The sequence below is a fragment of the Geotrypetes seraphini genome, chromosome 16 (genome assembly GCF_902459505.1).
Source record: "Geotrypetes seraphini chromosome 16, aGeoSer1.1, whole genome shotgun sequence".
Lineage (NCBI taxonomy): Eukaryota > Metazoa > Chordata > Amphibia > Gymnophiona > Dermophiidae > Geotrypetes > Geotrypetes seraphini.
The window spans coordinates 5,386,254-5,496,478 of NC_047099.1; the positions used below are offsets into that span (position 1 = coordinate 5,386,254).

The following is a 110,225-nucleotide window of genomic DNA, read 5'->3' on the forward strand; positions in this document are numbered from 1 at the left end:
GCATAGGGAGAGATATGGCCAGTAGGAAAAAGGAGGTATTAGAAACAGAGAAACATGCTGGCAGATAAAGGCCAAATGGCCCATCTAGTCTGCCCATCCGCAGTAACCATTATCTCTTTCTCTCTACGAGAGATCCCATGTGCCTATCCCAGGTCCTCTTGAATTCAATAGAAACATGATGGCAGATAAAGGCCAAATGGCCCATCTAGTCTGCCCATCCGCAGTAACCATTATCTCTTTCTCTCTATGAGAGATCCCATGTGCCTATCCCAGGCCCTCTTGAATTCAATAGAAACATGATGGCAGATAAAGGCCAAATGGCCCATCTAGTCTGCCCATCCGCAGTAACCATTATCTCTTTCTCTCTGCGAGAGATCCCACATGCCTATCCCAGGCCCTCTTGAATTCAGACACAGTCTCTGTATTGATGTCGCTGTATAAGACTCTGGTGAGACCTCATTTAGAAAATTGTGTACAGCTCTGGAGATATAAACAGGACGGAGTCGGTCCAGAGAAAGGCAACTAAAATGGCCAGTGGTCTTCGTCATAAGATATGGGGACAGACATAAAAGATCTCAATATATATATTTTAGAGGAAAAGTGGGATATATGATAAAAATGTTTAAATACCTATATTAGCTTAACCGCAAAAACCGTAAGGACTCAGTGGCCAATAAAGTCCAACCTAAATATCAAAAAAGAAAAAGAATTGGCTCACAATAAGAATTCTCCCAGAAGGAAAAGATTGAAAGGAAAAAGTAAGATTGAAAATTAAATTAAATTTAATAATATTAAGCAGGCCTCTAATACATAAGCCCTTTGTACAATGGACATCAGTATGAGCCGTTCAGGTGGCACGCAGAGTGTATTTAGGGCTCAGGCAGTAACTTACTGATGACTAGCATCAACCAGACAGAGGTCTAGATAAGGACTGCCTCATACATCATGTTGTCCTTTTTTTTTTTTAAATACCTATATGACATAAATGCATGAGGCAAATCTCTTTCATTTGAATGGAAGCTCCAGAATGAGAGGGCATAGGATAAAGTTAAAAGGTGCCCATGGCTCAGGAGTAATCTAAGGAAATACTTTTTTACAGAAAGGGTGGTAGATGCATAGAATAGTCTCCCAGTAGAGATGGTGGAGAGAAAGGATGTCTGACTTCAAGAAAACGTGGGACAGGCATGTGGCATCTCTTACGGAGAGGAGATAGTGGATGCTATGGATGGACAGACTGGATGACAAAAACCTATAGATCTATGCAGGTAACAAAATCAGAGAAACTGTAGAATCCCAGTGAAATACATAAATCATAGAACCAAAAATGAGAAAATCATAACATCAACTGTCATCCCACCTCAAGGAACCCTTGAAATTATTAAGTCTTCAATAACTTTCTAAAGTGCAAAGAAGAAAAAGAAGTGAACAGTAGCCCGCCTTGAACCACAAGGTAATGGCAGAATAGAAATCCCTAATGTAAAGCACAAAGCTCTGGTAAGAAATTAGGGCTAGATTCACAATCGTGTACCGATCGGTTTGCGACCCCTTTACTATCAAATTTCCATCTGGCCTGATTCACTTACCTCTCCTGCGATCCGCTTCGAATCCGTGCATGCAAATGAGGCAAAACGCATGCAAATTGGACAGCGACCCGATTCACTACACCAAATTTCCTATCTGACTGGGCTAGCCGATCACCTGAAGAAGCGACTGCTGGGGACCAGTCGAAAACGTCTTTCCGACTGGAAGCCCTGCAATCTCTCCTGCCTGCTCGCCCCGAATGCTGCCCTGCTCAGCCCTGCTTCTTATCTCCTGCTGCTCGTCTTTCCGATGCTCTTCTCCTGCCTGCCCCGAACTGCCATGATTTCCTGCCTGCCTGGACTCTCCCACCCTTCCCCGCAGTGCAAGCCCATGATTTTAATCCGCAAGCTCTAAGTGGGTTAAAACCACAGGCTCCATTTATCTTTTTATTATTAGTGAGGGCGTAGTTGCTCCTCAGCTTCCAGAACCCCAAAGAGTAGCAACATTCCATGATACTGATTCAGGGCAAGCAGTGGCTTCCCCCATGTCTTTCTCAATAAGACTATAGACTTTTCCTCCAGGAACTTGTCCAAACTTTTCTCAAAACCAGCTACGCTCTTCTAGAGAATGACACGGTGACAAAATTTATCACCGTCCCCGTCCCCGCGGATAACCGCGGGAAATAATCCCATGTCATTTTCTAGTGTCTATTTCAACCTCAGTCCTTCTACACCGACATTCTTCAAAGCAAAGCTTGCGGGTGGTTGTGCCCAATTATACTCTGATTCTTCCCTCTCTCCTTAAAGAATGACATGAAGATGGTTTCCCGCGAAGATGGTTTCCCGCGGGGATGGAATCGGTGAATGAATTTTTGTCACAGTGTCATTCTCTACGCTATTCGCTCTTACCACAACCTCCAGAAACACGGTCCCGAGCTTAAACTAGACGGAGTAATGCATGTTTGTAAACCTGCCCAGTGCACACTTCTACTCCTCTGGAGTACAGGTACATTGACGTGTGTAAATTTGTGCACTAGGGCTGTTTTGGGCGACTTTCAAAAGGCACGTATGCCTTTATAAAACAGGTGTTTTTTGGACTTTCAAGTAGGCACCATCTTCTATAATTGCCCCTCAGTGGCCGATGCTTGGGACATGGGGTTATAATTGTGTCGGTCTGACTCCTGTACAGGCGAGTCCCCTCGATTTCTGCAACTACAAAATGCGGTGATTTTTTTTTTCCTGCTCAATGTTATCCCCCCTCTTGCTGGAAGTAAGTACCCCATAAAACCAAAAGAATAGACACACGCCAAGACTAAGAGACAGACAGACAAAATAAGAAAGAGAGAATACCAAGAGACACACATAGAAAAGATAGACAGATAGAAAGGAAAACACACAGAGAGAACAGGAAATGGACAGACAGATAGAAAAAAAAGGGAAGACAAAGACGCTGAGAGACTCAGACAGACGTAGAGGAGAGAGACACACATTGAGAGGCTGAGAGGGAGAGCAAGAGACACAGAGAACAGGAAATGGACAGACAGATAGAAAAAAAGAGAAGACAAAGACACTGAGAGACTCAGACAGACGTAAAGGAGAGAGACACACATTGAGAGACTGAGAGGGAGACCAAGAGACACAGAGAACAGGAAATGGAGAGATAGAAAAAAAGGGAAGACAAAGACACTGAGAGACTCAGACAGACGTAGAGGAGAGAGACGCACATTGAGAGGCCGAGAGGGAGACCAAGAGACACAGAGAACAGAAGACAGAGGCACATATGCACATAAAGACCAAAAGACACACACTATATAAAGGGTGAGACAGCAAGAGAAACGCAGAGGGACAATCCCAGATTTTCAAGCAGTGCTATATAAATGATTAGTAACAGAATGGAAAAGCTTGAATATAACTTTTATTTTGTAAAATGTAACTTTTTTTGTTACAATGATATGAATACCTTTTAAATAATTGAACTTTGGAATTACTCTGGTTTTTTGCATTAAAACAAAACAAGAAGAAACACAACCCTCTCGGACTGAAACCACAACAGGGTTTCGGAGGTCAGACATGTAGACTTCCCCATACACCATTACAAAACCAGTTTCTACAGTCCGGACTCCTGCCTTGTTTCATGGGGTCCCCTACCGCCGGGGGGGGGGGGGGAGGCACAGTACAAGGCAGCAAGTCACGGCCCCCCTAACACGTCCAGGTTAGAGGCAGCGGATCACTGTGGCAGGTCACTGATGCATAGCTGTATAATCCCTGGAAAGGTGGGGGTTGGGGTGTCCCCCGCCTGAGAGTTCACAGGAAAGAAAGGTTTCCTCATTCTTCCCTTTATTATGGCTTCACCACGGCCAGAGCCGCAACCTTAAGAAATAAACCCACATATTCAAAGTGTCTATTAACAAACAAAAGAAAATCAAATAAATTAAGTTATAAACCATTCTAGAACAGGAACAGGGTGATGGCGGTTCAAGTCGACAGGTGCCGGAGGAGCGCAGTAAAATCCAGAGCGCAGTGAGAGAGCTCAGTCACTCTCTCCGTCACCCCCTGTGTGGCAGCCGGGGAGGGGTAGTGCAGTGCTGCAGTTTTGGCAGCTAAGACTACGCCTTTTAATGCTTCGCAGAGGGCGTTACCGGCGGCAGTAACCCGGGCGCGTGTGCCTGGAGCGGCAGCCAGGCGCGAGAGCGTGTCCCCAACAAAAACCAGCTTGTGGGCAGCCACGATGACACTCTTCCCCTGAGGGACGAAAGTACGCGGTGGCTGGTTGGCACGGATGGCAGCAAGGAAGGCTTCAATGGTGGCCAGTAGCGCTTCGTAGTGGCTTTGGCACTGCCCGGCGTAGAAATGGAGCAGCTGGGTGTCCTCTGCATCTGGGGATATGCTGCTGGCACCAGTCCCATTCCCAGAGATCTGTGGAAGTGGAGAAAGAGGAGAAAGAGGAGTTAGAGAATGATGAGTGGCAATGCTGAGAATGGTGGAGAGAAAGACAGACAAAGGGTTACATCACACTTTTCCATAGTCGTTATTTCAAGAAATGCAAAATAGCCTATTTTTAAATAAATACCCCCCCCCTTCCTGGCTGGCCCAAGGGTATCAGGTGCTCTAGGCAAACGATAAGTTCACCCTCATCAGGAGTGGATCAAAGTCCCATCACTTCCTCCATTCCCCCTCTGTAGTTCAGCCTCTCCTCCCCCCCCCATTGCTGGCATCACCCCTTCATCTTTACCCCCCCCCCCAGTTGGCCTGGAGTTTGGGCACCCTCTGGAAAAATACAAGGGAAATTAATGGAGTTAGGCAGGAAACAGGTCTTCTCACTCAGAGAGCTGCCAAAGGTATCCCAAATAAGAACATAAGAATAGCCTTACTGGGTCAGACAAATGGTCCAGTAGCCCATTCTCACGGTGGACAATCCAGGTCCCTAGTACCTGGACAAAACCCAAGGAGTTTACAGATATTACATAGTAAAGCCTTAAAATATATATATATCGACCCCATATGTCAAATGATTTGAAGCAAAAGGAAAAGGGGGAAAAATATTTAATGAAACAAATAAATTTTGGTAAAGTTTCAAAACTAATTTAAGCTGTAATAGCAACAAATAAACTATGTCTGAATCACTAAATTCATAATGTGTATTGTATGTTAATATAGCTTGAAAATAATATCACTGATTTCCTTAATGAGTGTTAAAGTGAAATCATGGTGGACATATCATCATTTATCCAGACGTCAATCTTTGGAACCTCTTATGATGTTTACCATTCCAAGTTCCTGTCTGGTATATCGTTATAATCATCTATGTCCACCACCTCCTACCTTACTATTAAATTACTAATCAAACTTTACTATCAATAAACCTTATTAAAATATGTACTGTATCAAATTTAGTTTAACGATTCATTTTTATGTTATAATCTTTTAATTCATTTAGGACAATCAACTTCAAACTGAAACTAAACACAGAAAAAACAAAAGTCTTCCTCGCAAGCCCAACGGATAAAATTACCAAAACAACGTTACACATAAAAGATCACGACTACCCGATTACTAAAACAATAAAAATATTGGGAGTCAAATTAGACACACATTTGACAATGGTTGAACACGAATTTAGTGGTAAAAAAGTGTTTCCTGACGTTATGGAAATTAAAGACCATCAAAAAATACTTCGACCCATCATCATTTAGATTACTAGTGCAATCGCTAGTGCTTTCTACTCTGGACTACTGCAATATCATTTATATGGGTATACCCAAAAAAACAGCGAGGAAACTTAGAATTGTCCAGAACACAGCGGTCCGCTTGATATTCGGATTGAAAAAAACCGACCACGTCAGCCCTTACTACAGACTGCTGCACTGGCTGCCAGTCGAGGCACGAATAATATTCAAGTCCTGATGGGCCGCTGCGGGAGCGGACCGCTGGGCGAGATGGACCTCTGGTCTGACCCAGTGGAGGCAACTTCTTATGTTCTTATGTTAAGTTCTCTTGCATATGCTTCAAGCTAGCTCCTTCATATTATACAGTCCCATAAGACAAACCAGAAACTGCAAACTATTTGCATATCCAAACATTACTGGCTGTAAATACAAAACCTTTCTGGACAGAACTTTTATGTACCAAGCAAACAAACAAAAACACTGGCTAGACAACTACATTAATGGAGCTAGACTGACCTACGTCAATTGAATTTAAATTGAATCAGGTTGGGCAGACTGCATGGACCATTCGGGTCTTTATCTGCCGTCATCTACTATGTTACTATGTTACGTTGCTTTTAGAAAAGTCATAAAAACGGCCTTATTCGACAGACATATCACCTAAATATTGACTACTCCAAACTCCACCTCCATTTCTTTTTCCTCGCTGCATTTTTAAGATTCTGTATACTGTAAATTCGCTGTCTATCTACATGTTGTAACTCGCTGATTGTCCAGCTCTCTTTGTTGCGAACTGCCTAGAAGTCGCACGATTGTGGCAGTATAGAAGAATAAAGTTATTATTATTATTAAACTAATCTTCCATTAAGACTTAATAAATAAGAGAAACCATGAAATTCATCTTCCTAAAAAATCTTATAAATATAGTTGATCTTAGTTACGGCTTAAATTAGTTTTGAAACTTTACCAAAATTTATTTGTTTCATTAAATATTTTTCTCCCTTTTTCCTTTGCTACAAAACCCAAGAGTAGCTTATGTGATGCTACTGATCCAGGGCAAGCAGTGGCTTCCACCATGTCTTTCTCAATAACAGACTATGAACTTTTCCTCCAGGAACTTGTCCAAACCTTTCTTAAAACCAGCTACACTTTCCGCTCTTACCTCAACCTCTGGCAACGCGTTCCAGAGCTTAACTATTCTCTGAGTGAAAAAATATTTCCTCGTATTAGTTTTAAAAGTATTTCCCTGTAACTTCATCAAGTGTCCCCTGGTCTTTGTAATTTCTGACGGAGTGAAAAATCAATCCACTAGGAGCTAAGAAGAGGGACTTCAAGGCTGACAGAAATCCGCAGGGTATGATAACTTTCATATCTTCCTCACGGTCAGGGGAAAAGTACTAGTACCCGATGGGCAACATCCGCTGGGCACCAACCCAAAAGCAGCAAGTGAGATCCCAAATGAAATGGAATTTTAAAGAAAGAGTGGAAACACTTATTTACAGCTTCTGCCCCACAATTGGTAAAAATGTTGTCAAATGGGATGAGTGATCCTGGGGCCCTGTAAAGATGTCCTGTACCTGGGAATAACCAAGACCAGGTGCAGGGCATTGCAGGTGGTTCAAAATGCTGTGGCCAGATTGATAACTGGAACATCAAGATATGAGCATATTATGCCATATCTTTGACAACTGCATTGGTTGCCAGTTGTGTTTCCAATTCAATTCAAAGCAAATATGTTATGCCCTCAATTTCTCTATGGTACGATGGCTGAAATTTTTAAGAATATGATGTCTCGTTATCAACCACAAAGATCCCTGCGCTTCAAAAGTGCTGAAAACAAAGGCTAACCTTAAATATTTGGAAACAAAAGCCATGACTTTCACATGTGCAGGAGTCAAGCCATGGAATGGCCTCGTTGGTCAGATTTGAAAATGTGGAGAGAGGAATTCATTTAGAAAAATGTTGCAAACTCAACTATTTGTAGATAAAATTTCTTTGAGCAATTAATTTTATGTAAGACTGAATTGGTCTGTTTTTATTTTTTATCTTGTATAGACTCTTAATATTTTATGTATGTAACTCCTTGTAAACCGTTTTGGAAAAAAATGGTATAAAAATTTTGCAAAAAAATAAAATAAATGTGTTCTGTAGAACAACACATCTATGGGTGACTCTTGCGCAGTTCAGTAGCGGGACACGGTGTCAGGTCAAAAGCGCGCCGGGACAAAGGCGTGCCCAGACAATTGAGCGCAGCGTGGAGGCATGCGCTGCTCTAAATTACTGTTTTTAGGGCTCCGATGGGGGTGTGTGGGGGTGTGTGGGGGGGGGGGGCAACCCCCCACTTTACTTAATAGACATCGTGCCGCGTTGTGGGGGGTTTGGGGGGTTGTAACCCCCCACATTTTACTGAAAACTTCACTTTTTCCCTGTTTTTAGGGAAAAAGTTAAGTTTACAGTAAAATGTGGAGGGTTACAACCCCCCAAACCCCCCATAACGCCGGCGCGATGTCTATTAAGTAAAGTGGGGGGGTTCCCCCCCACGCCCCTCGGTCGGAGCCCTAAAAACAGTAATTTAGAGTGGCGCGCACCTCCGCGCTGCGCTCAATTGTCCGGCTGCGCCTTTGTCTTTCACGTCGTTGTCTATGAACCGCGGGACACACTGAGTAACTCCACTGCCCAATGCCTGGGACCACATTCAGTGTTCCCCCGCTCCTACCTCCCCTGTGAGAAAGTGCACAATTCCAGTACCTGGTTCTCCTCAGACCCCTTGGGCTCCCACACAGCACCATTCTCTGGCGCTCTGGCTGTCACTGCTGACTGATTGTCATTTGGAGGAAGTTCCTGGGGAGCAGGGTTAGGGCCCGCCTGGGGACACAGCCTTTCCGACCCCTAAAACACAAACAGAGGGGAAAAAGAGTCACAAGTGTTCCAGCTTCGGAGCTAATGAGCGAAAAGTGTGTGTATGTAAGTGTATATTTATATGCTCATACTAAGAAGATCCAACCCTTAAAACATAAAAATATCTCCAAACTCATAAAAATAAATGAACAAAAAAAAGTGCTCAGTTAAAGATACTGACAGTGGCGTGACCACACACATCATGGCACTCCCTGCCTACCGCCCTGACATAAATACAAGACTTTACTTATCTTGTTTGATATTGTAGATTGAGTCCCGGCGGGGAGATAAAGGCAATTTCCACTGACAGTATCTGTGCCTTCTCCAAGTTCACAATTCCCAAGCGAAAAATTTGAAAAAGGTCCACAAAGTCACCAAAATGAGTCCATATAGCTCCCAAGGTCCACAATCAGGAAAACGACCAAATTTCTATAGTTGTGGGATCGAATTTGCTTATTGTGGACCTTGGGAGCTATATGGACTACAACTGATAGAAAATACTGTCATTAAAATGATCACTATTGCCTACGATATTAATGTCAAAGACAAACTTCCCAAAAGCAAAAGTGAACCAGAAAACAAGAAAATGAAAAAAGAAAATGAGAAAAGCATTTCTCTAATTCATCAAATAATTAAAATGATCACTAACATGAAGAAATTTGATCACGTCACCCCTTTTACTAAAAAGTGCACACTGGTTGCCAATCCCACACCGAATCGTATATAAAATAGCTATCCTCGCCTTCAAAACCCAAAATACTAAGGGCTCCTTCCTTCTGTTTTTTACCCTCTATGTCTTCTTTTCTTTTAAATTGTAGCCCCCCATACTCTCCTGTTATTTTCACGTTTGTCAAGTATCTGTTAAATGTTTCCCCTCCCTTTTTTTATTATTGTAAAACGCCTAGAATTTATGATTCCGTTTTATCAAAATTTTAATAAACTTGAAACTTGATCAAAGATCCATAACGTCTTGTATTTATTTCAGGGCGGTAGGCAGGGAGTACTATGATGTGTGTGATTACGCCACTGTCAGTATCTTTAACCGAGCACTTTTTTCCCCCGTTTATTTTTATGAGTTTTGAGCTATTTTTATGTTTAAGGGTTGGATCTTCTCAGTATAAGCATTTCACTTTTGAAGATCTACAGATATATTTGATTTTTCTCTTGAGTGTATATTTATATGCAGAAACACTTACACACACACACAAGGGGAGGGGGTGTGGGGGGGAGAGATTCACTAGAACAAGGTGAATTGAAGTACTGCATGATAAAAGTAAAAATTCACCTTCACAAAGAGCAAGTGAGAGCTTCTCACCTTCAGATGGACGTACTCATATTCCTCAGCAGACTTGATCCCCTCATACTCGTTTTGGGGTCTTTCTTCTTTGTTGGAGGGGCCAAAGACAGTGGGTGGAGGGGGTGGCAGAGGACGGTCCTGAATGCTCCCTTTCCTTATGAAGACAGGCGGGGAGGATGTCGTAGCAGCAGTCTCACCAGCACCACGGTCGCCACTGAGTTGCGTAGGGAGCGCAGGCAGTGGCCGACGAGAGAGGCTCTCGCTAGAGGGCAGTCGGGGCCTGTGAACCTGCGCAGGAGGTCTGGAGATAGAGAGACGCCGAAAGCCGGCAGCGCAGAGCTCCTCGGGCTCCTCATCCTGAGCTAGAGCTGGTACATCGTAGATGGAGCTCTCGCCACCAGCCTCTGTCTCCTCCACGGCACAGTCGAGAACATCCTCCGGGGCCTCGTAGAGGTTGTGAATGGCTGGGGCCCTTTTCAGGTTGGAGGGGGTGGCGTAGACATCAGGGTCGTCCTCAGAAGGCGGATCCTGAAAGGCCAACGGTATGTCGTACATGTCTTCTGGGATTTCCTCGGCTGGTGATGGGGATGGGGCAGTCTGAGGGATCACTCGGGCCACCTTCTTAGCAAAGCATGCTGGGATATCATAAGTGTCTCCAGACAATGAGGGTTCTGCCAGTAAGGATGATGGGGTGTCATAGACCTGGTGGAAGGTAGGGGAGAGGAAAGACATGAGAATTACTGGAAATGGGGGGGGGAAGAGAAGGGACTCTATTCAACTCTGTTCTTTTTTCTAGCTGCTCAGATCCTCTTGGTATTCCCCATTTCTTGTCACATTAGGTTGGATGTCATTTCTCATACCATCTTTCTTGTTACTGGTCCCACTCACTGGAACAATCTCCCATTACATTCAAGTTTAGATTTTTCTTTTCCAGAAATTTTAAATGGTCTCAAAACATACTTTTTTTTTTTTTTAATAAAGAATTTGATTCTTAGGCTCTCAGTTTTGGGTCACTTGTCAAGACAGGACATAAGCCTAGCCATACAGGGACAGACTGAAGGTCCATCAAGCATAATATCCTGTTTCCAACCGTGCCCAATCCAAATTACAAGTACCTGGCAAGATCCCAAAGAGTAAAACAGATTTTATACTGCTTATCCTAGGAATAAACAGTGAATTTTCCCAAGCCCATCTTAATAATGGCTTATGGCCTTTTCTTTTAGGAAATTATCCAAACCTTTTTTAAACTCTGCTAAGCTAACTGCTTTTACAGCTTTCTCCATTTCAAATGCAAAGGACAAATCAGGGATTTACAATAGCAAAGCCCTTTTATAGGTCTTCTGTATATCAAATGTATCACATCCTAAATTTTTTCCTTAATGTCAATGTCTTTGGGCTCCTTTTACTAAACAGCGGAAGAGCTTCTTACCATGGGCCTGCGAGGTAAATTCTCCGACGCTTATTCAATTCCTATAAGCGTCAAAACATTTACCTCACCGGCCCGCGGTAAGGTGGTCGTCCACGGTTTAGTAAAACCCAGCGTTTGTCTAGGCTGTCTTGTCTACCCTCGGGTTCAGCATCCCCTCCCCTTCCTACCCATGCCGGTTCCAGCATCTCCCGTTCTCCTCCCTTTCCATTCTACCCCTGGCGTTCATCCTAGTCCCGCTAGCAGTAGCCACAAGCTTTAAAACATTTCTGAAAGAGTTAAACGTTTTTTGAGCGCCAGAGTGAAAGCTTTTATGCCAGAGACTGAGCTAGGGAGCGTGGAGAATTTCTCTGTATGACTCCCGTTAAAAATCTGAGGTTTTTCCTTCCCTCTGGTTTGGCTCGTTTACTTTCCACGAATGGCAATGATATAGGAATGAATGTGGGTTAAAATATTGTAAATTTATCAATTCTGAAGGTGCTGCTCCTTGTTAGGCGCAGTGTGATTTAGAAGCCACAGGTATACGGTCCCCCCACCGTCCCTTCCCCATGCCGCCGCTTTCATTCATACCTGTGCCCTCTCCCTGACAGAAGTGTTATCGTAGAAACTCCAGTGATGCGATTCCTGTTAAGCAGAGGGCGTGGCCCACCAGTGCACCTGAACGCGGGCCTGTACATGAGGGCCCGGCATTACCACCGAGACTGTTTTGGAGCCCCGAGAACAGGTACGAATGAAAGTGGAGGCATAGGGAAGGAAAGGGAAGGTTTGTGCTGCTGCAGGGTGACTCTTGGGGGATAGGGAGGGGAAGGAGCGATGCTGGAACTGGCATGAGTGGGTAGGGAAGGCTGGTACCCTTATCGGTCCCCCAAAACTTCTGACCTTACAAATGACAAAAACTTTTGGGGCCTACACTCAAGCTTATATGGCAAGTCATATTTCTCTTTTTAATATTTTTTTTCTTACATTGTACCTGCAATTAAAGCATGCACAGATTCTTCAAAACCACATTGTTACATGAACAACAAGCCAGAGGAACCACCATCTTGACGTCCGGCCCATCACCTAACCCTGCGTCTCACCTCCTGGCTTATGTGGGCCTCAGGCTGTCCGCCACTGCCTCGGGGCACTCTGTAAGTGTCATCCTGAGGGGCAGAGTCCACAGCTACTGCGGGCGTGGAGGGACAGATCCTGGCCGTTGGTGGGACAGTGTGCGCCTGGCAAAGAGACACAAAGCAGAGGTTTGAAAGCTTGCTGGCCAACACAGGAAACTAGCATCGGATAATTCCAATTCCTCCATTCAGCTACGGCATCCCCATCCTCGCTGGATCCTGGAGACTCCCCCTCCTCCCCAGAAAGACTTGCATAATAAACTGGGATCTGGATTAGCACAAGTGTAGAGTAGGATGAGAATGGATTTTGGGGCGCAGCATAAGGAGTGGAAATGTCCTATAAAGTTTTTACATAAAAGTCCTTTTATTCATGCACAAACTCAACGACTCGACATGTACATGATTCGGCCAAGTCGGCCTGCTTCAGGAGTCTTGAAAATGAATTAATTTACCCTCAAATGCAAGGACTTCCTAGTCAGGGATATAATATTGGACCTTCATGGTAAATTCATGGCCAAAACATGTACACGTCGCGTCGTTGAGTTTTGTGGATTTGGTTCTCCTGTTCTTTATTCTAATGGATTTTGGGGTACACAAGGGAACTGGAATGCATCACTAGGGTTTTGGACTGGGAAGGGAGCACGACTAGGAATAGGGGTTAAGGGTATGGAGGGAAGGAAGGGGTATGGCTGGCAACTACCACTTACCATATGAAAGGCATATGCAGTGTTGTACATTTTGACATTTATAGAAGGTCCCTCCTCGGAAGAGCTTACGATCTAACTTGGACAAACAAGACATGACAGAGAGTGGGGGATGCAGAACCCAAGGTGAGAGGAGTTAGGAATCAAAAGCAGTCTCGAAGAGGTGGGTTTTTAACTGGGCCTTGAACACTGCCAGAGACGGAGCCCGCCATAAGGATTCGGGCAACTTGTTCCAAGCATTTGGCACGGCAAGGCAAAAAGGATAGAGTTGGCAGCCGACGAGAAGGACACAGAAATGAGGGACTTACCAGCTCAGCGGAGCTCACGGGGAGTGGGGGGAATCATAGGGGTTAATATTTGGGTAGATGGGACTCAGAAAAGTTTTTGAATTGGGGTAGGTGAAATATGACATTCTACCCTTCCTTGCATGGCCTCACCTTGTGTCTTCCGATCTGTGTTCGACTCTCCCCCGCCACTTCCATCTCTGCGTCTGGAAACAGATACTCGTTCTCCTTGGCGCCAGAGGTGCTCTGCCTGTGGGCTGGTGGCATCTGGTACAGCTCCATAGTCTTGCCAGCTGCTTGCACACCTGGTTCCCAGCAATGCCCTGGCATGTCCAGCCGTGGAGGCACCTGGTACACAGTCTGTGTGTCCATCAACGGCCGGGGGGGAGGGGAACGGTGCCCGCTCCCCGGATCCCTTCGCGCACAGTGGAAGCCGCCTGCTCCAGTCCCCTCTAGCAGTTTGACCCGGTTCCCAGGGACAATGCCTCGCCGGCCATGGAGCGAGCAAAGCCACCAGCCCCTCAGCCCAGCCGTGTCACGTTCCACCACCATCATAATGTCACCTTTCCGGAAAGAGAGTTCTTCAGCTGTTTCTGCAGCATTGTCATAAATAGCCTTTGCCAGCTGCGTCTGCATGAACATGAGAGAGAGAGAGAGAAAGATGATCTCAGCATATGCGACCCCCAGTTATGTGTCTGCCAACACCCCCTAAACATGAGTGGATCCAACTGTTTCTGAAATGCCTTCTACACAGATTCCTTCTTCGAAACCTATGCACAGACCTCTATAACCAGAGCCATATACAGAGACCCCCTCCCCCAACCAACTTTATTCAGCAATTCATACCACAGCTTTACATATACAAACACTCCATAAAGAAACCTGGATACTCAGATCCTCGCATGAATTCCACTTGCTGCCCCTGCATAAAGAGCCTCCCCGCCATAACCCTTCCATGGAAGCAACCCATATGGACAGATACCCTCCCCCCCCCAGAACAGCTTTATACACAGACCTCATATACTGCTCTGTGTACCCAAACCCTACGTAATCCTGCCAATGCAGACCTTAAAATGCACAGGTTCCAACATCCTTCGCCCCTTGAAATGCCTTTACAAGCCCACCGGAGCCAGCTCTGCATGCACTGCCCACCCCCCACTAACTCGCAGCGTTACCATCTTCGCCTTTGTCCTGATCGTGTCACTGTCCCTTTAAGCCAGGAGGAATATGTGGCTCAGTGACGTCACCCTCTCCTATTCTTCCCTCCAAGAGACCGTTTAAAGGGACAGCAGCCTGTTTCCCCCCCCCCTCCCCCACCCCAGAGATCAAGGGTCGGGGTGGGGGGTTAGAGTAAGAAACAAAAAGTAGAACTTATACTGCCTGGAGGAACTTCTCCACCCCAATACTTACTGCCATGCCTTTGGTCCCAGTATGCCCAGTTCTCCTAAGTGGGAGGATCCTGGATAGTGGCAGCTGGATGTGGCTCCTCGGATTCTTCCCCTGTCTTCTCAGGGTGACTGGGAAATGTTCTCCTATGGGGTCTCCCAGCTCAGCTCCAGATCCCCCCCACAAAAAGGAGCCTCGTGCTGGTTTATCACAAGGGAGACCCCCCCCCCCCAAAAAAAAAAAGTCAGCAGAAGAGCAGACCCTGAAAAATGCTGTCAGTTGCTTGCAGCTAAAATTAGAAACTCAGGAAGAACTAGAAAGGTTTGGAAATGCAGAAAGATATTAAATAAAGGAAAGCATCAGACGCAAAAGCTTCAGTTTCGGTTTCTGCAAACATAAACAAGCAAAGAAGAGCAAAGCCGAAGAAGGCCGAAACATCAAGAGCTGGTCACCAAAGAACCCCAACAGTTGTCCCCTTTCCTGGTTACAAACGACCTCCAGAGAATCAGGTCGAGCCACAACTCTTCAGACACTCTGTGCCCAAAATAAAGGTTCAATTATGGATCCAGCTCCAACCAGTTAAGAGAACAAATAAATCTCAGCAAAGAGTCACATGGAAGAGAAGAAACCCAAACCCGACGTCCCTCTCCCTGGAGGAAGAGACTCCTGCAGAGCGGAGCTGCCTGGTTGGGGACCCCCTGACTCCCCCCCTCCGGGGGCTCTGCCCTGTGGGAGGAGGGCAAGGAGATGCAGAGAAGGGAGGTGCGGGTGGGATAGTGACAATAAAGAGTTTCAGATGAAAATGTGCTGTTCCACAACAATCAGGCAGTTTTTGGCCCACAGGCTCAGCCTTTCCCCTCCCTCCTCTGGGTCCTAAAGGCCTGTCACTGCATGTCCTGACTGTACAGTGCAACCTCTGCTTATGCCACACACCCTTCAGTACGAATTACACCTTAAGAGTAAAACCCTATAACTTTATCTTAAGGAGAAAAAGCCCTTTCTCCTCGTGTCCCCCATACACAAGTTACACTGTATAACTTTATAATCCCCTTCCTCCACTGTCTCGGTATATGAGTTACATCATATAACTTTATATCAAGCTGGTTTTAAGAAAGGTTGGGACAGGTTCCTGGAGGGAAAGTCCATAGTCTGTTATTGACAAAGACATGGGGGAAGCCACTGCTTGCCCTGAATCGGTAGCATGGAATATTGCTACTCGTTGGGATATTGGAATCTTGCTATTCCTTGGGATTCTGCATGGAATATTGCTACTCTTTGGGATTCCAGAATCTTGCTATTCCATGGGATTCTGCATGGAATGCTGCTACTCTTTGGGATTCTGAAATTTTGCTATTCCTTGGGATTCTGCATAGAATGTTGCTACTTTTTGGAATTTCAGAATTTTGCTATTCCTTGGGATTGTGCATGGAATGTTGCTACTCTTTGGGATTCTGGAATTTTGCTATTCCTTGGGATTCTGCATGGAATATTGCTACTCGTTGGGATATTGGAATTTTGCTATTCCTTGGGATTCTGCATAGAATATTGCTACTCTTTGGGATTCTAGAATTTTGCTATTCCTTGGGATTCTGCATGGAATATTGCTACTCTTTGGGATTCTAGAATCTTACTACTCTTTGGGATTCCAGAATCTTGCTATTCCATGGGATTCTGCATGGAATGCTGCTACTCTTTGGGATTCTGAAATTTTGCTATTCCTTGGGATTCTGCATGGAATGTTGCTACTCTTTGGGATTTCGGAATCTTGCTTTTCCTTGGGATTCTGCATGAATGTTGCTACTTTTTGGGATTTCAGAATCTTGCTATTCCTTGGGATTCTGCATGGAATGTTGCAACTCTTTGAAATTCTAGAATCTTGCTGCTCTTTGGGATCGTAGAATCTTGCTACTCTTTGGGATTTCGGAATCTTGCTATTCCTTGGGATTCTGCATGGAATCTTGCTACTCTTTGGGATTCTGGAATCTTTCTATTCCTTGGGATTCTGCATGGAATGTTGCTACTCTTTGGGATTTTGGAATCTTGCTATTCCTTGGGATTCTGCATGGAATGTTGCTACTCTTTGGGATTTCGGAAACTTGCTTTTCCTTGGGATTCTGCATGGAATGTTGCTACTCTTTGGGATTCTGGAATTTTGCTATTCCTTGGGATTGTGCATGGAATGTTGCTACTCTTTGGGATTCTGGAATTTTGCTATTCCTTGGGATTCTGCATGGAATGTTGCTACTGTTTTGGATTCTGGAATTTTGCTATTCTTTGGGATTCTGCATGGAATGTTGCTACTCTTTGGGATTCCGGAATCTTGCTATTTCAAGGGATTCCGCATGGAATGTTGCTACTCCTTGGGTTTTGACCAGGTACTAGGGACCTGGATTGGCCACCGTGAAAACAGGCTTGATGGACCATTGTTCTGATCCAATAAGGCCGCAAACGCTGCTGCAAGACAGAGGAGGGAGCCGGCAAGACGGTAAATACCTGGGGCAGCAGAGGAAAACGCTACATCACCCTCGACCGGGGCCACACAAAATACTTCACGGGGCCGCAGGTTGGACAGCCCTGCAGTAAGGCTATTCTTATGTTCTTTCTTTTTATGAAGCTGCATTAGCGTTTTTTATCGCTGGCCGTGGCGGTACAATCTCTGATGCACATAGACCCCCCCCTTTACAAAAACGCATTCTGATGTTTCATAGACTTCCTATGAGCGTTGGGAGCAGCGCAGAGCATTCAGCGCGATATCCTGAGCTATAAAACGCTTCCGCGGTTTTGTAAAAGTGTGTGTGTGGGGGGGGGGGGGTGAGGAGAACTCCTATTAACATTGGAACTTGTACCGCCTCGGCTGGTGATAAAAAATGCTAATGCGGCTTCATAAAAGGAGTTTTCTATATCGTTCTCCCAGGGGAGCTCAGAATAGTTTACATGAATTTAATGAGTTATACTGATTAACGTTATACTAAGAATAAAACAACCTCTCCTTTCACTGTCCCTCATTCATGAGTTATGGTGTATAACTGTATATTAACAATATAACGCCCTCCCCCACCACTGCTTCCCATGCACGGGTTACACCACATAATCTTATATTAAAGGTCCTTCATACCTGAGTTATCCTCTATAATAAAATCCTAAGCACACATGCGCACTTACAATGGCGTGATCCCTGACAGCATGATTTGTGACTCCGTGGCCGTGTTTGATTTGCGGCTTGCGGCGCTTGCGGCAATTTGAGCGGTGGCGAGAGCAATGGCAGGAGGGTGTCCTTTGAGATGCTGCGAGGTGTCCGGCTGCTACTGCTGCACAGGGAAGTGGAGGGGGGAGGGAAAAGGGGCTGCTATGGGGGGAGGGATGTGCTGGGGCAGGCAGCAATCTTGGTTTGCTTGGGGGGCCAGAGAGAGATAGGCAGGGGGCCAGGGAGAGAGACAGACAGACAAGGGGCCAGGGAGAGACACTGACAGAAAGAATGACAAACAGACAGGGGGCCAGAGAGACAGACAGAAAGACAGACAGACAAGGGGCCAGGGAGAGACACTGACAAAAAGAATGACAGACAGGGGGCCAGAGAGACAGACAGACAGACAGTGGCCAAGGAGCGAGAAAGAATGAAAGACAGATAGATAGGGGGCCAGGGAGAGACACAGACAGAAAGAATTACAGACAGACAGGGGGCCTGAGAGACAGACAGAAAGACAGACAGACAGACAGCGGCCAAGGAGAGAGAAAGAAAGACAGACAGGGGGCCAGGGAGAGACACAGACAGAAAGAATTACAGACAGACAGGGGGCCTGAGAGACAGAAAGCAGCCAAGGAGAGAGAGACAGAAAGAAAGAAAGACAGACAGACAGACAGCGGCTAAGGAGACAGAGAGACAGAAAGACAGACAGACACATCTATTCTAGCATCTGTTAATGTAACGGGCTTAAAGACTAGTACTGTATAATTTTATATTAAGGATATTTATTTATTGGGATTTATGAACTGCCTTTTCCCCCCTTTTACAAAACTGTGAAACGTTTTTTAGTGCAGGCCGGCGCGCTGAATGCTCTGCACTGCTTCCGACACACATAGGAACTCTATGAGTGTCAGGAGCAGCGCAGAATATTCAGCACGCTGGCCTGTGCCTCAAACCAATTTTGCAGTTATGAAGAGATTCACCCAAGGCAGTGTACAGCAGGTATAATTCAACATAAAATCTGCAATTTTGTTGATAGCATGACAGTAGGAAAAAGACCATAGATACAATGAATGAGGTAAAGTCAAAATCCTTGAAACAGTTTCAAAAATATACTTATAACAGCCCCGAAATTCAAATAAGAGAGATATAAAATTATGAAACACCTAATAAGCACACATTAGAATATTCACATAACACAGATATGACACTAATGCTTTTCTACAATGCAGCTTATCATGTTGCTGAGGGGCCACGGGCAAATATTAGATGGGGACAGAGTCCATGAAGATAAACAGAGGAGTGGCTAGACTCAAGGCCGTTTTAATGATCCCTTCTTCACATAATTCTTTTATATTTTAAGAATGATGATTATTTGATCAATCCTGTTCTAATTACATTATTTTGTGTTTTCTTTCATTGTCTTATCTTTATTTAAAATTGTATTTCTTCCCTTCTTTCCCTTTGTTTAACTATGCTTGAATTTATTGTTTTTTAGTTATTACTTAAATATATTGTCTGCATTGTAATATAATATATTGTTACTGTATTTTAGATTTATATTGTAAATTTTAAATGTACATCGCTTAGAATATTTGATTAAGCGATTTATCAAGTCCCATAATAAACTTGAAACTTGAAACTTGAGCTGATTGTGTTACCGTGTGTGGGCCTTTGCGCTCAGGTCCACTCAGCGGCAGCTGGTGGGGTCAAAAGATAAAAGTGAAAGGACTCTATGGGGTCCTTTAATTAAGGCGCTAACCAATTTAACTAACTGATTTAGTCCACGCTAAAGTTTCTCGCACACTAAATGCTAAGACGCTCATAGAATATATAGTGCCTTAGCATTTAGCACACCTTAATAAAAAGACCCCTATATTAGGCTTGGATTTACATATGTGATGGTTTTTTTTTACCTTGAGGCTGATGTTTCCTCCCTCCCTCCCTCTTCCTGCCACACAGAAACTACCTGATCTACTCTTCACCTTCTCTAGAAATGACCAATGATCTTCCATTGTAACCCACCGTTTATAATCCACCTTGAACCGCAAGGTAATGGCGGAATAGAAATCTCTAAGCTACAAATTCCCCATACCTCTCCACTGCATACCTTTAAAGGGCCAATCCTCGCCCGCAGCCAGCAGCGTAACTAACATGCTCTGCTTGCACCAGCCCCACAGCTTTCCTTCTGACACAACTTCCTGTTTCTGCAGAGGCGGAGCGCACTAGAAGGGAGGCTGAGGGGCCGGCATGAGCAGCGCTTATCCGTCACGCTGCCGGCTGCCAGTGAAGATCGGCTCTTTGAAAGGCAGGCGGCGGCAGCAGGAGCATCAGGGGATAGACCGGGACGCCTTGCCTCGCTTGGGTGGGAGAAGACCATCTGCCCACCCAACTGGGGGCACAGGCCCACCCAGAATTGGGGATCTGGCTATGCCCCTGGGGCCAGATTCTGCAAATGGTGCCTAAAAAAAAATCACCTGTCAATCACGTTATGGCACCGTTTGGAGAATCATAGCTACAGTTAAACATAGGTACCAGTAATGCAGGTCAGGGTTTGAAGGCTTACATTCCCAGAGCCTGTGTTTGACATGAATCGTGTCTACAGAAGGGTCTAGTAACGCCAAAGGTCATTTCTGGCATAAACTGTGCCTCCATTTAAAAAAAAAATTACATTTAAATTGTTTTTAAACAATGTGTTCAATTGCTACGCCAATTAACACCTAGCAAAACAATGCCTAACTTATTTAGAGAATTTGGGCCCCAGTGGGTAGCAAGATGGTCCTGGTGCAGAATGAGTGTATAGTCAATCACCCTATGTATTAAAAGCTTGGATAAAGAGCCAGGCCTTCACCTGCTTCCTGAGTTAGAAGTAGCCCTTCTGGGAGTAAATTCCAAAGCATGGGAGCTACTCCTGAAAAGGCTCGGTGGCGGATCTCACATCGTACAATTTCTTTTGATGGGGGATATGCCCTCCCTTTGAGGATATGTCCGGGGGTCCAGACGGCTTTTCAAAACACGGCACTTTCTCCGGGTTTTGACAAGCTTCCGAAGCCAGGACGGCATCCGCGTGACATCACACGTGGAGGCCGCATTACCGTAAGGATGTGCTGAGACTGGAGTCGGTCCAGAGAATGGCCACCAGGATGGTCTCGGGACTCAAGGATCTCCTGTACGAGGAACGGCTGGATAAATTAAAGCTATACTCACTCGAGGAACGCAGAGAGAGGGGTGACATGATCGAGACGTTCAAGGATCTCACGGGCCGCATTGAGGCGGAGGAAGATATCTTCTTTTTCAAGGGTCCAGCGGCAACAAGGGGGCATCCGTGGAAAATCAGGGGCGGGAAACTGCACGGGGACACCAGGAAATTCTTTTTCACTGAAAGGGTGATTGATCGCTGGAATAGTCTTCCACTTCAGGTGCCTGATTTTAAGGCCAAATGGGATAGACACGTGGGATCTATTCACAGAGAAAGGTAGGGGAGGGTCTTTGGGGTGGGCAGACTAGATGGGCCGTGGCCCTTATCTGCCGTCTATTTCTATGTTTCTATGACATCATTGCATCGCCTGCGCAGATGCTGTTAAGGTGGTGGGGCTGGGGGCAGAACGGAGCAGGCCTAGGGGCGTGGCCATGGGAACGGACTTTCCTTCGGGAAAATCTGGTGACTCTAATACTACTCCTAGTATTAATTATTTCTATAGCACTACCAAATGTACGCAGCGGTGTACAGAGTCACGAAGGAGGAAGTCCCTGCTCAAAGGAGCTTACAATTGAAACAGACAAGACAGGCAAACAGGATGCCACGGATAGTTATCGCCCTGTCGCCCTTCTTCCATTTCTAGGCGTTTTTGGCTTGACGAGAATGGGGTATAAAAATAGACGACTTAGTGGTCAAACGGCTGGATGCAGAAGTAGATGATTCTCAAACACATATCTATTTTGGACATATTTTTCGAGAATGGACTTTGGACGACTAGCGCTTTAGATCCAAAATGGACTTAGATGGTTTTTTTGTATTTTGCCGCTCAATGCTGATAATATCAAATGGAATAGATAAAATAAAGGCCTGGGCTGCATCCGACAAAGTCAAACTAAAGGCAGACAACACTGTACACACAGTTCCCTCCTCTGTAACTCTGACCTCAGGATCCACACTGGATATCAACAATAAAAAAAATCAATCAATAAATCATCTTATTCACATTCAAGATACCCTGACCAACTTGCAGATGAAATTAAAAAAAAAAAGGCCTCAACATTTTTCGAAACTTTAACCGGTCAGAACAGGTCCCTCAGGATGCCGGGATGATAATTCCATAATTTCACTCCTGCCACAGATATCATTGCTGTTCTACATTGAACATATCGGATAACATTTTCCTGCATAGAGATCAGTCTCCTAGTCCCTTCTGACCTCAACGCCCTCCCTGGCTGATACACCTCCCACAAATTCCGATAGTTCACTGGCACCTAGCCATACAAACTCTGATGAATTACTGATAACATCTTAAAATGTAGCTTATACATAAGAACTGCCATCTCCAGATCAGACCCTGGGTCCATCAAGTCCGGTGATCCGCTCACGCTGAGGCCCAGCCAGGTGTAACCTGGCAAAAAACTTAGTCATTCGTATCCCTTTAAGCGCCTTCCGAGGAGATGTGCATCTAACTTGCCCTGAAATCCTAGAACGGTGGGTTCCGCAGCAACCTTCACCGGGAGAGCGTTCCAGGTGTCCACCACTTGCTGTGTGAAGCAGAACTTCCTGGCATTTGTCCTGGGCTTGTCCCCCCCTCAACTTCAGTCCATGACCTCTTGTCCTAGTCACATTGGACATCGTAAATAACTTTTTATCCTGCTCTATCTTGTCGATTCCTTTTATTATTTTAAAAGTGTCAATCAGATCCCCTCGCAGTCTCCTCTTCTCAAGGGAGAACAGTCCCAGTTTTCTAAGTCGTTCTTTCTAGTTCAAGTTCTCCATACCTTTTACCAGCTTCGTTGCTCGCCTCTGCACCCTCTCCAGCAGTTTTATATCCTTCTTTAGGTAGGGAGACCAGTGTTCTGTAATTCCTTATATTGTAATTAGGCATTATGCGACTCAGAAATACCCTTCTTATAATCTTGTCATTACAAGAGGTTCCTCGAGAGAACGTTTACATTTCAGGCCGCCAAATTGAATATATGGCTCGGCAAAATGATGTTAGAAGCTTCTTCTTATTTAGATTTTAGAAAATTGCTGATATCTTAACGTTCTTTGCTCTTTTTAACATATCTTTCCAATTTTATTCACATGTTTATTTTACCTTGATGTATTTATTAGAATTGTATGTATTGCTTTCCTGTTGTTAGCCGCTTAGAAGCTTCACGGTATGGTGACATAAATAAATTATTATTATGATGATGATGATGATGTAAGGGCTGCATTCACAGACTGGATGGACCATTTGGTCTTTATCTGCTGTCATGCAGGTGGCCGTCCTTCCACAAGCGAGGCGTTTTAGTGGCCCCTTCGATGAGGCCTTCACTCGCTTGTTGTAACAGCCCCCTCTCCTCACTGTCTCTCGTACATGAATGAAAGTGTACGATTTCATAATAAGGATAAAATGCCCTCTTCCCTCACTATCCTTCATGGGTTACACCGTATAACTTTATATTAAGGCTAAAGTGTCCTTGCCCTCACTGTCCCTCATTCACAAGTTACACTGTATAAAGTACTCTGTCATCCTGTCTGTGTTTTGTTTTTTTATTCTGACCAGTGAGGTGTGTTTTCACTGGAAGGATTTCTCTGCTCGATGTGGTAGAGAGGAGTTTCCCTTGAGGATTTCCTCTGGTGTTCCCTCACCACAACACCTACACAATTAACAGATCACCGTGTCCATAGCTACGGACTAATCACTCGGAATGGGTGTGTGTTTAATATCTCATTTCCAATCACCTACTTGTTCTCTCTTTCCCTCCTCACTCTTTCACATCTGTGACCCCTCCCCCCCCCGATGTTTCCCCTTCACCCCGTCCCCTACTGCCACTCTGTTACACCTGGGGACCCCAAAATGATCTCATTTTTGTTTGGCTAGGTGTGCATGAAAAACGTGTGTGTGTGTGTGCACAAGTTTCAGCCTCGTTTCCATGTGCTTGTGCAGTTCCTAGAAGCTTGCATGTGCTTTTTGACCCATGCACACACGCTTAGAGGGAACCCTAATCCCCAAATTCCCTTCACCCCCTTTCTACATTGCTTACCTTTCGCTCAGCCAACCTTCTAATTATGGCTTTAAACAAATGAGCTGGGAGAGATTGTTGCAGGGATACCAGTTTGTGTATATTTGTTTACTCTGTGTTTCACTGGGTGTTTACTTACCCCCCTCCCTTCCCCAGTAGTCTCCCTAAATTCCTAAACAAATTGATCTCTGATTAATAATGGGCTTCCCTCATTTGAATTGCGTGGTTGTGCCCAGTCACCGGACACCTATCGGGTATATGTACAAAAGCACAGGGCCAGGGGGATACTTGAGTATCTCTGGGAGCTGTCAAGAGCTGAGAGGACCACAGGTGGCACAGAAAGCAGGCCAGCATGAAAAGTGTGAGTGTGGAAAGGCAGAGAGCAATGGAGGGGCACGCTCTGGAACCCGTTGCCAGAGGTGGCGGTGAAAGCGGATAGCGTAGCTGGTTTTAAGAAAGGTTTGGACAAATTCCTGGAGGAAAAGTCCACAGTCTGCTTGCCCTGGATTGGTAGCATGGAATGTTGCTACTCTTTGGGTTTTGGCAAGGTACTAGGGACCTGGACTGGCCACCGTGAGAACGGGCTACTGGGCTTGATGGACCATTGGTCTGACCCAATAAGGCTAATCTTATGTTCTTAGGAGGGGGTGGGGGGAAGAGTTAGAGCTATCAATGCTACCGCAAACTGCAGCTCTCTCTGTATGCCCATTACTGCAGTGTACAGATGGACTGTTAAGCTCAGGATGTGTTCTGGCAGATGGACGCACCTATGCTAGGAGGTATCTATATGGCATGGAGAGAAGGTCCATATAAACTACAGGCCACTGAGAATTAAGCTGGAGACAGGGGCTGCTGAGAGGAGCAGGATGGAGAGGCTGAAGAACACAGGGAAAACTGGGCTCAGTATTACACTGTGGGGTGCTGGGAAGAGGCTGAGTCTTCCATAGGAGGGTGGTGCTAAGAGGGCTTGGTGCGTTGGGGGGGGGGGGGAAGGGTGTGGGAGAGGGTTCAGGTCTCTTCTTATTTATTTATGCAATTAATTTAATTATTTTCTATCCCATTCTCCCCAACGAACTCAGAACGGGTTATAGGTTTACATACATAGAATATATTGTTTTTAATGAGATACTAATGACAGGGGAGTCAATTCAGAGCGGTTTGCATGAGCTTCTGTCGAGGTGTTACAATACAGAGTTACAGTTGTTCATCTTCAATTGATCTAAATAGAGGATCTAGCTCCAATATGCAATTTTTTTTCTTCATTGCTACTCACATTACTGCTCTTTCTAACTCTCTTCAGGTCTCCTCACTCCTCTTGGTCTCCTGGGCTGCGTACTTGATGACTCGGTCTGGAGTGACCGCAAGCTGTCAGCAGCACAATACGGGTCTTCTTTACCAGAGGTCCCTGTCCCCCTGGACTTATTAGTAAGTAACAGATCCAGAGTGAGAAAATGTCTAGGCAAGTTGTGTTTATCCAGGGTTACCATATGGCTCCAGAAAAAGGAGGACGGATTGAGACATCCGGGCTTTACTTCCATTGCTTTCAACGTCTCTATCCGTCCTCCTTACAGCCAGTCCCCAAGTTACAGATGCCCAACTTATGTATGACTCATACTTAAGAACGCGGTTGCGGCTTCACTTGATTTCACTGAGCAGTCTTTCCAGAGGCATAGACTGCTACACTTCTCCTGAAACAGATTCAGGAATGATGCAGGGCCACATTAAGAGCAGGGTGTGGTTGCCTATGCTGTACCTTAGAGGGAAAACTGGTAGGGACAGTTGGCCCTTTTGTCAGCTGGGAGCAGAGGGAAGCAGCAAGAATCTTAAAATCTACATGTTACATATAAATCCGACTTAAGAGCAGTTTTTAAAACGTAACTCGTTCTTAACCTGGGACTTCCATTGCTTTAAATGGAAGAAAACACGGATATATCAATCCGTTCTCTTTTTTCTGGAACTATATGGTAACCTTATGTTTATGTTTTCTGGAGTAACTCTCCTCCCCACCAACCCATCTCAGCTCTTAGTAAATAACTTCTTTGAATTTAATATAGGCATTTTAAATTCTGCTTAATGAAACAACCAGGTAGCTCAAACAACAGAAGTAATACTTTACTAGTTGATTACAATAATGTAATTAATTGCAGTAACAACCTCATCTGTTCAATAAATATGTCTTAAGAGCTGATCTGTACTCCCTATACTAACTACTACTATTTATCATTTCTATAGCGCTGAAAGGTTTACACAGCGCTAAATCTAAAGGCAGAGTATTCCAAATTATAGGACCTTGTCCTTTGATGTTTTGAGTTCTCGATTTTTGGAGATGAAGATCTTTCACTGTTGGCATCTGTAAACAAATGTTGGGCTGCAGAGCAAAACAATCATTTGGGATTATAAAGTGATATAAAATGAATTATTTTGAAAATAATCAATAATAGTTGGCACTCCACTTGTGATCTTAGTGGGAGACAATGCAACTGAATCAATAGTTTTACAACCATGTCATGTGAAACTTATCTACCTGTCAGGAAGACCTAAGACATTTGAGGAGAGACTGGAAGCCCTGAATATGTCTACCCTAGAGGAAAGGAGGGACGGGGAGATATAATTCAGATGTTCAAATACTTGAAGGGTATTAACGTAGAACAAAATATTTTCCAGAGAAAGGAAAATGGTAAAACTAGAGGACATAATTTGAGGTTGAGGGGTGGGAGACTCAAGAATAGTGTTAGGAAATTCTTCTTTACGGAGAGGGTGGTGGATGCCTGGAATGCGCTCCCGAGAAAGGTGGTGGAGAGGAAAACGGTGACGGAGTTCAAAAAAGCATAGGATGAACACAGAGGATCTAGAATCAGTAAATATTGAAGAACTAAGGCCAGTACTGGGCAGACTTGCACGGTCTGTGTCTGTATATGGCCATTTGGGGGAGGATGGGCTGGGGAGGGCCTCAATGGCTAGGAGGGTGTAGATGGGCTGGAGTGAGCTTTGACGGAGACTTCAGTAGTTGGTACCTAAGAACAGTACCGGGCAGAGCTTTGGATTCTTGCCCAGAAATAGCTAAGAAGAAAAAATATTTAAAATGGATAAGGTTGGGCAGACTGGATGAACCATTCAGGTCTTTATCTGCCGTCATCTACTATGTAACAGAACTAACAGCAAGCAGGTTCCTGGAGTAACCTGGTGGTCAGTGTGTTGTGAGCTATACAGATGGGGACAGGCCCATATCTCACTCTAACTACTATACCTATGGTGGAATCTGGGAGCCTTCCAAAGCCCACTCTAATCCCACTGAACCTACTTATAGGTGAAACCTGCAGCTTTTCTAAACTTAAAATAGGATTAAAAGCATTCATTTTTAGAGAGTCCTTTAATGTAGATATGGACGGAATGACAAAGGTGGTGAAATCAGTTAGCTTAGCAGGGTTTAAAAAAGGTTTGGCTAATTTCCCAAAAGAGAAGTCTATAGGCCATTATTATTTATTTACCCCCTCCTTTACAAAACTGCACTAGCGTTTTTAGCGCCGCCTATGGCGGTAACAGCTCAGATGGTCATAGGAATTCTATGAGTGTCGGAGCTGTTACCATTCTCAGAACGGCTTACAGGTTAACATACATAATATATAATTACAATTTAGGTACAGGTTACAATTTGCCATAGTTACATTACAAGTTTTTACCCTAACTTGACACGTATCAAGGATCTGGTAGTAATATATATTTCTTTGAGATGGCTTGGGGAAATCCACTGCTTAATTTTAGGATAAGCAACATAAAATCTGTTTTACTACTTGGGATCTAGCGAGATTCATGGGACCTGGGTTGGCCACTGTTGGAAACAGGATACTGGGCTTGATGGACCTTCCATCTGTCCCAGTATGCAATTCTTATGTTCTTAAGTGAGCCAAGTATAACATAGTGAGCCAAGTGAGGACAATCAAACCATTGTGACATCACTGCTGAGGTTGGCTCTTGGGCATTGGTGGAATGAAGCCTTATGACATCACAATCTCAGCTCTGGATTCTGGAATGTTGCTACTCCAAGTACTGCCAAGTATTTGGGACCTGGGTTGGCCTCTGTTGGAAACAGGAGACTGGGCTTGTTGGACCTTGGGTCTGTCCCAGTATGGCAACTCTTCTGTTGGTTATGAATGGTTGAGGTCTTCTCTTTCTGGATTGGAGCTCTTTTCCTTCTTGGTTTTATTACCGTTTGTAGAAAAAAGTGAACCGCTGGATAATAAAACATGGTGTCGCGGTATACCAAATGTTTTACAAACAAACTATATTACAGCAATCACTTGCATTGTCATCTGCAAATCTGAAGTTCCCTTAACACAGGGGTAGGCAATTCCGGTCCTCGAGAGCCGCAGCCAGGTCAGCTTTTCAGGCTATCCACAATGAAGGAGGCAGGGCATGCAAATCCATCTCATACATATTCATTGTGGAGATCCTGAAAACTCGACCGGAATTGCCTACCCCTGCCTTAACAGATCTAATTTGAGGAATTGATGGCAAGTTATAACAAAAGTTTCTTAACTAGTAATCTAACATGACAATCCATAGAATCCAGAGTCACCCCGAGTATCCTAGATTCTAAACAGATTCATACAAAAGATCCCGTACAAGCAGAAGTTGGTAACCGTGAATAGACTTGTTCTCCTGAAATTTATGCAAATGTTTTTTTTAATTTAGCTGTGTGTGGAGGCCAGTACTTTGGAATCAGTGCGGGAGACCAGGCGATCAAGAGGGTTGTACAGGTGGGGGGGGGGCCCTGGTTGGTAGTTCTGCTTTATTCCACTGCTCCCCACCATCCAGAAATTAGATTGTAAGCTCACTGTCTATTACATGTTAAATATACAATGCTACGGATGCCTTTCAGTGCTATAGAAATGATAAATAGTAGTAGTAAAGCTCCCCCTCATGATTCGCGGTTTCTCTTACTTGCAAATTCGGTTATTCACAATTTTTAATTTTCTTTTTTTGCAGGCTTCCCCAACCTCCACGGACCTTACCTTGTGGTGGAGCAGGAGCGATCTTCCTACACTCCTGCTCCGTGCAAAGCCATCATCAAAATGGCTGCCATGATTTCCCGAGACTACAACAGGAACTCATGGCAGCCATTTTGATGACAGTTCTGCACGTGGCAGGAGCGTAGGAAGATCGCTCCTGCCCTGCATCACCGCTAGACCACCAGGTAAGGTCGGGGAGGCAGGAGGGTGCAGGCACAAAAAATTATTCGCGGGCCAGCTCTGCCTCTAACCCCCGCGAATATTGAGGGTCTACTGTAGTAGTATTTGGTTTCTTCTCCCTATCCATAACATTTTCACCTTCTCCACATTCATTTTTCATTCGCTTTTCCTCATCCTGTCTCCTATAGGCTCAAAGATATCTCCACAAAATACTGCATCTCATGTAATCCGAATAGTAGCGAGTAGCTAAAGACTGGAAAACCCCTTCCAAAGAACTCAGATGTGGATTAATAATTTGACATCATATGACCCCTTTACTATGAACCTTTACTATGAGCCTTGTAAGAATTAGTGGGAATGACATCAAGATGATTCTACGTGTTGATATTATTTTTACACTGTGTGTGTTTGATTTAAAGTGGTTTATCAATTTTTTGAAATAAATCCTAAATAAAATGAAAAAGGATGGAGGACAATGGAGAGTCTTGAAGTACCCCCTGAGTTCAGACAGCTGCCCCTTCAAACCCACCCTTAAAAAGCTGTCACCGAATATTCAAAGCGGGCAAGAGTGGCTACTTGGTCTTCAGCTAACGAACCTCTCCCTTTCTCTTTGCTGCCCTTCTCAGCATACACAGGGATAGCGAAAGAATCCCGAAGGAAATCTCCATGGCGAAGTGCAGCTGTAGTGGGTGTCTGATGCCGCCAAAGGCCTCGGGGGCACACTTGGCCTGGAAAGAGAACCACAGTCTGCTATCAGTGGAAGTGAATTATACCATACGAGTAACCTACAGGCGTCCCTTCCTCAATGACTCCCACCACTACTATACGGAAGAGAAGAACCTCTCGGTACCTGTGGCATGTGCCTGCATCATTCCCACCTCCCACGAGAAGAAGTAGTGATGAGCAAAGGTGTCGGATGACTTTGATGGACTGACTCTTGTCACCTCTTACTGTTTCAATTTACTGGAACATGCAAAAGATACTGTTATATATTAAACATCATTTTGGATGAGAAATATATTTCTTAAAATATTATCTTGTGGCTCACCAGCCCCTACATTCACCATTCTCTACAATTCTTCCTGCATAGCCCCCCTAGTCCCTCCATCCTTATGATTCCCCTCCTTATTCCCAGCTCCCCTCACAGCCAGCACTCCCTCCAGCTCCCCCCACAGCCAGCACTCCCTCCACCATTCCCTCCAGCTCCCCCCACAGCCAGCATTTTCTCCACCATTCCCTCCAGCTCCTCCCACAGCCAGCATTTTCTCCACCATTCCCTCCAGCTCCCCCCACAGCCAGCACTCCCTCCACTATTCCCTATAGCTCCCCCCACAGCTAGCAGTCCCTCCAGCTTCCAATACAGCTGGTGCTGTTTTTCCATGCTCTGCCAATCCCTCTGTTGGCAGAGGTAGGAATTGCAATCACGTTTTGCCAGTATAATATTAGTTTTCAGACTTCTGCTACATTTTGATCACTTTTTATCTTGCCCACTGGTGACTCCAAGGTCTCTGTGAATGAATTCAGCGGCCAGATACGTCTAGCCTTGAGAACAGAACAGTTTGCCTCTTGTGTTTGGAGCTCAGGATTCACCCTGCTCTCCCTCCACCCCGTACCAAGCACCTCCCTTCCTCACGGGTTAGGGAACAATCTGCCATTGTGCCCCCTGCTCGACTCTCTGCTGCCCTGCCTCCCTTCTTTCTTTAACTTCCTCTCTCTCACTCTCTGTCCCCTGCACCAGTTGGCTACTCCTTTCACAGTGAAGTTCCCTCTAGGGTCTCTGTCAGTAATACAAATGCGTAAATTCTCAGTGCAAGAATATCTAGTTTTACTCATTCCAGTGTCTCAGCTGTGGGTTCCCTCAATAACATAAATATGAACAGTTTTAGCTAGAGGTCACTCAGTGACTTCAGGGTGCTGTAGTTGTGTTCATATATCTACAGCTATATTTCTGCGTCTTTCAGTACACGCTCACCGCGTGCAGGCTATGGCCAGTGCTTTAGATTCATTGGTACAGATGGGCAAGACAGACTTCTGCCCAGGGTACCAAATCAGAGGCTTGCTGAAAACAGAGGGTTGACCTGCCTGCTGCTTGGACCCCACTGTGACCTTCCCCCTGCAATATTCAGCATTTAAGTGGCTATGGGGTTCCTACATAAAGATAAGACTTTGGTGCAGTGGTTAAAGCTACAGCCTCAGCACCCTGAGGTTGTGGGTTCAAACCCCATGCTGCTCCTTGTGACCCTGGGCAGGTCACTTAATCCCCCCCCTCATTGTCCCAGGTACATTAGATAAGAGTGTGAGCCTACCAGGACAGACAGGAAAAAATGATTGAGTACCTGAATAAATTAATGTAAATTGGTCTGAGCTCCCCTGGGAGAACAGTGTAAAAAATAATTTTAAGCCGTCCTCGGCCAGCTGAATAATTGGCCAAGTGCCAACTCTGCCTCTGGAGCACCCCCAAAATAGCTGGTTTCCAGGTTTTATTTCTATACCACTTATATCCTAAGTGGTTTACATTCAGGTCCTTTATCATGTTTCCCTCTCTGTCCCGGTGGGCTCAAACTCTATCTAGTGTACCTGGGGAAATGAGGGGATTAAGTGACTTGCCCAGGGTCACAAGGAGCAGCGAGGGATTTGAACCCGCATCCTCAGGGTGTTGAGGCTGTAGCTCTAACCTATGCACCACACACTCCCCTAGGTTCATGCTAATTGCTTATTTTCAACAGAACTATCCAATAGAGAATGACACGGGGACAAATGACATTTTAAGAGATTCGGTCGGTTACTCGGGGGACACTCGATGAAGTTACAGAATAATACTTTTAAAACCAATAGGAGGGAATATTTTTTTCACTCAGAGAATAGCTAAGCTTTGGAATGTATTGCCAGAGGATGTGTTAAGAGCGGTTAATGTAGCTAGTTTTAAAAAAAGGTTTGGACACATTCCTGGAGGAAAAGTTCATAGGCTGCTGTTGAGACAGACATGGGGGAAGCCACTGCTTGCTCTGGATTGGTGGCTTGGAATGCTGCTACTATTTGGGTTTTTGCCAAGTACTTGTGTCTTGGATTGGCCTCCATGAAGATGGGATACTGGGCTAGATGGACCACTGTTCTGATCCAGTATGGCTATTTTTATGTTCTTATAAGTTACAATGGACAGCTTGACACGGACATACAATAGGGTTGCTAGTATAGGTAGATCAGTACAACTCTTAACATAGTTAGGTCAAATACATGCAAGGGTGAGAGGTGAGGGTGCCCGGGAAGGTGGCGCCTCTTCCCACCCTCATCTCTGCCCCCCCTCGCCCCTTCCTCGATCCCCCCTGCCACCCGTGCCCCCTTCTCTTCCCCCATACCTCTAGTTATTGACCAGGAACTTCAACGTGCTCCTTGCGACCCTGTCAGCTCTCCCTCTGACGCCACTTCCAATGCGGGGCACACGGACGTGACATCAGCGGGAGAGATGATGCGGTCGCGAGAAGCCCGTTGAAGTTGTTGCAGTGGTGAACAACTGGAGGAAAGGGGGAAGGGGGCGTGCCCATGGTGAGGGGAAGAGTGGGAAAAGATGGGGCTGGAGTGGAGGAGGGGTGCTGGCGCCCTCATCAATATAGCGCCTGGGGTGGTCCCCTCCCCCCTGTTACTACGCCACTGAATACAAGTAGATACGCCAAGATATGAACCCCATATCTCCGACAACTGCATTGGCTACCAGTAGTACTTAGAATCCAATACAAAGCATTCATGCTATGTCATCAATTTTTATATACCAATATCCAAAAAATTCCACGTAAAATACAAAACAACTTTGTGGGAAAACAAATTTTTCAATTAGTATCTCTACCAGAACAGGAGCCTCAGACTTATTGAGCTGTTTTACCACTACGGATCTTTTTTTGAACCAATGTTTAAAAACTCATGTTCACCTCATTGGCCCGAGTTCCACCCTACCACCTACTTATTGTGACTTATAAAACTACTTTATTTTATTTAATGCTTTATTATTCAATTCAATCTAATCTTTTTCTTAAAAAAAAATTATTTTTATAAAAAACCCAGAAAAAATGCCGGAACTGTCTCAGGTGGTGCAATTAACACACAGCTACTCCCACAAGTCGCCTTGCGCAGAATCGGAGTCACTTTCCAAACAATGTGTGGTCCTTTTATCAAGCTGCGGTAGGGGTTTAATGCGTGATGAAATGTCCGACGCGCTAACCCACTAGCGCAGCTTGATAAAAGGACCCCAAAGTTGTTTTGTATTTTGCGTGGAATTTTTGGGATATTGGTATTATAATACTTAGAACCACAAATTTTCATTTGATTTTAGATCAACTTTTATATGGCACGATTCCCGAATTTTTAAGAGTTTGATGTCTGGTTGCCAACCATCAAGATCATTGTGCACTGTTGAAAACAAAGGCCAATCCCAAGTATGTGGAAACCAATGCCCTGACCTTTTCATGTACAGGACTAAAACTGTGGAATGGCCATGCTGGTCAAATTCGGGAATGTGGGAATAGGAGTTCATTCAGGAAACTGCTGAAAACGCAAATTATTTGTTGATGCATTTCTTTGAGCATTTGACCTATTGCAAGGATTGAATCTTTCTGCTTTTGTTTTTATCTGTTCTGACCTGTTTCAGTATTTTATGTATGTAATTTTATTGTAAACTGTTTTGGAATAAAACGGTATAGACATTTTTTAAATAAATAGATCATTGTTGGATCCTCAATATGTGTATTTGTGTACATTATTCATGGACCAAAGGGTACATGTATTTGTGTGTCTCCTGGTGCGCATACACTGGGATGATGGTGACAGACACAAATAGCCCTTTGTGCATCTTTCAACCTCTTTAGGGAGTGTTCTCTGTCTCTCTCCCTCTGACTAGAGGGTTTTTGTTCCTCTTTCCTGTGGAAAACCATTTAGTGGGTGGTGGGGAGAAATCCCTGTCTTCAAATCCCTGTTGTCTCCTCTTCCCCCTCTAAAGGGATGTTCTGGAGAGAGAAGGAACCGGACTTGCAGGACTCCGGGGAAGCCCCGAGCTTGGTTCTGGATAAAAGTTTCTTGAGGTCCAGGAAAGGCATCTTATTGGCGGCAGAGCTGGTAAAAGACTTACAATGCTCTAATTCCATCAGACTGTCTCTTAACTTTGGTGTCTTTTTGCCTGTATCCCCTCTCAGCTTCTTGATGTCATACTTCCAGATGTGGTGTGAATGCAGATGTGCTCCCTTGCTCAGTATGCTACAGTGCTATGATGTTGGGGTGTGTGAGGGAGTCTGTCTTGCAGAATGCAGTGTACCTGTGTCCTGATCTGTTTGTCTTGGTAATGCAGCTGTATGTGTTTATCTAGGGGCGGGGTCTGTTAGGGGCAGGGATTGGTCTCATTGTGTGTGTATGTGGGAAGTCTCTCTGAGTAGTGCAGGGTCTCATTGCTGGGTGTCTCTCTGGTGTCAGATGTGGGTCTCATTTCTGGAATGGGGTTTGGGTGTGCCTAAGGTGAATGTATGGGGTCTCATTGCTGGGGGGATGGGGGACTGTGCGTGTGTCTGCTCACCAGGGTCTTGTATTCACTAGCATTGTCGTTTCTCTGTTGCCCTTCTCTATGTCCTGTTCTAGAATCTCATATCCTCACCCTCGCTGCCCAGAACCCTTAAAAATCAGTGTTTCTGCTCCTCTTTGTTGCCCCCTTGCTTTCTTGGTCCTGACTTTCCCAGGACTGTCTTAACTGTTAGGCAATTTAAGTGGCTACCTCTAGGGGTTGGCAAAAAACTGTTCCACATGTGGCCCACCAGGTCCTATTTTGAGGCCCTCGGTATGTTTATTATAATCACAAAAGTAGAATAAAACAGTTTCTTGATCAGATGTCTCTTTAGCTATAAATGACAATATTATTATTAACACAGCCAAAAGGAAAGATTTATAAACTATAAAGAGTTTTACCTCATGCAAAATTGTCATTTCTTTAATAAGACATTAACTATTTTTTTCTGAAACCCTCCAAGTACCGACAAATCCAAAATGTGGCCCTGCAAAGGCTTTGAGACCATTGCTCTAGCGGGAGTCCTCTGCCTACAGTCTTGCCAGGGGAGGGGGGGGGGGGGGCTGTTTAACTATTACATTTTTGATTGTGAGGAAAAAGGAGATATTGATGCCTCTGTAGAAGACTCTGGTGAGACCTCATTTAGAATATTGTGTACAATTCTGGAGGCCGCACCTTCAAAAAGATATCAAAAGGATGGAGTCGGTCCGGAGGAAGGCTACTAAAATGGTGTGTGGTCTTCGTGATAAGGCGTATGGGGATAGACTTAAAGATCTCAATCTGTATATTTTGGAGGAAAGGCAAGAGAGAGGAGATATGAGACAGATGTTTAAATACCTACCTGATATAAATGTACATGAGTCAAGTCTCTTTCATTTGAAAGGAAACTCTGCAATGCAAGGGCATAGGATGAAGTTAAGAGGTGATAGGCTCCGGAGTAATCTGAGGAAATACTTTTTTACAGAAAGGGTGGTAGATATGTGGAATAGGTTCCTGGTACAGGTGGTGGAGACAAAGACTGTGTTTGAATTCAAGAAAGTGTGGGATCTCTTAGGGAGAGGAGCAGATAGTGGATGCTGCGGATGGTCCATTTGGCCTTTATATGAAAACAAAATATTGAAGTAGTATCCCCTACTGGCAGCAATGCAATTGGAGGACTCTCCCTCAGCTTAGAAGGAACAGTGAATATGGGTAGTTTTCACTTAGCTTCATTTGCCTAAGTAAGTAGGTTTGAGAAACTGCCTCCTTATGGAATAATGTCCAACTGTGTGTTTTGACACATTGGCCTGAGAGAAGGGGTGTAGAGAATGACATGGGGACAAATTTTCCCCCAACCCCGCGAGTTCTTTTCCTGTCCCTGCCCCTTTCCTGCAAGCTCCGTCCTCATTTGCACAAGCCAGAAACACTTTATAATCATAAGTGTTTGAGGCTTGTGCAGTTAAGGCAGAGCTTACAGGACAAAACTCACAGGGACGGGATGGGGAAATTGAGTTCCTGTGGGGACGGGGACACATTTGTCCCTGTGCCATTCTCTAAGGTGGTGAGAAAGTAAATACTTTTATCTGGAATTAGCTCACACCATTTTCAGTAGGTAGCTCAAGATGAACTAATTCAGGCATTTCCCTGTATGCTCCTTCCTCCGTCCCCCCCTTACTGCTTCTTTGTCTCCAGGGCCTCTGGTTCTCCTTCCTCACTGTCCTCCTACCCTCAATTCCCCTCTTCATTGATTGTTTCTTTCTTCCTCTCCTCAGGCACTTTGCACGATTGTGTTTATCTGTTTGTTGGTCTCACTGACCTCACACGTGTCAGCCGCACTGCTGGAGTTCTTCATCACCCTGGCGTTCCTCTTCATCTACAGCACGCACTGCTACCAGCGCTTCCCGGGAGTGAACTGGCTTTGTATGGTGAGTGGCCAAGCCCTCAGGCCCACCACATCCTGTTCCCAGTAGCTCCTAAACTGTGATAGAGAGGCTGGTGGAGTTCCTTCATGCACTCTGGCAAAACCAGGGGTAGCTCAGCTTGACAATGTGGGGCCTATCACTGGTATACTGTATAGACCCAATGCATCTCATGTTGGGTCATAAGATGTCTGCATCACTGGAAATCAGACCTGCTTCAAACTGTCCCTGATGGTTGGTAGCCCCCTGGTAATCCTATTTTGTAACAGAAAAGTCAGATTGAATGAACCTTGAGAGAGAAGTGGAGAGCAACATTGGAAGGAAAAAGCAACAGCCATGACTTACCATGAGAAGAATAAGGACAGCAGGAAGGGGTATTTAAGCTTTGTTTCATGGTGGGTTTAAGGGCAGGTTAGACCAATCGCTGCGCAGGATGGTTAGAAAGAGTGGCGCTTGTCTATTGGCAAAAGCAGGGTGGAATAAAGGAGGACTGTTCTAGATGACCTTCTGTGACCCCTCTGGTTCCATCTTCCCATGATTCTAGACCATTTTTCCATGATTCTAGATGACTTCTAGAGTCTGCTAGAGCCTATGACTCTCCAAGAGTTCCTAAAGACTCCTTCAGCTTTGTCTTTGACTATATGTGACTAGAGGTTTCTTTAAACTCTTTCAATGATTCCAGATGATCCTGATTTCAATGATTCCTGAGATCCATGTAGACAGAGAAACAGAGAAAATGACAGCAGACAAAGGATTTATGGCCTATCCAGTCCGCCCATCTATTATCTTCCTAGAGGTTTCTTTAAACTCTTTCAATGATTCTAGACGACCTTCTGAGACCCCTCTGGCTCCATCTTCCCATGATTCTAGATGACTTCTAGAGGTCTGCTAGAGCCTATGACTCTCCAAGAGTTCCTAAAGACTCCTTCAGCTTTGTCTTTGACTATATGTGACTAGAGGTTTCTTTAAACTCTTTCAATGATTCCAGATGATCCTGATTTCAATGATTCCTGAGATCCATGTAGACAGAGAAACAGAGAAAATGACAGCAGACAAAGGATTTATGGCCTATCCAGTCCGCCCATCTATTATCTTCCTAGAGGTTTCTTTAAACTCTTTCAATGATTCTAGATGACCTTCTGGCTCCATCTTCCCATGATTCTAGATGACTTCTAGAGGTCTGCTAGAGCCTATGACTCTCCAAGAGTTCCTAAAGACTCCTTCAGCTTTGTCTTTGACTATATGTGACTAGAGGTTTCTTTAAACTCTTTCAATGATTCTATATGACCTCCTGAGATCCATGTAACCTGAGAAACAGAGAAAATGACAGCAGACAAAGGCCATATGGCCTATCCAGTCCGCCCATCTATTATCTTTTCCTATCGATAAGACAGCAGTCCCGCCTGTTTTTCTTTGATCTTCTGACATTCTTTTCAGATTGATCGATTGTTTTCTTTAAAATGTACCACCCCATCGATTGTTTGTCCCTTACTTGTTCTCTTTTCTTAGAATATTGTAGTTCTTATCTTTTTCTTTCTGTTTACTGTCTGTCTATGGTTTAAGTCTTTGGTTATACTAACATGCCCAATGATGTCATGTACTGTTTTTAACTTCATTTTACTATTGCCGTATGTTGTATAAATTTTTATTATTGTACACTGCCTAGAAGGCGGTATGAGAAATTTTTTGAGATCTAGTCCTGCCCTGTTTTTCCTTGATCTCCTGAGCAGAGGAGTAGTAAGTTGGAGGGGGGGGAGGGTAGTCAGCCCTGGGTGCCGTCATGGTGGGGCCGCTGGCACCCGTCCTCCTCTCCATTCCCCGCTCCTTCCTGACCCCCCTGCCGCGCACCTCTTCCCTCGTACCTCTTTGATTTTCTTGGCGCGAGCAGTATCACAAACTTGCTGCCCGAATCACTGTCGTCTCTCTCTGATGTCACTTCCGGGTCCCGCGCCTAGGGGGAGAGCTGAAATGACGCGGGCAGCAAGTTCATAATGCTGCTCACGCTGGTAAAATTAAAGAGGTACGGGGGAAGGGAAGAGGCGTGCATACTCGGCATGGGGGGTTGAGAAGGAGCGGTGGGGGTGGAGGGGTGCCATGCACCCTCATTACGCCAGTTCTCCTGAGGTTCCTTCTAGCTCAAATGTTCTATGGTTCTAAATGACCTCTGGATATCCAGTCCTGCCTTGCCTTTCTGTCCTCCTGAAATTCTTTTTAGCTAGGGACTGTCCGGGTGCCCGGAGGGATTTCTAAAACCTGGAAGGCCCTGAGCTCGAGGCCGCATCTGGCAGGCCTTCAAGCAGGAGTGGATGTGACACGATGATGTCACACACATGCATGTGATGTCATTATGTCGCATCCGCACAAGCTCGGAGGCCCTGCAGACACAGCCCCGAGCTTGGGGAAGAAGAGACGAGGTTTGTGTGGTGGCGGAATGGGGCAAGGCCAGATATCCTCTTTTTTTAATGATGAAATCTGGTAACCCTATTTCTAGCTCTAACTCTATGATTCTAGTTGACCTCCAGGGGGCCCATCTGTTTATTTCATTCTGGACGACTTCTTGTCTTTGTGCGATTCTAATTTGTGATTCTGCTGCCCTAATTCATTTTCTTTTCCTCATTTCCTCAGGACTTCCTCCGCTGTGTCAGTGCTGTGATTATTTTCCTAGCTGTGTCGATTACTGCAGTCGGAGACAGAAGTGGAGGAGGGGGAGGAGCTATTTCTGCTGCTGTAAGTGACTATTTTTCATCTCTCCCGTTCCCTCAAATGGAACCCAGCTTCAAAGCGTGCTGAGGCTTTGCCGTGGCATTCCTGCGCACTGTGAGTGCCTCGGAGCGTGGTGTGGCTGTGCCGTGACCATTGGATAGGGTTACCGTATAGCTCCAGAAAAAGGAGGATGGATTGAGACATCCGGGTTTTACTTCCATTACTTCCTTTTTCTGGAGCCTTATGGTAACCCTACCACTGGAGCCTCACAATGCTGTTTGGCTGTGTCATGAAACTCCTGAGCACTGTTAGAGCCTAGAGTGTGATGTGCCTGCGCGATGATGTCACTGCTTCAGAGCATGGTGTGACTGCGCAGTCGTTGCACCAAGTTCCTGTGTTGTCTCATAAATTTTTGTCTTTTTTCTTCTCTCTCCAGCTCTTTGGCTTTTTGCTCACCGCAGTCTTCTCTTACGATATTTATGAGATCTACCATTATGGGATCCAGCTCGCAGAGATGCAGAACCTCGCCAGCCCGAATGAACCGCCCGCCTCTCGAAGTGATGGCTGTGCTCTTAATTAAGCGTGAGGGTCCTTTGGACTCCTTTCCAACCGTGCAGGGCAAATAATTAACAATGTTATTTTAAATATTCTGAGTAGTGCTGCAGTTGCCCCTGTGCCAAGGATTACCTCAGCTTCACAGACAGCCCTTCCCTCACCCTCAGGCTCTAACTAGTGTGGGGAGAAGCCTGCTGTCAGCACCCCTCCTCAAATTACCATTACCCACATCTGCAATCCATAGAGGAAATGGTCACCTTTTGCACTGTCACTTAAACTTAGGGGCCCTTTTACTAAGGCGTGCTAACTGATTTAGCATATGCTAATCGATTGTGCGTGCTACATGCTAAGGCGCTCATAGAATATAACGGTTAGCGCTCATAGAATAAATCGGTTAGCGCACCTTAGTAATTTAGGAAGCGTAGAGCATATGAGACCCAGCAAACTCAGAGATGCTAAGTTACCCTGTACCAAACTGGAGAGTCCTGGTGCATTATGAGACCTGCGGAACTGAGCTCAATGGACAGGATCAGGCACTACAAATCCCAGACTGCCTTGGGAAGTAAGTTCAAAACCAGGACTGGCCAAAACGTTTGTAGCTCAGAACTGGGCAATTTGGCAGCTCTGCAAACTTGTGTTATTGATGGAACTGAAGACTTTTGTTCTTTGTAATAACTATGATGAAAATAAAACAAAATAATCCCAAGTTGTGTATCTGTGCGTGAGATTTCCTGTCCACTGACACTGCTGTAGCTATGTTCCACCACCTCGCCCCAAGTTGATCCAGGCCTGGTTTTGTCCCTTTGCATTCAGGGAGGTCTAGTTCTGATGTCTTAGGCAAACTAAGATGATCAGAATTACAAATCTCTGCATGCTGTCAGGCAGAACCAGAACTGGACCAGCTTGTTCAGTGGACTGGAAGAGAGTTCATGACCAAGACCTTCTGGAAACTGGGAATTTCTGATAACTATGGGGTGAGGGTGGGGTGACTGAGGAGCCCCTGTCTACATTGCTGAAGAGGAGGGTGGTGATGGAGGACTAATGTCTCTGTTTCCATTTCTAGGAGGTGTATCTTCCTATCTCCATTGCTGGAGTGGGAGGGGATAGAGGACTTATCTTGTCTGTATAAGCTGGAGGGGGGGTGTTGATAGAAGTCTACCTATCTCCATTAGGGGGGGGTGGAGGACTCATCTCCCTCTCTCCATTGCTAAGGGTGATAACAGATTCTTCTCCTTGTCGTTATTGTTGGGGGGTGGGGGTGGTAATAGAGGATTCATTTCCCTATCTCTATTGGGGGGGGATAGAGGACTCATCTCCTTGTCTCCACTGCTGGGGGGCTGATTGAGGATTCGTCTCAGTTGACAGAGGACTTGTCTCCCTATCTCCATTGCTGGGGGTGAGGGTGGATAGAATTGTCTCCCCGTCTGTGCTGCCCTGGGGTGGGGTGCAGGACTCACTTTCTCTCTTTGCTGTTACCCGGAGTGATAGAAGGCTTATCTCACTTTCACGGCTGCTCTGGGGTGGAATAACCAAGAGCTGATCCAGCTTTCTTGCTAACAAGCTCTCTGCAGGCAGAGTGCAGGGGAGAAGACCAGAGGAGGGGGGAGGGGAGGGGCTGCTTTCTCAGCGCCTGCGCTCTGCCTGTCTACCATCCACAGCCGAAGCACAGGCCTCCCTGCTCCTGTCTGTGTGCAGCCCTCTCACCATGCATCAGCTCCAGGTGAGTGCTCTCTCGTCAGGTCTGTCTCCCCCCCTGTGTCTTTCTGCAACCCTCTCACCATGTACCAGATCCGGATGAGCACTCTCTCGTACTGTGTGTCTCCCCCTCTGTCTTTCTCCAACCCTCTCACCATGCACCAGATCCAGATGAATGCTCTCTCATACTGTCTGTCTCTCCCTCTGTCCGTCTTCAACCCTGCCACCATGTACAGAATCTAAGTGAGCACTCTCTCTTACAGTTTGTCTCTTTTCACCCTCTCTGTCTGTCTGCAGCTCTGCCTCCGTGCACACGGTAGGTACTCTCTCTCTCTCTCTGACACTGTCTCTATCATTCCTTCTGTAATCAGGCACAAAAGCCATAAGATTCTCTCTCTCGCTGTGTCTCCCTGTCTGCGACCCCATCATAAGCCAGATTAGCACTCTTTTCCTCCCCAAACTTCCTCTCTCGCTATGGAGCCATCACACAGAATCTGTCTCGTTTGACTCTCATCTAGAATCTCTTCTGGGTGCTCCAGTATAAAGAACTTCTCATGCTTTTCTTTCTCTCTCTTGCAGGTGCTGCACTGCTGCTGATGGTGAGGATTTGGTAACTGTCTACCCCGTTCCCTTTGCCATGGAGGAGGCGGCCGAGTCCGCGCCACTTTCACAGCACGCAGAGGTGGCCGCAGTGGTATTCCCCTGCAAGCGCTGTGGTGTCGAGTTCCCTCGGCTCTGGGACCTGCGCTATCACATGCGCTCACACCCAGAGGGCCGGGCCTACGCCTGCAAGCTGTGTGGTAAGGCCTTCTTCCGCTCCTCAGCGTTACTTCGCCACGAGATGACGCACAGCGGTGAGAAACCCTTCAAGTGCCCCGAGTGCGGCAAGAGCTTCGCTCAGTCAGTACAGCTGGAAAACCATTCTCGTTCACACACAGGGGAGCGGCCCTTTGCCTGCCCACAGTGTGCAAAGGCCTTCATGTCTTCATCCCACCTGGCCCAGCACCGGCGTATCCACTGGGCTGAGCGGAAACACACCTGCCCACTCTGTGGCAAGAGCTTCCTGCGGCCCTGGGATGTGGTACAGCACCAACGTTTCCACACTGGTGAGCGCAACTTCTGCTGTGAAGAATGCGGCAAGAACTTCTTCCGTTCCTCCGATCTTCTTCGCCACCAGCGCATCCACACTGGTGAGCGTCCCTTCCGCTGCGAACAATGTGGCAAGAACTTCTCCCGCTCATCTGTCCTGGCCAAGCATGCCCGCACCCACACCGGTGAGCGGCCCTACAGGTGTGAGGCTTGCGGCAAGGCCTATATTACTTCCTCGCAGTTGACTGAGCACCGGCGCGTCCACACTGGTGAGAAGCCCTACCTGTGTTCTGAATGTGGCAAGGCCTTCACCTACTCCTTCCTGCTTCGTCGCCACCTGAAGATACACAGTGGCGAGAGACCCTATGCCTGCCCTGACTGTGGCAAGGCCTTCAAAACCTCTGGCCACCTCCACAAGCACCGACTTGTCCATTCCAAAAAGGGGCAGGTCAAAGCCAAGTCAAAGGCCAAAGCTGGGCCTCGTCTTCCTTCCACCCCCCGTGGCAGGCGGTATCGCAAGCCCCCAATGGCAGAGGAGGGAGAGGTGAGGGGGTTGCTGGAGGGAACCGGGCATGGGGAAGAGGAGGAAGAAGATGAGGAGGAGGATGGCTGTTAATAGGTGAGGGGTCATTTTTGGAAGAAAGAGACTCATCATACAGAGAACGTGATAAAAATGGAGCTTGAATCAAATCAGAATTCATGTGTGAACCACCATCTCTGCACCTGATTTACAAACTTTGTATATAGAAAAATGCTACTGTGGCTGATTCAGAAGCTGTATAAGGCCCCTCTGCTTTTGTCTCCGGAATATGTGGACCCGCATATCTTCTCTCTCTATGTTCTTGCTTTGGCTGCATTAACCCTGGGTATAAACTCTTAATATACACACTATAATCACTACATTGACTGTCAGCCCATGTATGGCTCTGCCACGGTGACCATTAAGCTCCAACTGATCAAATGACTGTCCCATGGGCTCGATTAAAAGGTTGCTATGAATCCGTACATGGATTGCTGCCTCTACTTTTGATACACTGAGATTGTGTATGGACTGCTGTCCCTGCCTCCATGACACACAATTTATATGGACTACTGCTCTTTGTTCTCCGTATGGACTGAAGTGAACTTGCACACGCTCTGTTGTCCTAAGTTGGCTGTACCAGTAATCTGTATTGATCCTTCTTCCTTTCACTGGATCTCAACGTGAACTGTATATATCACTGTCCTCGATTCTTCCTTTATGACCACGCTTCAAGCACTGGGACTCATCCAGCAGGGTCACTGAGACCTCCTGTCGGGATCAGAGCCCCATGGATGCCAGCTGGACAATGGGGCTCCTGTAGAAGCCTCACCATGATAGTGGCTGATGTGTAATAAAGCCCAGAGCTTTCTTCTCTCTCCTGAGTCCTGTCCTTTCCTTATGGAGGCGCTATGGGAGTAACTATGTGCCTGTGTGATAAATTTCTGGTGCCACTCTCCTGTATAGGGTGCTGTGGTGAGGCAGAGGGCATCTCTGTGGGCCCATTATCCCCTTCAGCGGTATTACAATAGCTGTACCAGCTCTCTTGTGATTGGTAAGACAGTGAGGGAAGAAGAGTGTATATATATATTTGTCTCTGTTTGTAGGCACATGTAGGTTAGAATATGTGCACATGTATGTACATGCACATGTGTGAGCATATGAGTAGTGGCATGGAGAATTCCTTTCTCCTGCTGGTCAGAAAACAAAAGACAAGAGGAACTGCCATGACACCAATATATTTTAACTCAATCTTCCTACAGATTCCAATTTACTAAATATACATAAGACATTGCCCAGTAAAGCCCATGTGAGGAATCTCCTACAGATAAGTCCTGAGATGTGGGTTACTATTCATCTGGGAGTTTCTGTAGAGAGAAGAGAGAGAGGAAAGGATGAAGAAAAACTCATGAAAAGACAGAAACTTAAGATACAGAAACAGATAGGATAATGGGAGAGAGGGTTCTGGGAAAGTGCACACTCTTGGTGTGAGACAGAGAGGATCCTGGGATAGTTCATACTCATGGTATGGGACAGAGAGGATTCTGGGATAGTGCACACTCTTAGCATGGGGCAGAGAGGATTCTGGGATGGCACATGCTCTCTATGAGTTGTGTCCTCACCTTCCCTCCAATATCACGGCTCTTGGCACGCAGTTTGTTGACCTGGGACTCTGCGATGTCAGCCCTCTCCTCTGCTTCATCCAACTCATGCTGAACCTTCCGATACTTTCCGAGGTTGGTGTTAGCCTGTTCCTCCTAAGGAAGAAAAGAGAAAGATGAACAGGAATCAGTCCCATGGGATCATCAGAGAGACACAGAAATAGAAACAGAGAGAGAGAGAAAGACAGAGTGCAGACTAGAGGAACTCACAGCCTCCTCCGCCTGTCTCTTGTACGCCTTCACTTTGAGCTGTAGCTTGTCCACCAGATCTTGTAGTCGAGCCAGGTTCTTCCTATCCTCTTCCGTCTGTGTGGAGAGAGGAAAATGGGAAGGGTGGGTGTAGATAGAGAGGTAATAACCCAGTAAGTACCTCAGGGTTACATGGCAATTCTGTGCTGACCCAAAGGCACACTGTCTGTCCAAAACAGCAGCTGGACTTTGGATAGGATTCCTAAACTTGAGTGCACAGTTAGGGGCTTTAAATTTCTGGTGTAGTGCTGCATGGGAAACCAAAGAGCGAAGATGGCCAAAAAGAACGAAGGCTGGGGCCTCAGAGCCAATAAAAAATCTTTATTAAAAGTTGACCTGACACAGCTTTGTTTCAGCCGTGATTGTTAATTGTTTAGCAGATTCAATTACATCAACAGTTGGGTGCTAACAACTAATTATTGATGTTAATTGGCACTCAATATTTGCACGCACATCCGGCTGTGTGATACTCTGTAAGGGGGCATGGCAATGGGAGAAGCATGGGCATGTCAGGGACATTCCAACAATTTGCATGCGTATTTATAGAATACTGGGTCAGTATGCCTAACTTGGGCCCCCATCATTTAAACCAGGTTTCAGCGGGCATAAATCTGGCACCCATAAGGAGAACAACATAAGAATAGCCATGCTGGGTCAGACTGATGGCTCATCTAACCCAGTCTCCTTTTCCCAAGAATGGCCAACCAAGATCTCAAGTACCTGGCAGAAACCCAAAGAGTAGCAGCATTCCAGAGCTGAGATTGTGATGTCATAATGCCTTATTCCACCAATGCCTAAGAGCCAACCTCAGCAGTGATGTCACAATGGCTTGATTGTCCTATACATAGCTCAGATAAAAACATAAGAGTTTCCATACTTGGACAGATTGAAGGTCTATCAAGCCCAGTCTCCTGTTTCCAACAGTGGCCAACCCAGGTCCCAAGTACCCGGCAGAAACCCAAAGAGTAGCAAAGTAATGTAATGTAATGAGAGATCCACGCTTAAACACTATTCTATAAAGGATGTGGACCCTTTTCAAGAATAGCTTTTAGCGACATCTTTTTCTTTCTGGAGCCTAAGTTTGAGCCCCATTTAGAGAATCTAGCCCTGTCTAAACTTATCAACTTGAGTAGCTCATGTTCTAGACTGTGTTCAAGGATGTTCTAGATTGCTTCCTTTAGAAAAAAATAATTCTCTGGAATTTTCTACATTCTATCACTTGAAACTAAGAAATATCTGGGAATGACTGAGAATTTAACTACAAAATTCATGAATAAAGGATTTTTCTAGACTAATGGTCTCAAAGGCAGAAGAAATGACAAGAAATATTCTAAATTTGACCTTTTTGACCCGGATTGGCCTAGCACTGAGGAATACGTAACAATGCTCTTGATTTATAACATTAATGTAATTATAGAGAATATTCTGGAAAGACTATTACATGTCCTACAGGAGCACTACCTGGTAAGTGAGCTCTTTAATGCGCCTCTCGAATTTCCGTTGGCCTTTCACAGACTCGGTGTTACGCTTCTGTTCTGCTTCCAGTTCATTCTCCAGCTCACGCACACGGCCCTCCAGCTTCTGTAGCTGCTTCTTGCCGCCCTTCAGGGCGATCTGCTCGGCCTCATCCAGCCGCTGCTGCAGGTCCTTGATGGTCTGCTCCATGTTCTTCTTCATCCGCTCCAAGTGTGTGCTGGTGTCCTGCTCCTTCTTCAGCTCCTCTGCCATCATGGCTGCCTGATGGTTCAAGAAAACATTAGAATAGAAGGAAGAGGAAGAGATAAGAGAGATGGAAAGCAAGGGAATTAAACTGCAGTATTAGATAGACATAGTGAAACTCCCAAATGCTAATGGGTTCGGTAGATATAGTTCTATGAAATTGCCACATCTTACTCAGTACCAAATGAAGAGGGAAGCAAAGCACAAAACGTCAAATCAAAACAAACGGCACAAAGGCCCTCCAGGCGATGGTGATCGACGTATATTTTATTGAGAAAGACCCGACACGGGCCGTGTTTCAGCGTGTCCTGATTTTACAAATATATTTTTAACAGACATGCCAAAACACGGCCCGTGTCGGGTCTTTCTCAATGAAATATACATTGATCCACATCTTACTCAGTGCCAGCTCAGAGCACATTCTGCTAGAATACAGTCAGGGCACTTATCTTCCAAGCCATCAGGCATCCTAGAAGGAATGGCATAAATTGTTGGACAGATACTAGCCTAGAGGGTAGAGTAGCATGCTGAGCAGCGGGAAAGACAGACTTCAGCTCCTGTTTTTCCCATTAAGAACATAAGAATTGTCATATTGGGTCAGACTAAAGATCCATCTAGCTCAGGGGTGCCCAACTCCGGCTCTCAAGGGGCGTAACCCAGTTGGGTTTTCAGGATTTCCCCAGTGAATTTGCATGAGATCTATTTGCCTGCACTGCTTCCATTGTATGAATATTGACCTCATGCATATTCATTGGGGAAATCCTGAAAACCTGACCTGGCGAGGGCCGAAGTTGGGCACCCCTGATTTAGCTGGCACTCTTGGTGATTTTGGGCAAGCCACTTAGCCCTGTCAGCAAAGGGTACAACAGTTGTGGAGGGAGGCAGAGCCTGAATGGAGAGGCCTAGGCCCCCAAGCCCCCCCCCCTGTGGATACGCCACTGATGTGCATTAAATACAAATTGGTAACATTATTATGCCTTATCTCCACAGTTCAAGGACGGATTTAAAACAAAACAAGAACAGAACATCTAAAATTATATTAACAAATATACTTGAGTCAATGTTATAAAACAGCTAAGATATTTATTTTGCAACAAAACATTTTTAAAAAGTATTTCCTGAATCGAAAATAATGACCCCATGATCTCGAAAAGAAAGGGTGTTGGTTCCATAGCTCAGCTATATGGCACTGAATTGAAGAGGAAAGTGGTCTGAGAGGTTTAAGGTTTTTAAGCATCGGGCACCGCAATAAGTAGAGATTACAAACATTACATTTTCTAGACAGTCCTTGCAATGGAATCGCTAGATCTACCAGTACATGTGGACTTCTCTGTACAAGATCTTACAAAGAGTCACACAGATTTTAAATTGTAAAAAAGAAATGTTTAAGACTGTAATATTTATTCCCCCCTTTTACAAATCATAGCGCGGTTTTTAGCTCCGGCCATGGCAGTAACAGCTCCGACGCTCACAGGAATTCCTATGAGCGTCGGAGCTGTTACCGCCGTGTCTGACGCTAAAAATCGTGCTACAGTTTTGTAAAAAAGGGGGGGTTAGGCCAAAATTTAGTCTGAAAGCTGCAATCGACGAATCAAAGAATTTGAACAAGTTGTCAAAATTTAGATTACAATCACCAAGTTTGGATAATATTAATGATTGTACCAACATCTCAAATGGCTCTGATGCAAACAAATTTTCTAATGGTTCTCAATTGCTTGTACGTGCCTGTGCATAGTTAGTAAAGGATCAATTTCAACTCCCAGAATTCTGGAATGAAGGTCCAGGGTAAAGTGATTTCCATTAGAGGATGTAGAGTTTCTATATTTGGTGGTGTGGGACCCAAGCCATTGGTTTTATTTGTATTTCATTTCAAATGATGGACCGAAGCCCAGTTTTCCATTAGACTAATTCTCTGTAAGGTTGCATTTCTTTTTTTTAAGCTCAAATCTTTTTTATTTTGAAAACTTTTTAAAATATTCAGACAGAAGAATATGTAATTCAAAATATTTCCATAATACGGCCATAAACAAAAGCTAGTAGGGATACCTATCTAATTTACACACAAAAACAACCCTCCCACCCTTTGCCCCCTCCCTGCAGAGAGTGTAGTATCATCCATACACCTATTTACCACATTCATATCCACTCATACACATCCATTACATTTAACCTTTATTTCTCACATACCTATTAACTGGCAACCATATTTTGTCAAATTTTGTTTTTTCCCCCTTTTTTTCCATAATAGCTGCTTCATATTTCCCGATTATACATACTGAATTCCACCAGAAAGGAAATGACAATGAATTTGAATCCTTCCACGCTTTAAAAATTGACTGAATGGCTACCGCTGTCAAAATGGCTATTAATCTAATATAATTCTTGCTTATGTCAACCAAGGGCTCCTTTTATGAAGGCGCTTTAGGGCCTTAACGCGTGGAATAGCGCATGCTAAAATGCCACGTGCACTAGCCGCTACCGCCTCCTCTTGAGCAGGCGGTAGCGCACGCTAATTCAGTGCATGCGCAAAAAATGCTAGCGCACCTTCATAAAAGGAGCCCCAAATCTTCCAAGATGACAATGAAGCCGTCGGCACAATGCGCAGCGGCCGCTAAGAAAGCGAATAGAATGCTAGGAATAATCAAGAAGGGTATTTCAAGCAGAACGAAAAAAGTTATCCTGCCGTTGTATCGGGCGATGGTGCGTCCGCAACTGGAGTACTGCGTCCAATATTGGTCGCCGTACCTAAAGAAGGATATGGCGATACTCGAGAGGGTTCAGAAGAGAGCGACATGTTTGATAAAAGGTATGGAAAATCTTTCATACGCTGAAAGATTAGAGAGACTGGGGCTTTTTTTGCTGGAGAAGCGGAGACTTAGAGGGGACATGATAGAGACTTACAAGATCACGAAGGGCATAGAGAAAGTGGAGAGGGACAGATTCTTCAAACTTTCGACAACTACAAGAACGAGAGGGCATTTAGAAAAATTGAGAGGGGACAGATTCAGAACCAATGCTAGGAAGTTCTTCTTCACCCAGAGAGTGTTGGACACCTGGAATGAGCTTCCAGAAGGCGTGATAGAACAGAGTACAGTATTGGGGTTCAAGAAGGGATTAGATAATTTCCTGAAGGAAAAGGGGATAGAAGGGTATAGATAGAGGGTTACTATAGAGGTCCTGGACCTGATGGGCCGTTGTGTGAATGGACTGCTGGGCATGATGGACCTCTGGTCTGACCCAGCAGAGGCACGGCTTATGTTCTTATATTATGTTCTTATAACACCTGCATATGTTAACGGCATACTTGTAGATACTAATATTAGAAAAGCGTAGGCTCCAACGTTCCTTTCTTACTCTTGCAGGACCAGCATAGAGGAGAATTCTCAGCACTTATTGTACGGTTGTATTTCATGTTTGAAACACAGGTATACTAACCATGATGTCATCTGCATACAGTGGCGTAGTAACGGGGAGGAGGGGGGGCGGGGGCGGTCTGCCCCAGGCGCCATCTTCCTATGGGTACGGCACCCCTCCTCCTCTCTGCCCCCCACCCTGCTCTTCTCCTTACTGCGTGCGCATGCCCCTTGCCTTCCCCGTACCTTTTTTACTTCCCCGGCGCGAGGTTGGAGCTTTGACGTCACTTCCGGAACCCGCACCTTGGAAGTAACATCAAAGGATGAGCCGACACCGACGTGGGCATGCTGCTTATGCTGGAGAAGTTGAAAGGGTACTTGGCAGGGAGGGGGCTGTTATTACCTATTATCAAATTAAGACATGGGGAAAGCCTCTGCTTACCCTGGATCGGTAGCATGGAATGTTGCTACTCTTTGGGTTTAGCCACTGTAAGAACGGGCTAAATTATTTACATTGTCCAACGCGACACGGACAAGAGGACATGGTTTGAAGCTAAGGGGGGACAAGTCCAGGACAAATGTCAGGAAGTACTGTTTTACGCAGCGAGTGGTAGACGCCTGGAATGCTCTCCCAAAGGAGGTTATTAAGGAATCCACTGTGCTAGGATTCAAAGGCAAATTAGATGCACATCTCCTTATGAGAGGCATAGAGGGATATGGGTGACTAAAACTACATCAGGTGTATACCTGACTGGGCCTCCGCGTGTGCGGATCGCCGGACTCGATGGACCATGGGTCTGATCCGGAGATGGCAGTTCTTATGTTCTTATGTTCTTATGGACTTGATGGACCTTTGGTATGACACAGTAAGGCTATTCTTATGTTCTCAAGTTACACATATAATTGACCGTATTCTATAACTCTCTATATTGTGCACCTACCTTATTCCCAGGTGGTCCTGTGGGAGCAATAGGGGCAAGAAGTGAACCCTACTCAACGGGTCATAGCAGCCATTTTGAAGATGCTATCACTAGGGGAAGGAGCGAGTGGGGTTTGCTTCTGCCCACATTACCCCCACTGGACCACTAGGGAGCTAAGATAGGCCTGGGATGGAGCATAGCCAGACCGGGTTGGGAGGTGATGGGGGGAGAGAGAGGTTAATATCATAGGCTGGGAAAGCAAGCTGTTTTGCAGGGTAGAAGGGTGCTTGGAGGGCTTTAGACATTTCTTTCTAGGGCTTGCATAAATCCATCAGCTAGCAGCGGGACAATCAGCCCCGTATATTCAAAAGTAAGGCCCACACATGGCCTGGTACTGAATATCCAGGACTAATGTAGCTGGCCACAGCTGAATATTATCCCCACTGTATACAAATTGACTTGAGCTCAGATTTGGAAAAGCCAGTTATCAAATCCAAAACGGTTGCTTCACCGTTCATTGCATTTTTTGAAAGACCAAATTCAGGGTAAAATCAAATGAGACCCAAGAACTAGTATAACATCTTAGGTAATCTGTTAGCCACCTTAACATAAGAACATTAGAATTGCTGTACTGGGACAGACCGAAGATCCATCAAACCCAGTACCCTTTTTTCCAACAGTGGCCAACCCAGATCGCAATTACCTGGCAGAAACCCAAAGAGTAGCTGAGACTGTAATTTCATAAAGCCTCATTCCACCAATGCCTAAGAGCCAATCTCATTAGTGATGTCACAATGGCTTGATTGTCCTATACTTGCAAAAGAGGCAAAAACTCATAACAATTTTTTTAGGTACATCGGAAGCAGAAAACCTTTGAGGGAAGCCAAGGGACCGCTAGATGATCGAGGATCAAAAGGGGCGCTCAGGGAGGATAAGGTCAGAGCGGAGAGATTGAATTAATTTTTTGCTTTGGTCTTTACGGAAGAAGATGTAAGAGATCTGCCTGAACCAGAAATAAGAACATAAGATTTGCCACTGCTGGGTCAGACCAGTGGTCCATCATGCTGAGCAGTCCGCTCACGTGGTGGCCCTTAGGTCAAAGACCAGTGCCCTACTAGAGTCTAGCCTTAACCGCATATATTCTGGTCCAGCAGGAACTTATCTAACATTTGCTATCCCCTATAACAGCCTCTGGAAATGGTTATCAAGGGTGAGGATGTGGAGGAACTGAAAGAAATCTTGGTGAATCTGGAAGATGTACTAAGCCAAGCCAACAAGTTAAAAAGTGATAAATCACCTGGAATGGATGATATACCTCCCAGGGTACTAAAATAACTCAAACATGAAATTGATGACCTGCTGTTAGTGATTTGTAACCTGTCACTAAAATCGTCGGTAGTACCTGAAGATTGGAGGGTGGCCAATGTTATGCTGATTTTAAAAAAGGATTGAAATTACAGACTGGTAAGCCTGACTTCAGTTCTGGGCAAAATGCTGGAAACGATTATAAAAAAATAAAATTGTGGAATATGTATACAAACATGATTTAATGAGACAAAGTCAGCATGGATTCAGCTGAGGGAGATCTTGCCTCACCAATTTTACTTAACTTCTTTGAAGGTGTGAATAAACGTGACTAAAGGTGAGCCGGTTGAAGTAGTGTATCTAGATTTTCAGAAAGTTTTTGACAAAGTTCCTGAGAAGCTCCTGAGAAAATTAAAGAGTCATGGGATAGGTGGCAGTTGTGGATTAGGAATTGGTTATTGGATAGCAAACAGAGGGTAGGGTTAAATGGTCATTTTTTTCAATGGAGGAGAGTACACAGTGGAGTTCCACGGGGATCTGTACTGGAACTGATGCTATTTAACTTATTTATAAATGATCTGGAAATTGGAATGACGAGTGAGGTGATTAAATTTGCAGATGACACTAAATTGTTTAAAGTTGTTAAAACGCATGCAGATTGTGAAAAATTTCAGGCAGATCTTAGGAAATTGGAAGACTTGAGCGTCCAAGTAGCAGACAACATTTTTTTTTTCAGTTTTGATGAAATTTTATTTAGAAAATGCACAATATAGAAAACACAACATTCATTAGCACAGCCCAATCAGAAAAAAAAACAAGTGATAAGAAAGTCTACTGCGTGATTCTTAGCAGATGAAATTTAATGTGGACAAATGCAAAGTGATGCACATTGGGAAGAATAACTGGAATCACAGTTACTGGATGCTAGGGTCCACCTTGGGGGTTAGCGCCCAAGAAAAGGACAATATGATGAAACCTTCCGTCTAGTGTGTGGCGGCGGCCAGGAAAGCAAAAAGGATGCTGGGAATAAAAAGGGATGGTTAACAAGACTAAGAATGTTATAATGCTCCTGTATCACTCCATGGTGCAATCTCACCTTGAGTACTGTGTTCAATTCTGGTCTCCTTAGCTCAAGAAAGATATAATGGGCACTAGAAAAGGTCCAAAGAAGAGCGACCAAGATGATAAAGGGGCTGGAACTCCTCTCATATGAGGAAAGGCTAAAATAGTTAGGGCTCTTCATCATGGAAAAGAGACAACTGAGGGGAGATAGGATTGAAGTCTACAAAATCTTGAGTGGAGTAGAACGGGTACAAGTATCTAGCTAGATCCCAAGTAGTAAAACCATTACGACATTGCCAAATAGTCAGGCAACATCAGCAATGCATAGACAAGTAGCTCAGGTCATGTCAACAGATTCAAAAATTCCTGTGAAAACAGAGATTCAACAAAATGGAAATTAAGTGCCCCTTATTACTCCCTATGCATTACTATCTGTGACTGGTACACCCCATGTGACTACTACTGACCACTCAGCCAATTGAGTGGTTTTATCAAAGCACTGTTAGCTTCCCTATAGGACTAGGTCTTGGGCACTTACATCAGTGATGGCTTTCTTGGCTTTCTCCTCCGCATTGCGGCACTCCTGTACAGACTCTTCCACCTCTGACTGCAGCTGAGAAAGATCTGTCTCCATTTTCTTCTTCTGATTGATCAGGCTGGTGTTCTGGACAGAAAACAGACAGAGAAAACAACATTGCTTTTTCCTACAGAAACTGTTAGGGTGGATGGTTACAGAACTATAGGGTATGTGTAAATGCACAAAAAATATCTCGGTGCAAACTGGTATGAAAGGGAGGGAAGGAGAGGTATTTTGATATGGTGTAAACTATTAACAAGGGAAAGGAAGGAGATATGATATGAGATATTAATTGATGGGACTGGATCTGGGATGGGCCAGGAAGGAACCAGTGATTAAAGTAAAAGGGAGAGTTTCTTCACCTGGGTATGAAACAGCTGCACCCTCTCGCTGGTCTCGATTAGTTCTTGTTCTGCCAGCTTGCGGGCTCGCTCTGTCTGCTCTACCACAGACCTGAGCTCTTCCAGTTCAGCTTGCAAGAGGTTGTTTCGTCTTTCTGCAATAGCGATGTTCTCTTTCAGGTCCTCATTACTCCTGATAACATCATCCAGCTGCAACTGGCAGTCCTGCAGAGATCAAAGTAAGGTGCGGGAGGGGGGCAGAATGTTGACATGGGAGGAGCCTTCAGTGGTGTATTTGGGAAAAGCCACAACAGCACATCATTAAAGAACCAGAGACCACTCAACCAAACCATTAAGAAACTCCTACCCCAACACCAGATCTCCTAGCTCTACAGATGTCTTAAATCTGGGCACACCATACTTTTAACCATTTCACTTACTTTCAAGTTAGCCTGTGCTAACTTAAGGTGTTTCTGAGCTTCAGCCGCCATCCTGTTGGCCTGGCTGAGCTGGATCTCCATCTCATTCAGATCTCCTTCCATCTTCTTCTTAATCCTCAGTGCCTCATTCCTGCTCCTGGTTTCTGCCTCCAGAGAGGTCTGCAGGGAATCTACCATTCGCTGGTGGTTCCTCTTGGCCTGCTCCATCTCCTCATCCTTCTCTGCCAGCTTCCGCTCAAAGTCTGCCTTGCTTTGATTAAATTCTAGTTGGGCTCGGAGGATTTTTCCTTCCTCATGCTCCAGGGAAGCCTGGGGAGATTTAAGGATTTTCTTGTTAAGAATGGGGAACCCTCATCACAACTAAAAATATTTTAAGTACACCAAAGTGTTCAAGAAGCTACTTTTGACTTAAATAGCCACAGGAAGCAGTGAGAATCCACTGATTACTCAATTTGACAGAAAAAGCTGCATCTCTAAGCACATTTCTTAACATGTTTGTTTTTTGGTATGTTGCCTACACTCCAGGAACTCTGCCAAATTCTCTTGGCTTTGAGCTTTGTGACTCAAAAGACTCAAGACTAGTCCCAGATCCACATGGACATTTTAATGAACATAGGAAAGCAAGACAGTTCTCAGCTCAACCTGTTAACGGATCAGGATTGTGCTCACCTCAGCCTCTTCCAGAGCTGCCTGCAGCTCCATCTTCTCCTGTTCCAACTGCTTTCGGACCTTCTCCAGCTCATGGATGCTTTTTCCATTCTCTCCTAGCTGTGAAGTAAGGTCTGAGATCTCCTCTATTGACAAAAGATAAGAAGTATGGAAAGAAGAGATTTGGGAGCCCATCTTCACTTTCCCAGCTGCATGTTGAACTCAAGAGAAATGCCCCTACTTAACCACAAACTCCACCCCCCCCCCAACTACTGAATATGAGCTTGAGTTAGCATCACTTCTCCCACCTTCTACTCACATTCTTACCTTGAAGGTTCTTGTTCTCTCTCTTGAAGGTCTCCAGATGTTCCAGGGACTCCTCATAAGCATTTTTCAGCTTGAAGAGCTCAGTACTAAGACCTCGGGCTTCTTTCTGAGAGGCTTCCAACTCTGCTTGAGACTCATCAAACTTTTGCTTCCATTCAGCCAGAATCTAGGAGGTTGTGAAGCAAGTTTAAAGAACTCCTTGAGCCAGTATTAGTATGATAGCTAATCAAACAAGAGGAAACTTCAGTATATAGAAGAATTACGTTATTACCTCTTCAAAGTTCAATTTGTTAATATTTTTGCTCTTCTTTTTCATAAGAACTTAAGAATGGCCATACTGGGACAGACCAAAGGTCGATCAATTTCCTGTATCCTTTTTTCCAACAGTAGCCAACCCAGGGTCCAAGTACCTGGCAGAAACCCAAAGAGTAGCAACATTCCAGAGCTGAGGTTGTGATGTCATAAAGCCTCATTCCACCAATGCCTAAGAGCCAACCTCATCAGTGGTGTCACAATGGCTTGATTGTCCTAGACTTGGCTCACATAAGAGTTGCTGTATTGGGACAGACTGAAGGTCCATCAAGCCCAGTATCCTGTTTCTAACAGTGGCCAACCCAGGTCCCATGAACCTAGTTAGATCCCAAGTATTACAACAGATTTTATGCTGCTTATTCTGGGAATAAGCAGTGGATTTTCCCAAGCCATCTCAATAATGGCCTATGGACTTCCTTTCATGTGTTTCCTTTTTTTCTCTACATTTATTTTTTTATGATTCAGAAATTTCCTTGTGCTGTTTTGTACATGCAACTGAACTAATCTAATCTAATCTTTGGTTTATATACCAGGCCATCTCCCAGTGGAGCTCGACTCGGTTCACATATAATTAAGACTAGAGTACATAGCAGAAAACATAGGAAAAGGAAGAACTAATTAAAAACTAAAGTACATAAGAAAAGCATAAGAAAAATAACTATAATATTATCATTTCATTGAGGCTGTGGTTAAACCATTTAAAAATTGTGAGAACATCAAAGTTTTCAGGAATTTACGAAATAATTGCAGCTGGCCTAAAAGCCTAATGGAGTCAGGAAGTTCATTCCAGATCTCTACAAACTTGAAAACAAAAGATCGACTGAGCTTCCCAGCAGATTTAAGTCCCTTAAAGGAAGGGATGGCTAACTTATATCTTTGTGTGTTTCTCAAATGACAAAGTCTAAGGTATTCCAAGATAAGGGGACGAAAGGATCAAATATTCTATAGAGAAGCTTGAAGACTATGCATGCACATTTAAACTGGATCCTAAAGCGAATTGGGAGACAGTGAAGCTTTATCAACAAAGGGGAAACATGATCATACTTTCTTTTCCCAAAAATGAGCTGAGCTGCAGTATTCTGTATTAACTGAAGTTGTTTTAGACTGCCCTGCATAATACCCAGTTAAACTGAGTTACAGTCTGGTGCCATGATCTTTCTTTTGCACCTTTCCAGAGATTCAGTTTGCCCTGTCTGATATCTCACTCAGCAACATACTAGTCTGAGCTTTGTAGATCCTGGGCCAGAGGTCAAGCACCAGGACTTCTTCTGAACTCTGCAATAATAGGCTCTGAATCTGGCCACCAAGTGGCACCCTTAAGTATTGACCACAACTCCAGAGAATGGGCCAAGATTGCTCCCTTGGCAAGATCTTCAGTCCATTTCAGGAACTGAACCAGGGTCCTTCCTCATTGTAGTGTACTGCCAGTTAGCCACTTGGCTATTTTTTCTTTCTCTAAGCTTACATAGAAACATGATGGCAAATAAAGGCCAAATGGCCCATCTAGTCTGCCCATCCGCAGTAACCAGCTTGAGGTAGATTGGTCCCTTCTACCTTGTCAAAGTTCCTCTGCTTTTTGTCCAGAGCTGCAGCGGCCGCATTAGACCTCTCCAGATCCACCATCAGGTCTTCAATCTCATTCTGCAGTCGGTGCTTGGTCTTCTCTAGGGAAGAACACTTGGCGTTCACTGACTCTACAGCCTCCTCTGCATCCTGCAACCTCTGGGTCAGCTTCTTCCTGTCAGATAACCATAGGAGAGGAGCCATTAATAATAGTGGCCAATTAACCATGAGAGAACCATTACCAAAGGGTCTGCAGGAGGGGGGTTGGGGGGGGGTGCGGAGGAGGGGTAGTGGTTTACCCAAACCAAAGACACATGATCAAATCGTTACCATGGGGCCTACAGGAAAAAGATACCAATGCCAAGGAACCAAGAAAGAATTATTACAAAGGGTTCTGGACAGAGGAAGCTTTTGATATCAAGAAATCCTGAGGAAATCAATATTGAAGGATTTCAAGGAGGAGTTGGTTAAAGCTAAAAAAGATTCACCAGAGGATCTTTACAGAGTGAGAAGTCCACCTACCTGGACTAAGTCATGTGACAGTCTTCTAACCAACAAGCTTTCTGCTCGTCTTATACATAAGTAAGAAACATAATTCAAGCACAAAGCTTATCTGTTAAAAGAAGTTCCATCGTGGGAGAAGAAACAGATGAAAGCACCAAATACTCAGCTAGCGAAATCTACAAAGCAAATACATTTTTCACCCTTCTTCCTTCTTGGAGGATACAAATGGTGTTGGAGCCTATCCACCCTCTCTCTTGGAGGCAGTAAGAGTATACTTACTTGGCCTCCTCCAACTCCTCGGTTCTTTGGATGGCATCTGTCTCATACTTGGTCCGCCACTGTGCCACCTCGGAGTTAGCCTTGGAGAGAATACGCTGGAGTTCCGCTTTGGCCTCCTGCTCCTCTTCAAACTGCTCCCGCAGCAGGTCACAATCGTGCCGGGCAGACTGAAGAGCGTGTGCCAGGGCGTTCTTGGCCTGGGGAAGAATCAAAGGCAAAAAAGTTGGTATGGAGAACTGAAAAAGCATATCAGAGTTTTGAGTTTCAAGTTTATTAGGGTTTGATATACCGCTTACCAATCGGTTTACAAAAACAATGTTTAAATAATTTTTTTTTTTAATTAAAATTGGGTAAAATAGACAACACAAATGACAATACGTGATACAAAAGGAAAACAGTTTTGAGATACATTGTTTCTGAAAATAAGAAAGGGAAGGGATGAGAAGGAACAAATTGGAACGGGAATAAGCTAATTTAATGGCCTGATTCATACTCCAAATGTGTCTTTAAAAAGAAAGGTTTTTAGGCTTGCTTTCAATTTAGCCAGGTTAGTTTCTTGCCTCATATTTGAAGGGTGAGAGTTCCACAACGTGGGTGCAATCACAGAGAAGATTATTTTACAGCTCGTGTCATAAAAGATCTGGCGGATGGATGGCGTAACCAGCAGATATTGTTGGGACGATCAAAAAACTCTGGATGTTGTGTATGTAATTAACAGTCTATCTATAAAAGCAGGTGAGTGAACTAATTTGACTTTAAAGGTAAGGAGAAGAATTTTGAATGTGATTCTGGAGTAACATGAATGTTTCTATAGGCTCAGAGACATTGACCTGCACTGTCATATGCATTTTCATTAACAGAACTACAGGAGAATCCAGGGGCGTAGTAAGGGCAGTGAGCGAGGGTGCCTTGTTGGTGGGGGCGCTGGCACCCCTACTCCTCTCCGGCCCCCCGCCTCTTCCCATTCCTCCCCTCCACGCACGTGCTTCTCTTCCCTTCCCCCATACCTCTAGTTGAAGTTGGTCACCAATGTGCGCTTCGTGACTCCATCGGCTCTCCTGCTGATCTCACTTCCAGGTGTCGCGCATAGGATGTGACATCAGAGGGAGAGCTGATGGGGTCGCGAGGAGCACATTGACCGCCGCGAGCAACAACTTCTACTAGAGGTACGGGGGAAGGGAAGGGGGCGTGTGCGGCAGATGGGATCGGGGAAGGTCACGGGAGGGGTGCCACCAGCCCGGGCACCTCTCACCCTCACTACGCCTTCTTATTTTGCCATCATTACTCTTACATCTTTTTGTTGACAGTACAGGGCCATGGTGAGACCTCATCTGGAGTACTGTGTGCAATTCTGGAGGCCACATTACAGTAAAGATGTGCGCAGAATTGAATCGGTTCAACGGACGGCCACCAGGATGATCTCGGGGCTCAAGGGTCTCTCGTACGAAGAGAGACTGAAAAAATTGCAGCTCTACACTCTTGAGGAACGTAGGGAGAGGGGAGACATGATCGAAACATTTAATTACCTCACAGGACGTGTTGAAGTGGAAGATGATATTTTCTTTCTCAAGGGACCCTCGGCCACAAGAGGGCACCCGCTCAAACTCAAGGGCGGAAAATTTCATGGCGACACCAGAAAGTATTTCTTCACAGAGAGAGTGGTTGATCATTGGAACAAGCTTCCAGTGCAGGTGATCGAGGCAGACAGCATGCCAGACTTTAAGAATAAATGGGATACCCATGTGGGATCCCTACGAGGGTCAAGATAAGGAAATTGGGTCATTAGGGCATAGACAGGGGGTGGGTAAGCAGAGTGGGCAGACTTGATGGGCTGTAGCCCTTTTCTGCCGTCATCTTCTATGTTTCTATGTTTCTATGACCCATGAATTGAAGCCCGGTGCTGGCAGGTGTGTCTGGACAAGAATTTAGATGGTTTGGGCAAGAAGAAAAAAATTTACATGTAGTGTTTGGGAAGGAGATCAGGCCCCTATTAAGGAATGCTGAGAAATATTTACACAGTGATACAGTGATGGCGTTTTCTGGAATATTTAATTCAGAAGCCAAAATAAATGTTTTGTGGAACACTTTTGTGATTATTTTCCATAGAGAGTCTGAGTAATCTATGTGTTTCTTTTTAGTGAAAATGACCTGATCCACAGGGCATCTAGGCCCCGATTCTATAAAGGACATTGTTTGCACGTCTACATCTCACCTAAAACCTGATTCTCTAAAGGACACCTAACTTAGGCATCTAAACTGCACCTAACTTTAGATGCATTTTGCAGAATCAGGGCCCTAGTGTCTCTTTCGTTAAGGCTGTTGTGTATCTGAGGTGTGTCTTGTGTGGGAGAGTGGATTCTCTGGTTTGAGATTTACAAGAGCAGAATTTAGGATAGTATCAGTGATGTAAATTCTACCCAAGCATCCTCTGTAGTGTAAGTGGAGACCAGGGAAGTTGGGGGTTCACGAATAACTTCCTCTTAGTATCTTCTCATTGGACTAGCACTTGACTGACTTATTTTTGGATTTTTAACTCATCAAGTCACTATGACTCGAACCCAAGTCGATGGCACATTGCACACAGTATCTTCGAAGGTGTATCTTTCCTGCTCTGAGGGTCTTTCTAATATTTTGCCAGGGAGCCCTTAATTTGAACATCTTCCATTGGATGGTAGGCAAGAGGGTTATTTAGTAAAATTTATAAAAAAAGGTCCAGTGTGATAGCGATGTTCCACTTCTATTATCTCTGAACCTATATAGATATATTATTTATCTGGAAGATAGTATTTTAGCATGTTATTTCAAATAAATAATAATTTAAAAAAAAGATATTTCAACATAAATAAAGTTTATGATAAAAAAAAGAGATAGTTACCTTAACTTCCTCTTCCAGTTGCCTTTTGAGGTCTTCCAGTTGTTGGGTGTAGGTTTGCTTGCCACGGGTCAGCTGGGAGACCAGGGCTTCTTTTTCATCCAGACGCCTGGACAACTCACCATTATCTGTCTGCAGTTTTGCCTTCTGAATGGTGAAATCATTAAGGATCCGTTGTGTCTCTTCCAGCTTTGACCTATGTTCATTCATCTGGTCTTCAAGTGTGCGACACATTTTATCCAGGTTCACCTACAGCAGGGGAGAGTTATCAAAAGGCTTTATGCAGGAAAACCAGAACTAGAGGAAGCGGGAGTATTCTTTTCTTGTGGACAAGGACATATACCTTGGCTTTGACCGTTTGCTCCATGTTGGAGGCCACATCATCCAGCTCCAGTTTCAACTCACTCTTCTCCTTCTCCAGCTTCTGTTTCACCCTCTGTAGGTTGTCAATCTGTTCGCTCAGCTCAGCCACAGAATCTGCATGCTTCTTTCGTAATGTGGCAGCAGTGGCTTCGTGGTGCAGTGTGGACTCTTCTAGGTCCCTTCTTAGCTTCTGGAACTCTGCCTCCCGCTTCTTGTTCATTTCTATCTGGAGAGAGGTGGCACCCCCTGCCTCCTCCAACCGCTCACTGATCTCCTCCAGCTCCCGTGCGAGGTCAGAGCGCTGCTTCTCCACTTTGGCTCGCGCAGCTCTTTCAGCTTCCAGCTCCTCCTCAAGCTCCTCGATGCGAGCCTAGGTCAAGGAAATAAGATAGGGGATCTGAGTAAATCTCCAGAATCCATGAAAGGCTTAACTGGAATGGGGTACTGGGGAAAATGTTTCATAAGAAAGAGGATTTTGCAGAGAGAATACCAAGTTCTAAACCTGAAGACAAAGGCAATGGAGAGACACCAAGCCCTATTTGAGAACATAATAGAGAAATAAGCATTCTAGATCGCAATGGACATTAAGCTGCAAGTAATATTCAAAAGACCATGTGTTCTAGATCAGGGTGATGTATAACAGTAATGTAATCTACTGAGCTGGGAAGATTGTTCCAGAACATGATGTCTTTTATCACTTCACATTTAGATTATTGCAATACGTTATATAAAGGAATCACCCAAAAGGAAACTGCAGATTATCCAAAATACTGCAGTCAAACTTCTCTCAAAAAGGAAAAAAAAATACGATCACATGACTCCTCTCTTGTACAAGGTTCATTGGTTGCCAAGTCTAATCTTAAAACTTTGTTATTTAGTGATGCATATGACTAGATACATTAAGTCAGTCTAAGTCTAAACGGTTCAGTAGCTTGATTGTAGATCATCGCTCTATCAAAGAACTTTCCTTTATCCTCACCCTTTTATGCTCATGTATTTTTCCTTTCCCTTCTTTTCTATCAATAATGTAGTTCTTTTCCAGCTCCCTATTTTATTTTCCTTTATGTATCATATTTATCGTCTAATTATATGTACAATTTAGCTCTTTTATGTAAGTTATTCTAACGGTCTAACCCCTTTTTTTAAATTGTACACTGCTCAGTCATGTAATGAGCTGTATATCAAAATTTAAATAAACTTGGAAAACTCAGTAATGTCCTATATTGCCGTGGTAATATTCTCAGTCATTGAGGTCTTATGTTTAAGAGTGTATTGTCATGGGAATAAATGTCATATATTACACTGGGCATTTGCATAATGAGAGACATTATTTTCCAGATCAGTTATTTGAGGCGTTAACCTTAGAAGATTCTCTGTCAAGATCTCATGCTCCAGAGCATGTTACCACACTATGATCATGCAATGTGCTACACAGACATGCCTAGCACGCGACTCACACACGTCTGGGCCCAGACAGAAGGTTCTCTGTAAGAATATAAAAATAGCCTTACTGGGTCAGACCAATGGTCCATCAAGCCCAGTAGCCCATTCTCATGGTGGCCAATCCAGGTCACTAGTACCTGGCCAAAATCCAAGGAGTAGCAATATTTCATGCTACCGATCTAGATAAGACTGGTATCTGTTTTTTGAGCAGTGCATTATACCTGGTTCTCCTTTAGTTTCTTCTGGAGCTGCATGCCTATCAGCTGCTCATCCTCGATCTTGCTGTTCAGCTGGTTTAAATCAAAGTCTTTCCTGCAAGGACAGTCACAGATATTAGCTGGGTTTCTTTTTCCTCACCGTGATCTGCCCCTCCCCGGATCTAGCATCAATTTTTACATTATTAAGCAACAGAAAAAAATGGTAAGACTTGGTACTTTTGTTTAAGGAAAGATATTTATTTTTGCATACTGTAAGTTGATAGTTGGTAAGGGGCACCACTCACTTCTTCAGTTTCTCTTCTAACTGGATTTTGTCATTTTCTAAGTCCATGACATTCTCTTGGGTCAGTTTCAAGTCTCCTTCCAGCTTCCTCTTTGCTCGTTCCAGGTCTATCCTAACTTTCTTCTCTTGCTCCAGAGATCCTTCCAGCTAGAAGAGAGCAAAAGACAGACCCAGGGAGCATTAGTAATCCTGCTCTACTGCTCTACCCTAGCTTTGCAGATCCACTCTGCTAAGAGCTAATCAGGCATCATTAGGGTTGCTTTTTAAGTGGGCCAACAAATCTGGGAACTGACACTGAAAATTAGCAGAACTCAGATAGCTCCAGGCTCTGCTCCAACTTCATTCCCAGACCACTCCAGAACTAACCAGAGAGTGCTGTAGTGGTCAGAGCAGCTATTCAGTGGCACTCTTTGGTCAAGCCTCTCTTCTCTGCTAAAATTGTTTTGAAAATCGATCCCCTGAACATTTGGGAAGCATGATTCTATTACTACAGCGACATCATCATTCACATCCATTCCTTTGAACTACTCAATAATAGTATAATCCATCTCTGTCGTTCATCACTTACATCATCAACTTGTTGCTCCAGCTTGAGTTTGGCTTTGGTCAATGTGTTGACCTTGTCTTCCTCAGCCTGAAGGTCGTCCAGGGCCTGCTGGTGGGCCTCCTGCAGAGATTTCTTCTCCTTGGTCAGTTTGGCAATGATCTCATCCAGACCAGCCATCTCTTCAGTGAGGTTTTTGACCTATTAAATGGGAGAAAGGCAACATAGTCATGAAGCCAATAATAATTATTTTATGGCCTTAGCCATGGAGAAATTAATGTGAGCTCCTCACCTTGTTCTCTGTGGCATGTTTCTCTTTTTCCACCTTGGCCAGGGTTAGCTCAAGGTCATCAATGTCCTTCTTGAGCTCAGCACACTCATCCTCCAGCTTCCTCTTCTTGGCAGTCAGCTCAGCATTCATTTCCTCCTCATCCTCCAGCCGTTCTGTCTGTTCCTTCAGTTTGGCCTCCAATTGTATCTTGTTCTTAATAAGCTGATCACAGCGTTCTTCTGCATCATTCATGTTGTCTTGCTCCTGCAAAGATAGAGATTCCCAATATTTGTTGTATTTGCAAAAAGATTTTCTCATCTTTTCTACTGATTCCCCCTGGATTACCACAAAGCAAGGCTTATTTTTGGGTGCAATGCCATAGACCCCAGTCGATCTCTGATTTTTGCCTCATTTTCTCACAACCTGGGATCTTTTGTGATTGTTCCAAGCATTTCTGTCTCCACCATCACTGGAAAACCATCTACCATGCCTTCTCTGAGAAATACTTTCTAATTTTGCTCTTGAGTTTCTTCCTTGGGACACCATAAGTTAAGGCTTCCCATATTGTTGCAACCCTAATGGGGTCCCATATTGGGCAGGCAAGAAAAGAAATCTCATCACCCTGCACCTCCTGAAAAGCCTGGGCTATAGTTAGACTTGTGTGGGTGCCTTGGAACATGGGGAATTTGGCAGGGTTGGCTGAGATGCTGCAGAAGGGCAAGAAGCTGCAGTGTGGATGAAAAATTAGGCCTCTAGGGGTCGCGACCATATAATGTTTGATAAGTACTGTTCTAGAGCGTTCTTTCTTCTGAAAAAGGGAAAGGAATTTGATATGCTGTCTTTCTGTGGTTATAATCAAAGCAATTTACCTGCTATATACAGATACTTATTTTGGTAGAGGACTTATACCTTCTTTTATTATCACTAGCTCTGGAACTATGGGGGTAATTCCATAAGGAGCTGCCTGGTTGCAGGTAAATCTCTCTCTCGGGTACTTGTGATCTGACCTGGCCACTGTTTGAAGCAGGATGTCTTTAGTCTGACCCAGTATGGCAGTTCTTAGGTTCTTGATCCGGCCTAGTGGGAGAGTGTGTACTGTCATAGCCCATAATTTTCTGATGGGCATGTACATAGGTGGAACTCAAGGAAATGCACATAAGTCATGGAATTCTATCAGTAGAACATAAGAGTTGCCATACTGGGACAGAACAAAGGTCCATCAAGCCCAGTATCCTGTTTCCAACAGTGGCCAATAATAAACTCTTTCACATAATATGCAACTGCACAGGCTGAAACAAAAAAGGCTTTCAGCAGCTCTTCAACTCACCATCATCCAGGCGTCTATTTCTCTTTATAGAATAGGCTTCAAATAGGTGCCATGACCTGCGCTATAATGGGTGTCCTGTCATGCCCTCTATGTGATAAGAAATCTATCATATATTGTATATAAACATGTATTGACAAGAGATACGTTGTTTGAATTTCTATATTTTTATGGATTGTAAACCACCTTAGGATAATTTGGGAAAGGCATAGCTCAAATTCAGTAGAAGTAATAAAAGTAAATTAACATATGTAATGGTCTTGTTCTTACTTATATAATATGGATAGATACATATATTTGCAGGTCACTCACAGCCTGGACTTGAAGCTGCAGGTCATTCTTCTCCTGGAGGAGGGAAACCATCTTCTCCTCCAGTTCCTTCCGACGGGCCTCAGACTTCTCCAGGGCCTCTTTCAGCTTCTGGAACTCATCCTTCATGTTCTGCATCTCCTTCTCTGTCTCCGCAGTCTTCAGCAGTGGCTTGATCTTGAAGTAGAGCTTCATCCAGGGCCAGTTCTTCACCCCCATGAAAGCACGGATGTTCCATTGGATGACCAGCAGGGCATCACTGTGTCAAGAGGAGAAGCCAAAAGGAGACAAGAAGCATTAGAAGGAGAGGGAGAAGAACGCTCCTTTGCATTCTTACAACCTAACTTTGAAATTACTCATCAACGTCAAACTTACGTGGAGTAATAGAACATTATGGGGCTCATAATCGAAACTTAAATATGTCTAAAAATCCACCCAAGTCAGCACTTGGTTGTCCTAAAAGACAGGTCGTCCAAGTACTGATAATTGAAATTGCTTTTTGGACGTATCCAAGGACATTTTAGGCCTCTGAATTCTGCTGTGCACCCAGAGCTAAAAGGGGCATTTTTAGAGGCGTGGTTAGGGTGAAATGTGGGCCGACTTAGACTCTCCAATTTCAATACCTTCTGGAAACCATGGCCACATATTCTCCATAGATAAGTTAGACTTCTGCCCTCAAAGTCTTTGAGATAAGGATGTCCTTTGTTAAGAAAAGAGGACATCCCATTCAAGTGTATTCAGGCAATCTACATGCACGTTGACCCCAACCACACTTATCCAGTAGTGGAAGAACCACATTAATCAATCCAGAAAGTTCTGGATGCTAATAAGGTCTAGAGGGGACTCAAAATCCCAGATGCACTAGGACTGGATTTCATGGTCATCATTTTAGAAGTGTTGAAGGCTTATAAAACTCTGCTTCCCCCATAGTTGTATTGATGCATCCTTCTTACCGACGTTCCACAATCTTCTTGAATTCTAACCGCATCAACATTCCACGGGACTGTGCTTGGATCCGTGTGATGATCCGGGACAAGCTCTCATCCCTCATCTCCTCCAGCAGCCCCAGGAGACCAGCCTTGAAGAAAACCTACAGAGTGGAGACAATTCAAGGAGAAACATCTGTTCAGTAACACAAGAGAGTGGCAATGGATGGAGATAAAGACGGAGCAACACAGTGAACAATAACATCGAGCTAGGGTCCTTGATAATGGAGGTTGTTCAGGGTTTGTTCTCAGGCACCATGATGAGGGTCTTGAGGATGGAGTGTGTTTTGAGTAGCAGAGAATAGTGTTTCCAACAGCATGTATACTAGTTATGAATGATAGCACTTCAAGCAGTACCTCATAACATTATGATGGACAATGGAGCGTATCATAACTGTACACAGACATTGCCTCCAGCGGATGCATGCTAGAGTGCTGGGAGATGACATGTCTCATCTAACATTATAATGGGATGATGGGAGATGGGATACATATGTATTCAAGTGTTTCTATGCCCACCTTGGTGTGTCCAAATTTATACTGGCTGTGATCAATATCCAGAGATCCCAGGAGCTTTTCTGCCCCTTTCTTGCTATCGATAAATTGTCCCTCAGGGATAGCTGAGGGATTCAGAATTCGGTATCTGGAGGAAGAAAAGAATATCAATCATTGATATCTTCATCAACAACCATCGAAATGACCTTCAACACTAGCCAGGTGCCCTACAATCCTATCAGGAACCTGTAAAGCAGCCATTACAGGTAATCCATAATTGACCTTTGACGGAAATCTCCATAGAGGATTCGGTTGGGAAATCCCTTCCTGCAGATTCGGATTCCCTCCAGGACACCATTGCAGCGCAGTTGATGCATCACCAGGGGGTTATCCATGACACCTGTCGGAGACATGGAGGGAGACAGTGAAAGCAAACATAGAAACATAGAATCATGATGTCAGATAAAGGCCAAATGGCCCATCTAGTCTGCTCATCTGCAGTAACCATTATCTCTTTCTTTCTCTCCGAGAGATCCCACATGCCTATCCCAGGCCCTTTTGAATTCAGACACAGTCTCTGTCTCCACCACCTCTTCTGGGAGACTGTTCCATGCATCTACCACCCTTTCTGTAAAAAAGTATTTCCTTAGATTACTCTGGAGCCTATCACCTCTTATCTTCATCCTATGCCCTCTCATTGCAGAGTTTCCTTTCAAATGAAAGAGACTTGACTCATGCACATTTACATTACGTAGGTATTTAAATGTCTCTCATCAAGTGGCATCATTCAGACACTCACCTGGCGCTTTCCGTTCATTTGGGATGAGGCAGCGAACAAAATGAGGGTGAGTTGTCTTCAGATTGGCCATCAGCTTATTAAGATTCTCCTATAGTGAGAAAGTAGAGAAAACATTGTTAATTCTTGTATGGCAAAGCCAAGGTTGCCCAGTTAGAAGAAGACACTGGAATACATTTTCCAAGCTGCACCACTCTGCATGTCAGTGAGATGCCATTGATATGAGATTCTAAATAAGGACAATGAAATTGCATTTTGAATCAATGAGTTAATGACCATTTCCTAAACATAGAAACACGACAGTAGATAAAGGCCAAATGGCCCATCCAGTCTGCCCATCTGCAGTAACCATTATCTCTTCCTTTCTCTAAGAGATCCCCCAGGCTTTTTTGAAATCAGACACAGTCTCTGTCTCTACCACCTCTTACAAGATACTGTTTCACACATCTACCACCCTTTCTATAGAAAAGTATTTCCTTAGATTACTCCTGAGCCTATCACCTCTTAACTTCATCCTATGCCCTCTCATTGCAGAGTTTCCTTTCAAATGAAAGAGACTCGACTCATGCACATTTATGCACATAGATATTTAAACGTCTCCATCATATCTCCCCTCTCCCACCTTTCCTCCAAAGTATACAGATTGAGATCTTTAAGTCTGTCCCCATACGCCTTATGATGAAGACAATGCACCATTTTAATAGCCTTCCACTGGACCGACTCCATCCTTTTTATATCTTTTTGGTATGTATCTCACTTAGAAAATGGATAAGCGACAATAACAAATTTTAATAAAAACTTGGAGGTGCGGCTTCCAGAATTGTACACAATATTCTAAATGAGGTGGATTTTGGCTACAGAATGAGAGCCTCTTAGTGAAACTGTGCTATGGAATGAACTAGTGAGAGACTCCTGGCTATAGGATGAGTTATTGACAGCCTCCTGGTGGAATTGGGCTGTGGGATGAAGAATACATACCCGGTGGAGAGCCGACACTGTCTGGAATGAGGATCCCTTTTTTTTGGCCCCTTTGCCTCCTTTGCCAGTGTCTTCATATACATATGAGAAAATAAGAAGTACATGAGAAACTGAGAAATCAGAGGGTCTGGCATCAGGATCAGATACAATGGCATTTAATTCCCTCCTTACCTGAGTCTGACCCAGCATAGTTGGAAAATAAAGTGGCTAGGAGCTTGAGGGAGCTTTTTTGGTAGAGGCCTACCACGGTCTCATTGAGGGGATCCTTGTTCTTCTGCAGCCACCCCATGATGTTGTAATCCACGGTCCCCGCATAGTGCATCAGTGCAAAGTGGGCCTCGGGCTTGCCCTTGATGTTGCGAGGCTTCTGGAAGTTGTTGGACTTGCCCAGGTGGTTGTCGTACAGTTTGGCCTTGAAGGTCATGTCCGTGGCTTTGGGGAACATGCACTCTTCCTCCAGGATGGACATGATTCCCAGTGGCTGGGAAGATGAGAGGAAAAAAAGAGAGAGAACATCAGAGAAAGCTTTTCGGGAACTGGGGGAAGGTTAAAGCCTTTTGTAAAGTCTGTAGCGTTTTCAGAAGTGCTACCTACATATGGAAAAGGAGGGGAAAGAGTAGGAAATACTGAGAACAGCCTTACAACCGCTCTCTTTAAAGATGCTTATGAGATCTATTCCTAGAACTAACTGTGCATGAGACTCTGACAATTGGCCACACTTTAAAGACTCCTGTTATTCCTTTCGTTCTTCCCAGTCCCCTTTCTTTTTACTTTCATGCAATCTATCCTACCCACTTCCCTTACAGAGTAAGTTTTGTCTGTAATGTTCATGTAGTCTGTTTTCCCCATTTTTAAATTTTTAAAATCTTTATATAATTGTAAACCGCTTTGCATTCAAATGCGGTATATGAAGACTAAATAAATAATAATAATAGCTTTATATCCCGTCATACCTTTCAGTGCAAGACGGTTTACAAAAAGAGAGGCTTCAGGAATGCAGCGAAGTTACATCATGAGCAGGAAGTAGGAGTAAACAAAGAGGCGTGTAACACAATTATATCTATCAGAAGGCAGGAGCATGCAAGTAGACAGAGAGGAAATCATTTAGTAGATGACGGCAGATAAAGACCCGAATGGTCCATCCAGTCTGTTCAACCTGATTCAATTTAAATCTTCTGAGCTATTTCTGGGCAAGAATCCAAACTTCTACCCGGTACTGTGCTTGGGTTCCAATTACTGAAGTCCCTGCCAAAGCCCACTCCAGCCCACATACACCATCCCAGCCACTGAAGCCCTCCCCAGCCCATCCTCAACCTTGCAAGTCTGCCCAGTACTGGCCTTAGTTCTTCAATATTTACTATTATTTTCTGATTCTAGATCCTCTGTGTTCATCCCACGCATCTTTGAACTCCGTCACCGTTTTCCTCTCCACCACCTCTCTCGGGAGCACATTCCAAGCATCCACCACCCTCTCCGTAAAGTAGAATTTCCTAACATTGCCCCTGAATCTACCACCCCTCAACCTCAAATTATGTCCTCTGGTTTTACCATTTTCCTTTCTCTGGAAAATATTTTATTCTACGTTAATATCCAAATCATATCTCCCCAGGTACTCAAGCATTTTCCCTATCTGTCCCGGCAGGCTCACAATCTATCTAAAGTACCTGGGGCAATGGAGGATTAAGTGACTTGCCCAGGGTCACAAGATGCAGTGTGGGTTTAAACCCACAACCTCAGGGTGGGGAGGCTGTAGCTTTAACCACTGCACCACACTCTCCCAACACATTTGTCAAATAAATGGGGTTTTCAGTGATCTTCTGAATGATCCTGAAACTTCAATAGCTGGCTCAGAGCCTGGTGTCATCCAGAAGGCTTTAGGTACATAGGAGGATGGGGCAAATCATGGAAGATGGACTGCATCTTACTAGGACAGGTAAAAGAATCCTTGCTGAGAAATTCAGGCAATATGCTTCTAGACATTTAAACTAGAAGGTGGGGGTGGCAAACTTATGCAGGACACTTATGGTGGCCACCCCCAGCAAAGGTCAAGATGTGATAGTGGTAAAGATAGCAATGTACACAACAATATTAGTGATACCCTTCTTAGCAAGGCAACAGGCAGTGAGACTAAACAAACTAGACAAAACAATTAAAATTGCCACAGAAAAGTAGCTGGAAAGCAATAATCACAAATGCTTGTAGTCTAGGCAACAAAAATTATGATCTGCAAGCCAGGGGTGTCAAACTCAGGCCCGTGGGTCAAATCTGACCTGTGAGAAAATACCCTTTCTGTTCCTTCCCTTCCTCCATCCCATTGTTCACCATCTCTTTCCCGGCTTCCCGGTCTCACCTTCAAAGTAGACTGCAGAGGATTGCCGGTCGGCTGTAGCGATCCTAGCAGGATGCCATCGGCCTCCGCAGCACGTTCTCTCTGCCGTGATCCTGTATGTCAAAGGAGGGGCAGGACCGCGGCAGAGGGAACATGCTGCGCAGGCCGACAGCAGCCTGCTAGGATTGCTACAGCCGACTGTTGATCCTCTGCAGGCTGCTTTGAAGGTGAGACCAGGAAGCTGGAGAACACTAGAAAGAAGGCATAAAACATGCAGGCCTTCGGGGTGGGGTGGGGGCCTTGACCCTGGCATAGAAGTACACAGAGGGAGGGAAGGGGGAGTCCAAAGAGACATGCATATGCCAGACGGGGGGGGGGGGAGGAGAAGAAATAATGGGTCTAAAAGCAGAGGAGAGGGAGAGAGATGGTGGACAATGGGATACATGGAGGGAAGGAACAAAGGGAGAGAAGTCGGACACATGGGATGGTATGGAGGGGGGACAGAGATACTGGATAGGAGGGTATTTGTGAAGAGGAAAGGAGAGATGGTGGACCCTGGGGTGGTGGGTAAGGAGGGAGAGATGCTGGATGAAAGGGTAGTTGAGAAAATGAGAGATGGTGGGGTCCATCGCTGCAGCTGGGGGATGGAGATGAAAAAAAGGAAAGATGCCAGACCTCCGGGAAGGGAAGGGAAATGGAAGGGGAGGACAGAGATGGAAGATGGATGGTGAGCACGGAGAAAGAAGAAAATGACAAACAGAAACCAGAGCCTGGGACCAACATGATTTGAATAATGACCGGACAACAAAAGGTAGAAAAAAATAATTTTATTTTCTGTTTTGTGATTACAATATGTCAGATTTGAAATGTGTACCCTGTCAGAGCTGGTGTTAGACAGCAAGCGTGAACTAGGACCTAAAAGAGAGGAAAAGTCTTTTTTATTTATTTTGTTTACATCACAGAGCCAGCGTGGGGTTGAGAGATTGTAACCATATACTTCTACTAAGACTGAGGGCCTGTTAAACAAAGCCGCGCAGCAACAGCCCTGAAGCCCATAGAGATTTAAAGGGCTTCGGGGTTGTTGCCACGCAGCAGCTGCTAACGTGGCTTTGTAAGTATCTTAATAAAAAATTTGGCCCATGAACAAATTCGGCCTGTGTTTTAGATTTCGGCCCCTTATGTAATTGAGTTTGACACTCCTGTGTTAGAAGCAGCCTTGGATATCGTAGCGATCGCGGAGACTTGGTTCAGTAATTCCCATGAATGGGATGCAAATGTACTGGGCTATAAACTTTTTAGGAAGAACAGTGATAGTCAAAAGGGAGGCGGAGAAGCTCTCTATGTGAAGACTGATATCCAAACGACCGAAATGCAGGGAGCCTGGGGAAAAGAAAAGAAGGGACTTATATCTATGTGGGTGTTGTCTACAGACCTCCAACTCAAGAGTGACAAATTGATGAAGATCTTGTTGCAGATATACAAAAGCTGGGGATTTCAACCTGACAGATGCTGATTGGAAATCAGGAAAAAGTAGAGAGATAGTGGATGCCCTTCAAGGAGCTCTGCTCAGACAAATGTTCAAGTTCAAGTTTATTGGGATTTGTTATCTACGCAATATCATATATTTCAATGCGTATAACAATTGTTTTTAAAATAACAATTAACAAATTGGGGAGGACAAAACAAGATAATATAGACAAATTTTGGCATTCTATTATAAGGCAAAGGGGGTGAACTATAATTTTTAAGAAAAGAAAAAGAAACATTTAAGGAAAAACACATATGGTGGGGTCGTGTAAAACATATATGGTAGGATCTCAAATCCAGAATATAAGTAAAATAAAGAATATTTTGGTGACCTACACATAATACTCATTAAAAACTAGGATTTAGTACTTGTAGGTAATGTTTTCTATGCATTGAAAGCGTCCTTGTACAAAAAGCTTTTAAGGGAGCGCTTGAATTTTTCTAAAGAAGGTTCATTACGTAAAAATAGTGGTAAATTATTCCAGAGCTGGGGTGCTATGACTGAAAAGATAGTGGATCTCCTGGTCCCTATTATTTTTAAAGACGGAATAGTTAATAGATGTTGTTGTGTTGATCTGAGTGTCCTAGATGAAGAATATGGTATCAAAAAACGGTCCAAAAATAAGGGCGAATTTTGAATGTTAACAATATGATTTTAAAAGGTATTCTGTGTGTGATTGGTAGCCAATGAGCAGTTTGTAAAAGTGGTGTGATACTGGATCTAGTGCTCACAAATGGGGAAAGTGTCTCTAATGTCCAAGTGGGGGCCCACCTGGGAAGTAGCGATCATCATACAATTTGGTTTGATATATCAGCCAAAGTGGAGGATGGCCACAAAACCCTCAAAGTCCTGGATTTCAAACATGTAGACTTTAGTAGCATGGGGGAGTAGCTGAAGAAAGGCCTGATCAGATGTGAAAACATAAGAGAAGTGAAAAAACAGTGGTTCAAGTTGAAAGGTGCAATAAAAAGAGCTATTGATCTTTATGTGAGGAAAATAAATAAAAATAAGAGAAAAAGGAAACTGATGTGGTTTACCATACTAGTGGTGGAAAAAATAAAGGCAAAAGAGTTGGCGTTTGTGAAATATAATAAAAACTCTAGAAGAGGAGTACAGAAAGTGGAAAGGGTAGATGTGAATCGCTTGTTCACTCTTTCCAAAAATACTAGGACTAGGGGGGACATGCGATGAAGCTACAAGTAGTAGATTTAACACAAACTAGATAAAATATTTCTCCTCTCAACGTGTAATTGAACTCTGGAATTCATTGCCAGAGAATGTGATGAAATCAGATTGCTTAGCAGGGTTTTAAAAAAATGTTTGGATAATTTCCTAAAAGAGAAGTCCATAGGCCATTGTTGAGATGTCCTGGGGAAATCCACTGTTTACTCCTAGGATAAGCAGCATAAAATCTGTTTTACTACTTGGGATCTAGCTAGGTCCTTGGGACCTGGGTTGGCCACTGTTGGAAACAGGATTCTGGTCTTGATACACCTTCGGTTTGTCCCAGTATGGCAATTCTTATGTTCTTAAAGGAATATAACATAGTAACATAGTAGATGACAGCAGATAAAGACCCGAATGGTCCATCCAGTCTGCCCAACCTGATTCAATTTAAAAAAATTTTTTTTTTTTTTTTTTTCTTCTTAGCTATTTCTGGGCGAGAATCCAAAGCTTTACCCGGTACTGTGCTTGGGTTCCAACTGCCGAAATCTCTGTTAAGACTTACTCCAGCCCATCTACACCCTCCCAGCCATTGAAGCCCTCCCCTGCCCATCCTCCTCCAAACGGCCATACACAGACACAGACCGTACAAGTCTGCCCAGTAACTGGCCTAGTTCAATCTTTAATATTATTTTCTGATTCTAAATCTTCTGTGTTCATCCCACGCTTCTTTGAACTCAGTCACAGTTTTACTCTCCACCACCTCTCCCGGGAGCTCATTCCAGGCATCCACCACCCTCTCCGTAAAGTAGAATTTCCTAACATTGCCCCTGAATCTACCACCCCTCAACCTCAAATTATGTCCTCTGGTTTTACCATTTTCCTTTCTCTGGAAAAGATTTTGTTCTACGTTAATACCCTTTAAGTATTTGAACGTCTGAATCATATCTCCCCTGTCTCTCCTTTCCTCTAGGGTATACATATTCAGGGCTTCCAGTCTCTCCTCATATGTCTTCTGGTGCAAGCCTCCTATCATTTTCGTCGCCCTCCTCTGGACCGCCTCAAGTCTTCTTACGTCTTTCGCCAGATACGGTCTCCAAAACTGAACACAATACTCCAAGTGGGGCCTCACCAATGACCTGTACAGGGGCATCAACACCTTCTTTCTTCTACTGACTACGCCTCTCTTTATACAGCCCAGAATCCTTCTGGCAGCAGCCACTGCCTTGTCACACTGTTTTTTCGCCTTTAGATCTTCGGACACTATCACCCCGAGGTCCCTCTCCCCGTCCGTGCATATCAGCTTCTCTCCTCCCAGCATATACGGTTCCTTCCTATTATTAATCCCCAAATGCATTACTCTGCATTTCTTTGCATTGAATTTTAGTTGCCAGGCATTAGACCATTCCTCTAACTTTTGCAGATCCTTTTTCATATTTTCCACTCCCTCTTCGGTGTCTACTCTGTTACAAATCTTGGTATCATCTGCAAAAAGGCACACTTTTCCTTCTAACCCTTCAGCAATGTCACTTACATACATATTGAACAGGATTGGCCCCAGCACCGAACCCTGAGGGACTCCACTAGTCACCTTTCCTTCCTTCGAGCGACTTCCATTAACCACCACCCTCTGGCGTCTGTCCGACAGCCAGTTTCTGACCCAGTTCACCACTTTGGGTCCTAACTTTAGCCCTTCAAGTTTGTTCAACAGCCTCCTATGAGGAACTGTATCAAAGGCTTTGCTGAAATCCAAATAAATTACATCTAGCATATGTCCTCGATCCAGCTCTCTGGTCACCCAATCAAAAAATTCAATCAGGTTCGTTTGGCACGATTTACCTTTTGTAAAGCCATGTTGCCTCGGATCCTGTAACCCATTAGATTCAAGGAAATACACTATCCTTGAATCTAATGGGTTACAGGATCCGAGGCAACATGGCTTTACAAAAGGTAAATCGTGCCAAACGAACCTGATTGAATTTTTTGATTGGGTGACCAGAGAGCTGGATCGAGGACATATGCTAGATGTAATTTATTTGGATTTCAGCAAAGCCTTTGATACAGTTCCTCATAGGAGGCTGTTGAATATCGGTTGAAACTGAAAGAAGCCAAGAGAGAGATACGTCTGGCAAAAGCGCAAACAGAAGAGCAAATGGCTTGAAATATAAAAAAGGGAGACAAAATTTTTTCAGGTATATTAAAGAAAGGAGGAAGACAAAAAATGGAATAACGAGACTGAAAGAAGGTATGAACTACTGTGTGGAGAGTGATGATGAAAAAGCAAACAAATACTAAACAAATACTTCTGTTCAGTGTTCACAGAAGAAAAACCTGGAGAAAGACTGCAATTGGTTAGCAAAGTTACACCTGAGAATGGAGTGGATACCGTGCCGTTCATGGAAGAAAGTGTTTATGAACAACTTGAAAAACTGAAGGCGGACAAAGCTATGGGACTGGATCGGAACATGAGGACATTACTGGCCAGACTTTACGGTAGATATCCTATAAACAACGGGATGGTTGGGTAGGCTGGCGTGAGTTTAGATGACTAATTCAGCAGTTGGAACCTAGGACAATACCAGGTGGACTTTAGTCTACGGGCCATAAATATCAAAGAAGAGACAAGTTCATTTAATCATATATTTTTAATGAGAATAACTAATGGGCAGACTGGATGGACCGTTCAGGACTTTAGCTGCCATCATTTACCATGTTACTAAGTTAGATATTATTTTATATTATCAAACTTCTAAGTCAAAATTATTATCCACCCGCCACATATACACTGGTCTAGAAATACTACCATACCCTGCCCAGAGACCCATCTCCCCATACAAACACACACCGCCAACTATGAAGATCACAAAACTGCCCCAAAGAGAACCCTCTTCAGCAGTTCTACACATCAACACACACACACACATATATGATTCCAGCAATGGGATCCAACACTGCCATGGGTAAGAGACCCTCTTAAGACACACCTTCTCTATGAGGTCAATACAGGCCTGCAGGTCCATGCCGAAATCAATGAATTCCCACTCAATGCCTTCTTTCTTGTACTCCTCCTGCTCCAGCACGAACATGTGATGATTGAAGAACTGTTGCAGTTTCTCATTGGTGAAATTGATGCAGAGCTGTTCGAAGCTGTTGAACTGTTATTTGTATGTAGGGGAGGGGGGAACAGAGGAAGTGGGCACAGGAGAGAAAAGGGGTCAACTCAGAGGCACTCCCACCTTTGCTCTACCATCCTCTATGATAGAGATTATCAAACCTGCCCAGACCCCCCTAGACCCGGCCCCCAGGCCCGCTCAGTTCCACACATCCCCCCCTGTTACGCCCCCCGCCCTATTATGCCCCAGTCCTGCTCCCCCCATCCCACTCTAGCCCATTGCCTGCTCTCATCAGGCAGGAGGGCATCTGCACATGCTTGATTGCGATTATATCACGTGCAAGTGACATCATTGCGTGGCATCCTGCCCAACGCAATTTCAAGGAAGTTTTTCAAATCCCAGACAAAGTGCCGGGTTTTGAAAAGCCGTCCAGACCCCCGGACATATCCTTGAAAAGGAGGACTTGTCCGGGGAAATCCGGACATCTTGTAACCCTAGCCCAGGGGGAACCAGCCAGTCAGTTTTTCAGGAAATCCACAATAATATGCTCAAGATATTTTATGTTTTATCTGTACCCTTCTCCTCCATATCCAGTTCCAGACTTTGCTCCTTTCATCTTGCTGCCTGAGTCCGTTTGCCACACCCCCTTATTCAAAAGTAGGCTGAAAACCCACCTTTATGAAATAGCCTTCAACTCGTAACCCTACTCCCCTCTGCCCTCTGCTCACCACCCTAGCCAGCAGTTGAACCATCCCCTACCCTGACTTGATTGTTTCGATTGTAAGCTCATTTGAGCAGGGACTAACAGTGCTGCGTACATCTAGTAGCGCTCTAGAAATAATTAATAATAGTAGTAGTAAGACAGATTTGTATTTACACTACTCTCTTGGTATGCAAATCAATCTCATGCATATTCATTGTGAACATCACTGCCCTATTGACAGCACTCCTCCATCATCCCCTATGGCTCCCTCTCTCCACAGACAGCGCTCCTCCTCCACCATTCCCTACTTCTCCCTTAGAGCCAGTATTCCTCTAACCTTTCCTTCCCTACGGCGAGAATACCTCGACTCTTTTAAGAGGACTGTCTGGGCTCCCAGATGGACTTTCCAAAACCTGGCATTTGTCCGGGTTTTGGAATGCCCGATGAGCTCTGGCCACATCTGGAGGGCATCTGAGCATGCGCAGATGACGTCATGCACATCTGTGCACGCTCCAGGCCCTCCAGACATGGCTGGAGCTTCTCGGGAGAGACGAGAGGAGGTTTGTGGGAGCAGGGCTGGAAGCTGAACTGGGTGTCGCCGGGGTAGAATGGGGCGGGGTCGGAGGCAGAACAGGGCGGAGCTGGGTAGAACGGAGCAGGGGCCATATGTCTGCATTTTTGCGGCCTGAAAAATGGTAACCCTATCTAGAACTCTTCTGGTATTCCCTAGAGCCCTTCCTCTCCCTTTCCCCAAAGCAAGAATTCCTCCACCAGAGTTGAGAGAAGATTGTGTCTTACATCAAAGATTTCGAAGCCTGCTATGTCCAGGACACCAATGAAGTACTGGCGTGGCTGCTTGGTGTCCAGTGAGGAGTTAATCCTTACTACCATCCATAGGAACATTTTCTCATACACAGATTTGGAGAGAGCGCCCAGGGAGAAGTACACCTGAGGGATTGAAGCAGAAAAGAAATGTGAAAAAATGAAATTTTATAAAATTAAAGAGAGAAAGAAGATGAGTTTGAAAGATAGAAAAGAGGCAGAAATTGTAGAACGAGTCTGAGTGGTACCCACTAGCGAGTCTGAGTGGTACTCCGTGCCAGGCTTACCTGCTGGACATTCTGTCCCTTGGTGACCCACTCATTGCCCACCTTGACCCTGGGGTGGCACAGGCCCTTCAGAAGGTCAGCCGAGTTCAAACCCATCAGGTAAGCTGACTTGTCAGCATCTGAAAGCAGGAAGCACACGGTGCTGAATCCCTGCGGCTGGAGGTTCCGCAGTTCGGCAAGATTGGGCATTGTTGTGTTATATAAGGCAGGAGCACAGACCTTCAGTCCCGTCGGGCTCAGCTTGTTCTTCTCTTTGCTTCTGCTTGAACTTCATGTTCCCGTAATGCATAATGGCGCCGGTCAATTTATAAACCCCGGCCTTCTCCTCAGGGGTAAAACCCAGAACATCGAAGGCACTCTGAAAAGAGGGAATACACAGAGAGCACCGAGAGCTTAATACACAATTCTCAAAAATCAGGATGATGGGCCATTTGAGAATACTAACGCTCCTAAGTCCCACGCCTATAAATGGTCAGGAACCACTTCACAGGTCATAGACCTGATGGGCCGCCGTGGGAGCGGACCGCTGGGCGCGATGGACCTCTGGTCTGACCCAGTGGAGGCAACTTTTTATGTTCAGGCATGAGTGCTTACGTTGTTAGGTGCATAACTGATAATATTTTGAAACCCATGTGCGTACGCACTGGGCCCCCCTCGCCCCTCCCAGGTCCACACACTCATTGCAGTTGTGCGCTATGGATTTTGTGCGCACAATTTGCAGAATCCTTAAGGGCATTTATGCAGGCAGCTGTAAATTAGCGTTTATTAATACAAATTATAGTTAATTATTTGTTTCCACCAAATTCTTTTTATAATTTATATTCCGCATATCCTACAATTCTATGCGGATTACAAATTATTCAGGTACACAAGCATTTTCCCCTATCTGTCCTGGTGGGGATTAAGTGGCTTGCCCAGGGTCACAAAGAGCAGTGTGGGATTTGAATCCACAACCTCAGGGCGCCAAGGTTGTAGCTCTAACCACTGCACCACACCCGATTCTATAATTTGCATGCACAACTTTAGAGAATGACACGGTGACAAAATTCATCACCGTTCCCGTCCCCGCGGATAACTGCGGGAAATAAACCCATGTCATTTTCTAGTGTCTATTTCAACCTCAGTCCTTCTACACAGCATTCTTCAAAGCAAAGCTTGCGGGTCAGTGGTTGTGGCCATTCATACTCTCATTCTTCCCTCTTTCCTTAAAGAATGACATGAAGATGGTTTCCCGCGGTTATCCGTGGGGACGGGAACGGTCATGAATTTTGTCACCGTGTCATTCTCTACTTTGTATGTTAACTGTGTGTACACCGATTTGCAGAATTAAGGGGGATAGTGTAAGCACAGACATGGTTCCCAGTGTTATTTTTCCATGACACAGGAAATCTTTGTCACTGGCCAGAGGAGGTCTGTGATAGATGGATGCTGAAATTATGATATTCACAAAAGACGCAGAATGGGAATCTTCGTGCTTTCTTACATCAGTAGCTACCAGCTCCTCAGCGTCATCGATGGAGGCAACAGTCACCTCTCCCTGAGAGATGTAGGCGTAATCGTAAGGGTTAGTGGTGACCAGCATCATTTCTGCAGGGCAGGGTGAAAGGGGAGGGGAGGAACATGAGAGGGAGAGAAAGGTTAGCACTGTATTTCAATAGACTTACAAACACTGAGACAACACCAAAAAAAGGAAGAAAAAAACTTTCTCAAGTAAATAAATTGAATCCAAAAAGTGAGAGAAAGTCCAAATTTGCAGTTTTAGAACTCATGAATTTGGTTATGTGCAATTTTTTGCCTCCTAATTTTTAAAGGCTGCCTCTGATCCATCCCTGCGTCCTGGACCTCCCCAGACCTTACCTTACATCAAAATAGGCCCTAATAGGTCACAATTTCCAAAGGGTGAGAAAACTTTTTAACCAAGGAATCTAACTGGTTCTTCATAGTTAAACCCTGATCCAATATTACACCCAGAATCTTTATAGTTGTTTGAACAGGGTAGCAGGAAATTCTTTTTCACCGAAAGGGTGGTTGACCGCTGGAATAGTCTTCCACGTCAGGTGATTGAGGCCAGCAGCGTGCCTGATTTTAAGGCCAAATGGGATAGACATGTGGGATCTATTCACAGAGAAAGGTAGGGGAGGGTCATTGGGGTGGGCAGACTAGATGGGCCGTGGCCCTTATCTGCCGTCTATTTCTATGTTTCTATGTTTCTGTGTTAATATCAAAGGTGTATCAGTATCAAATGGGCATGGAGAGGCCATGAAGAACTTAGGGCTCCTTTTACCAAGGTGCGTTAGCGATTTTAGTGCACCCTTAGAGCGCGCTACATGGCCACGCGTGCTACATGCTAATGCCTCCATAGAGCTTGCGTTAGTATTTTCCGTGTAGTGCGGGCATTGTAGCACGTGCTAAAAATGCTAGCGCATCTTAGTAAAAGGCGCCCTTAGTCTTTTCTGAATTTAGTTTTCATTTAAATTCAGTCATTCACTGTTCTGTTAGTCCTAATGCTTTCGTTGCCATGGGAATTATTTCTGAAAGTGATTTAGCAAATGGGACGACGATTGTAAACAATTGTATCCCCAAGTGTGATAATTGGGCACCCAAAGAGGACATATAAACATTAAAGAGCAGTGGGGACAGAGGCGAACCCTGAGGGATGCATCAAAGGAATGTTTACCCAGTAATTCCGGCTTCTTGTTAGACAAGATCTGGTAGAAGATGTGATAATTCCTTTCAGATTTCAGCTGAAAAATGACCCGCGACTTCTCCAGGAGATCTAAGAAAAGAGAAGGGAAATCATTAATGGTAGGTATCTAAGATGGTCGCTCAGTGCCTGTGCCGAGGATCTGGTTTTTAATTTTCCACTCCTCGGGGTGCCAGTTCTCACCCCCTGCAAAGAGAGAGAAGTGCCAGCCATCCTGCACGGTTGGCATATGCATTTTTCTACATGCCTCCAGATTCTCTATGCAACACTCAAAATTGTGTGCACAAATTTGAACGTGCGTTCAATTTACCTGCGCAATCTAATTGAGTAATGACCCAATTAGTACCACTTATTGGGGCTCACAATCAACTAATGTGTTAATTGGCAACACTTTGGATTGGCGTGCACATCTTACTAAGCGTTATGCTATAGAGATAAGCGTACAAAGACTGTAGCATGCAACAGTGGTGTACCTGGTGGGGCGGGAACCCAGGGAGGAGCACCCCCTTCCACTGGATGCAGCACCCCCCTCCTTCAGGCAGTAGGAAAGTGCATGCATCAGTCAAGGAGTTGCAGGCTGCTTGAGTGCGGCCGTTGGCTCTGCTGGCCCTCCACCCCAGAACACGAACTTGACTTCAGAAGGGGCAGGGGCCAGTGGAGCCTAAGACCCGCGACTACTTCAGCACCCCCGAGCTCCCTGCACACAGGAAACAGGATATTGGGCTTGATTGACCTTCGGTCTGTCCCAGTATGGCAACTCTTAGTATAGGACAATCAAGCCAATGTGACATCTCTGATGCGGTTGGCTCTTAGGCATTGGTGGAATGAGGCATTATGACATCACCATCTCAGCTCTGGAATGTTGCTACTCTTTGGGTTTCTGCAGGAACTTGGGACCTGGATTGGCCACTGTTGGAAACACTATACTGGACTTGATGGACTTTTGGTTTGTCCCAGTATGTCAATTCTTATGTTCTTACACCCAAAGCTGGGTGCCAATCCCATCGTTATGCACGATACTATAAACGACACCAAATTGCAGTGCCATGCATGGATTTTTTTGATGTGCATGCAAGGTCTAGATGACTGTTAATTACATGTGTAATTTAATATAATTAGCTGCTAATTGGCATTGATGACTAATCATTGGCTCTAGTTATGCTGCTATGACTTATCATTTCTGAAGCGCTACTAGATTTTATGCAGCGTTGTACACATTATCCCCTAATTCTATGAAAAGCCCTGAAAACGATGTGTTGAATCAGAATCAACAAGCTCCCCCTGCCCCCCAAAAAGAGTCCGTGTAAGGAAGAGCTCATTTTCATGACTTTGAGGGGTTCAAAGGATCTAGCCCGAAGAAAAACTGTATCAAGGCACTCACAGGTCTCTATATCAGCAGATGCCAACTTTCCAGAGGCTGCGAAATGGATTCGGATAAATTTACCCTGCGAAGAAAGAAAAGCAGAGACAGAGAAAGAAAGGAGGCGGGATGAGCTAGGCAAAGAGTAACTTCAAGGGCTTGGTTGCTTTTCATAAATGGGCAAGTGTTAGGGGAACTCACAAATCGAGAGGAGTTGTCATTTCGGAGAGTCTTTGCATTTCCAAAAGCTTCCAGAGCAGGGTTGGCCTGAATGATTTGATCTTCAAGTGTCCCCTGAGGAAAAAGGGTAATTTGGGATTATCATCGCTTCCCCTTCTACTTCCTCCCTTCTCTCTTGTTCTTTGACTCTATCCTCTCTTTGATTTTCTTCCCTCCTGAGCTCTCTCCTTAAACCTTTCCTGTTTCTCTCCCTCCTCCTCCTCGCCCCTTTCTTCACACCCTCTTTTCCCGTCACTCCTTTCTAACCTTGTTGGCATTGGCAGCCTCTTTCTTGCGGTCCCCGATGGCAGCAATACTGGCAAAATACTGGATGACACGTTTCGTGTTAACAGTCTTCCCAGCTCCGGATTCTCCACTAGGAATGAAGAAAAGAAGGAGGAGTGGGAAAAGAGAGGTGAAAAAGAGGAAAGGGGCAATTGTTTAACTCATTTCCTAGACCATCTTTCTCCTCGCCCATCAAAACTAGAGTGCAACAGCATAAAAATAAAATATGCAATCACAAATCAAGCACAAATCAATACAAATAGTCCAAACCCAAATCAAAAGAAAAAGCAAACATCACAAGAAGTCAGGACAAGTAGCAAACCCCAAATCCAGTCCAACTGGAGAATGATACAGCTTCAGATGTCTGGATTTCCCTGAACATGTCCTCCTTTCGAGGACATGTCCGGGGGTCCGGACGATTTTTTAAAACCAGGCACTTTTGTCTGGGTTTTGAAAAGCTTCCCCCGAAATTGTGTCGGGTGAGAGCAGAGCAAGCAGCAGGGGCGGGATTAGAGGCAGAATTGGGGCGTAAGGGGTTGGGGATAGGCGGGCCTGGGGGCGTGTCTAGGGGTTTGCATTTTATGAACGTAAAATCTGGCAACCCTATTCATACTGTCCCTTTAGTGGCTCCTGAAAGTACAGCATAGACTGGGTTCCTTTTCGCCTCATCACTAAATAAAAATGGAGTCTAGAAACCGCTTCACTGATTTGCGGGGGACTCTGTATTCTCACCTGGAGTGATATCAGGGACCGCATAGACTCAGCCCCCCCCATCACTGGGCGTTATGCAGTACAGATGTTGATACCACCTCCAGCTGTCCTTTCTTCGGCCTGTGCTGCTACTGACTAGGTGGGCCTGACTTCAAAGTGTGTGTGCGGGGGGAGGGGAGCTAGGTCTGCCCATGCCCACCCATGGATATTTCTCTGCACTGAGTACAGAAGTGGGCTGCACACATTGGATACATTAATACCATTACTGAATTTGATACTCACGTGATGAGAATAGATTGGTTTTCACGATCTATTAAAGAAAACAACAAATTATTATAGACTGAATTAATAGACTTGATTATTGAAAGGATCTGCTAGTCCATTTGAGCATGCAATGGTGGATTGTATGTGAGAGGAAGAGGAAACATGCCGTGGCGGCAGATGTGAGAGATAGGATAGGATGGCAGGGATAGCTGGCAAGGATGCTTTGCAGGTAATGTCCCCAGAGGTCTGTGGAAGTCCTCCACCCGTATTCCTGCCTCGGGAGCTGATGCAGCAATCATGTGGTTCGAATTGCGAGGTGTAGGCAAGTTCTTTGAGATTTCAAGGGAACCTGCCTGTCGTCATTATTAAAACCATGACGTTACCCTTGGAATGAACTAAGGTGAAGGTTAGAGGAATTGTTGTAGGAGGAAGCGGAATTAAGACAAGGTCCCTTACCTCGTAGCATGTACTGGGGAAGCAGGTATGAGAGGTGTCCCTTAAATGTTAGTATGTAATGGCCAGGTGTACTGGGGGGAAAGGGAATGTCCCGTACCTGTTAGCATGTACTGGTATGCGTTGTCAGAGATGGAGAAGATGTGGGGAGGGGCCTCAGTCCTCTTCTTGCCTCTGTAAGCAGAGACCACCTCTGCATTGTACACAGGCAGCCACTTGTAGGGGTTCACGGTCACACAGAAAAGCCCCGAGTAAGTCTGTGGAAGGGATGGAGAGATACGGACAGAGTTCAGCTTTGATGATGAAGCACTGGTTGGGGACAGGATAGCATTAGCACAACAGAGCCTGCTCCTCTGTCCAGAGCTGTGTGCTGATGCTGGCACTGGGGTGTCAGTGGGCAGGGAAGTGGCAGTGGCATACAGATCACAGCTCAGACAGGGAGCACTCCTGGGGCGTAGTATAACACTTACATAGATCATCCAGGCTGCATAACGCTCTTTGAGGTTAAACAGCACAGCCGGCTCATGCAGAAAGGTCAACATGGCCATATCCTCGATCTTGTCAAACTTTGGGGGGTTCTGCTGATGGATGTCAATTTCTTTCACAGTCACCGTCTGCAAAAGCATAAGGCAGAGAAAAGGAATTTTAAAAAAACAAGCAAAGGACGCAGAAACACCCAGACTTGACATCACTCATGCAGGTGATATCATAGACAAGGGCTCTGACATCTTATGCTGTTCTGTGACATCATAGGCGAGTGCTACGTGATTACATGCGGTTCCATGACATCAGTGCAGGGTGCCGGGAGGAGGATCAGATTTAAAAAAGTCAGGGAGTGGTCAAATGATTGGCATGTTAAGCATTTTCAAAGAAAGGATTGGCATTCAACAGCATTCAAGCAGGGCTGGTGTATGATAATCCCTGTCAACTATGCTGTTGCTCTTTTGCCGCCCTCCAAATTCTGATGCCCTAGGTGGTTTCTTGGTTTACTTAGCAGTAGCGCTAATGCTGGGCACCCCAGTACCACCGTCTCACCTTCCCGTTCGCGGTGTCCACGGTGGCCTTGTCGCCCTCCCGGTTGGTGATCTTCCCCTTCACGTATTCCTCCTTATCATCTGGGACGAAACACTCCGTTTTAATATCAAAGAACCGGGTCTGTGCCTCCAGCCTCTCCATATCCGACTTCCGCAGAAAGGAGGCAGCTGCGCCAAACTCTGCCATGGCTGCGTCTCCCATGATGGAAACTGGAGAAACAAACAGAGCAATGAGACGGATGCGACAGTGCCTGCTACTGGTGCCAGAGAGAGAGACATTCACATTTTCTGCATGATGTCCTGGGGACTCCTCTGCCCCTGTGCTGTGACTGCCTCCCCCCCCCCTGCCTGATGAGGGCGCTTCCTACTGGATAGAAAAGCATTCCCAGTCTCTGCATCCCCTGGTTTTGGGACTCCTCTTCCCCCACCTCATCTTCGAAGAGAGACTCCTGCTGGTACTAGAGAGACATTTCCACTGTCCTGGGGATTCTTCTCCCCCAGAACTCTCAGTAACACTTCTCACCTGGCCAGAGCACTTCCTACTGATACCTAATCCTGCCAGTATTTCCTCCCTTGCCCACAGCCATCTTAAACTGAATTATTAATTCAGTCTGTCTTTTACCTTATTCTCAGTCTGCACAAGATAGAGGATCTTCGGGACTTCTGTAGAACAGTGAGGGAGGAGAGAATGAGAGAAGAGCAGAAAGAGACTTAGAGACTGTTACTGTAAATGATATCGTGAAATAGATAAATACAAGTGACAGCCGAGCTACCAGTTTCATGCAGGCTACAAGCTATGTAACAGGTAAATGCCAGGAATGTTATGACCAGTCTGGTCTCTAGAATAAGCTCTATTATTGTCTACTGTAACCTATTTGTTGTCATGACTAGTCTGTTTTCAAACGACTGTGAATGTCTACTTGTAACCCGTTCTGAGCTTCTGGGAGAACGGGATAGAAATCGAAATAAATAAATAAAAGATTCACAGCTAGACCGTATGTGCAAGCTGCCAACTTTTAAGAATTTATTTTATTTAAAAATTCTTATAACCTGTATCAGAGCTGAAGGAGGGTTTCCAAAGTCTGTCAGACCCCTGCTCCAAGTTCCATCTTTATTATAAATCTGATGTACTGCCCATCGGTAAGAACCATCTAACCAATCTATTCGTTAATGCCTTCCTATTGGAAATCCCTCCTTGTGGTTGTTACTGCGTCTCTGGAATTTTATGATACAATTTTCAGGAGTATTCTGAAATGAATTTGACTATCAATGTTTTCCTGTTTTAATATTATTGAAATTTGACCTGCTGATGTCTGTTCATGCTTTCCTGGTATTTTGAGATCCACTGTGGGGAGGATGAAGTTTAAGAATTTGTTAAAAATGTTTCTGACTATTTTGTCTGCCTGTGTTACACCTGTTAGTTTTTTTTATTGATTTTGGGAGCTCAAAATAATGTGTATGCAATTTGTAAACCATATAACCAAGAGGAAATGGGATATTCATGTGGGATCTCTAGGAGAGTAAGAATCAGGGAGTGGGTCACTGGTATGGGCAGACTCAATGGGCTATGGCCCTTTTCTGCCGTCAATTTCTATGTTTCTATGTTTCTATAGCCAATATGCGGTATATAAATTTTTAAATAAATAAATAAAATAAATATCATATGAACTAGACCCCCCCCCTAAAAACAGGGAATGAAATTGCAATATTAGCAAGAAAGAGTCTTAACTAAAGTGAGGACATAACGGCCTCCGTTGTTATAACCAGAACCAAGAGCGAAGGAAGCAGAGCTGTTACTTATCATAGCATTGAGAAAAAAAAAAATCACGTTTTAAGTTTAATTTAGGAGTAACATTATAGAAGCAGTTTTCAATCAAAAATGACAAAAAAGAAAAAGAACTGCAATAATTCAAAAGAGAAAAGAGTTAGAGCAGAAACGAAAGAGTAACACAAGAATTAAACCCAACAGTCTGTAGCGCCCAACACCCACTACGGCAGCACTTGGTGGCTAAGACCCAGAAGCCTCATGGAACAAATATGTTTTAAGTATGTCTTTAATCATGCTTTAAATGTAAAAAAAAAAGAGGATAATTCAGTTTGAAGGTTGAGAGGAAGATTATTTCACAAGAATGGGGACAAGGACAGAAAATAGAAGATGCTGGTTTGGTGGAAAGACGGAACTGCTGATGGGGTTTATTGGGAAGACCTGAGTGAGCGTGAGGGTATGAAGGGTATGAGCTGAGGTGCATCGAAAGAACATACTTGGTGAATTAGTGTCAAGATTTTGTAGGGGATTTGCACCAAGGGAGGTGGTGACAGAGTTCAAAAAGCGTTGGATGAACACAAAGGATCTGAAAAAATTAAGGCCAGCACGGTCTGTGTCTGTATATGGCCGTTTGGTGGAGGATGGGCTGGGGAGGGCTTTGATGGAGACTTCAGTAGAAAGAATCTAAGCACAGTACCGGGCAGAGCTTTGGGTTCTTGCCCAGAAATAGCTAAGAAGAAAAATTGAAATTAAATCAGTAATTTAAAGAGTGGGTAAGGTTGGGCAGACTGGACGGACCATTCGGGTCTTTATCTGCCATCATCTACTATGTTACTATATCAGCAACTAATGTTCTTGTCCTATGCGGGATGTATCATTCTTTCATTTCTGCTTTTGGTAGATTATTGCAGCCCGTTGCGATGTTTGGCAATGACCTATTAATGAATTAGGATGTGCGTGCGAGAGGATCTGTCCGTGGGTTTGTGGGAGTGTGGGTTTGTTTGCACAAAGCTATCCAAGATGCATTTGTGGGAGGGGGCGAGAAGGAAGGCTGTGATGAAGAAGAGTTAGGTTTATCGTTTACTTGATAACCCGCTAATGCAATGGGTCAGAGTGGCTTACAATTTACACATAAATGCAGAGAATAGAACGCCAAAATCAAAAAAGTAAAGAACCAAACACGTAAACAATCATACAAAGAAAGTGAAATTAAAATGATCTAAAATGTGTCTGCTGTTCTGTTCAGTCAACCCCGGGGGAAGAATTAAAAGCCATCTTTAAAAAAATATGTTTTCAAAAGGGGATTTAAATTGTAAAAATGATTGTTCTGCTTGAATAAAAGGTGGCAGATTATTCCAAAGAAAAGGGGAAACAAAAAAAACCGAAGCTGATTTTCAAGTAGTTACATAGAGAGCGAGTTTAGGAGATGGGAGAACAAGTCTTATTAGAGTCAAGTGACCTCAAAGCACGAGAAGGGGTGTATGGTATCGTAACAGATGCTAAGCAAGCAGGCTGACCAGGAATGGGAATCTGAAGGGAAGGGAGTACGAGACTTCACCCTGGTCCACTTACCTCTGCCTCTGGGCCAGTAGTATCCGGGTTTCAGGCTCTGGCCCTTTTATACCCCTCTAAGCCAGAGCTCAGCTGGAGCATCCAGAGTCTGTTAGCGCCATCCCTCCTCGCCTCCACCCCTAATACATTTGCACACCTACCCCCTCCTCTGGTTTTCATCTCTGTCTCATTTGTCTCCTGACTTTTCTCGCTATCCCTTTGGCCTTGGAGTGTGTGTGTGTGGAGGGGGGGGCTGATTAAAGTTATTCTAAGCTATCACTTTACCAAGGGAAAGACAAGAGCAAGGTGATGGGAAATGAAAGACAAGGGGGAAAGAAGTCTTACCATGAAAGGGAAAAGAGCTTCTTCGCAACTCTCCCCCTCCCCCACCATACTCTCACTCAGTTGGGTGCTTCTCTTTTTAGGATTAACTTGTCCACATTCCTGTGGCTGGGCACAAAAGTCTTTATCTGAAGGAAGAGGTTGTAGTGAACAAGAGAGAGATACAGACAGGACAGAAAACACAAGTGGCCTTGAAGTTGCTGGAGGAGGCACATCTCTCTCCCCCCCCCCCCAAAGCTTTGAGTTCCATGACCTTCCTCTCTCCTCTATCTCTATCTCTCTTTTATCACCATCCGATCTGCTCAGTTCAGTTGTGTATTTTTTCTTCTCTATCCCTCCTTCCTATCAACAACAGTGTCAGGCGCGTTTCTAGGATCTGTGTTCCGAAACTGGCAAAAGACAGATCAGGGTCAATTATGAGTGTTTTATTCCATCGTGTTGGACAGAGTGGACAGACCATGCCGGCCTTCTTCTGCTGTCATCTACTATGTTATTGTAAGGAAGAGATATCAAACAGGGGGAAAAGGGAGAGGGGGTGTTAGAGTGGATGAAGGGGGGGGGGGGGCAGTATTAGATGAAGGGGCAAGGTTGGAAGGACTAGAGAGGGAGGGTAAATTGATAATAAAAATACCTGAAATAGAAAGTGCTGCCTTCTAAAGCTAGTCAAAAATGTTAGTCTAATAAAGACAGCATTACCTTATTATCTTCTTTGGTTTATTTTATTTTGATTTGTTACCTTTATTAAAGGGAGAATACTGAAAGGAGGGCGCTGGCAAGCCTCCTTCTCTCTACCCCAGTCTCTTCCCATTCCTCCCCACCATGTGCGCACCCCCTTCCCTTGCCCTGTACCTCTAGTTGAAGTTATTGTTCACAGAGGTCAACAGCGTGCTCTTTGTGGGGAGGGAGAGGAGCAGCGGTTTAGAGAAGGTGAGGGTGTACATTGTGCCTTGTTTCAAGTTGACTTAAACAAAGTTTATTAAAAAAAAAAAAAAAAGGATCTGAGGAGCGAAAGGAATTGTGTTATATTGTTAAGATATTGAATGACAATGGACAGATGGCAGGACTCAGGAAGGATTTCCTCCAAATAGCAACTGTGAGGGGCTATCAAGGCCTTTGCCCAAGGGAATTAACTAAAATTCTTTATATAATGGGTGGGATTATGCATGTATGCATTTATTTATTTTAAACTCTTCTAGCCTGCTATGTCCAAAGTTCCAAAGATGCCAAGTTACCGAGGCTGGAGATTCTTGGGTCAGTCCTAGTTTTGAACTTACATCCCAGAGCATTGTGGGATTTGTAGTGCCTGATCCTGGTAATTGCATCAGATGGGGGTTGGTCAGAAATCCAGGACTGGCCCAAAATCTCTAACCTGGAATTGGTAATGTGACATCTCTGAAGTTCAATGTTGGTTGCAACAAACAAGAAGGAAAAGACCTGCTCTCAGTTCTGGGAACCTGCGGGCTTTCAATCTTTGCACTACTTGATTAATATTGGTTAGATACAGCAGGAATCTCTAGAGATTTAATAAATAGCTGGGGATGGCTATCAGTTCATGGGAACTTATTGGCAGAAAGTCAAAAGTTCATCAGGCATATAGCACTCAAGAGTGCATGCAAGGTTAACCATAAACATCATTTACATGTTGTGACCCCTCTCTTGTAGAGTAGGCTTTTTTATTTTGGGTTGCAACAAACATACATAAAAAAAAATACAAATATCAGTATCACTAAAATATATATATATATAAAGCTAAAAACTGGTAAAAATACAGCATAAAACTCAAATTAAATAAAAAATAAATGTAAAACCAAAATAAACATTCATAAATGAAATAGATATAAAAGAACAAAATAAGTGGATATATAAGAACATAAGAAATGCCTTCACCGGATCAGACCGAGGTCCATCAAGTCCGGCGATCCGCTCACGCGGCGGCCCATTTAGGTTCTCTATTATGAAAACCTGAAATTACCGTATCCCTCAATATGATTTGCAAGAAGGTGTATATCCAACTTGTGCTTGAAACCCCGAAGAGTAGTCTCCACCACAACACCCTCAGGAAGAGAATTCCAAGTGCCCACCACTCGTTGTGAGAAACAGAACTTTCTGGCATTCGTCCTGAACCTGCTGCCACCCAGTTTCAGGCTATGACCTCTTGTCCGTGTCACATCTGAAAATCTTAGTAATGCTGCTTCTTGGTCTATTTCATCAAATCCTTTTAATATTTTAAAAGTCTCTATCAAATCGCCTCTCAGTCTTCTCCTCTCGAGTGTGAACAGTCCCAGTTTCCTGAGGCGTTCTTCATAGCTCAAATTTTTCATTCCTTTGACTAGTTTCGTGGCTCACCTTTGCACCTTCTCCAACTGAGTTATGTCCTTCTTAAGATAAGGAGACCAGTGCTGGACGCAGTACTCCAAGTATGGTCTGACCATTGCTCTATAAAGCGGCATTATGACTTCTTCCGATCTACTCGTGATCCCGTTCCTAATTATGCCCAACATCCTGTTTGCTCTCTTCGCCGCAGCCACACTTTGTGCCGATGGCTTCAAGGTTCTGTCAATCAGTATCCCCAAATCCCTTTCGTGTTCGCATTTTGCTAATGTTACCCCAAACATTCTGTACTCGTGTTCTTTATTCTTTTTTCCTAGATGCATCACCTTGCATTTATTAATGCCACTTTGTCGCCCATGTTTCCAGCTGTCTCAGATCCTTCTGAAGCTCCTTGCAGTCCCTTTGAGAGCCAACTGCCCGACATAATTTTGTATCATCGGCGAACTTTATTATATTACTTGTTGTTTCCTCCTCAAGATCGTTTATAAAAATATTGAACAAAATAGGCCCAAGAACCGAGCCCTGGGGCACTCCACTAGTCACTTTCACCCAGTCCGAGAATTTCCCTTTTATGCTAACCCTCTGCATTCTGTTCTCTAGCCATTTACCGATCCATCTATGCACTTCTCCTCCTATTCCGTGGCTTAGTAATTTCTTCATAAGCCTTGCATGTGGGACCTTGTCAAACGCTTTCTGGAAGTCCAAGTAAACTATGTCTACTGGATCTCCAGTATCCATATGTTTGTTCACTTTCTCAAAGAATTGTAGTAAATTTGTCAAACAAGACTTCCCTTTCCTGAAGCCGTGTTGACTAGCCCTTATTAGGTTTTGATCCTCCAAGTGTTGCACAATGCTGTCTTTAATAAGTGTTTCAATTATCTTCCCAGGAACCAATGTGAGGCTCACAGGTCGGTAGTTTCCTGGATCACCTCTTGATCCTTTTTTGAAATTCCGGATGACATTTGCTGTCCTCCAGTCTTCTGGTATTTGCCCTGTTCTAATTGACATGTTAGCTACGGTTTGTAATAGTTCACCAATTTCCACCTTAAGTTCCTTTAATACTCTCGGGTGAATTCCGTCTGGTCCGGGGGATTTGTCGTTTTTTAGTTTGTCAATCTGAACGTATATCATGTCCAACATCAAATTTACTGTTTCGAGGTTGTCCTCTATGCCTCCGGTTAATATCCTCCCTGTGTCTGGCACTGATGAAATGTCCTCATTTGTGAAGACCAAGGCAAAGAATGAATTTAACCTATCGGCAATCTGTTTGTCCTCTTTAATTGACCCCTTCTTTTCTTGGTCGTCTAGAGGCCCCACTGTCTCTCTTGCTGGTTTCTTTCCTTTTATATATCTAAAAAAGGGCTTGAAGTTTTTGGGTTCTTGTGCTATCTTTTCTTCATAGACTTTTTTGGCGTTTCTTACCACTCTGGTCGATTTTGTGACAGTTCCAGGCCTCCGTTGTTTTTTCCCTTTTCCATTTTTTAAATGAGTTTCTCTTCTCTCTCACTGCTTCTTTCACCTCTCTGGATAACCAAGCTGGTTCACCTTTGTTCTTTTTTCGCTTTCCTTTGGATATCCTCGGAATGTGTAGATTCTGTGCTTCTGTGATGGTGTTTTTCAGTAGAGACCATGCTTGATCGATTGTTTGGTATTCTGCTTTGCCCTTCTTGAGCCGTTTTCTAACCATGGTTCTCATGCTGTTGTAGTTCCCCTTTTTGAAGTTAAAGGCCGTGGATTTAGTCTTGATTGGTTTCCCCTTTCCGATGCCAATGGTAAAATTGATCATATTGTGGTCACTTGTCCCTAGCGGAGCCATAACCTCTACATCCGCTGTCCTTCCAGTAATGCCATTTACAACCAAGTCCAGGATTGCAGTTCCTCTTGTCGGTTCTACTACCATTTGTTCTAGGAAGCAATCTCCGATCATTTCCAAGAATTTTATCTCTCTTCCGCAGTTAGATGTTCCCAATTTCCAGTTTACTCCCGGCTAGTTGAAGTCTCCCATAATTGACACGTTTCCTGATTTACAATTACGAATAATTTCCTCCATCATCATAGAATTGTGAAATACATGTTGCGAAGTGTGAAATACATGTTGCATCATTGAATTAGAAAAGCATAGCTATTTTGCATCAAATAATACTGAAAAAGGAATGCTTTAAGCTGTTCTCTAAATTCAAATATGCTAGTCATTAAGTACAGCTCATCTGATAAGGTTTCAGGGGCTTCCACCAAAAAGATACGATGACAGGTCTTACACAAATGAACCTGCCAGGTTCTTGGAACAACTAAAAGACATTTAACTTCTAGAGGGATTGAAATAGGTTTTGTGAGACTTGGGTCTTATTCCAGTATTTCACAGACTCCATCCATAGTCTGTTATTAAGACATGGGGGAGGCCTCTGCTTGCCCTGGATCGGTGGCATGGAATCTTGATACTCTTTGGGGTTCTGGAATGTTGCTACTCCTTGGGTTTTGGCTAGGTACTAGTGACCTGGATTGGCCACCGTGAGAACAGGCCAGTAGGGCTTGATGGACCATTGGTCTGACCCAGTAAGGCTATTCTTATGTTCTTATGTACCTGGAGGGAGGCATCCCTAAACTTACTTTAGAAGTATCCCACCCTGTTCTGGTCAACTATACAACCATTGCACCTAATGGGGTGGAAATATGAACAGAGGTGGAAGGATCACATACGTCTATTTCCAAAAGGATATGCAAAGGCTTCTGGGATGGTCAGAACCTCATCAAATTAGCACTCCGCGTAATTGAAGGTTCATGTTAGGTTATTTCTGATGCGTTTCATTTGTTGATTGCGTTGTTTTAGTGTCTTAGTCGTTTTAGCCGTTATATTAATTGTATTTTATAGGGGTTTTTTCTATATGAATGTATTACAACTTTTTTATATGCTTTGTTTTGTCTGAATGTTCTGTAAGCCACCAAGAACTAGTTTGGGTATTGGTGGTATATTAAATGGTATGAAGTGAAATGCATGCAAGTTCCAACTTTGATGAAATGCTTCAGTAGCTTCGACTACCATTTCTTACTGGGCGTCTTTTCCCACAAACCACTGGGGGACCATATCCCCAGCAGAAGAAAGCCTATATTCCTGCTGGATTTCCCTACCACCCTTAGCCTTAAGGATACATCAACAGCCGCATTCTACACCTCCTCTATCTGCTGGCACCCAAGAATGTCCTTAAATAACTCATGAAACAGTTACCCTTTATATTTTTCTTCCCAGGAAGGGCACTGGTGCCCTGTTTTGTGTCTCTCCTTTCCAAACCTGAGGTTTGTCATGAGTCACAACCCAGGAACAGTAGGAATATCACTGTCCCAGAGAGCTTATACTCTCAGTTTGTACCTCAGACAATGGAGGGTGAAGTAACTTGCCCAAGACAATAATGGAAGTCAGCAGCAGAAATGAGGCTTTGGCCCTGGCTTCCCTCAAATTCTTAGCCCATTTCTTAGTTGAACCATTATAGACAATTCTCCACTAGAGACAGGACAGTGAACACTTCCAGAAAGAATCTGTGCAACTCATCCTTTCATGTCTTATCTGACAGGAGAATGTGGCAGCTCCCTTCCCTCAACAGCCTCCCTTCCCAGGGGACACCAGGTCTCTTATCCATGACAAAATTGGACATTCTGTCCTGATTCCAGCTCAGTCTGAGTCTGAATATAGCCAAAGGAAGACAAGGCTGTCATCGGCAGGTCCTGAAATGAACACAGTCTCAGTCCCTCTTCCATCCCAGGCAGAAAAGAGTAGACAAAGCTCTATATGCAGAAAAGCCCCTCCTGCTGTTTCTAATCTAATCTAATATGCAATTTATTAATCGCACTATATCAAAAAGGTTCAAGGCAATTTACATCAATAATTGAAATATCATCATGACACGAATATTAATAATTTTTATTCTTATATACCGCCAGATCAAGGTGGTTCTAGGCGGTTCACAACAAATGGAGCTAGTACATACAATACAGATAAAATGCATCAAATTATGAATATAAAGGAACTCATTAAAGGATTGAAACGCGATGCATTAGGCTACAAACCTATCAAATAGTTGTGTCTTTAACAATTTTCTATAATCAAGGTAAGAAGAAACCTCTAACATAATTTTTCCAAACCATACATTCAGTATAGCGGCCTAAAACCAGAGGGTTCTCTCAAGGAACTTCTTATAACGACAGGATTTTGTAGAGGGATATGTAAACGAAACCTTAAGTAATTGATATCACTCCTAATGTAAACAGGTAGATTGTTCCAAATTGTAATGGCAACGTAAGCCAATGTTGTTTATACCATACTCCTAATGTACCACAGAATCTGGTGGAAGAATAATGCAAACGAGAAAAAAACAAAATCCGATGATCTGAAGAGTCAGTCTGTATTATATGATGAACCATACCAGACTAAGATAACCCTCCTTCAGACAGCTCTAGCACTAGGGCTATAAGCCCTACTTGTATTCAGTTCGATTTGGCCCTGAATATATTATTCGTATTCAGATGAAAAGTGATTTAAATTCAAATACGAATGATCCAGGCAGCGGCCCCGCCTTCTTTCCCACCTCCCTGCCCCGCCCTCCCCCTTCCCTTTCCCTGGACTTTTTTCACTTTTTTGGCATGAAGTTGCTGCCCGCATCAGCATCGATGCTTTCTCTGATTCTAAGGCTGTCAACTGGTGCCAATCTGTTGCTCTTCCTGGGGATTCTATCAGCTGGTTCAACACAGCTTTCCCTTTCAGGGCTCTTGTCCAGCAGCAGAGGGGGGGGGGAAGTCATTGGTGCAATGCAGCACAGCCCCAACATGGTCACCAGTGGTGGATTGATGCCGGCATCGGAGGATCTCCTGTGACCTTCCCTCTCTCCCCCTCTTCTTGGCAGACTTGCATTCCTGCAGCTGCAGTTGGACACATCGAAGGGACTTCACTTCAGGGCGGTGCCCTGCCTTGCCCGTCCGGTGACTGGTGTCATGGTGGTCTTCATTGGTGTGGCTCCTGGTCCTGCTTCTTTGGTGGCAGCCGGTTGACCTGGTTCTGCAGACTGAACTTGCTATCAAGCCACCTCAGAGACTTTTTTTCTATCTCTTAAAGTTGTTTTATTTTATTTTAAATGTTTTATCTTCTTTCATTCTTTCTATTTTCTATTTTATTTTTATTATAGAAGATGGTGTGACATGATCAAAATTTTTTCCTTCGTGTATTAATTTAACAGCAGTGTTTTGGATAATTTGTAGTCTGCCAAAGCACTTGAATCCTTCCCTACTACATCCATGGCTACTCCAGTATCCAGGCCCCTTCCCCCCCCCCTCTACTCTGCCAATGCACTTTAATCTAGGGCTTGCTCAACTATTAGGCAAGACTAGGTGGTCACCTTGGCAGCTGTTTCCGAGGGGTGGCAAGGAACAGATCCTGACAACCTTACAAAATCTGAAGATAATTTTCAGTAACAGCACCCCAAATATGGAATGCTCTCCCTGCCCATATCAGAGAAGAAAAAAATGGAAGACCATTTCAAAAAATAAATTAAAATGTTTTTTTTTAATTCAAAGAAACTTTTATTCTTACTTAATCATTAGTCATCCTTGATAATGACTTTTTTAGACTTCTATTCCCGAATTGTATTGTTTTTCCCTTATATGTTTCTCCTGTCTTATAACCAATTGTATTTCTTCTCCTTTACCTCTCGGATCATGTTAGTTGTGTCTTGAGTTAATATATTTATGAATTATTTTATTTTAATTCCCTTTTTTTAATTAAAATAATTCCTTGTACATCTCTTAGGATTTGGATAGGTGATTGATCAAATGTTAATAAAAACTTGAAACAATTACATTACATTACATTACATTACGGATTTCTATTCCGCCTGTGCCTTGCGGTTCTAGGCGGATTACAATATAGAAAATATCTGGGACATTCCAGTAGAATTACATTTCAGGATAGGAGTAAGTTACAGGAACAGTGAAGAGTTATGATATTACAATTTCACAGAAGATCATACATATAGCAGAAGATAATGCATTTTGCAGAGGTAATACATGTCCACTCGATCAGTTAAGTCGGGTGTAGTGTAGAAGAGTTACAGTACATTCTTGATCACAGACAAAGGGATAATATGGATGAGTGATTCCGAAGTCGTTGAATGGGAACTCATTGGGCGGTGGTTAGAGTGATGGGAGATATTTTTTGAACAATGCATAATTTACCTGCAGGAAAAGTGGGCAGGTTTCAAAGAGCCCATTTATACAGGTATGTATGATACAGCCCCCTTCCAAAGTCTAATAGTCTGAAAGTTAATTGAAGAGGGCACTTGCTGTGCCTTAATCTTGCCTTTCAGGGTCCCTTGCTATTCCAGGATAGAGTTCACCCTAGTTCTGCCAATGTACTTTCATTCTGTTCTGCTGTACCCAAGCTGAGACCCTTTCAAGTACCTCATTCCTGTCCTACCACGCCTCATTAGGCCATTTCTGAGTGCCCATCCAGGTCACACAGTGCGTTAAAGGCAGTACTGGAAGTTGGGTCTTCAGGTTAAACAGTGAGTTGGTGGTAGCAGTGGGACTGGAAACTGGATTTACAGGACTCTCGGCTTTGTGTTCTGGTGACCAGAATAGAGTGTCAGTAATAGCTGTATGTCCCATGCTTTCGCCTTTGTCTTTCAGTAGGTCTATTATTTTCTTGACACCTCGCATCCCTATATATCCCTCTCTCATTCTCTCGACTTCTCTCCCCTGCCCTCCCTGCATATTTTGTAGGTTATTACTGGTCCACTAGCTTCTGTTGGCTGGCACACGAGCTTCCACCTGTTGAGATATGGCCAGGAAGGACCAGCTGCTCTGCTTTTAAGTGCTGAGAACAACAGAAAGTGGGAAGGCGGAGGGGCTGCGGGGGAGGGAATGTGGGTATACTGCGCCAGGAGGGAGATTAACACCTTAGGTTGAACTGCATGCCTGGGATAGCAGAGATACTGCACTTAGGCTCAGCACTGCACAATACATTGGCAGGGACTTAAAGAGACCCCCCAGCAACGGGACCCACTCCTACCTCAGAGAGACCCCCTAACGCACCCATAGACGGTGCTCCTGTAGTGGGACCTGCGCCTACCATAAGCTCCAACACGCAGTGCTCCAGCAATGGGACCGTCCCCTGCCTCAGGGAGACCCCCTTACATCCTTACACTGCCTTTTTTAGAGGTCATGCAACGGCAGAATCATAATCTTTAATACCCTAAAGACAACCAAACCAAGCAGTTGGGAAATCTAACGGTTTACCTCTCTGCAGGTCTCTTGTGAGCGTTGACATTAGATGTATTGATAAAGGGCACATATTCAGTGCTACTTCCTACAGGAATACATCTGCTGAAAATCGGGCATACAGGTAAGCAAATGAGGAGGGAAGTTATCAACGAGAGCTAGCATTAAAGATGTGTTATTTCACTGTTAACCTCAGTTTAGGGTTACCAGATTTTACTATTGTAGAATTCAGACCCATAGCCCCGCCCCAAGGCCCACTCAGTTCCACCCAAGTCATGCCCCAACTCCTCAACCTGTTCTCGTGCTGCATCAGGAGGGCATTTGCACAGATATGACATGATGACATCACATGCAGGCATGTGATATCACCACGTTGCATCCAAGCATGCCAGATGCCCTCCCGATGCGGTCCTGAGGTCCCAGACAAAGTGCCGAGTTTTGAAAGGTATATCTGAACATCTGGTAACTCTACCCCAGTTATTTTTATTTATTTTAGCATTTACGCACTGCTTATAGCTTATGTGGTTTATATTGAGGTAGTGAAGTATTTCTCCCTATCTGTCCTGGTAGGCTCATAATCTGAGCAATGAACCTGGGGCAATCGAGTGTTATGAGACTTGCTCAGGGTCACAAGGAGCAGCGCTGGGTTTGAACCTGCAACCTCAAGGTGCTGAGCAAGATTACTATCGCAACAACGCATCATCAGTAGGGTAAAACTAACCTGTCTCACGACGGTCTAAACCCTGCTCAGGTTCCCTATTAGTGGATGAACAATCCAACGCTTGGTGAATTCTGCTTCACAATGATAGGAAGAGCCGCCATCGAAGGATCAAAAAGCGGCATTGCTATGAACGCTTGACTGCCACAAGCCAGTTATCCCTGTGGTAACTTTTCAGAAACCTCCTGCTTTTCTGACACCACTAGGCCACTTCTCCACTGGTTCCTGTGAATAAATAACACGAGTTAATGATAAAATAACCCACCTTATAGGACGCCCACATTGATAACTTCCCCTCTTAGTGTGAAGGGTTTCTGTCTTTGGGAAACAGATATTTGCGGGGGTTCTGTTTCTGAAACACCTGTGAATTTTGAAAAACCGCAAATGCGGTTTAGCGGTTGATCAAAGGCAGGAGAGGGCAGCTGGGGCACTGGGGGATGCTGAAAATCATTTGCGGTATTTTCCAACCGCCTCTTCCTGGTACTAAAGTCATGGTTACACCAATCAGGCGCTGCTTTGACACGCTATCTGGCATATCAAAGCAACTCCTGATTGGTGTAGCCTGACTTTAGTACCAGGAAGAGGCGGTTGGAAAATACCGCAAATGATTTTCAGCATCCGCCAGTGCCCCAGCTGCCTTTGATCAACTGCTAAACCGCATTTGCGGTTTTTCAAAATTTGCAGGTGTTCCTGAAACGGAATCCCCGTGAATTTCGGGGGAATACTGTACACTGCTCAGGAGCCCCCTCCCAATTCTTCCCTGGAGACTCTCCCCCATCCCTACCATCACTGCTCCAGAATGGCATGTCATACAATGTGTTGACACACCCATACGTTGAAAAAAATGTCATTCTCTCCTGCATTTCTTGCACATGTGGTGACAGTGACAGGGAGCCTGGCTTGGAGTTAGTGACTCATCACTAAAGTGAGATTTGATCTTGTTAACGGAGCATTGTGCCTGTATCAAATGGGGTCTCTCTGGGATACGGTGGGGTCCCATTTCTGGAGCTATGTGTGTCCACATGCATTTATGAGGCAGTCTCTCCTAGGTAGGGATGGGTCTTTGTGTTAGAGGGTATCTCTCGAGCATAGCTGGGATCCTTTCCTGGATCACTGTGTGTGTGTGTGAGGGGGTTCAAGTTGGATAACATTTCTGTGAAAAGTGTGTGTGAGTGCTCTCTCTAAGATAGGAGCTGGTCCCCTTGCTAGAAAAATGTGCCCATCTGTCATTCCCAGAAAGGAGCCCACACAGAGCTTGAGATCCCACCTGCTTTCCGTGTAGAAGTACTTATGCAGCTTCGACCTCTGTTCTGACCTTTCTGAGTGACACCTGACACTCCTCCTCAGGGCAAGGGTCCTCCCTGAAGGTTTGGTAGCACCAGCCCCTGAATATATAAGGGCCATGGAGAGAAGCCAACCCCTGATGCCTCCGACTGCTGATAACCTGCATATCCCCAGACTGAGATCTTGCAGTTCAAGCCTTGATGCCCCTCACCTCTGACCACCAAGGACAGCAACTTCAGCCCTGTAAGAGACCTCTCTCATCTCCCTTTCTCACTCTGCCCTCTTATTCTCTCTTCACTCCTTTCTTTCCATCTTTCTCTGGCTCTTGCTCATCCCCTCCATCTTTCTGTGCCTTGTCCATGTTTATCCTCTCCATCTATTTGCATTTCTGTTTCCCAACTCCTCTCTCCTTTGTTCCCCTTTCTCTATCTCTCACTGCTCCCCTTTCCTTGTTTCTTTAAAATCAGATTCAGGAGACTGCACATTGTGTTGCCAAAGTATCTTAAAACGTGGCAAAAGGAAAGACATACAAAGCAGGGAAGAGAAATGCCAAAGACAGTTCTTCAGTACTGATGATGTTAAGGGTTGTCTCTGGATTCTTTCCTCTCCTCCATCTCCGTCTCATCTTTTTTTTTTGTTCACTTTCCTCTCTCTGCATCAGATGCGTGTTGAAATTACAGTTCTTTGAAATAATGTTAATAATGTTTCAATGATCCTGTCATGCATATCTTTGGAGCCCCAGGTTGGTTCACCAGTGGTATCACATCTAAACAGAGACTAGGAGGTCTTCAGAACCAGCAAAGCTTGGAGAGACCACCTTTACCCTCGGACTTGTGTCTCACTTTTCTCCTCTCTGTTCTTTCCATTCCTCTATTATCCGCTGGCTGTGGGTAGCACATGGTTCTGTCTCTGTGTGCTATATGGACCAGTCTACACATTCTTCAGAAGACAAAGCAGAGTTTGCATTAGAGAATGACACGGGGACAAATTTTTCCCTGCTCCCATGGGGATTCATTTTCCCATCCCCGCAATACATAGTACGTACATACATACATAGTAAATGATGGCAGATAAAGACCTGAATGGTCCATCCAGTCTGTCCAACCAGATTTAAATGGTCCTTTTTCTTAGATATTTCTGGGCCGGAAACCCAGAGCTCTGCCTGGTAGGGTGCTTAGGTTCCATCTATTGGAGTCTCCATCAAAGCTCACTCCAGCCCATCTTAACCATCCCAGCCATCGAAGCCCTCCCCAGCCCGTCCTCAACTGAATGTCAATATACAGGATACAGGCCGTGCAAGCCTGCCCAGTACTGGCCTTATTTCCTTCAATGTATACCCATCATTTTGTGGTTAGAGATCCCTTGTGTTCATCCCACGCTTGTTTGAACTCTGTCACCGTTTTCTTCTCCACCACCGCCCTTGGGAGGCCCATTCCACGCATCAGCCACTCTCAACCTCAAATTATGCCCTCTGATTTTACCATTTTCCTTTCTCTGGAATAGATTTTGTTCTACGTTAATACCTTTAAAATATTTGAACATCTGAATCATATCTCCCATGTCCCTCCTTTCCTCTAGTCTAGGGTATACATATTCAGGGCTTCCAGTCTCTCCTCATACGTCTTCTGGCACAAATCTCCTACCATTTTCGTCGCCTTCCTCTGGACCGCTTCAAGTCTTTTTATGTCCTTCACGAGATATGGTCTCCAAATTCTTTTCCTGTCCCTACCCCATTCCTGCAAGCTCCATCCTCATCTGCACAAGCCTCAAACACTTTAAAATCATAAGTGTTTGAGGCTTGTGCGGTTAAGGCAGAACTTACAGGAATGGGGCAGGGACAAAACTCACAGGGTCGGGACAGGGATATTGAGTTCCTGTGGGGACGGGGACAAATTTGTCCTCTTGTAATTCTCTAGTTTGCAAATTCTGTGTAAAACATGATGAATGGGAGGTGAGGTTCGTTGTAACACACAAGCCTATGGTTTGTGCATGGTGCATAGTAGTTTGTAGATGGAGTGGGAAATTATAGATTTATCATGTGGGCACATAGGGAGGGCAGAAGGGTGTGTTAGAAAGGGTCTCATGTGTGTGTTTATGTGTTGGGGGGTGAAGGGTTCTCAGTGTGAATGATGCTGACTCCGTCTCCCTTCAGGGATCCCTGTTCTCAAGAGACCCTAGAAAAGGAGTGGGCAACTCTGGTCCTCAAGGGCCGGAATCCAGTTGGGTTTTCAGGATTTCCCCAATGAATATGCATGAGATCTATTTGCATGCACTGCTATCAATGCATATTCATTGGGGAAATCCTGAAAACCCAACTGGATTCCAGCCCTTGAGGACCAGAATTGTCCACTTCTGCCCTAGAAAAACACTGAATATGTGCGTCTAAGTTGTTGCTTTTCCCAGCAAACGTGCACATATTCGCCTCTTTCTGTGGTGTGTTCTGTGTACGTGATGATTGCTATCACCAGCGACTCATCTCGTGTAAATTCGGCAACCCTCCGCAAACCTCATTTGTAGGCACAGTTTTTCGAGAGTCACTCATCTTTTCGAAATCGTTACATTGATCTGTGGGTTTCATGGAATTTGATTATTTGGGATTTAGCTCACATCTTTTCAGTGGTAGCTAGAGCTGGGTTACATTTGGCTGCACCAGATAATTTCCTGTCCCGGGAGGACTTACAAATTAGATGCCTTGATACAGAATTAACTTGATTGTCAATTTCATTAGGATCAGTGCACTGAGGCTGACAAGTGGTGGAGCAGAAAGTTTTGTGGAAATGATTTTTGAAGGCATTAAGTCAGAGATGTGGAAGCCAGGGATCCACACTAGACAATGGCACAGGGACAAATTTTTCCCCGTCCCCATGGGAACTCATTTTCCCGTCCCTGCGAGTTCTTTTCCTGTCTCTGCCCCATTCCTGCAAGCTCCGTCCTCACCTGCACAGGCCTCAAACACTTTAAAATCATAAGTGTTCGAGGCTTGTGTGGTTAAGGAATGAGGCAGGGACAGGGACAGGGACAGCGACAAGTATACAACATTGTGAATAATTTCACAGATTGTTTTAAAGAAATTTAATAATCCAAATATAAATGTAAACTTCTAGCAAATTGCATCTCTCTCTCTCTTTGGACTTCATACGCTCTCTTTCTTCTTTTGCAACTGCCCAGGGATTTGCCCCCCCGTTTAATAGCTCCTCCATCCTTATGTGTCCACTTCTACAGGGATGGTCCTGAGGCCAGGAGCTGTCTTCGGTGCTCTGTTTATCACAACGCTCCTCCTCCTCCCCTCTCTGCTTGCCACCGAGTCACCAGGCCAACCCATTCCTCTCTTTTCTGGGCAGAAATGTGTGCTTATGGTTTCCAGAAGCTCTTTTTAGCAGACTGTTGCTGCCATTTATATCAGTTAAAGACAGGGTAAGGAGCTTTGCCATGTCGCCAGATGTAACTATGGCATGAAACCAGCTGAGAAATAACCTCAGAGCTGGAAATGGATCAGAACACAGAGGCTGGAAGCAAAGGACATTCACTGTTTTATTCTAAGTAAAATAAAAAAAATGCAACACAGTCCAACCCCCTCCCCATTCTTCTCCCTTGGGATTAACCCATTCTCTGCTTGCTCATTGGTGTTTCATTTATTTATTTTATTTGAAACATTTTAAATCCTCCTTTGTCCAAGGCGGTTCACAAATTTCCATACATAATAAAATAAACATTTTAAAAAGAGACATACATCAGTTAGAGGAAAATACACTGTGCAGCCGAGTTTTGTATCATTTGCGACCCAAACAGTTACCGTTACAATAGTCCACATGTGAAAGCTTGAAGTACTTGCCTCAAATCACAATTTGATATTACATTCTTCAAATGAAACCATTTATGTATGGTGAAATAAGCAGACTGAACTAAACGAAACTAAACTAAACCTTAGGTTTGTATATCGCATCTTCTCCACGATCGTAGAGCTCGGCACGGTTTACAGGACTAAGATAGAATGGAACGCCAAAGGATGGTTGTGGAATAAGAGTAAAGGAGGAATAGAGGGTTTAGGGTACCAGAGAGGGGGGAGGTGTTACATTTTTGAGAAAAGCCAAGTTTTCAGATGTTTTCGGAAGAGTTGGAGGGAGCTCGAATTTCAGAGAGGGGATGAAAGGTTGTTCCAGAGCTCGGTGAACTACTTTCAAAATCTGAGCCAGGCCTAGTGCATGTGGCAAAAAATGAAAAAAATTAGGGCTGTCTATATTGTTTGTTAAACTCCACATTCTCCATGCACTTACAGACCCCTCAGTGCACCACATGGAACACCAGTTTTTGCTGCAGTAAGCACACGTTAGTGCATACCAATGGCCCTCAGATGGTCAGGCTGAAAGAAAACATATCTCTGTTCCAAATATTTAATCACGCATCTACACGGATACGCCAACATGAATGTAGCTCCCAACTTCTTAGTTTCTTCTCTCATTACTAGACATTGGAAACAGCAAAAATGGTCAAGCAGGAGAAAGTGGCAACCAAAAATATCATAACATGAAATATTTATTTATACACCGCAGTGAACAAAAAGAAGAAAACTGGGATTGCAGCGAAATACTACACAAGGGTAATCATTTAACAAATAAACTCTAGAAACATAGAAACATGATGGCAGATAAAGGACAAATGGCCCATCTAGTCTGCCCATCTACAGTAACCATTATCTCTTTCTCTTTCTGAGAGATCCCATGTGCCTATCCCAGGCCCTTTCGAATTCAGACACGGTTTCTGTTTCCACTACCTCTTCCGGGAGACTGTTCCACGCATCTACCACCTTTCTGTAAAATAGTATTTCCTTAGATTACTCTGGAGACTATCACCTCTTAACTTCATCCTATGCCTCTCATTGCAGAGTTTCCTTTCAAATGAAAGAGACTCGATTCGTGCGCATTTACATTACTTAGGTATTTAAACGTCTCTATCATATCTCCCTCTTCCGCCTCCAAAGTATACAGATTGAGATCTTTAAATCTGTCTCCATATGCCTTATGATGAAGACCACAAACCATTTTAGTAGCCTTCCTCTGGACAGACTCCATCCTTTTTATATCTTTTTGAAGGTGCCGCCTCCAGAATTGTACACAATATTCTAAATGAGGTCTCACCAAAGTCTTATACAGAGGCATCAATACCTCCTTTTTCCAACTGGCCATACCTCTCCCTATGCAGCCTAGCAACCTTCTAGCTTTTGCCATCACTTTCAACCTGTTTGGCCACCTTAAGATCATCCCATAAAATCACACCCAAGTCCCGCTCTTCTGTCGTGTACATAAATTCTTCACCCCCTTAACTGTACCGTTCCCTTGGGTTTTTGCAGCCCAAATGCATGACCTTGGTAAACAAAGGCTTAACCCTTTAATGGTGAAAATGGCTGCTTTTATGTAACTTGAAGTTGAACGAGAGCAACAGTGCCAAGTAACAGGCATTTGGAGATGCAGATCTCCCGTAAGAGCCGTAGGAAACACACATTGCTTTTGAGCAACAATGTCAAATAAAGGATTAAAGTGCATTTAAGAGGCAGCACTCCAAATCATAGGTAAAATCTCAGGGCTCAGCCTGGCTGCTTGGAAAGAGAGCAGATGGTCTATTAGTCTTCTGAGTAGTTCCTCTCATCATAAGCTAATCAAACAAAGTGGGATTTCTAGTGATTCACTTAAATGTCTAAAAGACAAAATGCTCTAATAGGTAATTACATTCCAGTCCATGCAACACTTTGTATAACAGGCAACCGAACTTAAACAATACCCAGGCCATGCATTATTTAAAGCACATCATTTTGCTGCTCATCCCTCGGCCCTTGTGGCAAGAGGACTTTTTTTTCTGATGTGGTAATACTCTGGTTTTGCAGGGAACTTGATGGAAAAAGCGCATGCAAGGCCAACAATGCATGCTGAGATGGTGGAACTGCGTGGAGCAAAAGTGACATCGTGTGGCAACATTGGGGTACTGAATGGAGTTACGGTGACGAGAAACTGGAGTGACCAAAGTTGCTGTGACCCAGGGCAGAAATGACACCGTGAGATGTAATACGCAGAATTGCCTGGAGTAGGAGTGGCACTATATGAGGAGGTAAGAGAAATGCATAGCATGAGATTGACACCATGCGATGAAACAGATGCGACACCACGTGACGAGGTGTAGAAATACATAGCGTGGGATGACCTTCTCATCCTCGCCACCAAAGTCATAGTTCTTTCCACTAGTGAGCATATGCCAGCTTTGGTGATCTGGCCTCAGCAATGGGCAGAACAAAAAGTCTTGCATTCTTTCCTTATTGCTACAACTGCAGGGTCTAGTAGAGCATTCCAATTATTCTTGACATGTTAACTTGGCCTTTTTACTCTGCCATGGCTCTTTGGAGGTTCAGAGTGCTGTTTCAGCAAGAATATGCAAACTGGAAAGGTTAATTGCTTAGATGGAAAATCCAGTAATTGGGAAGAACGTCTAGAGCCAGGCAGACTTCTACAGTCTGTGCCCTGAAAATGGCAACGACAGATCAAGACCGAGTATGACTATGTGATATCACATTATATCATATGCTCTGAGTTTATCTTATTGGGCAAACTGGATGGACCATGCAAGTCTTTATCTGTCATCATCCACTATTTTACTATGTATACTGGTTTAAGGCAGCATAGATAGTGGCATAGTAAAGGTGAACAGCGGCTGTCCTCTTCCCTGCCCCCCCCCCCCCCCCGCTGGGCGCATGCCCCTTTCCCTTTGTAACTTCTCTGGCATGAGCAGCATGCCCATGTCGGTGTCAGCTCACCCTTTCACGTCACTTCTTAGGCGCAGGTCCTGGAAGTGATGTCAGAGAGAGCGCCAATGACGACACGGGCAGCAATCTCGTGATGGGGAACTAAAAAAGGTAGGGGGGAAGGCAAGGGACGCCCACGTGGCAAGGAGAGGAGCAGGGGTGCTACACCCTTAGGAACACCACATCCTTAGGAAGACTGCACCAGGGGCGGACCGCCCTCCCCCCTATACTAAGCCACTGAGCATAGGAGAATTGGGCGGAGGTTCATTCAGCATTGGATCATTTTCCATCACGTGGGCAGGAGAAGCAGTCCTGATATCAGCCGGGGCAGGTTGCATTTTGAGTTAGCAGTTTAAGAAAGATGACTGCGAAGGAAAGCTTATGATCCAAAGTTCCTCAGAGGTACACCGACCTTTATTTTTTTGCAGTGAATCCATTCCTCTAATGTTCAGTTCAATATCTTGCTTTGAAATTGCATGAATGGAAAACTGACCCATGTCTTATTTGGAGAATGGCACCATGTCTGGCATCAGATTAAGTCTGGGACTTGTACTGCCATGTAGCCAGGATAATAGACAACCAAAGAGGAGAACAACACTTCAGGCACTTTTCCCAAACCTGTCTTGGGGTTTCAGGATATCTAAAATGAGTAATTTATATATGAGTATTTGGATTTCGCTCCAGTTTAGTCACTGCTGCTTGTGGGAGAATCTGTGGTTTATTTTCATTCATTCATTACGATTTAGCTCCCATCGTTTTCAGTAGCACTTCAAGGTGAGTTGCAGTCAGGTACAATCAGTGGCATAGAAGGGGGGAGGGGCAGACCACCCCAGGTGCCGTCTTGGTGGGGCCACTGGCACCTTTCCTCTTCTAGACCCCCTGCTCCTTCCCACTCCTCTCCTGCTGCGTGTGCATTTTCACCCCCCCCCCCCCAACCCTACCTCTAGCCCTTCACTGGGACAAACAGCAGCCTGTGTTCCCCTCTGATGTAACTTCCAGGTCCTATGACTAGGAAGTGACATCAAAGAAGAGCCAATGCTGGCGTAGGTAGCAAGTTGGAGATGCTAAACAGGTATGGTGAATTGGGCGCCATCGCCACCCATGGGCACACTAGGTATTTCCCTGTCCCTGGAGGACTCACAATCTGAGTCTGTGGCTGAGGCAATGGAAAGTTAAGTGACTTGCCCATGACTTCAAGAAGTGGCGGTGGGATTGGAACTCGGTTCCCTTGGTTGCCAGCCTGTTGTTCTAATTGCTACTCCTCCACATGGAAAACCCAGTTTCCTATGTATGTAAATTCATCTCATGCATATTCATTGTGGATATCTTGAACATCTGACTGGGCCTGTCCTGGGTTGAGAACCACTGGGCTTCCCTTTCAGTACTCGGGTGCTCAGGTACTGAAAGGGAAGAAGTGTACTGTAGAGAGCAACAGTGGTATGACAGGGACATAAACGTGACATCGTGTGGTCAGACAGCAGAAGTGCAAGGAGCCAGACTGACACTGAGTGAGACTGCAGAAATGAACCTTGCAGTAAGAAGAATTCATATTTCTAAATACGCCACAGTAATTTATGCAATCCCTCTGTGAGGCAAGGAGAAAGAATGATTGTGAAAGCCAGAGTTGTGTATGTCAGCTCTGTGACTTCCGGATAATACCATACTCTCTTTCCACACACGTGCGTTGATATGCA

General features: G+C 44.5%; 4 protein-coding genes across 7 annotated transcripts; 2 read left to right on the forward strand and 2 right to left on the reverse strand.

Moving 5' to 3' along the window:
- Positions 1-3,415: 3,415 nt before the first annotated feature.
- Positions 3,416-15,619, reverse strand: EFS (embryonal Fyn-associated substrate). Of its 4 annotated transcripts, none has more exons than XM_033923025.1 (6): positions 14,815-15,619; positions 13,558-14,034; positions 12,387-12,521; positions 9,900-10,583; positions 8,435-8,575; positions 3,416-4,436 (listed from the first exon to the last, which is right to left on the reverse strand). In XM_033923025.1, exons 1-6 carry the CDS (start codon positions 14,818-14,820, stop codon positions 3,996-3,998), a joined length of 1,884 nt encoding a protein of 627 aa, XP_033778916.1. In that variant the 5' UTR covers positions 14,821-15,619; the 3' UTR covers positions 3,416-3,995. The 4 variants fall into 4 exon arrangements, with proteins under 4 accessions (XP_033778916.1, XP_033778917.1, XP_033778915.1 ...); XM_033923026.1 differs by lacking the exon at positions 14,815-15,619 and adding an exon at positions 14,580-14,608; XM_033923024.1 differs by lacking the exon at positions 14,815-15,619 and adding an exon at positions 14,472-14,608.
- Positions 15,620-24,445: 8,826 nt separating this feature from the next.
- On the forward strand, positions 24,446-40,972 carry CMTM5 (CKLF like MARVEL transmembrane domain containing 5). The gene is made up of 5 exons (XM_033924655.1): positions 24,446-24,548; positions 25,488-25,612; positions 36,667-36,819; positions 39,439-39,540; positions 39,953-40,972. Exons 1-5 carry the CDS (start codon positions 24,446-24,448, stop codon positions 40,094-40,096), a joined length of 627 nt encoding a protein of 208 aa, XP_033780546.1. The 3' UTR covers positions 40,097-40,972.
- A 505-nt stretch (positions 40,973-41,477) lies between these two features.
- On the forward strand, positions 41,478-44,253 carry LOC117349960 (gastrula zinc finger protein XlCGF17.1-like). The gene is made up of 2 exons (XM_033923753.1): positions 41,478-41,791; positions 42,346-44,253. The coding sequence occupies exon 2, from the start codon at positions 42,404-42,406 to the stop codon at positions 43,469-43,471; it is 1,068 nt and encodes a 355-aa protein (XP_033779644.1). The 5' UTR covers positions 41,478-41,791; positions 42,346-42,403; the 3' UTR covers positions 43,472-44,253.
- Positions 44,254-44,597: 344 nt separating this feature from the next.
- Positions 44,598-89,944, reverse strand: LOC117349959 (myosin-6). The gene is made up of 39 exons (XM_033923752.1): positions 89,831-89,944; positions 87,116-87,156; positions 86,495-86,703; positions 85,930-86,073; positions 85,560-85,716; positions 85,025-85,052; positions 84,014-84,122; positions 83,729-83,821; positions 83,549-83,612; positions 82,141-82,239; positions 80,947-81,050; positions 79,683-79,821; positions 79,464-79,582; positions 79,153-79,302; positions 77,523-77,693; positions 69,689-69,998; positions 69,518-69,588; positions 68,543-68,630; positions 68,026-68,143; positions 67,768-67,891; positions 67,216-67,352; positions 66,266-66,521; positions 64,651-64,893; positions 64,383-64,559; positions 63,816-63,961; positions 63,535-63,625; positions 61,851-62,240; positions 61,511-61,756; positions 58,636-58,832; positions 57,844-58,027; positions 55,978-56,143; positions 55,672-55,796; positions 55,003-55,311; positions 54,584-54,787; positions 54,183-54,308; positions 46,747-47,022; positions 45,247-45,342; positions 44,998-45,132; positions 44,598-44,742 (listed from the first exon to the last, which is right to left on the reverse strand). Exons 3-39 carry the CDS (start codon positions 86,693-86,695, stop codon positions 44,725-44,727), a joined length of 5,811 nt encoding a protein of 1,936 aa, XP_033779643.1. The 5' UTR covers positions 86,696-86,703; positions 87,116-87,156; positions 89,831-89,944; the 3' UTR covers positions 44,598-44,724.
- Between the last annotated feature and the right edge of the window lie 20,281 nt (positions 89,945-110,225).

What these genes read in the sequence shown, in the direction of transcription:
- LOC117349960 (XM_033923753.1), top strand. Translation starts at nt 42,404, where the DNA reads ATGGAGGAGGCGGCCGAGTCCGCGCCACTTTCACAGCACGCAGAGGTG.
- EFS (XM_033923024.1), bottom strand. Translation starts at nt 14,495, where the DNA reads ATGTTGGAACCTGTGCATTTTAAG. An exon ending in AGGCCCACATAAGCCAGGAG is followed by an intron (nt 10,584 to 12,386) that starts GTGAGACGCAGG and finishes ACCTTCCACCAG; the next exon opens with GTCTATGACACCCCATCATC. An exon ending in ATGAGTACGTCCATCTGAAG is followed by an intron (nt 8,576 to 9,899) that starts GTGAGAAGCTCT and finishes TTTGTGTTTTAG; the next exon opens with GGGTCGGAAAGGCTGTGTCC.
- CMTM5 (XM_033924655.1), top strand. Translation starts at nt 24,446, where the DNA reads ATGTACAAAAGCACAGGGCCAGGGGGATACTTGAGTATCTCTGGGAGC. An exon ending in AGCAGGCCAGCATGAAAAGT is followed by an intron (nt 24,549 to 25,487) that starts GTGAGTGTGGAA and finishes AACTCTCTTCAG; the next exon opens with GTCTCCTCACTCCTCTTGGT. An exon ending in GAGTGAACTGGCTTTGTATG is followed by an intron (nt 36,820 to 39,438) that starts GTGAGTGGCCAA and finishes TCATTTCCTCAG; the next exon opens with GACTTCCTCCGCTGTGTCAG.
- LOC117349959 (XM_033923752.1), bottom strand. Translation starts at nt 86,695, where the DNA reads ATGGGAGACGCAGCCATGGCAGAGTTTGGCGCAGCTGCCTCCTTTCTG. An exon ending in ATGCAGCCTGGATGATCTAT is followed by an intron (nt 85,717 to 85,929) that starts GTAAGTGTTATA and finishes TCCCTTCCACAG; the next exon opens with ACTTACTCGGGGCTTTTCTG. An exon ending in AGAAACTAAAGGAGAACCAG is followed by an intron (nt 62,241 to 63,534) that starts GTATAATGCACT and finishes TCCTTGACCTAG; the next exon opens with GCTCGCATCGAGGAGCTTGA.